General features: G+C 34.0%; 13 protein-coding genes and 1 non-coding gene across 25 annotated transcripts; 8 read left to right on the top strand and 6 right to left on the bottom strand.

The window, feature by feature from the left end:
• Nucleotides 1-4828: 4828 nt before the first annotated feature.
• Nucleotides 4829-6590, top strand: LOC109190377 (histidine-containing phosphotransfer protein 4). Its single transcript, XM_019340841.1, has 6 exons — nt 4829-5037; nt 5204-5334; nt 5786-5854; nt 5969-6040; nt 6203-6275; nt 6371-6590. Exons 1-6 carry the CDS (start codon nt 4978-4980, stop codon nt 6416-6418), a joined length of 453 nt encoding a protein of 150 aa, XP_019196386.1. The 5' UTR covers nt 4829-4977; the 3' UTR covers nt 6419-6590.
• Nucleotides 6591-6745: 155 nt separating this feature from the next.
• Nucleotides 6746-16605, bottom strand: LOC109190812 (MMS19 nucleotide excision repair protein homolog). 2 transcript variants are annotated; one of them, XM_019341437.1, is made up of 19 exons: nt 16364-16605; nt 16033-16095; nt 15889-15943; nt 14883-14980; nt 14537-14695; nt 14342-14401; nt 13481-13669; nt 13213-13266; nt 12234-12320; nt 11442-12144; nt 10959-11338; nt 10644-10717; nt 9569-9674; nt 8562-9439; nt 8134-8209; nt 7934-8045; nt 7522-7598; nt 7322-7402; nt 6746-7044 (listed from the first exon to the last, which is right to left on the bottom strand). In XM_019341437.1, exons 1-19 carry the CDS (start codon nt 16433-16435, stop codon nt 6943-6945), a joined length of 3426 nt encoding a protein of 1141 aa, XP_019196982.1. In that variant the 5' UTR covers nt 16436-16605; the 3' UTR covers nt 6746-6942. The 2 variants fall into 2 exon arrangements, with proteins under 2 accessions (XP_019196982.1, XP_019196983.1); XM_019341438.1 differs by lacking the exons at nt 15889-15943; nt 16033-16095; nt 16364-16605 and having other exon boundaries at nt 14537-14691; nt 14883-14975.
• Nucleotides 16606-17208: 603 nt separating this feature from the next.
• LOC109190664 (lysM domain receptor-like kinase 3) lies at nt 17209-21192 on the bottom strand. Its single transcript, XM_019341212.1, has 11 exons — nt 20300-21192; nt 19951-20028; nt 19513-19818; nt 19283-19428; nt 19107-19196; nt 18881-18986; nt 18541-18692; nt 18367-18464; nt 18121-18271; nt 17823-17930; nt 17209-17739 (listed from the first exon to the last, which is right to left on the bottom strand). Exons 1-11 carry the CDS (start codon nt 20892-20894, stop codon nt 17575-17577), a joined length of 1995 nt encoding a protein of 664 aa, XP_019196757.1. The 5' UTR covers nt 20895-21192; the 3' UTR covers nt 17209-17574.
• Nucleotides 21193-34891: 13699 nt separating this feature from the next.
• LOC109190665 (auxin-responsive protein IAA16-like) lies at nt 34892-46875 on the top strand. Its single transcript, XM_019341213.1, has 6 exons — nt 34892-34897; nt 44465-44883; nt 45656-45933; nt 46049-46196; nt 46374-46438; nt 46521-46875. Exons 2-6 carry the CDS (start codon nt 44510-44512, stop codon nt 46541-46543), a joined length of 888 nt encoding a protein of 295 aa, XP_019196758.1. The 5' UTR covers nt 34892-34897; nt 44465-44509; the 3' UTR covers nt 46544-46875.
• Nucleotides 35393-35473, top strand: TRNAL-AAG. Its single transcript has one exon. It is a non-coding gene; the product is annotated as a tRNA-Leu (tRNA).
• A 1501-nt stretch (nt 46876-48376) lies between the features above and the next one.
• On the bottom strand, nt 48377-52438 carry LOC109190790 (hexokinase-1). Its single transcript, XM_019341395.1, has 9 exons — nt 52167-52438; nt 51428-51578; nt 51160-51342; nt 50421-50495; nt 49896-50051; nt 49641-49739; nt 49427-49557; nt 49138-49219; nt 48377-49009 (listed from the first exon to the last, which is right to left on the bottom strand). Exons 1-9 carry the CDS (start codon nt 52436-52438, stop codon nt 48665-48667), a joined length of 1494 nt encoding a protein of 497 aa, XP_019196940.1. The 3' UTR covers nt 48377-48664.
• A 1400-nt stretch (nt 52439-53838) lies between these two features.
• Nucleotides 53839-59494, bottom strand: LOC109190774 (nuclear poly(A) polymerase 4-like). Of its 3 annotated transcripts, XM_019341366.1 has the most exons (11): nt 59153-59494; nt 58974-59051; nt 58167-58274; nt 57997-58059; nt 57760-57921; nt 57242-57355; nt 57072-57134; nt 56609-56938; nt 56322-56486; nt 54813-56201; nt 53839-54470 (listed from the first exon to the last, which is right to left on the bottom strand). In XM_019341366.1, the coding sequence occupies exons 1-10, from the start codon at nt 59285-59287 to the stop codon at nt 55566-55568; spliced, it is 1854 nt and encodes a 617-aa protein (XP_019196911.1). In that variant the 5' UTR covers nt 59288-59494; the 3' UTR covers nt 53839-54470; nt 54813-55565. The 3 variants fall into 3 exon arrangements, with proteins under 3 accessions (XP_019196911.1, XP_019196912.1, XP_019196913.1); XM_019341367.1 differs by lacking the exon at nt 57997-58059 and having other exon boundaries at nt 57760-57881; nt 58166-58274; XM_019341368.1 differs by lacking the exons at nt 57760-57921; nt 57997-58059 and adding an exon at nt 58060-58081 and having other exon boundaries at nt 58138-58274.
• A 7282-nt stretch (nt 59495-66776) lies between these two features.
• Nucleotides 66777-68692, top strand: LOC109190368 (protein IQ-DOMAIN 14-like). The gene is made up of 4 exons (XM_019340832.1): nt 66777-66860; nt 67165-67551; nt 67685-67879; nt 68038-68692. Exons 2-4 carry the CDS (start codon nt 67195-67197, stop codon nt 68530-68532), a joined length of 1047 nt encoding a protein of 348 aa, XP_019196377.1. The 5' UTR covers nt 66777-66860; nt 67165-67194; the 3' UTR covers nt 68533-68692.
• A 5331-nt stretch (nt 68693-74023) lies between these two features.
• On the bottom strand, nt 74024-75420 carry LOC109190263 (acid phosphatase 1-like). Its single transcript, XM_019340737.1, has 3 exons — nt 74971-75420; nt 74657-74866; nt 74024-74335 (listed from the first exon to the last, which is right to left on the bottom strand). The coding sequence occupies exons 1-3, from the start codon at nt 75363-75365 to the stop codon at nt 74161-74163; spliced, it is 780 nt and encodes a 259-aa protein (XP_019196282.1). The 5' UTR covers nt 75366-75420; the 3' UTR covers nt 74024-74160.
• Nucleotides 75421-85173: 9753 nt separating this feature from the next.
• Nucleotides 85174-89662, top strand: LOC109190645 (ATP-dependent 6-phosphofructokinase 6-like). 2 transcript variants are annotated; one of them, XM_019341187.1, is made up of 13 exons: nt 85185-85425; nt 86419-86465; nt 86559-86598; nt 86783-86845; nt 86953-87090; nt 87200-87358; nt 87431-87484; nt 87657-87725; nt 87807-87936; nt 88032-88300; nt 88391-88439; nt 88882-89036; nt 89230-89662. In XM_019341187.1, the coding sequence occupies exons 1-13, from the start codon at nt 85306-85308 to the stop codon at nt 89404-89406; spliced, it is 1470 nt and encodes a 489-aa protein (XP_019196732.1). In that variant the 5' UTR covers nt 85185-85305; the 3' UTR covers nt 89407-89662. The 2 variants fall into 2 exon arrangements, with proteins under 2 accessions (XP_019196733.1, XP_019196732.1); XM_019341188.1 differs by lacking the exons at nt 88882-89036; nt 89230-89662 and adding an exon at nt 88695-88791 and having other exon boundaries at nt 85174-85425; nt 88391-88485.
• LOC109190643 (DNA repair protein RadA) lies at nt 88558-107204 on the bottom strand. 7 transcript variants are annotated; one of them, XM_019341180.1, is made up of 16 exons: nt 106363-107204; nt 106142-106197; nt 105943-106001; nt 105765-105836; nt 105185-105268; nt 104930-105037; nt 104555-104617; nt 103703-103783; nt 103331-103396; nt 102805-102960; nt 102383-102460; nt 102175-102213; nt 101626-101708; nt 101443-101515; nt 101155-101352; nt 92606-92620 (listed from the first exon to the last, which is right to left on the bottom strand). In XM_019341180.1, the coding sequence occupies exons 1-15, from the start codon at nt 107139-107141 to the stop codon at nt 101191-101193; spliced, it is 1959 nt and encodes a 652-aa protein (XP_019196725.1). In that variant the 5' UTR covers nt 107142-107204; the 3' UTR covers nt 92606-92620; nt 101155-101190. The 7 variants fall into 7 exon arrangements, with proteins under 7 accessions (XP_019196729.1, XP_019196725.1, XP_019196730.1 ...); XM_019341181.1 differs by lacking the exon at nt 92606-92620 and having other exon boundaries at nt 100426-101352; nt 102181-102213; XM_019341179.1 differs by lacking the exon at nt 92606-92620 and having other exon boundaries at nt 100426-101352.
• A 3069-nt stretch (nt 107205-110273) lies between these two features.
• On the top strand, nt 110274-114091 carry LOC109190342 (polyadenylate-binding protein 4-like). The gene is made up of 9 exons (XM_019340807.1): nt 110274-110565; nt 111106-111415; nt 112022-112281; nt 112395-112414; nt 112583-112691; nt 112776-113068; nt 113166-113225; nt 113450-113647; nt 113745-114091. Exons 1-9 carry the CDS (start codon nt 110349-110351, stop codon nt 113889-113891), a joined length of 1614 nt encoding a protein of 537 aa, XP_019196352.1. The 5' UTR covers nt 110274-110348; the 3' UTR covers nt 113892-114091.
• Nucleotides 114092-121041: 6950 nt separating this feature from the next.
• LOC109190679 (probable LRR receptor-like serine/threonine-protein kinase At1g05700) lies at nt 121042-142396 on the top strand. 2 transcript variants are annotated; one of them, XM_019341236.1, is made up of 12 exons: nt 121042-121136; nt 121215-122231; nt 122766-122904; nt 123021-123092; nt 123406-123477; nt 123583-123663; nt 123788-123957; nt 124045-124283; nt 124378-124504; nt 125403-125465; nt 125579-125768; nt 141894-142396. In XM_019341236.1, the coding sequence occupies exons 1-12, from the start codon at nt 121058-121060 to the stop codon at nt 141901-141903; spliced, it is 2259 nt and encodes a 752-aa protein (XP_019196781.1). In that variant the 5' UTR covers nt 121042-121057; the 3' UTR covers nt 141904-142396. The 2 variants fall into 2 exon arrangements, with proteins under 2 accessions (XP_019196781.1, XP_019196780.1); XM_019341235.1 differs by lacking the exon at nt 141894-142396 and adding an exon at nt 126696-127235.
• On the top strand, nt 133040-138696 carry LOC109190680 (putative leucine-rich repeat receptor-like protein kinase At2g19210). Its single transcript, XM_019341237.1, has 12 exons — nt 133040-133182; nt 133306-133879; nt 134708-135186; nt 135346-135484; nt 136041-136112; nt 136223-136294; nt 136408-136488; nt 136577-136743; nt 137112-137311; nt 137403-137529; nt 137646-137708; nt 137840-138696. Exons 1-12 carry the CDS (start codon nt 133095-133097, stop codon nt 138421-138423), a joined length of 2646 nt encoding a protein of 881 aa, XP_019196782.1. The 5' UTR covers nt 133040-133094; the 3' UTR covers nt 138424-138696.
• Nucleotides 142397-142725: the final 329 nt, after the last annotated feature.

The following is a 142725-nucleotide window of genomic DNA, read 5'->3' on the forward strand; positions in this document are numbered from 1 at the left end:
TTATTGATAAATATTCATTTTTAGTATATTGAAAATTTTTATATATATACTACATGAACTTGTAATACACTAAAAAAAAAAAAAATCATAAAATGAAATTGTAATATAAAGAGTACTAAAAATGAATATTTAATATATTAAAAATATAATCAACTTGGTTAGCGTGAGTGATTGTGTACTCTAATCCTTTAAGAAATGTCTAAGAGTTCATAATTTTCTCTCATATCGAAAAACCAATATAACTAGCACTTTGTTTATTAGCTTAATTGAATCGGTCTGATGTAAATGAGAATAGTCTAAATATTATACAAATTTAGAAGAGTCTTTTATATATAATTAGGGTTTATTCAGACATATTGTAGTTTATTGTGATACGCTATAATGCAGGACAGTGCATGCATGAAGGGCAATCATCTAGATGAACATATACACACTTGTACGTGTGCACATAGGGCGTCGTTATTGATCAGATTATTTATTTATTTATTTTATGGATTCCTTACACTCCCATTTCTTTTTTCCTTATTTAGTTACCTAATGCTATTTCTTTTCTAGGTGTTTCTTTTAATATTCCCACCCCACTGTCTCCACCGTACACTTTTTTTTCCATGTTAGGCTAGTATTCGCAACTTGTAATTTGTAAATTGAGATTAATGTAATTGGGTTTTAAATTTATTTGAGAGCGATATTTTATGATATAAATTTATGTTTGTATCATAAATTAAAAACTTATTTGTTATATTTAATTTTATACTAGACGAGAGAAAATAATATTTTTGTGATTCCTCAATTGCTCTCAAATCAAGTTATATATTTAGGGTGTGTTTGGTTGACAGGTTTAGGATTCAGAAATGAATATGAAAGTCATTGTTATTGTTTGGTTGGCAGGTTTTTAAAACACTACTATGGGTTTAGAATACCCCATTAATGGAAAAACTCATTCTCTTATTTATAAGGGTTTCATTCCAGGTTTTTAGATCATACATAATCAAACAACAATATTGAAAATCATTCTCATTCCACCCTACTACCAAACATGCAAAATACTTTCACCAAAACCTATTACCATTATCAAGTATTTGATACTCATTCCGATTCTGATTCCCATGTGCGAACCAAACACACTCTTAGTGTCTCTCTTCCAATAATATTTACAAATTTGATCATTACATTGTAATGTTTTCCTTCAATTATTATAATATTTAGCTAGCTAGGATTATATAATAATATTAAGGTATTTATTTTTTTGATGCAACACGTACTTTGACTGAGTCTTATTATAATAATAATGCTCAAATGGTGTCTAATTTGTCACATGAGCTTACGTGCTTACAAAATTGAGCTTCTGAGTTTGGACCGTTGCTATTACTGTTGGACTATTTAATTAGTCATTTGGTTGAACTTATTGACTGCCTTTTTTTTAATAATATTGACTACCTAAATTAGTGCCTAATCAATAAAATTTATAACTCGAGAACGATTAAGTGATTAAAAGATAAATTTTTCCTACTAAATTATTTTTTTTTAAAGCAAAAATAAAGCTGCATTACTTTCATACTAAACTATATATTAACGGTAAACTTAGGTCATGTTTAGTAACATAGTTAGCTTATCAGTCAATTTTGATTTATTTGATCACTATTGATTGTTTAACCACAATATAAGTGTTCGATTAATTAACTTTTTGTAATAACTTATTGCTCCAAAACGTTAAAATTCAAAAAGCTACTCAAAGTAATTTTTTGAGAAACTTATTTTACTTGTAATAAGTTATCAGCTAACAACCAATTTACCAAAACATCTTTCTACAATAAGTTAATGCTATCAACTAGTCAAACCTACTAACTCAACCAGTTAACAGTTATTTACCAAACACCCCTTAATAAAATTCACCTATTTGATCCCGAATTATTTATAATTGGGTATTAGATTATTCTTTACTTTGTGAGCATTTACGTATTTAATTCAGACACGATTTCTAAATTGATTAGAGTTTTGGACCGTACGAACCACTTTTGTGATGTGAAATAGATTTTTAGGATCGAACTAAGTAGTAAATTGGGAAATAAAGGGCATGCAGAATAAGGCAAGTAGTGCATATATGCATGCATGGATTTACGTCATTTTAAATTATTAGTGCCAACTAGCCCAACAATAGGTGACAGCTTGGGCATAAATTTATTCATCGCCTTTTATTATGTGGACGAATAAACCCAATATTCACAATTTTTCGATATTTCTGAGAAAATAAGAATCATAAGAAAATGTCTTTTCGTTGCATGGGGGATCATATCGGATAAATTAAATTGGGAGTTTTTTTAAAAAAATAAAAATAAAAAAATTAGGCTACATGCAAAATTTATTTTTAAATGGATAATTTTTGTCATGTCAACGCTTTGTCATGTATTGTCAATGTTGCATCACACTTTGTCATATCCAATGTTGTAAAAATCGTGTCTAGACGGCGCTCGACCGCATCAAAGAATACAGGAATCGGTCTCCTCTACGGTCAGGCGCCTAGGCGGCACCTAGACCGCTGAGTCGACCGTTTCGGTATCGATCCCCTTTTTTTAAGGTTATTTGCCAAAACGACATCGTTTTGGCGAATAACCCTTAAAAACATAAAATCAGCAATAGTGCGATGACGAGACGCTAGACGCTGCCCGCATCTCTCTGCCTCTAGTTGCCCATAACCCTTGAAGACTTAGAGTTTTTGTATTGATATAATGATTTCTTTATTTTAGACTTTTGGAGTTTGCATGGACTATGATTTGGAAGTTTGGTGATTTCTTTATTAAGTTATTTTGTATTGTATTGATTTGATGAAATGATGAATTTATTTGGAAGTTCGTTTTGATAGTTTGTGAGTTGTGGCTTTGTCTATTCAATATTTGTGAAAATGTGTTTTAAGTTTTAACTTGTAAATTGTAAGTTTTTAAAGTTGTATACAATTTACAATTAAATTAATCAATTATAATCTTATATATGTGTTTTAGGTAATTAGGTATTTAGAATTTTAGGTTTAAAAAATTTAAAAAAAAAAAAGTTAAAAAAATCGAGCGCCTAGTGATTTTTTAAACATTAGTCATATCATACACATGTCACGTCATATGTTTTTTTAGTCCATGATTTTTAGTCGTGAGACCAAAATGTTATTACTCTGTAATAAAAATCGAACTTGATAATTTAAATAATACTCACTTTCTGTTCCATGATTATTGTATCACTTTCATATTTGGTCTTCAAGTATTATTTTTATCACATTTAGTGCTTGACTTTTTTTTCTTTTTTTCTTGTTTCTTTTTTGTCACATTTGGTCCTTTAAACCAAATTTTAATTAAGTAAAAACTAGAAAACAAAAAATATACCACATTTCTAGTTCAAAACCATACATTTATATGCACAAGCATTGAGATATTCAAGTTGATATGATTTTGAGTTGAAGCTGTGATGAATTGTAGTCATTTTCTATCAAAAAATTTGGTTGAAATGATGACTAAATTTGACAAAAAATAAAAAATAAAAGTCATACACCAAATGTGACAAAAATAATAATTGAAAACCAAAGGTAGAAGTAACTAATAGTTGCAGGACAAAAAATGGAAATAACTCTAATTTAAAACTCTAGTCATTCTACTACAATATCAATTAGTTAATTCTGCAATTAATTTGTTTAGTATTAACATCAACTAGGAATTGGAAGCTCCTAAAATATAGAAATCTTTCCAAAATTAAAAAAAAAAATAACACTAACTTTTTTTTTTGAATACTCTATATATATTCCTTATATTTAAAAATAAATAGTAATTTATAATTTAAATGACAAGTATAAATATACTAATATATATTTAGTTAAAAAAATTATATATGGAAAACTGATGCAAAATTATTAGAAAATAATTTAAGGTTTTTTTTAAACAAATAAATTTAAGGTTTAAAAATTTTATTTTGAAAAGATTTCTACATTTTAGGAGTTTCTTTCAAATTAATGTGTTACTAACTTAATATTAAATAAAATAATTGCAAAGTTATCAAATTGATATTGTAGTAACATGTTAATTTTCCTCTAAGGAATGCAAAATTAAAAAGAAAATGGTTTTTACAATTATATTATTATTAGGAAAAATTGTAATTTATGTCCCTCACAAATATGTCAATTATCAATGTCACATCTGAATTATTAATATAATGGTGTAAATGTTGCCCCTCAATTTTCACAACGGACATATATTGCCCTTCCCCTAATAAGAAGAAGAAGAAGAAACATTGTTGTCGGTGGAAGGAAAACAAAGAAATAAAGAAAAATGGAGGAGAAAAACGTGGTCTTCGAATAGGGAAGACGGCAAGTAACCACAAATAATTCAGGAGAAGGCCAATATATGTCACGTTTTGAAAATTAATAGGCAACATCTACGTACGTCACTAATAAATCAGGAGTGAGATTGATAATTGGCATATTTGTGAAAGGGATAAATCACAATTTACCCATATTATTATTATTATCCCACAAAAATGTACTTCCATGTATATTGACCAATAAAGCCTCACAAAACCACTTACAATTTTAATGTGTGCCAAAAACATGCATGTATATATGCATGCTTGCCTGCGCAGACACACATATATATTGGAATCAAATAAATTATAAATAAATAATTTACGTCATTTAGATCAGTCACTTCATTGAATTTTTTGTTGTAAAATATTTGAGAATATGTTTTAAAAAATATTCCAAAACTCAAACCATCATATCATTATAATCTTGATGGGTAGTTCTGTCTTAGCTTCCTCCACTAGCTATAAATACCATGTTTGCCAAACCACAATTACACCATCACTCCCCTTTCTATATATAACTCATAAGTTCATTGTCTATTTGTCTCTCCCCACATATATATAATTTATATATAATATCTAGATATATATATATCAACCTCTACATATCATATAATTTAGTTTCTTCATTCCTTAGCTTCCATGGAAAGAAAGCACTTGCCTAGGCAGCTTGCCACCATGAGGAAGTCTCTTTTTGATCAGGTAATTAATTACTTCTTCTTATTCCTTACTTTACTTTAATTAACACATATTTCAACTTAACAATCTTATTATGTTAAAGTTGTATCATAAAAATTTCAAGATCAGATCATGCTTTATCCCATATATAGTATACTACACATGCACTCAGTATATATTATTAGTGCAGGGGTATCTAGATGATCAATTTGTTCAGTTGGAAGAGCTGCAAGATGATGTTAACCCTAACTTTGCAGAGGAAGTTGTCACTTTATTCTATCGAGATTCTGCTCGCTTAGTGCAAAACATTGAACATGCAATGTAAGTATTATTAAATTACCCCATTGGTTAGCTAAGCTAAAGATATGCTAAACCGCCTATATATTAAGATATATTTTTTGGTACATCTGAAGAATTGAGAATCAAACCTATGACATTCTAACCTAAAGTTATAAGTTAGTTGGTGCACGTCACTCGACGACACAGTCTTGGCTATCAATACTAAGATATTAAGATAAAAGATTTTGCCTTTATTGAAACTTTTCGCCTTTAATCAAGGATTTCATCCCCATTTAACTTTAATGTCATCATTATTTGTATAGCTTGTTAGACCAACCTCTTTCCACTTTCTCATAAATTTATACTATTAAATTACTTATTTCTAATGAAACTCAACACTTATTTAACAACCACCTTCAACTTTTCTTCATTAAGATAAATTATCATCGACTTAACGTAACTTGAAATGAATGGAAATTTTGGATGTTCATAGGGAGAGAAGTCCTCTTGACTTTGCTAAGCTGGATGGGTTGATGCACCAGTTCAAGGACAGTTGCTCAAGGTTTAATTTGTGCAAATTAAAACAACATATATATACATGCATGCATGGCTACAATGGTTAGTTGAAATCTAAGTAATAATAATCTTATAATTTCCTCTTTGTTTTTGTGTGCAGCATTGGAGCCAGGAAGGTGAAATATGAATGCACGCAGTTCAGGGAGCATTGCAGGGTGGCAAATGCAGAGGGGTACGTACATAATTTTCATCACACTTAATTAGTATCTTAATTACTTTAATTTCTTGCATGTTTAATTATCATTTCATAAGGTAAATTCATTTAGTAAATATTTTAGAACATGACTTTATTTGATTAATTTATAGTGGGGTCGGTTTGTTGGTTGGTTTACAGATGCAAGAGAAGTTTTCTGCAGCTAAAGAAAGAATATTCCACACTCCAAAAGAAGCTCAAAGCTTATTTTCAGGTGCATAAATTCTCTCTACTCACCCAATAATTGAACATTTGTTTACTTTATTTATTTCATATGATTATATTTAATGTAGTTTTTGATTGATGCAGTTTGCAAGACAAGCTGGGCCTGTTGAGGTGGCATGTCGCCCTAACTGAGCTCTTCAACGTTGTCCAAGTTGCCTGTATATATCTCTGTAAATCTTCAATGAAACGAATGGGATCAGTTCTGTTTTTTTATGTCTAATAAATTTTAATTTTGCTGTCAAAAAAATAAATTGTAATTTCTATATTTCATGTAATATATTTGCAAAATTTTGACTTTTCTTCACAAAGTTTAATATGTAAATTCTTGACATTTAAAATTTCATTGTTAGTTAAGACAGAATACATTTTTTATTATAATTAAGACATTTTATTTGATGATCCTATCTGACAAAGAATTCCAAGAGATAAACCAATTTAAATTGCACATAACTGATAAGCTCAACTCAAAAAGGTTTTTACTCAACATATGTAAAAAGGTTTTAACTTTTGTATATGTGAATATGTAGCTGTAGTTTTATGAACATTAACATCAAGTTATAGGCAACATTAAACTTGATACTCGTACAAATGTAAACATGCTTTCAAGTCTGTTTATCATATGAACATTCTTTTAATTACTAATATCAAAACAAAAACTATCTACCCTCGATTTCTAACCAAGCATGCCGACATCTGACTGCTTCTTGACGAACAACTCTCTTTGGATCATCAAGAGCTTTTGATATAGCTTGCAAAACCTGAAAAACGACAGCATAAAATTTGACTAAAAGTGGGTATAGCAGAGCTGATGAAATTCTTGATTCAGAATTACTCAATTCGAGAGGGAGGCCGATATTACGGGAAGTTAGAATAAGATGTTTCCTTCTCCCTTAACAAAATTAGTAAAATTACTAACGACAATTAACATAGTCAATGTGTTCATTAGATAAGTCAGTTTCTCAGTTTCTGTATGTGATTTGTACTCTGTAATCTGTTTTCAGCAAATTCTGATTAGCATTTTGCATGGAACCTAACCTCTTTTCTCAAAGGATATATTCTTGATTGGGGTAGCCCTGACAAGGCAACAAGACACTGAATTGCTGTTTCTCGGACTACCTGAAAAGTTCGAGCATGACAAAATGATTTGAAACACAGAGATATAGGTGAAAGAATGTAGAATTAAGTATGGGAGAAAGATCGGAAAAGAGATTTGAATGTGCAAGGACTATGCTTACCATCATATGGGGATAGGAAACGAGGTTATTAAGTTGGTGGACAATGAGATGCGCATTTTCTATAACAGCTTCCTTTGCTGCAACAGTATGATGTATTGGTAAAATTGAAGAACCATGTATATTAACTAAACCATAGGTAGACAATAAGACAACTGGGTAAACACACAAGCTCTGATATCATGTTATAATCTAAGATTGGACCAAGGTCACTCAATTGGGCTGGGACCAAACTACACTAAAAGATTGAATCCAATCAATTAGCTAGTCTAACCCATGGCCTTATAAACTATATGTTCTCTCTTATATTTTCAATGTAGGACTCTTAACACCAAATTTTGTGCACGTACAATCGAGTACTCCATGGCAAAATCATTTTCTTCATAACAAGATAGAATATTGTAACAGGGCATACCATTTTTATCCATCAATATTCCAGAGAGTACTAATAAGACACTGAAGATTATATCTTTGTCAAGAGCATCCTTTTGCAACATGAATAGGCAATCTACTAGTACAGGGATAACCTGAGAACAAGGTTCCAAATTTGCAAGAATTAATTTGCAGTGCAATCATAAAAATGATTTGGCTATGGATATATTGGTATTTGCTTACCTTTTTGGCATCACTCACGACGGCAATCAGAGGAGCACCAGATATCAAATGTGAAAAGGCTCGGTATAGCAAGGATCTGAAACCAAAAAGAGAGTTGATAAATCTGAAGCGAAGAAAATATAATCACACAGTGAATCCCGCAGCATCAAGAGAGCTTGGAACTAGAAAGAAAATAACAATAAACTAACAGTGAAAAAAAAAAAAAAAAAACATTTGCACAAAAGTTTTGAAAATCAAAAGAAGATAGAGTACTCAACCAAAAATTAAACAATCAGAACCTGAAAGCAGAAAATATAGAGGCTACTAAATACTACAAGTATAAAAGCAGAGCAACAGTGCAAAAGATAAACATGTCACAAAAGTATGTATAAAGATGAATTATATACAATATTAAATTATTATGTCCATGATAAGTTCTCAATTCATACCTAGTAGTTGGTGAATCAATTTCCAAAATCGAAGATAATAATATAGGCAACACCATGTTGTAAAATCGCTGCTTATAAAGTGGGCGAACAGTTGCATGATAATGTCTGTTCAAACAAGCTTCTGAATCACTCATAAGAACATGAAATGCATCTGCAGCAGATTTCCTCAAAGAGATCACTTCTAGCTCTTTGTTGTCTTTCAACTGACCATCCAACTCTTCAAAGGCCCCAACATTTCCATTTGAAAGTAAGCAACTCACAAAAGTGCTAGTAATGTCTTTTATCTTCTGATGACCACGCATAAGTAACCCTTTCCCAATCCAGGCCAATCCAACAAGAGCATGAATCTTATAAGACACATCACAACCATTTATCCTTAGACTGCTGAAATCTATAGCACTACCATTGTCCAGGGTGGAGCATTTATTTCCATCATAAAAATTGCAGGAAATCCAAATTTCATTGTTAAATAACACATCTATTGCTTCTTCCAGATTAAAATTTTTTATACTGGTCTCTAAAGGTAGTTTGTTAACCAAAGATCCCAATGCCTGAGCTGACAGAATGTGACCTTTGAGGAGGGTCATTAGAAATAACTGTAATAGCAGTTTAAGATTCGGTATGTGAGTTTGAGGGCGCAAAGCTATTATGACTGATGCAATGAGTGAGATAATACATTCATCTCTGCAAGAAATGCCTTCCAACATGCTAGTAAGTTGTCCTCCATTGGAGTTGAGTGGTGTAGTATAAGGCTTCAAATCCTTCAATGAACCTGAAGAAATTAGGTCAAAAGCTTTTTTAATAATTCTCTCCTGGTTTTCCTCTGAACAGCTGGCTACAGCATGCTTCAGTGCAATCATTATTGCATCAAGAAGTTCCTGAGTAATTAGTACAAAAATCCACTCACAAGTCAACCACTATTGATACTATCAATATGATAGAAAACTAACATCCATAAAATTTTAATGTTATGAGCAAAAGAGTGTTGGATACACCCATTCACTTACACTTTCCTGAAAACCAATGCTGGAATGCGTACTTTTCTCAATCTTTTCCAAAATATTAAATGCAAGATTCAATGAGACTTCCTCAGAACCTCCGTTGTCATGAAACCTGGACACATAATAAATTACTGCACACTAGTTCCAATTGTATAGTAAATATGGTTATTTTGAAATAAGAAGGAAGAATGCAAAGAAATACATTTATAGTTTTAATCAAATTGTATCCATTCTAAATCAAAATAGCTGGGTCTTGTTACTGTTAAGTTTGATTTTCACAATGGTTTAAATTCAAAATCTTGAAGAAAACACGTCATTTTTGTCCGTTGGAAACTTCCATGACTGACTAACAAACAGTAGCCAGCTTCAGTGGAGCCTTTGGACACTGTTAGAAAAGTATTTAGCAAAGAAACATAAAATAACTGACAATGAATAAAAGATACTAATTGGAGAATTTGAAGCACATATATGACTGTAAAGAAATAATGAGGTTTAAGGTCCAGCAGGTGGTAGAGAATTACCACAAGAGCCTAGTATTTGTAAGCTAGGAGGGATATAAATGAGGTCTAGAATCTAGATCATGGCTATTCTTTCTACATGTGATAATTGAGAGACTATGACTCATGTTACCCTAAGACTCTTTAGTTTACAGTGTGTTAAATACAGAAATTTGATAATTCATCATTTCCTGACACTCCTTAAGTTGGAGCACATGCAATATCTTCAACTTGCATTAAAAGATCAATAATAATCTTCAATGAACTCATACCAAATCCTGATTCTTCAAGCTCAAACTAAAAACTGAAGTGAAGTTGAAACTAGTAACTGGAAACTGAAATTGGAATTTGAGAAGTATTATATTTGGAGAGCAAGACCTTGCACTGCCCATGATATGTACAGAGGTATATACAGCTATATATACATGTATATCAGAGCCACAGTCACATGACTAAATGGTTGAGAGGATATAGTGGCAAGATGGCAGCAGCACATTTGTGAGAATATAACAGCAAGGCAGCAAAAAATTTAAAAATTGACGGTTACAGAGAATAGCATGTAGAGACTGAGAACAACTGCATACCAGGGAAGGACATTCTTAGAGTAACAGTCCAAAAGCGGGATTGTCAACTCAGTTGATTTTACATTCTCACTGACCTGTCATAGCCCATGTTAAAAAATAATCACAAAGACAATAATGAATAAAGAACTGGGAGGTCGGAGACGCATATTAAAGCAATTGCTGGGTATGTAATGATTATTTTCTTTCTAACACCTCATGTACATAATATTATCTAGCAAATTTTGGTGTTTTGCTACATGTTACACTGGTATATTTGTATATCTAAGACACCTCATTATGCCAGCATACTGTAATGGTTTCAAACAATATACGTACAAATATCTGAGACAAATTGTCGAATAGTGTCTTGTCCAATTCCTGAACTGCTCTGTGCATAAACTTCTTCCCAGTCATTCCAATATCAAAAGTTGTTTGCAGTTTGAGTGTCAAAGGCACAGTAAGGTCATTAGAAGATATCAAGAACCCAATTTTCTCCATGACTACACTTTCAAAGCTCGCTACTTTCTCATCTTCAGAGGATTTATCAACATAGAAGCCAATATCTACCAAAGCTTTCAATGCAGTTTTCCATAAAAATGTTTTGTTGAAATCAGTAGTGATGACTGACATCAATGTTAACAAAACGTTCTCAAAAATGGGCTTTGGCACCTGAGTGAAGCTTCCCGGGAACATTGCCAGAGTTTGCAAACCTTTAACTACATTTGAAAACAGAGAAGTGGTGTTGTTAAAAGACGTTGGCTTAAATAATCCAGAAAGTGAGAGAACAGACATTGTGTTAGCTAAGAGCATTCCATATACCTCCATAGTAAACATAAGTGTTTGGAGTGCTTTCCACACTAGTTGTTTGCAGAAGAGAAATTAAAGAATTGCTCAATGAAGTAGAGAAGCCACATAATATGCAGCACCAAGCCATACTAAGAAAATCAGGAATAGGTGTGAGACCATCACAGTTCAACACCAAACATCTGCATGCACACAGTAGTTCGACAGCGAGATACAAGGCTCCAAAATTGAATCTTCTAGAAAGAACAACACTATCTTTAGATGGAATTTCAACTGAAAACGTTAGAGCATCCATTAAGCTAGTAAAGAAATTTTGGAAAACTGCATCACAAGAAGCAAAAGAAGATCTGGCAGAAGCTGAGAGAATACAACCAACTGCATGCAATCGCTGTTTGTTCTGTGCAGAAGCATTGTCAAAATCTTTTAACCCATTTAATGAGTTCATAAATGTTTTTATGTCCTCATCAGCCAGGATAAAACTTAAGAATGAACCATTACTTCGCTGAACAACCATCTGAAGCAGCTCAAGGGCTTGAATCATTATTTCACTCTCTTGAAAACCCATACCGTCAACTAACTCAAATTCTATTGACAAAGTGGATTGTGGTCTAATGAATAAAACATCTTTCAATGCAGACCAAAGAGCTTCAAAATACTTTGCCATTCTATCTCCCCCATATTTTGATGTGCAATAGCTAAGGTACTTTAGAGATTCAACCTGTTTCCATGAAGAGTTGAAAAGTAACAATAAAAAAGGATATCAACTCCAACTTCAAATGACAATGTTTAACTGTTAGTTGAACTAACCTTTGTTGACGGCAAATCAGAAGATAGTTTCTCAAGAAGTAAAGGAATTGCAAATGGTTCAAAAACAGGTGTAGACGCAAATGCCAGCTGGAAAACATAAAAAATGTAAGAATATGAAAATAATAATAATAATAATAATAATAATAATAATAATAACAATAATAACAATAATAATAATAATAATAATAATAATAATAATAATAATAATAATAATAATAATAATAAGTATGTTCATGTAGCCATTAAAGCAAATCCAAAACAAAATGCAATAACCATATATTAAGTATATAATAAAGGATTAACTGTACAAGCCCTACCAAAGATATGTGCCTCCCTATGTCTTATGTGGTTGGTTCCGAACTAAAGGAACATACCCTGCTTTGTGGGGCTATTGGCACTGGTGCTCAGACTGTCTGTGAATCCTATTCATTTGGTGTGGACAAGTTTGTAGGCATTTTTTCACATGTCCTACTCTTTGGACTTCAAAAGATTCCTTTGAATTGGAACCCTTTGCCATACTTTTGTGAGTATCATCTTGGTGCCTTAATTTTGTGAAGAAATTATATTTTACATATACCTTTCTAACAAAGAGTACAAAACTGACCAGTGACCATTTTCAAGGCTTTGCTCTTTAGCATAAAACAATTTAAACAAACAATGCAAGTTAAAATCAACAACCATACATCAAAGATTAGGTGATGGAATCTCTTGATATATACGTATCAAGTCATATTTCTGGGGGCATATCCTAGGCAGATTAACAAATTGAAGGTATAAGTTCCAATCAGCACATGCCTCAACAAATAGATCTAACATGTATTCCTTATGATGGCTCAACCTTCTCGTAGAACCATTTGTTGGACTAACTAATATTTTTCCTTACAAGTAGAAATATCAATAAAGGAAGCACAAAGTACGATTGTGTTTCCAAATGGAAGCCTTAATGTTAAAATATAGTACATTTAAGTGAAGAACATACCATCAGTGCTTGCGAGAGCTCCTCCCTCTTTATATCGGCATCTTCACTTTTTGACTGAATATCAAAAATAACAAAAGCAGCAGCATATGAAAGATGATAACTACAAAGTGGCAAACACAAACATAACCAGAACCATAAAAGTGATCAAGCATTAAAAATGTGCTATTTGAACTTCAAATTTGACTTCACAATTGTGGAAAATATATTTTAAGTAATAGAGAGATGAATATTTACAAAATAAAGTAAGATTGAAGTTCAATGATCTCACATGTGTAAAATGGATAGGGAAGTAACATCCAAGAATCTCAAAAAGATCCTCTGCATAACTTGCAAGTGACCCAGAAGAATGAGGAAATAATCGTGCTAGAGCTTCAAAAATCCTAAATATGAGCACCAAGCATTGCGGATCCTTTTCTCCATCAATTGATTCACAAATTCCATAAACAAGGACATCACCCTAGGACACCATCAGAAAGGAGAAACAAAATCTTTATGTTTTCTGATTAACTGAAAACATCTTATGGTTAGAAAGAATCAGTTCAGATATTTGATATGACAAAAAAGAACTTCAGACGTATCAGTGGATGCCACAGTAAACCTAAGCCTCAAAAGTTTAGAAGCATCCAAAATTAACAAGATAGGAACTCAAAGCATTGCTCCTGGATTATTAAAAACAGTTTTTACAAGTACTTCAGAAATCCAAGTGTCAAGCCCAGAACAATAAGTGAGAGCATTCTGCTTGGCCATGGGACAAATGATCATGGAGTGAACTTTTAATTGGATTAATTACACTACTCAAGTTTTTTTCTAGGTCTTACTTAGGCCTATGGCTAATTTCCTCTTATAGTGATCACTAGACACCCCAATCTACAATGGCGGACTAGAGTCCCATGCAGTGTCAAACCAAGTGTCAACTTTTGGACATAGAATCATAATTTATGGTCTGAATCTGGATGGGGCAGATTTACTATAATGGTAATAAGGGGTTATAGGAAGATGAAAGCAGATACTTCTAGCATTGCAATGTAGGATAACTAAATTGAAAGAAAATTAAGAACTTAAATTTACAGTTATTCTGTCTATGGCACAACCACAAGGAAAACAGTAAAAAGAATCACAGTGAACTTACCAACGGCTCAACTGCATCAGGATAGCAATTTAATAGGCATTCCAAAATTTGAAAGCAGAGCTGCAAGAATGATATGCTAAGTTCAGAAGGCAGGTTTAGATAGCTAAATCCATGTCAAATGTTTAATGAGGAGAGGTTAGCCTGCTAGGATTTGATAGACAATCAACAATGCTTAAGTGCATAACCTTACTATACCTTTCTGTCATGCTGTCCCAAGGACTGCACTTGCATGTTCTCCAAAAAAGATTGTGCAGCAGCCATTGCTTGACTGTCTGTGATCATGCCAACATCAATTTTCCTCCTCAATAGTGCCAAACAACCAACTAGAGCACCACGCAAAGCTTTCCAATCTGCCTGATATGAGTAAAACATCATATATCGAACAGAATTCAAATGATAACTGACAGGTGTAGTTGGTATGTAACACGAGATATTCAAAGAAAAAAAAAAAAGACAAGAACTGGAACTAGTTTGGTTGGAATCTAGAAATAATTTAAAAGAATCTTTCTTTTTATTATACTAGACTAGATTGTTCTCTCACCAGCCTCTCTATGAAGAATCCTATCAAGCTCTGTATAGCAGCATCAGTTAAAGGCTTCAATGATAGTTGTGTCAATAGTTCCCCGAGGAGGAGGATCCCTGGAAGAAACCATGTCAAATAGAAAGCATAAAAGATTGAGAAACAAAGTAAAGTAATATGCATGCCTTAAGAAATGAAAGGAATACCGACACAACCATCAATAATTACAATACAGTTACATTAACAGCTCAACAAGGCTTATATGTGAGACTCATAGGCAACCATAGTTAAAAGTTCAATGCAGCATAAAGATGTTTATATTCATATCGTATATATAGTGAAAGGTGATGCAAATCATTAAACAAGATCCAGCCAATTCCTCTGTATTAGCCAACCTTTACAATCTTTTTTGACAAGTATTATGTTATTCAATATTGGCACGGAATAATATATCTTGTTAATTCATAATGGGACAGTAACCTGCAAAGCCCCAGTGGATTAATAGATAGTACCCAGTGAGCACTAAATATGGGAAATTACAAAATCACATATACGAAAAAGAAAATAATGCTTTAGGTAACAGATGAAAGTAATTTATACTAGCAAAAATGAATAATAAAGCTAGAACTTGTGACACTTTTGGTCCCTTGGTATAGTAGCAATTCCACTATTTCCACCCAATTTAAAACTTAAAAAGTAGACAAGAATGGTTCCTAAACTATTGCCAAATTGTTGAATGAACAAAAACGGTCCTTCAGTTAGAGTTCCATTAGGGAACCTAATGAAAATACCATGTATGTCCAATTTACAATATTGTGTGACCATTTTTGTCCAGTTTTTGAGCTTAAGAGAGAAAGCTGAATTGCCAATATACTGAAGTGGAAAGTACACATCCATATTGTTTTTTCTATTTTCAATTCTTTTCTAAGCAAGGTCTAACTATGTTGATAGATGTTACCAATAATCCAATGGTTTCCCCAAAATAAACCTAAAAACTTATAAAGAACAGGGGGAAAAAAAGAGTTACCTCTTGAGCGGATGATGGTATCAGTAGTTGTCAAATACATCTCCATCTCTCTAACCTATAAATTAAACATCTTTTTAACTCCCAAGCAATGACAAATGCACATACACATTTGCAACGTATAGGAGAAGAGTTCAATAAACATACCAGCTCCTCTAGAGTCAACAAGTCATTTTTCACAAGGGCAGCAATAGTGTCTACAATTGCAGCCTGTAATCCAAACACACATTACAAGAGCACAACACCATAAAACAGAATATAACTGCGTATACAAGGTAGTAAACGCAACTAGCAATTAGACAACTGAAGATTCTTAGTGTTACTCAGCAAAATTTAACAGATTAATATAAGAACCAAAAAGGAAAGGTTAAGGTTGTGAAATATACCCGGGCTAAATGTCACCTAAATTGTTTGTAATATCAAAAGCAAGGAAAGGATAAGCTAAGAAAAGGAAAGCAAAAAAAGAATGGGCATGAACCTGTTGAGCTGGAGAGGTGGATGAACTAACGTACGACTCAATGTGCTTTACGCACTTGCTTGAATTGGCCATCCGTAGAGAGAGCGAGAGCCGAGAGGGAGTTCAGAGGGTTTAGGGTTTAAGGCTTAAGGAAAGAGAAGTGATTGAGGTTTATGATTTTGCGAGGGTTTCTGGGAGGAATTTCTCGGCAGCTGTAAAAAAACGGCCAGAAGCTGAGCCGGGAACGGGAACAAGTGAACGACTTCCTTTACCGTTTTGTTTTTTTGTTTTATTAATTTCTCTTCCCCATTCTTAAAATTTGCACACAAAAATAAAAATAAAACAAAATTTCTTTGTATTCCTCAAAAAAGACTTCTTTGTAGGGTGAGTATACCGTACTCAATTTTTATCGGTTAACGTAGAGATTCGAATCTATATTTAGAACCTATTAAAATGTAATCAATGACTATGATAGTTATCATCTGATTTGTTTGAGTAACAAGACAAATTTGTATGACGAATTTTGTTTTTATATAATAATTGATAAATCCACAAAAGATATGTAATTGACTTTTCAGCTATAGTTTAGAAGCTAATTGACTTTTCAGTTAAAGTTTGAAGGCTTATTTAACTTTTTTTCTATTATTATTATTATTATTATTATTATTTTGCAAATATTGGAAAAAGATTACATAAAACGCAAACATTCAGCTACAAAAGGTCCTTTTTTTGTTCAAGGAAGTAAATTGTAGGCTTGTAGCTAAAACCAGAATCATATATCACCCCAATATCTCACAGAGATTCAATCCCTTCCTGCCGGAACAAGATAGCTTTAGAATAGCACAGATTCTAATTCTATTCTATGATTTCTATCAAACCAAACACCGATCTCAGATAAGTCAATATATACTTTATAGTTTATATAGAGCCTATTGTACAATGTATAGACTCATTTCAAGAGATACAAAAGTTGTTCCTTCTTCCAAACATGTTTCAAGTCTCCCGTGGCATAAAAATGCTTACAAACACCTCTACCTCTGAATCTCGGACGTATGCAGAGCAAAAGAAATCAAAGAATACACTGTCCCCGCCGTGAATGGAGCTAACAACATAAATAACGAGATTGGCACATGTATATGCAGGAGCCACCGCGATGGATTCTGCACTACTATATACAAAAAACGCGTGGAAATGAGGCAAACTAGCCTTTGTTCTCGAGGGAAAACTGTTACTTATCTTCCCTGAACAAGGCCACTGAAAACTTGACTATTCCCCGCGAGCGTTGCTTCCCACTCCACCGATGACAAGAGGATCTGCGAAAGCGATATCACCACTTGCTTCATGTCCGGTCTTAGGATAGGGTCGTCGTCTACACATTGCCTTGCTAGCGTAGCGAGCTACAAAGCAAAGAGACAAACCGGCTTAGCTAATTATGTATGTATCGATGGAGGAATAGGAATGGTTGGTCAATGAGTTTTACCTTGAAAAGACAATCATGAGGGTACAAGTCCATCAAATTGGAATCAACGCATTCCTTCAAGGCAGACATACTCGTGGAGTCGGGGGAATTTCTGAGAGCTGCTAGCATCTGCAATTATCAATCGCAATTGTTGAGCATATAACCATTAATGTGCAATCTAACTATCAGCTTAAGCTTTTAGTTGAGATGGAGCGCTTCAATTGCAATAAATGAGTGATTTTGTAACTTTTAGGCATTTCGGCAGTCTAACACTTCTATAGGAGCGGACTGATTAATCCGTTCAAGTAGCGGGACTTACAATGGATACCAATGAGCGCCTTTCAGCGTTTTTAACAGCAGTGCCGCCTTCAGTTCGAGTAACTGCCTCTTTCCCTGAAATTATCTCAAAAAGAACGACACCAAATGCATAGACATCGCTCTTAGTTGTCGCCAGGCCATCCCGTAAGTATCTGCAAATAGCCAGATAAAATAAAAGTAATAAGAACGGGCAATGTTGAATGTCCTATTCTGAGTTATTGTATAATACTGTTGTATGTTCACTCACTCTGGAGCAACATAACCGTAAGTTCCAACAACTCTCGTGACCGAAGCTTCTCCATCGTTAGTTATCCCCACGAGTTTTGACAAACCAAAATCTGAAATCTGTTAAGAGTCGGGAGTTAGTTAAATCGGAATGGAAGACCGAGAACAAAAGGCAACGGAGTGGAATGGCTAGAACCTTTGCTTTAAAGGAGCCATCAAGCACAATGTTACTCGTCTTTATATCACGATGCACATAGTGAGGTTTGGTGTGCTCGTGAATATATTCCAATCCTCTGGCAGCATCGAGGGCAATCTGAATCCTCATGATCCAGGAGAGTGATGTATGACCTGCACGGATCAATGGGAATGTGAATTCCTCTCTCAGTCCCAATAAAATAAGAGAGAACATATGGGTTTATAAGGCCAGGGTTAGACTAACTAATTGGTTGGATTCAATTTTTTAGTGTGGTTTGGCTCATATACATTATAGCCCGGTTGGATTTTTTCCAAGTTTGCGAGAGAGAGATGAATTGCACCTTTATTCTGAGGATCGTGCAAGTGGCTTCTAAGAGAACCCTTCTGGGCGTATTCATAAATAAGGAAGAGTTCATCATTGCTGGTTGCATAACCGATCAATTCTACCTTGACATATTCAAACCAAAAAAGGCGTCAACAGTCTGGAACTGGAAGTGTCATACGTGCCACAATCGAGCTCGAAATATAACAGCAATTGGTATAAATAGAAAGTTCAACATGTCTTACCAGGTTTGTATGATGCACTTTGCACAGAAGTTTCATCTCTGCCATAAACTCTTTCGTTTTAGTCACGGTCATTCTTTTGATTGTAACCTCCTGAACTTTTGATCCCCCCGTCAGACGTACCAAAAATAAGAAATAAAAATTAATGTACCAATATTGGCAAAGGATAGAAGAGTGACCTGATCACGAAGGAGGCCATAATACACAGAACCATATGTCCCATTTCCAAGAAGATTGGCGTCTGAGAAGCCATCAGTTGACGAAAAAATTTCTTCATATGTAAAAACCCGAGGTTTCTCCATATCAAAGACATCGGTCCCTATCACTGTAAGACAATTGGAACAAGTTTTAGTACTTTCAACGCATCAAATTCACATTTACGAAACACATTTTCATCAAAAATCCAAACCTTTGGGAATATTGTTCATTTGACGGTTACTAGGTTCCGCATTAGGCTCTTTCCAGTCCCCCAATTTACAGCAGATGGACCGTCCCGAGGGGCAACATAAACTTGTATTTCGAAGAATTTGGAACTTGTGAGAATTATTTTTCTGATTAGAATCTGCAGTACGACCCTCAAAGTCTCTGGAAAAACAGTTGGATGATCTAAAGGAAACGAGAGCCACAATGATTATGACAATAAGAGCAAGACCAACACCTAAACCCCCGATTATCCACCGATATGGAACATGACGCTTATGATCTGTCTCGATTCCTGCAGGCAAAAAAGCCATTCATGTAAACAGAAAGGAAGACTTCTAGAATGCATCAATTGCAGGAAGTGTAATAAACTAATAATATCAATAAGAAAGCATATTTTTGTTGCTAATGAAGGGATCAAGCGTACCCGTAATATCAGCATCAGATGGTGCTGGAACTGGAGCTGGAAGAGTGTCATTTTTCACAGTATATGGTTCACCAGGAACTGGAAAATCAACAAGAATTGAGATTAAATGAGAGTAAAAGTTAATGTTTATCAAGCTGTTCTAGAGCAAAGGCCTAACACTATACCATTGCATATTCTATCTCTATTCAAGAATCAAGAATCACACAGTGAATAAACTGCCCTACCAACTAAAATCCCCAAAAGTCCACAACCAAACACAAATTAACCAAATAACCCAAATTGAATTCAGAAAACTAATTAACAACATCAAATTTAGAAAAGAACAGATACTAATACCATAGAGAAATACCTGAATTCAATGGTATGTAGTATAATGCACCAGAAGTGAAATTATCAGGATTTTGAATCCTATTGACAGACTCAATATTATCCATGCTAACCCCAAACCTACTAGCTAGAGACTCCACAGTATCCCCATCTTCCATCACATAGCTCATCAAGTAATTCCAGAGCCCACTTGAGCACCCACACATAAGCTTGAGAGAAACCACTGCCCCTTTCTTGGCCTCTCTGGTAAAATTAGTGGGAAAATAGGCCAACCCATCATAGGCATCAATCACCAAATCATATACAGATCCATTGCTCTGCCTAACTGTGAAAGTGGTGTTGGTTAAGTACTGGTTATTACCCAGAGCACAAGAACAGTTCTTCCTGATGAACACATAATCTCTGCCATTACCCTCCACAGTGATGTCATGTGGCAACACATCAAACATGCTCTGGATCACAGGGAGAGTCTCATCCGGGCCGGGCTTGAAGGCCAAGAAGGAGCTGCAGAGGCGCCCCGGGTCCGAACAGTTGAGGGGGGTGGGATACGAAGAACAACACAAAGGGGCAGCTCCGAACACAAACAAAACAATCAAGATTGCAGCTTTATGGCTCATAGCTTCAGAAAAAGCTTGAATCTTTGGCGAATTTAGCCCAATGGGTCAAGGCGAAATCAATCAAGGAGGCACATGAAATCAAATTCAGAGAGAATCGGGTCGAGTTTGAGAGATTTAACGAGTGTACGGGCTAATAAGTGGGGGTATAGAGGAAGGAGAAAGGGAGCAGAGCATGTTTGGTTGAACTTGAAGGGGTTGGTTAATAGTGTTCCATTTCGGTGAAAACAGAGGGGCAGAGTCAGTGAGTCCTCTTGCTGACCCATGACTGGCAGCTGACACCACTGTAAAAAAGGAGATAGCGACGGCCATTTGAGTTGTGCGTGGTGAGAGACAACATGAATCACCTCCACAATTTTATATATGTCCTATTGTTGTTAACATTAATAATATCACATCGTATGAAGCAAATACACTATTATTGTTGAATGCTCTTTAATTGCATGTCTAAATTTATTGAGAATTAGGTAGATTCCTTGTCACTTCCATAAGTGAAGAATAACCAGCTTTGATTGCGGGAATTATTAAATAGGTGGAGTATAACCAGCTTTGTTGACGTGAGTAAGGTCAATCAACACTTTACCTCTTAATTAGATCGATCACAAAATAGTAAATACTGATTTTTATGTCTCTTCAAAATAAATGAATAAGTATATTAATATAATTATTGATAGTACACACTAAAACTTGTATGATACCTTATAGTATCATGTAGTTGTTTATTAATATTATATCTTTTGCATTTAAGTTTTTTTTTAATAAAAGTTTTATGAGTAAATATTTAAATTGAATAAACTAAAATGGGTTGAAATTAATTGCATTATCAAAAATTTAAATTAATAATGAGATTATACATTTATATTTTATATATTATACACTTAACAAAATAAATGATATTAATTTCATTTCAATTTTATTTGATATTTAACTAAAAATCAAATCAAAATTATAATATGTAAATTAAGATTGGAATTGAAAGTAAGCTTTCAAATAGAAACGTACATTAATATCTCTCCAAGATTTTTTTTTATTTTTATTTTTTGTGAGCAAAGTTGTTTTTATGATTAAGGTTATAGGGACCAAATATTTTTTTCTCAACAAAAAAATAAATCATTGACATGCGCATAAAAAGACCAATCACACCTGTTAGAAAATAAATATACTCATTAATCAAATATTAATTATCATGTCAAATGATAAACAAACAAAAAAAAAACATAATATCATCGGGACTCCCGATCAAAAAAAATATCATTGGAACTAGCTTAAATAGTCGGATCAATCAACTTAAGTCGTATTTACACTTACAGGATAGGGTTTGAACGTCACTATAAATATGAGGCACAATGAGGTGCTGACCAATTAATTGAATTGTGGAAGACTCATTAGCGCATAAGTGTACAAATTATGTTGGAGAGCAAAGGAGTTGTTGGATCGACTTACAATTTATCTCATCCAACGACTTTAATGATGAGACGGTCTAATGTAATTTATTTTTTAAAAAATGATAGGTGTGCTCCATGAAATATAACTCCCACTAAATATGTAATTTTTATTGAATAAAAAAAATAAACAAAAAACATGATACATTCTTTTTATTAATTAATTAACCTATAACACATAGTATGTGGTATAAAATTGAAATTGAAAATTAGAGTATACACTCCGTACTATTACTTTAAAATTTATATTTATGAGAGAGTAATTTATAAATATTTGAAAAATGACGGGTGTAAGAATATAATGGGAAATGAGCTTTTCACAGAAGTGCCAACTAGAGTTTTGAATCGCCCAATAAGTAAAAGTAAAAAAACGGTTGACTTATGGTCAACACATGAATAACCGACATTGACTTGTGTTTGGACTTTGGAGGTGGTTATCAAATGTAACTATTTTACACCAAATATGTCATATGTACATTTCTTCCGCAAAAAAAAAAAAAAAAAAAAACAAACAAAAAAAAAAAAACAAAAAATTGAGATTTCATATTCAAGAATTTGCAGGCACATATACAAATCATATGTACATATGCAATATCATGTTTATCTAGACAATATATAATAATATATTGGAAAGACAACCATACATACCGTTCATCTAGGAGTATGGTAGCGATTTGTGCTAATAACATGTTGTAATTTGGCCTTTTGTTAGCTCAGCTCTTGCGTGATAATTGCATAGTAATCGCCGTTAGATATGTATTTAAGATATAATAAAAAAAATATAAAAAGATAGAGACGAGAAGAACACAAGATGTAGAACTCAAGAACAAAATTATTCTTTCATTAAGTCTTCAATATGAATATATATACAACCATACAATCTTTCATTTGTTTAGCATAAATGTAAGAAGGAAGAAATAATTAAAGACACTTATTTAAAAAAATAATAATAATAATTAAAGACACTTTATTAGATCTTATCTTATTGTACTAGTTGAAATAATTCAAATATTGTCTTATTGTACTAGTATGTAGCAAGTTTGAAAACTTTTTGTAACTTAGTATTTAATTAAGTTTGAAGACTTAAATCAATGGACTAGACGGTCAGATCATTCAGCTATTTTTATGGGGATTCGACATTATGGGACCAAGAGGGGTGGGGCCAGAAGGTTTCGTTTTGAGATGGCATGGCTCTATGATGAGGGATGTAGAGCGGTAGTGGCTGAATCATGGGAGGAAGGAAGGAGTAGGGGAACACAGAGTTGTATTGCACACTGTGGAAAACGGTTAACCCGATGGGGGGGAGATCGTTACCATAAGTTTGGGGAAAAAATTGAGCAGCTCCGGAGAAGACAAGATCAACTCAAGGGATGTACTGATCACGCATCCCTGGATGAGTATAACCGCCTGGAAACGGACCTATGCCGAGTGGAGATGCAGGAGGATGCATACTGGAAGCAGAGGGCCAAACAGCACTGGCTCAAGGATGCTGATGCCAACACGAAATTTTATCACAGGTATGCCTCGAACCGAAGAAATAAGAATACTTTAATTAAAATTATGGATAGTCGTGGTGAATGGATGGAAGGGGATGATATGGCAGGTGTGGTCCTGGATTATTTTAAACACATTTTTACAACTAGTAATCCCATGAGTGGTGATCTGATCTATAGCAATATTACTCCACGAGTCACTCAGGCACAGAATGAGTTATTAATGCGGCCCTTTGAGGTTGGTGAGGTGAAAGATGCTCTCTTTGAAATGTATCCGGATAGGATGAACCCGGGTTTTTATCAAAGTTTTTGGGATATTGTGGGAGGTGACATCTCGACTTTTATTGTAGGCTGTCTGAATGCAGGCTCATTGCCACCTGGTCTGAATAATACCGATGTCGTATTAATTCCTAAGAAAGATGTCCCTGAGCAGGTCTCTGATTTGAGACCAATTCCGCTTAGTAATGTGCTTTATAGGATTATGGCCAAAATGATGACCCAGAGGATGAAACCCTTAATGGATAGTATTATATCTGAATCCCAAAGTGCTTTTATACCAGGCAGGTTGATAACGGATAATATTTTGATTGCCTCAGAGGTAGGTCATTATTTGAACAGGAAACAGTGTGGAGCAGTTGGTTGGAGTGCCTTAAAGCTAGATATGGCAAAAGCCTATGATCGGATGGAATGGCCTTTTTTGAAAGGTATGTTGATAGCCCTGGGATTTAATGATAAGTGGATTGATCTTATTATGATGTGTGTTACGACAGTATCCTATAATTTCCTGGTGAATGGCACACGCAGTGATTCACTAATACCAACCAGGGGCTTAAGACAGGGGGATCCATTATCTCCGTACCTTTTTATAATTTGTGCTGAAGGTCTCTCTATGTTGTTACAACAAGCACAAGGAAGGGGTTTAATACATGGATGTAGAGTAGCAAGGGGTGCTCCGCCTATCTCACATCTTTTCTTTGCTGATGATAGCTTATTGTTTTTTAAAGCAACTGTGCAGGAGGCAAATGAAGTTAAAGGATGCCTGGCTCTATATGAAAATTTGTCTGGACAGGCTGTTAATTACCATAAATCCAGTATATGCTATAGTAAGAATACGACAGAGGAGGACAAAGAAAATGTGGCGCAAGTTTTGGGTGTGGTTCAGGCTCCTAACTATGGGAAATACCTGGGATTACCATCATTTATTGGAAGGAATAAGAAAGCGGCATTTGCTTATATAGAAGACAAGATCAGACAGAGAATAGGATCCTGGAACAAGAAACTATTATCACAGGCAGGAAAGGAGGTCTTATTGAAAAGTGTGGCTCAAGCTATGCCTACTTTCTCAATGAGTGTTTTCTTATTGCCCACTACTGTCTGTACGGCTATTGAGCGGTTGATGAATAGGTATTGGTGGGGCTCAGGGACTGACCAGAAAATCCATTGGAAAGCCTGGGGTAAATTATGTATTCCAAAGAAATATGGTGGATTGGGGTTTAAAGACCTAAGGGCTTTCAATGTGGCACTATTGGGAAAGCAAGCTTGGAGACTGTTAACCAATACAGATTCTCTGGTTTCTAAAGTTTATAAGGCAAGATATTATCCCAACCAACATTTTACTGATGCGATTCTTGGGAACAATCCAAGTCATTGCTGGCGGAGCATTGTGGCGGCTAAGGGCTTAATTTGTAGTGGGGTGAGAAGACGAATTGGAAACGGAGATTCTACCTTAGTTTAGGGACACCCGTGGTTGCAAGATGAAGATGACCCCATGATCCAAACAGAAATGCCACCACAACTGAGTAATGCCAGGGTAATCAATTTAATTAACCAAGATACAGGCACTTGGGACTATGATTTGCTTACTGATATGATTCTAAAAATACCAGTCTCCCCAAGTTATGATGATACGTGGTATTGGCATGGGGACCCCAAAGGCAATTACACGGTTAAACATGGGTATAGATGTATGGTGGGGAACTATGAAAATGTTGCAAATGTGGGTTTTGCGAAGTGGCTCACATTGTGGAAACAAAAAATACCACCCAAATGGAAAACCTTACTATGGAGGGCTTTGAGTGATATTCTTCCTACTACCCAAAACTTGCTTATAAAGAGAGTGGAGATTGATCCGGTGTGTGCCATGTGTGGAGTTGCAAATGAAGATGTTATGCATGCATTGGTTTCGTGTGATTATACAAAGACCATTTGGGCACTATCTAACCTTCCATCTACAAATATTGTGACAAATATTTTTTATGAATGGTTTAGTGAAATGTTAAATATTCTAGATTCTGATGGTATTGCCTACGCAGCTGCAATTATTTACCATGTATGGAGAGCTCGGAATGGTGCGGTTTGGGATGCATGTTTGCCCAGACCACGACGATTGCTCGCCGCAGCCCAGGCAGATATTTCAGCATAGCGTCGGGTCCATGCACCGGGAGGGGACCCGAGTCCCGTGACCGCCAGCGCCTCAGCGCAAGATACTGCCCAAGAAGCCGAGAACAGTACAACCCCCAATGCCGCACTCAACCATGCTCCAATGCAACCACCGCCCAAGTGTTATGTCGATGCTGGATATCATCACACGGACAACACCGCAACGGTAGGTGCGGTAATAATAGGACCGCTTGGTCAATTTATTTCGGCGTACTCCGCACCTTTGCCACATTGTTTTTCCCCACTCATGATCGAGGCATATGCTTTTAAGGAAGCTCTATCTTGGCTACGCGAACGTGGAGAGCAAAATATAGAGCTTTATACATATTGCCAGGTACTGCAGAGTTACTTAACGACACCACAGCTGCTGACACGATCGTATGTTGGCTATGCAATTGATGGATGCAGGAACTATTTATCTACTCTTAATTATTGTCATGTTAATTTTTTACCTAGATCGCAGAATATTTTAGCGCATAGTTTAGCTACTGCAGCTTTCCAGTATGACACAGCTATGTATTGGGATACTATCCCACCTGACGCTATTTCAGCTTATCTATGAATACAACCCATTGGTTGACCTTCAAAAAAAGTTTGAAGACTTTTTATGTAATAATTATCTCTTAGGAATTGTAAAAAGTTTGTAAACTCTTTCTTATATAAGGAGTTTTTTTGTTGAATAAAGTCATAAAAAAGAATAAACAGAAGACAAATAAAGCGTCTCATGAATTAATGATCATTAATAAGATATTTATAACAGATTGATAAATTAAATAATTACCCAAATGCTATATATCAAGATTTTAAAAAGAGACAGCTATAATGAAGAGGCAAATAAAACCCCCGTACTTTTAGATCGACAACATGGGACCTGTTGGGCACATGTGACGAATGAGAAATCGCTGGAAGGTGTTCAATCCATGTGGGCATGTCAAGCAAATATAAGTTTATTGCGTTAAATCTATGCTTTATCAACTAATATAAAAACACTATAAAACAAATCATCCCAAAAAGTAAGGGTTTTGGCTTCATTGATATGAGCAAAGAAAACTACCTTTTTGTTTTAAGAATATAATCACATGATAATTCCATCAATCATATCATCCATTTTCTATTTACATCACACCACATAATGCCCAAATCAAATTTGACTCGAAAATAACCCTCACACGCTCGATTCAAATGGTAGAACTGGAGTTATTAATTCATAATCATAAGTTTGTTAAAAAAAAAAAAGAATCACAATCATAAGTTAAAAAAAAAAAAAAAAAAAAAAATTAGAGCACAAGCTAGTTTTTCAGTTAGGATACACTTGGGGTGTGTTTGGTTGATGGGGTTTGCCCATAGAAATGAGTATGAAAGTGATTATTATTGTTTGGTTGATAGGTTTTTAGAACACTACTATTAGTTTCGTATACTTCATCAATTGAAAAACTCATACCCAAATAAAATAAAGGTTTCATTTCCTTATTCATTCTCAAACACTAATATTAGTAACAATTCTCATTCCACCCTACTACCAAATATGTTAAATACTTTAACCAAAACCCATTACCATTACCAAGTATTTGATACCCATTCCCCCCGATTCCCATGTGCAAACCAACCACACCCTTAGTAAAACACTCTGATCTCGCATGAGAACTTGAAACATCTAATTAAATTGAAAAAGATCCACGATATCTCATTCATATTCTGTGCATATAATAAGTTGTATCAAAGAGAGAATTGCATTTTTAATTATTGAATTTTGCTAACTTTTTACTATTTTTAGTTATATACTAATATGTTTATTTTTACTAAATAACAATTTAGTTATTATATTTAAATATTTCTATTATTTTATATTTTAAATATAACTGGCGAACTTTATTATTTTATTACGTGTAATTAATTTAAATATTAATTTAATTTTTTGAGAAGATAATAAGTAGTGATACACTGATACCCATAGTGAGCATTTGCTCTCGGTGGAGCGGAGCGGGTCTAAAAAAAAAAATTCACCCAATACGGGTTGAAAATGGAAGTGTGGAGAAAGTATATATAAAGTAAATCGGGTGATAGATGTAATTTTTTCTAACTCACGTTCGACCCATTGTCATCTCTATAGCTACTCATATTTTAAGACTAATGGAGTATTACATGTTTATTACTCTAAAACATGTAGAAATAAAATAATAAATGTTCACCAAATTTGGGCTACCTACCCTAATTGTTGTCATTGACACACGGTAGGCCCCACAACAGTTGGATATTGTCTGGGATGCTTCTATTTGTAAAATATTGCATGTCCCTTATTGCGTACGTAAAACGTAATTGTGACAAAGTACACATTAATCAGCGCTAACGTTTTCAATGGTTCGATATTAACTCTCATTTGAGTCATTTCTATATGTGAGGTTACTTATCATTTCGGGCAAACAAATATATTTTTGATACGGTAATGTAACACTATATCCTTCTAATTTCACATTTTAAACTATACACTTATGCTCACAAAAAATCTATCCTAAAATTAAATTTTCAATATTTATAACAGAAATCGAATTTAAACATACAATTAAAAGTAAATTTTAAGTGAGACTTATTATCCACTAGACCAATGTCTTGAGGACTCAATTAGTAAACAATCAATAAATGTTTTTTAAAAAATATTAGGGAAAGGGTACAAGTAGGCCATTGAACCATTTGGAAGATAACAATTAAGTCATCGAACTCGAATAAGTTCCAAATTAATCCATGAACTTGAAAAAAAATGCAATTAGCATTTTTAGCAGGTTACTAACAAGCTTTTGCTGATTAGGATGCCATGTGTATATTTTAATTTTAATTTTTTTTTTTATTATCCTACTAAGCATTTGACCCAATGTTTCTGTTTTTTCATGCTAGTTACAAATGGAGTTCATGAGCAAAACATAAGCTGGACAGACTTGACAGAAACATGAAAATGTTTTTTTTTTAAGCGTCAAATGCTTAGTAGGATAATAATAATAATAAAAAATTAAAATTAAAACATACACATGGTATCCTAATCAGCAAAAATTTGTTGGTAACCTGCTAAAAATGTTAATTGCACTTTTTTTTTTTGAGTAAAAGACATTTTTGGTCCTAGAATTATAGTGGCTTGGACAATTTTAGTCCTTTATAAAAAAAATTGCCATTTTATGGACAGAGTTATTGTGGCGAGGACATTTTTAGTCCTCCGTCTATATTTCTGTTAGATAACCGTATGAGAGGGGCAATTACGTCAATTTAGGCTATCTCTTTATTGTGAGATGGACGATTTTGGTCCCACAACCATGCCTTTACTCTGACCCTCATTTATTTGTAGTTTTGCACTACGAAATGCTCTGCCCACAACCATGCCTTTATTGCAACTTGGACTCTTCGAGTCCTTCGAATTATGACCGAGAAGAAAACAAAACACACATAGATATAATAGATAGAAGGAGATAGCCTAAATTGACGTAATTACCCCTCTCTCAGACGGTTATCTAACAAAAATATAGACGGAGGACCAAAAATGTCCTCGCCACAATAACTCTGTCCATAAAATGACAAATTTTTTTATAAAGGACTAAAATTGTCCAAGCCACTATAAGTCTAGGACCAAAAATGTCTTTTACTCCTTTTTTTTTTTTTTCAAGCTCATGGATCAATTTGGAACTTATTCGAGTTCGATGGCTTAATTGCTATTCCTCAAATAGTTCAACGATCTATTTGTGCCTTTTCCCAAAATATTATTAGAATGAGAGAATCTAAAAATGTGAAAACTATGAGATAAACCTGTAAGAGAAAAAAAAAAAAGAAAGTATTTTATCTTATGAAATATTACTATTTTTCCCCCTTTTGGGTAGGTTATGAACAAATGATTTTTTATTCACATATCAGTAAGCGAACATTATAAGGAAAATTTATGATGTGAAAGTAACAAATTTTTTTTCTAGGATACAATTACTTGTTTTCTTTTATGGTAAGCAAAAGTTTTTTTTTTTTTTTTTTAAAGAAGTACATATTCAGAAAATAAGAAATACCATTAAAAAAAAAAAAAACTTTTGTACCAAAACTTTGTAAATTATTGATACAAATTTGTGACACTATGCAGAAAATTTGGAGCCTCAAAATGTACTGTTTTACAAATTTCGGAAATAAAGTTCAGAGCCAATAATAGTTTGGAACCCCAAATGGGTGGCTAAGTAGAGAGTGTGATTCTCATACTAAAAGGTTATGACTTTGATTATTGCCAATACTTTCTTGACTTAACACGTTGTATATGGTCTTTCTAATGCAATTTAGCTCTTCTGTGTAATTTGCTGCATATCATTAAATAGTGGCTATGAACAACACAGAGAGGCACTAGTTAGCCATTTGCGAACAAGTTATTTACCATTAGAATTTGTAATGAAATGCATGTCACTATCCGCATATTTAAGCTTGGGTTGGGCCTTTCTGGGCTACATTATATTGATCCTATTAACACCTAATTATATGTAGGTTTTGGGCTTAATAGGCCGTTTCCGGCCCAATGGTAAACCACGTTTTCTTGATAAAGAGTTTCTGTTTTCTTTTCTATTTTTTTGGTACCGACAATTGACAAATATAATCGGAATCAAAATCAATATATATATATATATATATATATATATATATATATATATATATATATATAGTTTATATTGTATTTCATTGAATTTACGATGAAGAAATGAATGAAATCAAGCATTTTGGGCAAACAAGGCTTGATTTGAATTCTATATCGAGTCCCGTTAATTGTACAATTTTACAAAATGAAACGAAACCGAGCCTTTTGGTTATAAATGACTTGATTCAAACTCGTTCGGTATTAAACCACGACCAACTTGTTACACGAAGAAGGAGACTAAAATCAAATGATGTCATAAGTACTAGGATTACGATCAAACTAACGATATCTTTGCATTATATATATGTTATGTTTATCCAGATTAATGTTATATGGGGAATTGGCTGGGAATGTCGGGCATGCCGATGGAGAGTGGAAGTGGTTAGGATGTGATGGCGACTTGGCCTGCCCATCGAGTTTGGATGAAGCAGCATTTGCACTGCCGCATGTTTTGAATTTTAGTATGTATGTAAAATCCATGATGCCGCTCCACTCACCCAATGCAATCCTAACTTCTGCTGTACTTAACGTTGTGGTTTTACACTTTTAATTGCGACCTAATGGGGAATACTACTTCTACTCTTAAAATTTTATATATTTGCTTAAGTGGCTTAGCGTATAATAGTGATTCGTCACCTGATTTGATATCAGGACTGAAGTCGACAGTGTGAGATTCAATTACATTTAATGAAAAACGATCCAGAAACTAGGATTTGATCAGTACCACAGTTCAGTTCTGGTTCTGATTTGAACCTTTTTTAAAAAATTATAAATTTTCTATTTTTAAAATAATCTAAATTTAACATATATTTTTTTGAAACTTTTTCATTCTAATTTTTAAAATGATTATATCAAATATTTAAACTTTAAAGTTAAACTAAAAATAAAAATAATTATTATACTTTTAAAACTTTAATCTAATAATAGTTAAACTTTAAATTTTTATTATTTTAGATTCCTGATATTACGAAACTAGAATCGTTCCTGAAATTCTGATTATGATTCGGTTCGAACCAAACCGAGAATATCTAGCTATGATCTCCATCCAATTGGGTCAGGCTTTCTAGGGCGTGCCTTTGGCATTTGTCTCGAAGCTAGCGTATTGAAGATAAGTGGGTGTTTTGCACATTAGAGAAGTCTATATAGTGTTGTAGCTAATTTTCGGGGTCTTTATTTCCCCCTATTTTTAAAAGAAAAAATAAAAAAATAGAATGGATTATTATTAAATTTTTTTTCCTTTGGGATATATACAGGACGAAAGAGTAATTAACTAACACAAAAAATATGTGCTTGTGTCATACTTTTGGCTTGCTTGGGATAACGTAGGACCAACCACTTGGTGTTTGCATACGTGGAGTTGTCTGCTATATATATGGGTGTACTATTTTAATTTGGTGAGATTTAATATTCTTTTTTCTTTTTTCACTCATTATATTCATGCATGTGATATACCAAAGCCATTGCTTTTCTCAAACTTTTATATCTCTTTTCTTCACTTCACTTATTGTCGGCCTCCATCACCATCCTTTCAAGATAAAGAGCAAACTTGCTTGTCGATCTCATCCATTCCGAATACAGAATAAGTTAATGGCATTGCATGAATCACCTATTTGGGCATGTTTTTTTAGGGTTAGACTCTGAGTTACCTCAGAGCGTTAGATAGTTGGTAATATACCAAATGAATATAAGAGAGTTCTATTCAAGAAGAAGATGATGTCTAAATGAAGACATGACAACAATTTATAAGTGTAGCGAATTTATTTTTTGCGAAATATCATCAAGTGCGACCATGCAATCACCACCACAAATCAAGGACTACATGTTGCCGCTACACCATATGTTACACTTTTAATTGTTGCTTGTTGCATGTTTGCAATTCTCATGGGAAGCATGGTTCTTATATATGGGGAAAGATGAGAACCCGCGCCCTAGAAGAAAATTGATTGAGACTCATCATAACCATCAATCTAAGAAGATCAACTTAAGGACTCTAAAGTAAGGAAAAAAGGGGAAAAAAGAATGTAATAATAACATTTTGATAAATATTTAACTACATAGTGCATTAATTATATGGTAGTATCTGTTACTTTCTCAACCTACTGAAGTACAAAAAGTCAAAGTCTCAACACGGAGGTTTGAATCTGAGACATCTCATTTGAGAAATCATAGCTATGCTGCTCAAGTATAAGACCTTTGCCAAGCAATGAGTGTATATGTATACAAAATTCATATCTTTTATATTTTTAAGGAATTTGAATCCACTCTAATAGTCTAACCTGCAGATTCATTTCATGATAATAATAAACATGAGAAGGAAGATTAATGGAATAATATTAAAAGTCATATTATTATAATTATTATATTATAATGAGACAAAACATAACAAAATTTTATGAGGTTATAATATGATAGAATGAAAATATACTTGATCCTATGTATGTATCGCAACTCTATAAAATCAACACATAATGATGATGGTAATTGTGAAAATTAAGATCAAAGAGGAAAAGCATGCATGCAGCTTCTAAGAAAGTTAGCTTAGCTTATTAGCTCATATATATACATGTTAATCAAATAATAATATTAATTAGTAAATGTAATCGTCCATAACTTGCCTTTTGTGATATGATGCATTGTATCCGTCTGGATGGGTTAGCTGCGATCTGATCTTCCATTGAGATTAGAAAAGGATAACCTTAAAACGATTCTAAGGATTATATTATATTGTTTTAATTATAAAAATGGTGGAAAGCTATGATTAGTGCCGCATAGGAAGTCCAATTCCACTTTATTTTGATGATGACGTTTTTTTTTTTTTTTTTAATTGATCGAATTAATTAGTGAAGATTATATATACTCAAATCATCATTCCATCACGCCTAGCTACCCATTCTACCATATTCTTCCACGCCTTCATTCTACATTTTTAGACTCTACAATTCTAGATGCCCTAAAGCTATATATGCTATTTCCCTTACCTTTTTCATTTTTTAATTAAAAAAAAAAAGCACACATAAGGCTTACATTATTGGGGGAAATTGTGGCCCAATCGTATGTAGATTGCAAGGATTATAAAATAGATACACTAAAAAAAAATCAAATTTATTAATCAAGAATAGGTAAATTATTGAAATTCGTATGTACTTAATTTATCAAAGGATTTTCATAAATAAAATGCTGAAATCTATAGGTACTTAAGCTCTGTAACTATTTAATCTATTGATAAATATGTTAGTATTTTGTTTTTTGTTTTTTTTTTTGTTTTGTTTTTTTTTTTTAAAAAAAAAAAAACTCAAAAAAGTATTTTGTTACTTCCCATGTCTCATTTTATCTGTCCTACTTATTATTCATTTGCCAAATCAACTATTTTTTCTTTGCTTATTTTTATTAGCATTTTTTTATAATTTTTAATTTTTTTTTGTGTTTAAGAGTGTTTTTAATGTAATTTTTAAATATATAAATTTTATATACAAATTCTAATTAAACTTAATATTATGAAAAATTAAATTGTAAATAATGATCGATCATTGTTTAATTATAATTATACTATTATTATGATAATTATTAACTTAATTATCATAATAACTATTAGATTTTATATAGTAATAGCTTCAGATGTACTTTGGCATGAAGTTTTAAAAGTAGGAATTTGTTTTTGTTAATAGTATAGATGAGAAAAGGGATGGAATTACATTATAAAAAGGAGAATATTTAGGAGGAATTAAACTAATGTATGCATGCGCCATACATACACATTATTATTCGCGATGATTAAGGTAGTTTAATCAAGGAGAGGAATTAAGGTGGTGGTGGATGGACCACCTGATTATATTCTTCTGTCCTAATCTATTAGTCATGGCTTGATGTATAATTAATTCATCAAATCCAACTTAAGATGGCTCACTTCAATGATGCAAGAATATGAATAAAATAATATATTGACTAATGAGAAGTGTACATGTATTGAAATGGGGTGAATTAGTTGTTTGGGTCAGTACACTAATAAAATGGGAAAGGAAAAATCTTGGAAAAAATGGCATATATGGATTTTGTAGGGTCCATTTTTGTGCTTGAAAATTTGGGTTCATTTAACGTAGACAACTATATCAAACTAGATTCAATATTAACTTTGGAACTTGCAAGGAATTTTCTAACAAAATTTGGAATTTAAAATTTTTTCCAAACTCAAAACGATTCAGTAAGTTAAAAATTAATTCGCTTTCTTCCGATTGTACAACATTATATTTGAAAAAATAGAATTTATTAGAATAAATTACGTTTGGGGCCAACTCGGTTAAAGTATGGTAGTCTTTGTTTTGTTGTTTCCATTTGATACGGGTCAATCTCACCAAAAAAAAAAAAAAAAACATAGTTTTTTTAAAACAAATTTGCATTGCTAGAGTTTTTGTAACGTTAAAGCGTTTGTTTCTCAGTACACAGAAATTTTAGCTTTACATATTTAATCCAGTAGAAAGTATACGTAATGTTGAGATGGCCGAGTTGGTCTAAGGCGCCAGATTAAGGTTCTGGTCCGAAAGGGCGTGGGTTCAAATCCCACTCTCAACATGAACAATTGTTTTTGTCCGCCGCGGCGGCATTTGGGACAGTAATTGCTCTCTTTTAAAAATTGAAGTATATTGTGTCTTTTTCTTGATGAGTAAAAGACATAATTATAATTGAATTGATTTTTTTTTTTTGAAGACCATGAATTATGAAGTGGGCACTATAAAATCTCATATAAGCTGTAAGTTTCCTGATCAAAGTTGTATTATATGTATTTTTATTTTACTCATCATTACTTGATAATGTGTTTATTAATTATTATTAATAATTATTATTGGTGATATGAAAAATAATAATAATTGTAGTGAACACACTTAGGGTGTGTTTGGTTCGCACATGAGAATCGGAATGAGTATCAAATATTTGGTAATGGTAATGAGTTTTAGTGAAAATACTTTACATGTTTGGTAATAGGGTGAAATGAGAATGATTATCAATAATGCTGTTTGATTATGTATGATCCTATAATGGGAATAAGGATTTAAAAAATACAACACAAAATCAAGACAATTGATTCTAATATAAAGACATCCAAAACACTAATATGAACAAAAAAAAAAAAAAAAAATCTAGAATCACTAATCAAAAAGGGATGAGAAGGAATAAGGGAACGAAATGGGATAATACCCTTATTTTATTTCACTGCTGAAAATTATGAAATTTCTGACCACCTGAAAGTGATCTTAAATCAAGTCGAAAGCCTTGTTCCGACCACTTTTGATATCCGGAAAAATCTTTGTTGTTATTTCCGGTCACTTTTTACTTTCGACTTGGTTTAAGATCACTTTCATGTGGTCATAAATTCTATAATTTCCAGCAGTGTTTGGGTATGAAATTTTTAATTAAGGATGTATTTAAAATCTATAGTAATATTTTAAAAACCTATCAATCAAACAATATAACTTTGATACTCATTCCTTAGAGTTAAACATGTCAATCAAATACACCCTTATATGTTAATCTCATCACATGCAACTTTGTAAAGTTTAAAAAAAAAAAAAAAAAAAAAAAAAAAAAGTAAGTTGATGGCTTGATGGGTCCTATATATAAATAGTCATGATTCCAATAAAGAAAAAAGTAAATAATAATTAAATAGGACTGCAACTTGTTACTGCACTATATGTATGTTCATATATAGAACACGTGGAAAATATTTCGCTTCTACAAAAAGAAGTTACCAACTATCAAGCAAGCCATCTGTAAGCAGCCAACCAAGTTCCATGAATGAATGCCAAACAAAAAAAGGGCACTTGAGAGTAGAGAGCACCAAGTTTGAAGACACAAGAAAAAGAATATTATAGGGCCACATGTATATATATAGTAGTAATAGATATAGCTTAATTGCATTCTTACTTTTATAATGTAGTGTTTGGAGAAGGAAAGCAAATTGTGAACCAATTAACTTAGACATGTAAAATGTAAGCCGGCTTAGTTAATTGTTTGAGTAAATAGAAATTGGAGCACACACCACCTAACCAATTCATCAAGACAACTAATCAGAAAATGTCATGTCAACCCCTTATAAAGTACTATCATCAAAACATATGTCGTTATTTGAGATGCAATATAACCTCACATGTTGGACCATTTTACATATCATACATCTCATCACAACTACTCTTTATATTGTGTATTATAAAGTTGACCGAGTTATCTAATCTGTAAATCTTGAGTGTATTCAAATCTTAACATGTCTACTTTATAATTATACCCAAATTTCACAATAAAATTTTCTCTCCGGCCACCCTCTCCATGCAGCGTAAACATAGATACCTACATCCAATCTAATTTACAATATCAATCATGATCATAATTTATGATTTAAAGGTTAGAAATTGAACCTAGAACCTGCTATAAAACACTACTAAGAATGAAAAGGCAGGGAGGGGCTCAAAATCATGAAGAATAAGCAGTCCTCATGTAATGTTTTCCAAGTCAGTACATATCAAGAATTAGTGGGAACAAGAAGCACTAGAAATTTAATTGATGGATTGGAAAGGAGGGCGGGGATAGATAGATAGATAGATAGATAGATAGATGAATAGGCAAAAAACAAGAGAATGGTGTTAATGGATGGGAGAAGAATGATGATCACCATCATGCATAATATAAGTGAGTGTGATGGGACTAGCAACCTTTTGAATTTTATTCCATACATGCATTCATACATATAGGGGCCATGGCGGTACTACTATAATAATGACCTGATAGAGCATCTGTAATGATATAAATCATGGTGTGACTTAGCAGACAAGTTAAATATCAGTATGTATAAAAAATCTATTCACATTGGTATAATCACCACATTGTTACTGTCGAAATTTAAATCTTAATGTCTTCTCTCAAATACTGCGAACTATTGTGCTAAACCCGTATTTACTACTAATTAATGCGCCATGTGTAACTACCAATAAACTCCTGTTCCCAAACAGAACAAAACCATTTCCCATCATTACTTTGCTCCTTTTCAAATCCTCTCCTTGATTTGACTCGCATATCACGAGTTGCCTCCCCTCACTGCCCCCCCCCCCCCCCCCCCCCCCCTACTTTGCATCAGAATCAGCCTTTGCCGTCTGATCATTTCCTGTCTCGATTGCCAAATCTTTGATGATGAAGATGCCACCGGGGAGATCGTTAGTTCACTGTGGAGTATCATAGTATCGGGTTCCAGATTCTCCCTCTACGCCAAAATTAAGCTTCAAACTTAATTGAGAAACTAAAACTCAATTTTAATCCTAATTTATCGAGACACATCTTACAATTTACTTCATTCATATATATAGTCTTAAGAATGAGTCGGTGTGACTTATGTGACCAGATAGGAAGGGATCAAAGAGAAAACAAAGGAGTCTCGATCACCAAAAAATTTCAATTATACTTAACGGGTTTTCACAAAGATATCAACGGCTCTATTATGCTCTCATATCATTTTGCTGGATCCTCTAAATCAACTAGTTGAAGTGACAATTGGCCATTTAAGTTTGTTAGCTGCTCCATCGTGGTCGTTCAACCATTTAATCAAGAAAGCAGATTGTATAGCCTCCATACCATTCTGTCCAAAGACAAATATTAAAGTAAACCTTTTCAAAAGATAATAGATCATTTAATGAACTAGGTAAAAACTATTAATGCATATATATCCATCTACATCAGTAATATCAATTTTGTATCCATATTTATTAATAATTAATTAATTATTTATTTGTGAATTGATTACCAGTTAATCAAATTAATGTTATAATTTTTTTTTTAAATGAAAGACTGATAATATTATTAAATCAAATGTGCAATACAATCAGAAATTGAATAAATCCAAATAGAAGGACCAGTGTTTGAAAAAATAATACAATAATCATTAGAGATTAATTTTCAAGGCAGTTTAACACTAAAACTGCTAAATTAGACAATAGTACAATGATTAACTAGTCTTTCGCTGACTTGTGATAATAAAGGCCGTAAGTCCAAAGCTCAGGCATGCTAGAGGGTTAAGAAAGTCAATATTAGTACACGCGCGGACGTGGACTGCCGGAGGCTTTGCCAAGCGGTCCACAGTATATATGTATTCAAGAAGACACGTGGCAGTGAGAAGCTACGGTATTATATTATACAGAGTAATTCTTAAATAAAAAATTATGTGAAACCGTCTCTGATCGATCAATATAAAAATGTAATACTTATAACATAAATGTAATTCTAATTATAAATAAAAATTTTATTACTTTTATAAAAAAAAATGTAATATTTTTGAGAGAAAATTGTAATACTTTTACATTTTTATTTAAAAAAGTATTACATTTTCATTATAAGAAACAAACACTTGCCAACATTACTTATTAAGAAAAATGTAATATTTGTTATGGGAAATATAATACTTTTGAGCATATAAGTATGACATTTTCACGTTGATCTGAAACGACCCGACTCGTTTCAAGGATAAGAATTTGTGAGACAGTCTTCATCACCCAATTACCTATCCTTGCTTTTACACTATGTCAATAAGGTGTCTTCATCACTTCTGATCGATCAAAGTTTATCTATATGACTCTTCAAGTTTCAAATGGGATACAAACCTCTACATTATTGCTAGAGTAAAATTTTATAATGATTAAACGAACTAGCTGAGCTACTCTTAAACCTGAGGTGTGATTTAGTAGAATGAACTCATTCATTTTTACTAAATATCAATAAAAAGTTAAAAACAGTCTTAAATTTTTAAATTAATTGTCTCACTATTAAAAATTCATACAAATTTAATGAAAGAATTAATCACTTTACCTGACGATAAAAATTTTAAATTATACCTAAAAAATTGAGTTAGCCTCGCGAGGCACGACAACTTTTCTTAATATCTATCCAAACCAGAAAATGAGACCGGCCGACCACATACTCCAAACAACCCAACCGCGCACATGTTCCCGGTTCGCTTTCACTCATGATTCAACTTTCCGGGTCAAACTTAGCTAACTCCACACTTTACTGCTTCAACCGCGCTTTCTCCTTTCGGCGCCCAATTACCTTAGTACCCTCAAACTATGCCTCAATTAATCATAATTGGTAATACTTTCTGCCACCCTCAAATTCCTATAATTAATTATGACTTAATACCCAAAATCGTCCTCGACTATAGTTTTTTTTATCAATTTCATCCTAAACAACTTTGGTGACCTAATATCGTCCCAGACTTTTGTGTTTCGCTCAATTTAGTCCTAGACTTTTGTGTTTTTGCTCAATTTAGTCCCTCATTTGTTATTCTGTCCATTTGGTGTTAAATAAATAGACAATTCAGTAATTTTAATATTGGCATCTCTTTACTCATAGACATGTGAACTGCGAGATCCCTTCTTTTTTTTTTTTTTTACGAATTACTCCCAGAATTACTCCTAAAACTGCGAATATAAATTTTGGTTTGCAGGTCCGGGAGTAATTCTGGGTGTAATTCGTACAAGAAAGAGAAATTTCGCACTTCACAAGTTGAAAGTAAAGAGAGATCAATATTAACATTACTGAATTGTCCCTTTATTTAACACTAATTTGACGAAATAACAAATGGAGGACTAAATTGAGCGAAACACAAAAGTCTGGGACGATATTAGGTCACCAAAGTCGTTTAGGACGAAATTGAGAAAAACCACTATAGTCGAGGACGATTTTGGGTATTAACTCAATTAATTATAGCATTATTACTTAGTTGAAACTTGAAAACATTGTACACGGTACACAAGAATCGTACATTTAGCCAAAAAAATAACATAACCAATGAGAGAAGTTTCTAAGTATGGAAAGGAATCTTGTAGGACGATGGGCCTTACAATTCTAAATCATTTACTTTTTGTTGCAAATTAAATGTTAATCAACATTTTATTATAAATTTCTATTGGGTCAAAGTCCTATAAATTAATCAATTGCATGTTAATTAGTATTGCCAACCTAACAAATACAATTTAATTTGTGATAATTTTATGGCTATTGGTCTCATAAACACACATAATAGCTTCATCATTTATGCCTATTGTTCTCATAAACACACATAATAGCTCCATTGTGTGAAGATTTTACTAAATCTATCACATTATATTGCACTTAAATAAGGGAATTTTGAAAAATAAAATAAAATTTGACAAGCCAACCTGTGAGTACTAATGGTGTGGTTGGTTCATGGGTTTAGCTATTATGAATGAGAATAAAAGTCATTGTTAATCTTTTGTTAAGAACACTATTATGCGATTTGATTACCCCTTAATTAGAAAACTCATTCCCTAATAAAATAAGGGTTTCATTCCATTATCCCCCTCCTAATTAATAATTTGATTTTTAAGTTTAGATTAATGCTTTTAGATTTTTGGTTTTATATTTTATTTTTTGTTCATATTAATGCTTTGGATGTCTTTATATTAGAATAAATATTCTTGATTTTTTGTTCTTGTATTTTTAAAACTTTTATTCCCATTAAAGATCATACATAACCAAACAACAATATTGGTAATCATTCCAATTCTACCATACTACCAAACATGCAAAATACTTTCACCAAAACTCATTACCATTACCAAGCATTTGATTACCATTACCATCACCAAAACTCATCCCTTGCATGTGTGAACCAAACACACCCTAAGAAATAATGAGCCACCATAATTTACATCATCTCAAATGCTCTATCGAGCCGGAGTGTGGGGGGTCTTTGAGTTGTTGTTCCATCCTTATCATATAAATATCTCTACAAATCATCACTGTAATAATTTTATATAAAAGTACATTATTTTGTGACAACAAACAATGCAATTGCCATGTTTGGTAAATGGTTGTTAGCTGATAGCTGATTGGGTTAATTAGAGGGTATAACTAGTTGATAACATTAACTGATTATAGGAAGGTGTTTGATAAATTAGATGTTAGTTGTTAGCTGTTCGGTATAATTTCTTTTCTCAAAAAGCTAATTGAAAAAGTCTCTTTGATCAGCTTTTTGAATTTTAGCATTTTGAAGTTAATTTTTTAACCAAGTCAAACGATTAATAGTGGTCAAATAAACTAAAATTAGCTTATAGGCTAATATTTTACCAAACAAGGCCAATATATTTTATTTTAATAGTTAAACATTTATCATATGTATTTAATTTTTTTATTTTGTTTTTGAATGAACTCTCAAAATTTTGTTATTAGACTATATGACCGTTGACATAATTAATAATTGGGTATGTAAGCTACGTGCCAACATTCACATCAATTTGGAAAACTTATTAATCATAAATTAGATGATATGGCAATGGAAAATAAAATTAATTTTGTGAACAAGAAATGACAGAATTCCAAGGTCTATAGTGTAGTCTAGGGGCCTTAAGATAGTATGTTTGCTTTGTAGATTCATCAATACTGAAGAATGACAACATCCACACGTGAACAATACATGCAACCAAATTTTAGTCGTCCATTTGACTAATTTGGCAAAACGTAGGTTTGAATTTCAAAGGATGGTTGTAACGTAACTTGGATTTTTACGATTATTATTTTTGTTTTCAACAAAATTAGTAAGGTAATTAGGTTTTTAACCTGTGTCTTTTTGACGCATTAACAGTTGAGTGTTGTTTAGGGTAGTGTATGTTCGACTTTGAGGAAACAACAAAACCTACTAATTAGACTTGTAATTATCAAATCAACAACTTGATCAAATTGATTAGAATTACCTCCAATATTTGTGTGTATACGGTATAGCATTTGGTATTTATATTACTCTAAAACTAATTCAAATATGATAAAGTAGATTTTGAATATTATTTAAAAAAAAATTGAAAATATTTGATTTTTTTATTCGGTCCAAAATCTTTTAATATTGTGCAATTTATTATCAATAAGGCAAAATGGTGAAAGAAAAAGGAGCATTATTGTGCTTTCCATGACATATAGGCACGGTTTGGTAACATAATTAGCTTATCAATTAATTTTGACTTATTTTATTACTATTAATTGTTTGACTTGGTTAAACAATCAATATGAGTGTTTGATTAATTAGCTTTTGTAACAACTTATTGTTAAAAAAATGTTAAAATTCTAAAAGCTATTCAAATTAACTCTTTCGATCCGCTTTTTGAGAAAGTTATTTTGCATGTAATAAACTATCAACTAACCACTAATTTACCATACACTTTTCTACAATCAGCTAATGCAATCAACTAGTCAAACCCACTAACTTAATCAGCTAACAACTATTTACCAAACGCCCTCATAATTGATGTACTGTACACTAGTCGACCGACCAATTCAAAATAAGTTAATAGTTTTACTTTACAAGTCATTATAAACATAAGGTTCTGACTGATTGACTCAGTTATAGAGATAAAATCATAATCGATCAATTCAAAATAAGTTAATAACTACTTGGTTGCGGTTGTAGGGGTAGGGTTGGATTGTAATTGTTTTGTAACACAGAGAAATAAATTGGGGTGTGGCTTAAACCCTGGGCGGAGAAAAGGAGGAAACAGACAAAATCAAGGGATCTGCCCTGCATGTCTTTATTGCACGGCTCCTTCCCAGCAATGGATGGATCATGCAATTCCAAGTCCACTCTTCTCTCTCCCTCTCTCTATCTCACAACACTCTTCGCTTCTCTCTCTAAACATCATTCGGGCATATCCCATAAACAATAGCAGCCTCTGCATTTCTTTCAACTTTACAATTCATTAATAGGTAGGAGGAATTTCATTCATACAAGCCACCACTATTCACAGGGGGGGCAGTGTTTGGGGGAGTGTGTTTGTGTGGTGATATTATTTATATATATATATATATATATATATATAATATATAATAAGATAAAAGTAGGTGAGTAGGCGTCGTGGCAGTCTATAATATAGGGGTATACACTCTTTTCTTTCTCTCACACAATTCAGAAAAAGAGCATTGCTTTTTTTCTTTAGAAAGAGAGAGACACAGACAGAGAGGTGTGGGTTGCGTGCGATTTGAAGCAATTCCGTTTGGACATCCTTCGACTGAGCGGGAATCTCCTCTGCTTCTATACTCTTTCTTCTTTTTCGCTTCCTTATATTTTACTCCCCCCACATTTACTGCCTCTATCCCATGCACCCAATGCTCCAACACTCCCTCTGCAACTCCCTACAAAGAGACAGCCCGGCAAATTTTCAGTTTATTTGTATATATAGCTAGCTAGCTTTTATATCACACTCCAAGAACCATTACACCACTACCTCTCACTTTCCACGTTTCTTTTGGGGTTCTCTAGTGACCGCTCGTGAGGTTTTTGGGTGGTTTCTTGGTTTTGATAGTCTGGGTTTTAAGTAGCCACGAAAGATTGCTGCTTTTCTTGAGGTTTAAGCATGTGGGTTTCCTTTGCTTTCAGTTTTGGATAGAGTTTTAAGGTAAAAAATTTCATCTTTTTCTTCTTGTTGACTTTACTATATATGATCTCCTTTTCTTTTCTTTTTGCCTTGAAGATAATGCCTTGTTGGTTTCTTTTTTTGCAGCAAGCTAAGGTCTTTGTAGTTCTGGTTGTGTTTATTGAGAGTGGGTATTGTTGAGACAAAAGAGATGGAGGAATATGCAAGAAAGGGTGAAAGGTATGGCGGCGGTTCTGAGGAGGAAAAGCTTGAGCTGAGGCTTGGTCCACCAGATGGAGGGTGGTCCTCCAGAGGAAGGGAGGAGTCTTCTTCACTTCTGAGTTTTGGGTATTTCTCTAATGGTGGGAAGAGAGGGTTTATGGAGTGTGTTAATGGAGGTAGTCAAGCCCCCCACAAATTCTCTTCATTTCTTCAGCTGAGTTCACAGGGCCATATGGGTGTGACTGTGAAGGAATCATCACAGCCTGGTTGCAACAAAGGAGTAGAGGTTCAGAGTTGTTCAGAAAAGAAGGCACCTGCAAATACAACACCCACAGCTGTGCCCAACAACACCTCTCAGAAAAGGTAGCCATCCCCCCAACCTTTTCCTTTTTCTCTTTTCTTTTATTCACTGTTGTTTTTCTTTTGGACAGAGGATATTCACTATTTCACGCTTTGCTACCAGATCATGTCCTCCTGGTGGTCCATGCACTATAGCCTATAGCTTTCTACCTTTTTTTTTTTTTTTTTTTTTTGCCATGGACAATTGATTTCTTGTACTAATTTCTTTATTTTATTTTTCTGATATGTCTACTTTTGTGAAACTATGTGCTTTTCTATGATTGTGAAGGCCTGCTAATGTTGCTCACTTGCTCCTTTACTTTTGTACATACTTACCAGTTCATTAATTACTCCTTCCTTTACATTATTTTGGGATAAAAACTATAACTTTCATCATTAATCCCTTTCCCCAACACTTCCCTTTCATGGTTATGCAATTTGTTACTTTTCATGCCTATTCTTGAGCCCACCAAAGTCTAAATTCCCTCACCCCGAGCCCCACAAGAAGCCCATCACGTTAGGTGTAACTCTCACACTGGGACTGTCAGGACTCGGTTTTGTGTCTTTACCCACACCCCATGCCTATTCTGTGTATATATGTTGTTGTGCATATTGATTGCAACATTTGAGAACTATCTCTATTATATGCCATACCTTTGAAAAATTGTGATTAAGCTTGAGTTAATATAAGATTTACCATCTCAATATGCAATCTTGTGAGTTTGGTTAGTCCAAGAATCATATGGATCTAAGTGCTGACTTGTGTTGTATGTTGATGTAACATTTGAAACAAAAGGACTGCTGCTGCTCCAGTTGTGGGGTGGCCTCCACTGCGTTCGTTTAGGAAGAATCTTGCGAGTAGCAGCAGCTCTCAGAAGCCAGTTTCTGAGGCGCAAAATGTGGTCCCAAACAAGGCTTCCAGTGAAAAACCCATGGAAAGTAACCCGAAAGGCTTGTTTGTTAAGATCAACATGGATGGGGTTCCCATTGGAAGGAAAGTGGACCTTAAAGCCTATGACAGCTATGACAAGCTTTCCTCCGCTGTTGATGAACTGTTTAGAGGACTTCTTGCAGGTTCTTTAACCGTTGTCTGGATAATAACTAACTAGTTGATGTTTAAGGTTGCTATGGTTAACGAATAACGACTATGTTATTCTAAAGTGTTTTTTTCTTCTTTGTTGTGTTATAGCGCAAAATGAACCTTGTGCTGGTGGAAAATGGAACAAGGAAGACGGGGAGAAAGCCATTACTGGGCTTCTGGATGGGAGCGGGGAATATACTCTTGTTTATGAGGATAATGAAGGGGACAGGATGCTTGTTGGGGATGTCCCTTGGCAGTAAGAATCTGATGCTCTCTTCTTTTTAATTCCCCACATCTGATCCTAAATCTTTAAAGAGATGATGATCTCTTATCTTTGATTAATTCTCCTCTTAGTCTGCATTACACGAATATGATTCTCCAGATTCCATCGACTTTTACAGATAGTTAAAGATTTTGTTTGTGTGCTTGGCAGCATGTTCGTGTCTGCTGTGAAGAGGCTGCGGGTGTTGAAAAGCTCTGAACTTTCCACGCTAAGATGTGAGCCCGACTTCTCTTAGTGTCTCAATGTTTTGGGTTCGAATATGGATGGTTCTCTTGCTATAATCAGTGTTGTTTTCAGGTGGGAAGCAGGTGAAGCTTTGAGGTTTAGGAAGATGAAGCAGCAGCCATTTGTTTCTGCAACTCTGACATATTAGAGAGAGCAAAATTGATGGTGTTTGAGCAGAAAGAGATTGTATGTAGATTATTATGACTTTTGGATTTGGGATGATATGATAATTTTCACTTGCCTTTATTATTATTATTATACTTTTGGATTATAGTCTTCTCCCAAAAGTTAGCTGTGTATGAAAAAACAGACAACCAGATGTTTTTACCAGTAAAATTTTCTTTTCTTACCAAGTATTTGTAACTGTTGTTACCTATCTGTGTTGTGTGTTTCTTGATTCATAAACCTGGGAATGAAATCTTGCTCTTTAATTGCATTCATCATTTTCTTTTATGTCAAAACTCTTTTGTCAGAGCATAAAATTTCAAGTCCTCACTGGTACTGCTTGCTAAAAGAAATTAATGCACACATGGTTTTGGAGCCATAGAGACGTGTATAGAGATCGCAATGGGGTGGGTTCGAATTAGGATACATACATCTATCACTCACCCATGCCATAAAGAGCTTCTCCAATATTAAGGCATCACCATCAATGATTTTTGAGAGGTTTTGAGAGAGAATGGTGAGTTCCTCTGCAAGATCATGTTTTTTGTGAGTCCTGCAAGAGAAAGACAAGGTAGAAGGCTACTGCTTTTGTGTGCATTACACTTACATACAACGCTAAGCCGAGCGCGTGTAGTCCATGTCCTGGTTGGCGTGTTAACTGCGATGTTTTTTTTTTTGGCTAACCACATTAGTAGTTTTTCCCAGTTCTTTTTAGGCAAACAAGGCTTATGAGGATGAGAGAGAGGGATGAAAGAGAATTTTTGAAGTCTTCTTGCATACGGTGATTTTTTTGTAGGACCCGTAAGAGAGAGAAAATGAAAGGGAAAGGCGATTGTGCGTGTGTGATGCACAGATCCCACCCGCTGGCACGTCAAAAACCACCCCAAAACTTCACTATTCCTTTCCTAAAAGGTTGAATCCCCAGTCCCAAGGGCCTCCCACATCCCAACCCTCCCAACCCGACAAAGCATTTGGGGATGTAAATCATGGTAACTCAGCTGAACCTTCACCCTTGTGACCAACTGAGCTGCCCATACAGGCAAAAAAAATACCTTACTGTTGAGGTTGCCCTAGGTAGATTTTCTAATGAGGTGGAGGTGGAGGTGGGGGTAGGGGGAGAGAGAGTTTGGATTGATGTACTAGGTGAATTTTTTGTGAGGCCTGCTAACTAATTTTATTTAAAAAGAAAAAAAGAAAAAAAAAAACAGAGCTAGCTGGTGCGTGTTTCTCGCACCAGTTACACCTAACCGCGATCAAGGTGGCCGCCGGTTGCTTTTTTGTTTTTTTGTTTTTCCCTCCTTTTTCATTCCCCTCTTTCCTTGTTGGAGCTACAAAATCCTGAGCAAAAACCAAACTGTTGGGCTTCCTCTAATAGGTGAATGTTTTGAACATCCAACCTCAATTATGTGTCTACATACACTAATATCAATTATATAAATAATATTAACTATTCAAATTGGTCAGATAATTGACTTAAAAACTATAATGTTGTAAATTCGCCTCTTCTTAGAAGCGCTGTTTATTGACCTAAATTAAACACACCCCACTCACTACAGGTGAAAATTTTTCATTCAAAATCAATCGATGCAGGGTAGATGGGAGCATGTACCCAGAGACATGTAAATTATCATCCTAAAAGGCAATGAAAATTCATAAAGATTATCAAGATCTGACCTTTATGAGTGCATCAGCAAGAGACTAAAAGTATGCTGAAAATATATAAAATATGAAGCAAAAGGGCAGTAGCCAACAGTTGAGAGATGAGAGATCAACAACTCAATTCTCAATTTTATTACCCCTAATTGGCTCAGTTATGGGGCAGAACTGGCAATCCATTATGACAAATGATATCCTCAGAATAATTATCCATCCCGAATGAATGTTGTACGGCAAAATCCGCCATGCCGCAATCTCCTAAACTACTACTCAACATAAGAGCAACTTTTGCAGAGAATTGGTCGGAGGCAAAAAGGCGAGATAAGAATCAGACCAAAACTGAAACCAGTGTCTAGCAAACAAGGTTTTTTTTTTTTTAGTTTCGACGGCACTTATTAGGACTTATCTTCGAGATAGAGCGAGTGTGAGGCTGCAAGAAGAGCAGCTCCAATGCCCGAACCATCAACCGAGTGCTCGAACACAATGTGGGCCGCCATTTCCTCGCCAACCAGTTCGTTCAAACTATTCTCCAAGCACTTCCGGTATTCCGTGTAGTGCTCGTACAATCCACCGTCCATAGCTATCACCGTCTTCGAGGACCCACCACTTCTTGCCGTGTCCCTTCCCATCTTCTTCAGGATGCCCAAGATCCCGGCAGCAGCAAGCCGGGCCCCACGTGTCGCGATAACGTTGCACAGTTCAACCACTACTCTCCTTACTTTCAAGGAGGTATTGGGTATCTGAGGAAAAAACACGACACGTATGATATGAAATGCTACAAATAAGATTGTTTTATTGACAATTTTTCATTTCCCATATAATGCATAAACCCGTAATAACCAAAAAGATGTACATTTACAGGGTATACCTCGAGAATATCCTTCAATTTGTCACCGACCACCTTTAAATCAGGGGTTGAATCGTGATGCATAGCTGACATATGAGGTGTCCTGCGTTTATATGCAAGAAAGTATTCAATGCTATTGGCAGAATATAGATAGAGAAGTAACTTAATGCAATAAAATAAAGAAAACAAAACGAATTAAAAACCTAGATAAAGGGGAAGATGGGAGCAAAAGTTCAATAATCGATTTGGCTTAGACTGTACAATTATGAGTAAAATACTCGTTAAAGATACTCAGAATCTTAAGAAATACCTTAATATAAATGGACACTGGAGTTTTGGAGGGACCTCATCGCCAAAAATAGCAGCTTCTTCAGCCATTTTGAGCAAAACTCTACGTAAAATTTCTCCCAAATACATGCCGGAGGTGATCTTTTCAAATATCTGTAACAAAATCGAAATACCATTCACATTCTTTCAACCACAAAGTTTCTGTCAAAAAGGTAGGGATCGAAAAACAATCACACCTGTTCACCGGGATTCAAACTTTCAGCATCCAAGGCATGATCATACTTTGTCAAGGGAAGATGCGATGCCCTAAAATTACCCCACTCCATGTTGATAACCTGTGGTGAAGTGTAAAAGGCATTACTATTTATTTCCTTGGTTTATAAATTATAATAGAAGACAGATAATTTTCTTTAAGCTTACCAAATTGCATATAAATGTAATGAAGAAAGTCAAGAAACAAAAAGATCTATAGTCATAGTAAAATTTCTAACCATCTCTCCAGATTTCGGGAGAGGACCGTGCCACTTTGGAATCGCCTGAGCCCGTTCGACATATGCTGCATTAGTTCCGGTACCCAAGATCACCGCAACAGCTACATCTTTGTTCGTGTATCTACCACCAGCCAATGTTCCGATTGTATCATTGACCTTCAATCACGCATTGATGCATATAGAACTCAACTCAAATTTACACAAGTGCTGAAACAAAACTTAATCTTTTTTTTTTTTTGTCAGACCATGAGGCGTCCTGAGCAGGCCCTAACTGTAGGAGACACCTTTAAGCCCGTACCATACTCAGACTAATCCCCGTTCGCACCGAGCCGGCCCAATTAAGGGGCAAAGTGCTGACCAGATTGGTTTTTCCATATGAGAAGGGGTTCAAACTCCCGACCTCTCTTAAGGGACAATTATGCATGGCCACTCACACCAACCAAGGTGGTTACTTAATCTCTTTGTGTCTTCACTGCCATAGAAAATGAACAATTCAATTCTCGACTACTGATCAAGCAGACTTACCAGAGCTGACACTCGCATATCAACACCTTTTCTCTCCAAGGCCTTCGACAGTTCTGCAACTACATCTTTGCCAACCTATACCATAAATTGAGAGAATCAGTTCTGCATTTCTTTAGACATGAAATGCAAAATTCATTCTAGGAAGAGATAATGCCACTTTGGTCCCTCGACTATAGTGGCATTTCTACATTTAATTTGGTCTTCAACTATCAATTCCACCACTTCTGGTCCATTGACTTTTACAAGTTTACCATATTTTATCCAAAATGTTTGAAATGCCCCCACTTTCACCGAACTTCACCCTTCTTCATATGAAGTCATTTTGAATTGAATTTGGTTGATTTGAAAATATAGCACCAAAAGTGGCAAAACTAATAGTTAACGACTAAAAGTGGTATTAACTCTTATAGGAACAATAGATAACTACTGTTCTAGTTTGTCATCAAAACCACTAAACACATCTGCTATCTACTTATTGTGCTTTACTGGTGACAGGGACACTATCCTCCTAATAATATTTGAACATTAATAAGATGAAAGTATGGATTCGAAAAAAAATTAAAAATTGTATATACTTCTCTACCAATTTTAGTCCCATAAACTAAAACTCAATTGGCAAACAAATAAGTATACTGCATGAAACACAATACCATAGTATAAATCAAACATTTCTAAGGAGAATTATTGTAAAGAATGGAGGTAAAGAAACACAAACAGACAAAAAGGGGTTATCACTGACCATATCATCAATCGAGAAGCCTTTGGTCCACCTGATAAGGTTCCCAGAATTAATTGAAGTCTGCATTACGGGGAACGAAAAGGTGAAACCCAGTTCCCTCTGCCTACCAGGAGGTTGATTAAATTTTTGTTCTTCTTCTGCAACAAAGTTTGCAAGTTTTTCCGCAATATAGTCAAAAAGGGCCTGAAACCATACCAACATCAATAGGTAGCTCAAAGGTCATTTTAGCTATATAACCATAAACAATGTAGAGAAAATAAGCACTTACATCTGCCGTGCCAACCATCAAATTTGGAGGAATAGATGCCTCGGTGAACTCTTGATGTACAATACCACCAGCTTTCCCTCCCAACTGCACCCGCAACACACGAAAATTTGTCCCACCAAGATCCAGGGCATAAAAAACTCCATCTTCATCACTTAGGAGTATAAAAAGAGAGCTTTTAGGGATACTTTTCTTAACCACAGGTTGTTAGTATGCAGACTACTCTAAATATTTAGCACGCTTGATATCAGACTCCATGAGACCTTATACTGAAATTATAAATGTCAGAAACTTAAACCAACAATCTTACTCCTGGAAACAAGAAAACCCCACTAAAAGCCATATAAGAAGAACCATAGCAGCAAAAGTGAAGCCTTTTAGGGAGTAATACATTTCTCTAAAATTTACAACAAACTATGTAGTATATATAAAATGTCTTTGCAATTCCATCTAAAGTGTTCTAAGATTATCAATGATCTAATTCCCAAATCAATTCCTAGGCTCCTAGCTGCACTTGATAATAATGAATCAGAAGACTTTGGAAGTAAAACTCCTAATTTGTCGTTACTGTCATCATTGAGGTAAAGATTGTTTTTTTTTTTCTTCTCCTTTTCAAGTAAATCAACAAGAAACCAGAAGATTTGGGAAGCCTGGAGTCCCAAGAATACACCAACTGAAGGAGTTCTTCCCTAGAAATGAAACTACAAGTAAATATGAGAGAGGAAGAGAGTAGAAAGCTGACCCAGTGGGGAGATTGTCGACATAGCTGATGAGCATCTTGAGCTTGCTGCCGCCCTCGGAGGCGAGTCCGGCGTGCATCTCCACCACCATGGCATCGGCCAACTGCTTGAGCTTGGCATCTGGGGTCCCGCATTTCTCCTCGAATTCGCGGAGAATGGACACGCACCGGGCCCACTTGCTCGATTTCCTCATACGGTGGCGGACCACCAGCGCCGCCACGGCGCACACCGCCGCCGCCCCAACAACCGCAGCCCCGACAGCAGCCTTCCTCATTTTCTCCCCCAAATTTCAGGAAAAAAAAATTGAAAATAAAAATAAAAATGGGATTTTGGAGAGTGGGGTAGAAGCAGAAAGGGGATCCGATCAGAGGATGACGGAAAACGAAAAATGGGCAGAAATTAAAGGAAGGTCGGAGGGGAGCTATTAAGCTTTCTTGAAGAGTGACTTTTTTTAAAAATTATTATTTTTGTAAAGGGGAAGGTGGTGTGGGTACGATGACGAAACACTGAATTTTAAACCATTATATGTGTTGGATACTTTTACAGTATCTTTGTTTTATGTCTTTTTTCCCCCATAATTTAAAAAGATAGAGAGATCACACTACTCCGTAACTAATTTCTATGAATTATCTAAATATTACTCCGTAACTAATTATCTAAATATTACTCTTTTTATTTTTAGAATAAATAGTCAAAAGATAAAGACATTGTTAAAAAAATAAAAAAAAAAAAACTTTTTTTAACAAGAAGAAATATGATATTTCTGTATTTTTTTAATTTTCTCGTACAAATTGATATAATTGATTTTTATTTTTAATATGAGCATAAAAGTAAAATACATTTTTTAAAAATAATTTTCTTTTGTTTTTAAATTTTAAAATATTTAAATATAATACATGAAATAATAGGAATTTTCTTAAATTATTTACCATAATTATATCATAATAATTACTTAATTAGATTTTATAATTTGTGGGTCAAATATGATAATATTGAGTATGATGCTACAGGGTCTACATAAAGTCATAAATATATCTCACGTGCTAATTTGTCAGCATCCATTGGGATCCAAAAATATTTTCCGATAAAGCGTTTGGTTCCATATCCCCGGGAATCGTGACCTTAAATTGTGGACAAATAAATTTCTGATAAAGAATATATTTCGAATTTCTCATTCCCCATGTGCATTAAATATTTTAATTTTATTACTTTTTTTTAGGGAAATTTTAAGTTTACTTAATACTGTATATGTTATCTTACCCAAAAAAACAAAAATTAACAAATTAGTTAATTTACACGCCTAATCACGTGGGCAAGAAAAACTGTTTTATATCAATTTGGAAAAACATTAAATTTAATATATAAAGATATTTTAAATTTGGGAAGGGAATAATAAAATTGGGTAGGACATTAGGTGAGATACAGGTAGGGTGAGTTGGATTTACGTTTATCCAGGAAGTTGGGTGTGTATCTTTGATGATTAGAATGAAACCTAACCAATTTGGTAAAGTTGCAAATTGAGGAATAAGGATAAATTAAACCCAACCCCAAATGCCAAACGTGAGTGTTTTGCAAATTCAGGAATAAGGCACTATGCCAGACCACATAGTACAAATGAAGCTAATATAGGACCCCATCTTGAGAAATAAGACTATAAAATAAGAAACTGAGATATAATGAAAAAAATAAAATTCATTCATTTTGCTAAAGAAATGTTGTTTGGGTACAACAAATTGTAACAAAGTTACAAAGTACAGTATCTATACTATGAACACCATGATGCCACTAAACCCCATCCTCCATAGCACCTCCTCGGTTTCTCCTTTTTCTTCTCTCTTAGATCTTATAAACGGCTCTGCGATGTTTTGCTTTCATCTTCTCCCTGGAAATGACATAAAAAGTAATAATAATGAGCGCGTAAAATATTACTTACTCGAGAATCTTGCTTTCTCTGCGCTTTGAATTTTCTTTCTTTCAGATCATGAGTCTATGATGTACCACTGATGCTGCCGACAACAATATTTTACTTGAAGCGGCTAGTGTTTCTGTCTGCTTTGATATTTCGACCTCTCAGAAGCTGGAATTTCATGAATTGTTCTCATGCCACTGATGTGACTCAACCTGGCTCTAAGAGGGAACCAACACAACACAACCAGCAAACTATGGGATGATGATGAAAATGAGTATGACGTGAAACAGAAAAGGAGAAATTTATAACTCAAATTCAATGCACCTAGTCATGTCAATTAGAGTAGATTCTCTGTCAAGTTGATCCCCTGAAGTTACCAGTCCATCCTAGCACTCAGCTTCAACAAAGAGAAAATCGCAACGGGTTATATAGCCAGAAACTACTGTCTTCTTGCATAGTCACTACTCACAAAGCCCTACAACTCACAGCAACTATTATTATTTATTAGAAGCACACACTGCATACATTTCCTCAGTGGACATCAATTTTTTTTTCTATCTTTTCTCTGAAGCAATTAATGTGGATATGCATAGGAACTGGTAAGTAGACAAACAAAACTATCTTCTTTCTTAAGAACTTATTTCCTATTTTATTTGAACTGATGTTTTTCTAATAAATTTCTTCAGAAAGAGGATATGAAGTGTGAGTGTAAGGCCATCAAAGAGTGCTTTGAAAGTACCTGTATTGGTCTGATGATGTTCTTCTGTTCATCTTTCTTGGTTCTTGATTGTGTTGCACATTTGCAAAAGAACCAAGATTATTACCTTGGGTGAGCACTGAACGGATATCCAGCTTCCATAAAAGAGGGTTCATGATGTGCCTCCTAACTCTCCTATACAACTAAGACATTAAATGAGACTATACTTGTCTGTTGAGCATGCTGCCTTTCATAGATTGGATACTGATCGTCCAAAATTGAGAATCCATTGAGCCAGACATTCTAGCACTGGGTTTCAGACTTTGTCATGATTTTAATTGATGCCTTAAGAAAGAAGGCTTGAACATCTGTAGCATAGAGAAAACAGCTAGCGACCTCTAAAATCTGCAACATCCTTCTCCATCCAGACACTGATATCAATTACTGAAGACCAAGATGTGATATGGGCAATAGACTTCATGAAAAATAGAAACTTCACCAAGAAGTGAATTCACATTGAAACCTCAAACTTCCAGAATCCCTTTTCAGCCACTAGTGCATGAGTTTTCCACACACATTAGCAAACGCCAAGTTGAAATGAGCCTCTTGTAAATATCCCAGAGGTCTGGTTCATAGTTAGGTACAGTACCACTTAAATCCTGTCATTGCTAATTGCATCAAATCCATTATCCTCGGGGCAGCGAAGGCAACTCTGAATTTTTATGACACCGGTCTTTAAGATAACATAAACTACACATTTGCTAGAGGGTGCCAATATTCCTGCAGAGGCCTCTCTCATGGCATCAATTTATTCCATGCCAGCATACTTGAAATTGCTCTAGAAGCTAATATAGCTCCAGCTTGACAAAATCTATTGGCTCCACCAGTTTTTTCATTTGTCGGAGAAACTATGTTACACTCCTTCATTAAGCTGCCACTCCTTTGACTGGCAAGGATTTCAGGAGCAACTGAATCTGCCCTTTGAAAGCTAACCAATTGTCTTTTATTTCTGCACTTGTGCTCCTCCTCTTCAGCTCCTTCACGCTCCCTTCTCTTTTTCAAGCACTTTTCACCTAATGCAGACCTACAAACTTCATCTCTGCAAGACGATTTCTCATTCTGCAGCTTGCTCAGACTTTGTTGTGGGGTTTGTTTATAACCCTCTGAAAACACATATGGAGGTATCTGCTTTCTACGAACATGATATATATACACTTCCATTCCCGGTATCCAATAACTATACATACTCACTTGATGCCGGAACTCATCAACTGTCCCACGCATATCAAATTGCTCAGTTTCTTGAGTGACCTCCCCTTGTTTCCTCTGCAATCCTATAAAGAAGGAACCATGGGCACACTGTTTGAACGAATCTCTGTATTCCTGAGGATGAGGATGGCACTGCAATTTCCCATTTGTGTCCCGCTCTACCTGTAAATATTGATACAAGATATATATGTATTTTTTATTCAAAGCATGCATAAAAGCAATTAGAGGCCAAAGTCAAAGATTGTCAAAGCCACTGCAACAACTTAAAGGAATAGGCATTACCATCAAAGTCAACTGCCTTAACCTGGACTCAATCCGGCCTTTCCAAACAAGGAAGTCATCCATGTTGGCTGCAATTACATCAATTTGCAGAAAACTTTTATAGTTTTCAAAGAACAAGTAATCTTCAAACAAATCACCCCAATGCGCTTTATTCAGCTCAATTTCCTACACATAGAGAATGTAAGAACTAAGAAAGTAGAATACAGAATATATAGCTAGCATTAACTTATTATTTCATTAGCAGTTATACTTCAAAGCAAAACAGTGAAAAGCTAAGTCGTTCCAACCTCACAGATTCTTTTGCCAATCTGGATCTGCTCGGTCAAAATCCGAAGTGTACTTGCTGAGACATTGTAGCTAGAATTCATGCATGGATACGCTGGTGTTATAATTGCCATCTGATGTATTCTGTCCCAATGGTTTTTACGAGGATCCCATACTGAAAATCCAAGCTCAAAATCCTCTATTTCACAAAGCATCAAGGGATTTGACCATCTCCACAAAGTATAAACCCGGTAGAACCGAGAAACGAGCATACTAGGAGATGCATTGGGATACAGTTGACACACTCGAGCAACAAGAAGAGCCCAATTTATACCTCCAAGAAATCCAATCATCTGAATGACCATAAGCACCCAACACCCACCAAGAAAAGTAAAATTGTATTAAGGAGAGACAGAAAATGGCAAAAGGAAAGATGTCAATACTCAAAATAAAAGCAGGGGAAAAGATAATATGAAAAAGACTCACATTTGAATAAATGCCACGTTTATGAGCCCAAAACTTCACACATCGTAGAGTTGTCCTGAAATTCTAGAGTTCAGAAGTTCGAGATTAGTTCTATGGACATTTTTAAAAAAAAATGACTCATTGTTTTATTTCCCATTTCAGGATCAACATTCATATTTATAGAAAATTACCTCAACATTTGGAACAAGCTTGAGAATTTTATCAGCAACCCTGCATCCATTAAGGCTCCGTGCCGTTGGCTCATCAACATTGTACAACACAGACACATTGGATATGTCCAAATTCTGTTCACAATTAAGAACCACATAGCATAAGTACAAACATAACAGGCTGCAAAGTGCAATTCATATTGAAAGAAATTCTATAATGTGCTATCCTCAATAAACCAATCTGAAAACTACAGTAAATAGATTAGGGCATGTTCAATAAATAGAAAATTTTGGAAAAAAAAAAAAAAAAACAAACAAAACAAAACAAAATGGAAAAATAAAAAGTAAAAGGGGGAAAGGGTAGTTTTTTCTTTCTCCAAAGTGGAAAAGCTCCCTTGTTTTCCAATATAAAAGTTGGAAAACACAGGCAAACTGGCCTGTGTTATGTAATATAATCCAGGTGTTTTGCCTGAACTTACAATAGAAATTTAAACAAACAATACTACTTAAACTATCCACCAACAAAAATAAAAACTTACATCAGGTACAACCAGTAGAGAAATACTGGCATACAGGAGATCAATCGATACACCATCAAACTTCAATTTCATAACTGGGACATGCGCATCTGGTACGCTGCGCAATTCAGTGACTTCTTTCATTCCCGCAAAAATTTTGTGCAGTATAAAGAAGAAATCTTCCTGAAAAAGAGGACAGAGAGTCAAATAGAAACCTTAACCCAGATGCCCAGCTTCAGAGTACACACTGGAACTTACCTCCCGGTTCACATATGAAGGACCAACACATAGTGCATCTATATCTGCTCCAGGCCCATGCACCTGTAGAACAATGATCTTATGGTAAGTTAAGCAAAATAAATAAGTGTGCACGCACGTACTCAAAAAAGAATGCCATGGAGAGTGAAACACTGAAGGAAGCTCCTTACTCCAAGTCGATAAGAACCAAACGTGTGAAGCACAGCATTTGCATCCTCAACCACCCGATCACTGTATCCTCTCAATCGTGTGAGTCCCTTGACCCAGTCCTTCAAAATCTTGACAACGGGACATGGGAGTGTAAGATAATATCTATAGATAGATATGAAGGCAAGATATGCTAAATGTCAAATAGATGGAAAAGATAGGGAATGCCTACTTTTGAGTACCTAAATTATATAGTGCAGATCACGGTTTTCCTTTAATAATTTGTTGACTTGCAATATACTTATGGACATTAAATAATAGATTAGATGACACAAACCCCACTTCTCATTCTATCCAATATATTATAAATACTTTTTTGTGTGTGAATCTTTATTTATTTTTTAATGTTTTGTTGATAAATTGTATGCATGTAAAATCTTTCAGGAACTAAAGATAGAAGATTAATACCAAGTTATTTAATATTTTAATCAAATTCTTTTTATTATCAAAATTGTTTACATTGATTAAGGGTTAGCCAATGGAACTGTTTCTTCAACTTTAAAAACCCCTTTCTTTCCATTTATGGATTCGTAAATACAATGATGAATCTATGCATTAAAAAAACTACTTTGTCCCATAGTTTATGACAATGACGTATGGTATAGTTTATGATTGCAAATTATAATAATCCATAATCTACTCCAAGTTACTTGTGAAATAAAACCAAAAACTGTGTAAAAAGGGATTATTTAACCGATCATCCCAATAGTAATTAAATTCTACGTTAAGTTTTATCAAACGCCCCATTAATTAAAACGATTATACTATACCTGTTTCAGGCGGGAAAGAACATGTTCTCTTTTGGCAGTCTCTTCGGCACTCTCGTACAGGCCAGAATCTTCCAAAAACTGAGAAAACGGCATCGTTGAATCAAGAACGCATCAGAAAAGGGGGGAGAAATATACAGCGAATAGCATCTCAATTGAGGGGGGGAACAGAAAAGCCGTACCTTTTCCAACTCCTTAGTTCTGCGAATATCAGCGTCGGTGGGTCCCGAGAGAGACAACGGCTTTGTCACACCGTACTGTTTCGGTATCGGCGGCGGCAGTGACGGCGAATCACTCGAACTATCCGAAGTAACCATCTTTCCTTGACCCTCTCAAGTGATCTCCAAAAAGAAGAAAAGAAAACCAATGCTCAATCTCACGAAGGAGGCCAACCAAAATCTAAAAGTAATATTCCGAGAATCGAAACCCTAGTATATTTCACAAATCTTCGTATCAGGAACGAACATATAAAAGAAAGAATTTAGGAAATCGAATTTTGAATTCTATTGGGAATAGGAACGTGAGATTTTATTTTATTTTTTTCTAAAAGATATAATAAAGGTCCTCCGCGTTTTGTTTCGTTTTTTTTTTTTTTTTTTTTCAATTTATATATACTAATAATAATAATAATAATAATTTTCCCCTTTTCACATAGGCAATTACGTGTAATGTCTATTTTTTTCTTTTTTCTAAAAAAAAAAAAACTGTTAGAATAATCACATATATTTTGTTAGAATTTTTAGCTTAAAAAGACATTAAGTGACTATTTTATGGTACAAATATATATGGAGTTCGGATTTTCTATTTGTGGTCGGGTCAAAGTAGATTCGCATTCTCTGATGAATTGATTCTCAAAGTATATCAATTTGAGTTGAAAAATAAAGGTGAAAATGTTTTGAAAAAAGTACTTGCCTCACATTGATTTTGGAAGTAGATTTGCATCGCTATATATACAATATCCTTTTAGAAGAAAGTTGAATTGTATAAAATACTAGATTGTTGGCATTATTAGTTCCAATTTATTTTAAAGAATTAAAGTGCACGTTCTGGAAGTATTAATTCCAATTTATTTTTTTAGTGCCAAGTGTTAATGTTACTAATTTCCACATCTCCTATAGTCTTATATAAGCTTTGGTGTTGGGCATATGATTTCCCTGTTGCGTTAACCTTCAAAACTTTGTTTTCTCTCTTCATCTCTTAATTACCTTCTCTTAAGAAAATTTTGCCAACACTACCGTAGAAAGTCAGAGTGTTTGGTCTTTTTTTTTTTTTTTTTTTTTTTTTCCGTAGGACTTTAATTTATGTTTGAGTATTCAAGCACTAAATTCATAATCCATTTTATCTTGAGATACTGACGCTACACACTCCTAACACCATTGGAGTGTGTGTTACACACGACTCATATTTCTCATCTTTCTCCATTCTTATTCCTTGGGTTTATATTAAAAATTATAAAATCCTTTATATATATATATATATATATATATATATATATATATATATATATATATAAATCCCTAAAGTTAAATCCTTATTGTTTAGAATTTGGCTCAAGACTCATTATGTTCAGTTCATTTAAAATGAACATTGAAGTTATTTGTGAAGTTATGGTGTATGTTTAAGATTCCAAATTTTATGGACTTAGACCTTCGGTTTATTGTCTAAGTTATTGGAATGCTTCTGTGACTATCTTTTGGCTATTTTTGATGAGTGGGAGTGGGAGTGACAGACGTGTCAACTCCAAACTCTTAGCTGTTAGAGATAGTACTTAAATTTAACTTATAAAGAAGTCATGGAATATAGTTAGCATTATGCTAACATTAAGAGATCTCTACTTGAGGCATGTTTATAAAGTTTTAGGATCATACAATGTACTCTTTTATACAATTTGGATGCTTTTCTCCTTCAGTTGTGCACATAATGTATTTTGATATATATATATATATATATATATATATATATATATATATATATATATATATATATATGTTCCGTACCAAATTCTTCTTGGAATTAATTTTTCTAAAATTAAATTACATTTTTCGTGTAAATTCTAACCAAAAGTAGTATCTACTACTTATTACCATACCAACATCAAATAAGTATTTAGATAATTATTTTTAGACATACGCAAATTAAACATTAATTTTAATACCAACTATAATGAATTTCTCATATATAATATTGCATTGATATATTTTGAGTTATTTATTTAAATGCAAACATTTCATGTTAAATCAACACATGTAAAACTAGTAACTATGATAAAAGTAAATGAATCCAATGTCAAAAACTGTCATAAATTAAAATAAAGATATGTGAGAGAAGACATAATTAAAAACAATAAAGGAGTTAATTGTAATTAGAATAAAATAATTTGAATTGAATATGTTCATAAGCTTACAATCATCATCACTTTGCCCAAGCTGTAAATCACTACTTCTCAAATGGAAAGTTTGAAAAATCACTTTTGAGCAAAAGAGATTAAAGAAGTGGATCATATCAATGAGAGTAATTATTGTGAATGAGATGCATGCATGTATATATTGATTTTGAACCAAACAAGGCAGCAACTGCGATTACTTCAAATTTTTGAAAAACTAAACCATAATCTTTGCTACTTCTGGGCGGGGTGAAATGTCACAGCAACAGGGAAGGTTTTCTTCCCATTTGTTCAACTACCCACCAAGATTAGACACATACTATAATATAGTAAATATAATATATATTTAGAAAATAATGAATAAACCATTAATGTCCTCCTCCCCGCAATACAATTAAATTGGGTGTTTGGTAGAGAGGAATTGCAATTCCTTCCCCACTTAATTTTAAGAAGTGGAAAGTTTCAGAATTTGATTGAGAAGAATTGCAAATCTCACATCTCCTAGGAATTGCGGGCAATTTCATAATACATGGGAAGATAACCTGGAGGGTGTACTTGAGTGAAAGGGACTCATCCATCCTTAACCAACAGTCAAGGATTCGATCATTGACTTTGGGAATGGAGTAGCCTTAAATCTCCAGACTAATTTTTAAGTTTGATCGTGTAACAAGCCGAATTCCCTTCCTTTCCTCGACAAACTAACCAAAAAAAACCGTTTCGTTGAGAAATCCTTTCTACCACTTCAAAACTTCGTTCTTGATACCTTCTTCCAATTGATTCCGTACGAAGTAACAACCTTATTCCCTAGATTACAATTTTAATCCCTTAAATCTCCAGACCAGCTGTCTCACTCGAAAGATGTGCCTACAATATAATTCAGCGAGGGGATTAGTCACTGTGTTCGACAGTGGAAACCCTGGGTATACCAAAAACAAAAAAATAAAATAATACATGGGAAGATAGTTTGAAGTGTGATGACCAAATTGCCCTCCATAATAATTATACATACATCTTTAATTTCCGTAAGAACTGTAATTACATGGACATTTTGATTTTATATTACTTATTATTCCCTTTTAATTCTCTTATATTCCAAACACTATAATTTAAATGATCAGTAGTACAATTTTATTCAGACTTACCAACCAATTGAATTTGAATTTATACTTTATTCTTACATTATTCATTTTTCACGAAATTACAATTTATTTTCCACTAACTAATTCTCTCCTTGAAACCAAACGGGGTGTTTGTTTTTGTGCAGAAAGGTAAAAGTAGACAAAGTGAATATAAGACACGGAAGGCCGGAGCCAAACCAGAAAAATGTTTGTATACTCATAGCTAGGCTAGGCTCCTAGTAACGGGAAGTACAAAAGAGAGAAGCCACAAAAACACGTACAAGCACTCATATTCACTCTATGATAGGTTGGCTGCCTCACCTACAAATTAATAGCTTTATCTGAAACATCACCTTTGGATTAATTTTGAATCCAATACAAACTACTTTGAGTGGCCAAAAGTCTGGATGGTTATATGGTTCTGTTAGAGCGTAAAGTTCCTTTCGTTATCAAACACTGCATGCACAGTACTCCCAAAATCATGTAACAAAACTATAGTGCACGACAGGTACGTTTCTTCTTTAAAATAATGTTACGTACATATATATGTCGCAGGGGAAAAAGTTTTTGTTTTTTTTTTTTTTTTTTTTTAAATAATGGTGGGAAAGCTTATTGACTTTTACTATTTGGTAGTCACCACATGCACGATCGAGAAATAAAGTGTTAATATAAGAGTTTTGTTTGAAATAACGATACTAGTTATTGATGAGGTCTTATTATTATTATTTGAAAATATTGAGTCCTTATTTAATTAACTTTGCATGATTTGGGATGAATAGAGAACTTACATTCACTACTTAAGAGTGTGTTCATATGTAATATCTTACAAACTACCAAAGAAAAGATTGGTAAATCACACTAAGATTGGAAGACCTTGCAGAGTACAATATGTTTGACAAAAAAAGTGTTGGCAAGAACTAAATTCAAGATCTTTTAGTATGATAATCATATTTTATCTACTTGATCATTCATTTTGAGGCCCGTTGCAAGAATTTTTGAAGTTAGAATCTCTTGATCATAGGCTAGGTTTAAATAAATAAATTAAAATCTTTTATATAGGAACAAGCAGAATTTATTATATTGTATGGCAGTAGGCAAATTATTGTGTGGACCATGATCCACACAATGTTATATGGACCATAACAAAAAGTACATTTTTAATATACTAAATGTATATTATTAAACACCACTTCAGGAAAAATAAAGAGACAAAATCTAGATCTTAAGATTACTAAAAAAAAAATTTTGAGCCATACGTCTAAACCCCAAGTATAACTCGAAAGTTAAACACATCAATTTTCCTATTTATTATATGAAAAATAAATTATAAACCCTAACTCAGGGCGGAGAGAGACAAAGGTAGTTCAAACCTCACAGATACTCATTAATAATGGATTGGAAGAATTGGACATGCGTTACAGACCTTAATAATGGATTGGAAGAGTTAGATAGTTGTAGTAAATAATTCTGTCTTTTCCTCTTAACATTATTCACCAAATTCCTCACCCAGGCCTCCACACTTCAATCAGATAAAATTATAGAGGGATAAATTGAATTGATTCAGTTATGTCTCTCAAATAAAAAGATTAATATATGGTGCTGATCACAAGTAGTCCACAATATTTGGTGAAACTTCCACCTGCATGCTATTGTCAAGTTTTATTTGATCCTAAATTATCACCCTCAATTTATCATTTAAGTACCAATTAAGTTATCTCGTAGCATAATTTCATGGTCAAAAGATTGAATGTGAGTTCAAATCTTCAATGAACCGCGGGATCGAAAAATCTCAATTTTGAAAAAAGAAAACAAGCACTCAGACTCTCTCTTACTGAAATACGTACACCTCACGATTTACCTTTTCTCATAGTCTCCTAACCAGACAAGTAAACTAGTAAAAACCTAAGCCAGGTGGATTTCCTCTAAAAACACTACAGCGCAGCTACCAATGCAGCATGCATCTTCCGCAGGAAAAGATAGTGAAAAAGAAACCACTAAAGAAAGCTCAATGAAAGAGCTACATACTGAGATATGGAGGACCAGTACTATAGTGTACTACCCAAACAGGCCGGAAAACCCTTGCGTTACAACCGAAGTTGGGTGAAAACGGAGGCACTATTGCTTGTAATTAAGTGGCTTTAATGGTTAGCTGCAGGGAGAAATCATTAGTATCCTCTGGAACCCCACTTTGGATTTTATGTAATAAATTAAAAAGCTTTGAAAGGGAGGTTCTACCCTCGTACGGATGGGGAAAAAGACTGGTAATAATGGTAGTGTTGAGTCTTACCACCACATACATGCATACACTGTCATTATAACGTAACAAGAAAGGCTGGTTCTTAGAATAATATATAGTATAGTATGGTTCACGAGGGCTGTGTCAGGCCGCCAGCCGCTCAGACCTGTGCTGACGTTGTGGGCGGTGGTGGCCTTGTGGACCATACTTTATGCCCACTGCCCACTGCCATGTCTGCACTATGCTCCTCTCCATTTTTTTGTATACTCGCAAAATTATGTGTCTGGAATTAATAATTTATATGCATTGTAAACAAATTAGAGTCACGTAACATAATAATTACATGTACATACATAATAACTGTATATACATAAGTTGTTAACTGCTGACATATAAGATGTGTAGTTAACATGTTATGTGTCTGCACTTAACAGTTTATGTATATGTAGTTATCATATTATTTGCAATTAGGTTGGACTCATTACTCTCTCATTCTTCTTTCAAAAGGTTAATTGAATATGTAATTCTGGTCCGATAGAGCATTTGAGATGATATAAATCACGGTGACTCAATAAGTTAACAGAGTCAAATGTCGATGCATGTACACACTGTCATTTCTGAAGTTCGAACATCTCTTCTCCTAAATATTACATACTGAATCATTAAGTTAAACCGGTGTCCACTCATTGCTGTCTCATTCTCTATCTATGACACGTTGCTCCAGAAAGTTAGAGAGGAAAAGCCTAATTTTACTTTGTGCTTTTCAAGAGAGATCTGTTGAACACGACAATCGGTGCTAATTCTCCACTTCCTTGGTAACAACTTATTAATTTACCACTCACCTTTTACAAGTGGTATGTAGTGGATGCTTTATAGTAATGGAGAGAACCACTTTTTATATCTTAGGGGGCGTTTGGTTCAGGTTATATAACATAATCAAGGGAACGTGACATTCCAAAGTTCACATAACAGTGTTTGGTTCATATTATCTTAGGGAATGTAACATTCCCAAGGAATGTCACATTCCCTCCACATAGGATTTTGAAGGGAATGTGATTCCCTTCAAAATCTTAGGTAATGTAAGATAACTTTGGTTATGTTAGTTTATTTTATATATATATATATATATATATATATATATATATATATATATATAATTATTTTTGTAATTATATATTTTTTAATTTTTATTATGTTATGTTAGCATATAAAATAATTTTGTTTCTCAAGTTCAAAATTTTAGAGTTAATATTTTAAAATCATGTAATTATATATGATACCGTTATCTTATTTATTTATTTTAATTTTTAAATTTATTAAAATATATGAAAATATGTTAAGGATATTATAGTGTGTATAAAAGATAACCCTAAACCAAACATGATTATATTACATACTCCAATTTTAACCAAACACAGGAATCTAACATTCCCAGTAATCTAACATTCCCAGCAATCTAACATTCCCTAAGGTAATCTGACATTCCGTGAACCAAACGGCCCCTTATAGTGATAAAAGTTAACGGAGTGTATTATACTATGATTAAAGGTTTTCATGATTGGCAGTCATATCCAAATTCTCTTGATTCAAAGTTCTGTTAGGGAATTTTACTTTTTGTACCAAACGTGAAAACCATTTTTGTTTCTGAAACTCTTTTGTTTGCTCCTCACATCACTTTCAGTAAATTCTTATTCTTTTAATTGAAATTTCTATGACTGTTTTACTTACACCAATCTTAATTCATCTAAACATTATTCAAAGAAAAATAAAATAAGTGAATTAGGCTCTTCTAAAAACATCCTTAAAATTCATATCACCAATCTTGTATATATAATAGAGGGGAAGGCCAAATACCTTGATGACTGTGATTCTCTTAAATGGAAGGTCACAGGTTTGACTTCAGTGGGGACATTAACTCTTTGTGTTTTATTAGGTTGAAAAAGTATATATAGATATATACTACATTGTAATAGAGTAAGCAGTAAAAAAAAAAAAAAAAAAAGGAAATGATCAACTTAGTGTGTACATGAATTCATATAAATAAATAGTAGTCGCAGGTTGCGGTCGGAGGAAGTGGAGAAATTGAAGGAGTGGTTGTTCGAAAGTTGGTTTCAGTAAAAGCTTCGGTCTTTTCTTCTCCATTTTTTTTACAGGTTTGTTGAGTTTCTTGAAGGTGACAAGTATCAATTGCATTTTTATTATTCAAATAATTTCTTCTTCTTTTTTTTTTTCAAAAATTTTCTTATTAAATTATTTTGAAAGTGTTATTCCTCGCTGCACCCCCTTTGTCCTACTCATAGCCCTTCACGAGTTGCGCCAGTAAAATATGATTCCTAAATCAAAATAGTTTTATAATTTATTATTATTATTTTTGAAAAATCTGAGATGAGTGTTATTTTAAGGTTTAAGTGCCCCTGTTTTCTGTGCTTACATGCTCTGCTTGTTCTCCGTTTGCAGGGAGATTGGCGTTTTCTTTTTGCGGTGGAAATGGGGAAAGCTGCGAGATGGTTGAGGGGTTTGCTGGGGATGAAGAAAGACAAGGAGAGTGTGGGGAAGTTTTCCAGTTTTTCCGATAAGAAAGAGAAGAAAAGATGGAGTCTTGGCGGCGGGACGAGTAAAGATTCCGGAGGTTTGGGGGCGGCGGATTCGGAAAAGGAACAACAGAACAGCCACGCCATTGCGGTGGCTGCCGCCACCGCCGCCGCTGCTGATGCCGCTATGGCGGCGGCACAGGCGGCCGTGGCGGTGGTCAGGCTCACCAGCCGGGGCAGGGGTGCTCTGTTCGTTACGCAGCGGGAGAACTGGGCTGCCCTGAAAATTCAATCTGTTTTCAGGGGTTATTTGGTAAGCTCCGTTCTTCTTCACCGCTCGTTAATATTCAAACAACGTTATCAATGTTTGTTGTTAAGATTTTGATTACAGATAACAGATCCAGGATGTTTCATTTCATCTGAATTTGGGTAAAAAATAATTGCAGGCCAGAAAAGCGCTGAGAGCTCTGAGAGGATTAGTGAAGTTACAGGCTCATGTTAGGGGATACCTCGTTAGAAAAAGAGCCGCCGCCACTCTTCTCAGCATGCAAGCTCTCATCAGAGCTCAGGCCGCCGTCCGATCTCAAAGAATCCGCTACAACCCCAGATTCCAAGCCCAAACCCAACCTAGGAAGTTCCCCGTAAGAATCCAGATCAAAAAATCAAGAAATATTACATAATAAGAAACATTATATATATATATATATATATATATATATATATATATATATATATATATATATATATATATATATATATATATATATATTATTATTATTATTTTTTTTTTGTGTTGCAGGAGAGATATGATGAATGCAGAAGTGCAGCACAGAGCAAGAGGATCTCAGCTTCATACGAATCATCGTTCAACGGGATGGATGAGAGCCCGAGGATCGTGGAAATCGACACCTACAAGCTGAGATCAATGTCGCGTAGAATCAACAGCGCCGCCGCAGCCATTTACAGTTCCGGGAATGAGTCAGACTGGAGTTTCGTCGGCGAAGAGTGGAAGTTCCCGACGACGGCCCAAAGCACTCCGCGGGGCGGCGCTCCGGCGAGGAGCGTATGCGGGGATAGCTTATTCTTCCGGCCATACTCAAACTTTCCGGGTTACATGGAGAAAACGGAGTCGTTCCGGGCGAAGCAGAGGTCGGTGAGCGCTCCGAAGCAGAGACCGCCGGAGGCGGGTAGAAGGAGGGTTTCGCTTGGGGATATTATGGCGTCGAGAAGTAGCTCCAGCGGCGGTAGAATGCAGCGGTCTTGTTCTCAAGTTCAAAAACACCATGCTTTCTGATGAGTCGTCATTATTGCACAGTAACGTATAGAGAATTTAATTTAAACACACTTTTTTTTTTTATTAAAAAAAAAAAAATCACTTTGGTTTGCCACAAAATCATGTTTGATATTGATAAGATTTTAATGGAGAAATTAATATCATTTGAATATTTTTTTGAGAGGAATGTAATTTGAATTCTGAAAGAGACTTATAACTTATTATTCTTTTCTCAATGTGAAGAGTAGAAGAAAATGTGGCAAATTTTTCTGGGATTAGGTCTTGATTGGGAGGAGAGTTGGTTTGGGTTGGTACTTGGTACCCCTGCCCTTAGGCGACTTTATTTATTTCTTCCTGATTTTTGCAGTAATAAATTGGCTCTGTTTACATTTATAATCATTAATCACAAAATAAATATTTTATAGTCCAAGTCAAATTTATGGAAGTATATTTGGTTTACATGCAATTAATGACAACCAGAATGTAATAAAGGGGGGAAAATTACAAAAAATACTACTTGTACTCAAAAAATTTACTCTCAATTTTTACTTTTATAAGTGTTCAAATTTTATTGGAGGAAAGAAAAAAAAAAAGAATAAAAATCACGCAAATTATCATGTGAACTGAACCTTTTAAAAATTCACAATTTGTATACTACGAACACATATATGTAATTAATTACATTGTTTTGTATTCACAAATTCTTTTCAAATATGCTGTCACACAATATTAACGGATTATAATTTGATGACCATGTATTGTATTATGTGTTTTGACTTATAAACACAATTTATATTCTAGAAAGTCACAATTCTAATACTAAAAATACACAATTTAGACGTTGTTTAGGACCATGGTCCACCTTGTAAGGTGGTCCCTGGTCCATGGTATAACAACTCTAAAAATATGACCCCCTCATATTAAACAATCAAAACATGTTACATTATAGAGATTAAAAAATGAAATTATAAAATAGGAGTACATGTAGAATTACTCAAAAATTATTCTCATCTCCACGAAAATTGCAATAAAAATGCAAATCATTTTTTAGTACACTCTAACTTATCAATTATATATATATATATATATATATATATATATATATATATATATATATATATATATAGTGAAGTTTTAATTATGTGGCCATTATTTAGTAGTGGTTTGTAAGAAAATATATATTTGTATGGAGTATTATATTGTAGTATTGTACAATTGTTAGATGAATGAAAGATTTTTCTGTAATTTGTTTGAGTACTCTATATTACATTTTTCAATTTTCTTTCTCTATTATCCTTTCTATCTCTCTGGCGTAGACTCTACCAAAGATCAAATCTTAAAGATTAACAAACAATCTACAACATATTTAACATTTATATCAATCATGATTAGAATGGAACTCAAACCATCAATATGAAAATAACATGATATTATCAAATCATGGTGTACTTTGTTCAAACTCTTAATCATCTCTATTGACTATCGGACAAAAGAAAACTTCAATGAATATTTTGATGGTTTGGACTGTGTTTGACAACACTTAATGATTTTTAAGTGTTTATTTTTTAAGCTATTATTAAGTTATAAACCTTAAATCTTTGCTTTGTGCGTGTTAGAATAATAAACATTTTGAGGTAAGATAATATATTTTATAAGTTAGAATAATGTATTGTATATTTGTTTAGAATAATGAAATTTCTGGAGTAAGGTAATGTATTTTATAAGTTAAAATAACGTACTTAATGTGTTAGAATAATGTATTGTATGTATTATAATAATGTATTTTATGGGTTAGAATAAGAGCAATCCCAATAGGGAGATTGTTCATGAAATTTGAGAAAAAAATAGTGAGTTGGAGGAGGGAGAGGAAGGGAGTTCCTCTTGCAAATTGGAGGTTTGTGTGGGCCCATTATGAGAGAGAAAATTATAGCAAGGCCAAAGAAACGCGCGTTTCGCGCGCAGATTCTGCCAGCCACGCGCGCCAGTTGGCGCGTTTAACTACATGTTTATTGATATAAAACACAGCCTATATATAATACATGGAGGAGTGTAGATAGTAGGAAGTTACAACCAAATATAACTAGTCTACAGGAGCACAAATAGAATAAGTAACAAGATATTCTAGTCACATATTGGCTTAAGAATCTTTATCCTACATGGTTTCTTAATTCTTGTGCAAAAAATCTATTGAAGATGCCCTAATAGTTGGGTTTTTTTCTAGTTTTTTGTAGGCCCCAACATCCAACTCATCATCCACTACCTTACCCAATCACAAAAACCATTCGTTCCACATTAGTTTGAATTTTTTTTCTCAATTTTGTGTGGATCCATCATTTTACTATTCTATATTTTAAATAATTATGTAGTTATTTGAATTCTAAAAGTTATAATTGTAATTAGAATTATAAAATTGATCCAATGTTATTGATAATTATAAATTTAATAATATTATTATTGATAATTATAAAAAAAAATTAATTAATAATTATAAATTTAATAAATAAAAATAAAAAATAATTTTAATAAATTTATCAAAGTATATTAAATAAATAATTAAATAACTGGCAAATGCAACGGCCAGTGTTTTAAAATAAAATAAAAAAATAGCGGTCACACTGAATCGTCCAAGCGAGCACGTGCGTTGAGTGGTCCGTGAGCGCAAACCAATCACCTTTTTATAAATTAAAAAAAATCTCCTGCAAAAAACCAATCCACCAAAATTTAACCATCCCATTATATAAAAACCCTCTTCTTAGTTTTTTAGTGCTCTAAAAATCATTAAAAAAAATATGCTACTAGAGATGCTCCTATGTGTTAGAATAATGTACTTTATATGTTTTTTGATTGTGGTCCACACAATAGTGATTAAGCTAATACAATATAGATTACATTAAGATTTTAAATAAATACTACAATGTAATAGAGTCAGTAGCATTAAAAAATAATAATAATAAGATTAAGACTTCTACCTTTCAAAAAAAAAAAAAAAAGAGATTAAGACTTATAATGGGCTGCCCCCCTAAGGGCCCCAAATAATAAGAAATAAGTCCAAAATGTAATGTTGAAAATTAAGGCAAATTATTGTGTGGGTCATAGTCCACATAGTCCTACGTGAACTATAACAAAAAGTACATTTTTAATATACTAAATATACATTATTTGAGTATTGAATGTATATTATACAAAATAATGTACTTTTAGTATTCAAATAATATACTTTCTCTAAATACAATATACATATAAAATATGGCCAACACAATAATGATTGGAAAATTAAAGGGGCTTCTTGAAATTCAAGTTGCAATTAGAACAATCATAATCTCTGCAAAAGCCTTAAAGGGCTTGATCCAAAACATATTAGAAACCACTCACCAGTTTGAAAACTTGGGCTTAATATAAGTCTTGCATGGCCTCTTCTACATTTTTCATAATCTATATACGCACAATTCTCAAGGGATAGTTATGACATGAATCCAGGTACAATCGTTATGCTGTGCATCCGTATGCACCATGCATGGTGCATACGGATGCCAAAACGACGTCATTTTATTAAAAAACACGCGTCTCCCCTTTAAAAAAAAAAATCAAATTCGATTCCCAGCAACAACATTATATTGTTTATTCATTCTGGAATTTTAGTTCATAGATTATGAAATTATAGTTCATTGATTATGGAATTATAGTTCATCGATTATGGAATTGTAGTTCATCGATTTTGAAATTTTAGTTTATAGATTATGGAATTTTAGTTCATTCATTCTGAAATTTTTAGTTCATAGATTAGATTATGGAATTATAGTTCATCGATTATGGAATTATAGTTCATCGATTATGGAGTTATAGTTCATCGATTATGGAAGTTTAGTTCATATGTTGTTGTTGGGAATCGAACTTGATTTTTTTTTAAGGGGAGACGTGCGTTTTATTAAAACGACGTCGTTTTTGCATCCGTATGCACCATGCATGGTGCATACGGATGCACAACATAATTTGCCATCCAGGTACACCTTGTAAGATAGATCTGAGTCAAAATACATAATTTATATACTGAATGTTCATAATTTGAATTGTGAATATTTAGTATGTAAACTGTGAACATTCAGTATATAAAATTGTGAACATTCAGTATGTAAATTGTGAACATTTAGTATATATAAAAATTATGAACATTCAGTATGTAAATTGTAAATATTCAGTATATAAATTGTGTATTTTTAGACCCGGATTCACAAAATAATTTGTCATTCTCATGTGTATATATTTTACCGTTTTGTTCCCTCGGCTATGGCGAAAGTACCAAATTAGTCATTGACTATCAATTTTGGCCAATTAAGTCATCAACTGTTGATTTTGTATCCGATTTGTTTCTTTGTCAGTTTGGTATTAAACTTACCGTCTCTTTTGATGACCAATTTGGTACTTTCGTCGTAGTTTAGGGACCAAAACGGTAATCAACTTATATTTATTTGTATATAAAAATATAAAATTGTTTAACTTAAGTACTTCCATTTTTTTGGAGTTGAATCTGTCTTTTGGGGGATGGATGATTTGATTTTGTTTTTGAAGGTGCACTGTGCAAAGGCACTAAAATTATCATTATCTGTCACATCATAATTAAAAGTGAGAGAGCAGAATTTGAGAGTACATATAGCAAAACAACTTTAATAAAGTACAAGTTGAAACCGACTCGTTGCTTGTGCTCCAAAATCTAAACGACACTCTGGATACATATTCTTTCCATCTTATTCTAAATGATATAAAAAACATGTTGAATGAATTTACTCATATAAGTTTAACTTTTAATTCGCTAGATGATTGGAGAACCGGGCATTGATCTCATGTATTAGCCAAGCAGTTTTTATGTCTAGTTGTTCGGAATGATTTTTAGACCTTTCATATTTTCTTTGTAATGTGTTACTTTTGGATATGAAATAATGAATCTGGTTCTTAAAAAAAAAATAGTAAACTCATAAATTATTTGATTTGAAGCACGTGATTGAAGACGTGCCATCAATTGCGTGCCCAGAGACAAATTGGCTTTAGTACATTCCTTCTGTCCTCATTAAACCTCCCAAAAATACCGTACATATGTTCCCCGTGAACCCCTGAACAAAATTCCAAAATGCCATTTTCAAATTATCTAGGCCCTCATTTTGTTCACATTCGAAACGACATTATTAGGCGGGAAACGAAACAAACATAAACGATGAGGGGTTATTCGTGTGTTCATGTTCGTGTTCGTTTGTTAAGGGTTTTTTTAAATCTTGTTCGTGTTCGTTTGTCAAGCGTTCATTAGTGTTTGTTAACGTTCGCGAACTCGTTCACGAACTTGTTTGTTAACAAGCACGTTTATGGACATATTCATTAATGTTTGTGAACATATTCGTTAACGTTCATAAACACATTCGTGAATGCTTAATAACAAAATATATAAACATGTTCATCATCACAATTCGTTTGTGAACAAGAAATAATCTATATTCACAAAAAATAATCAAACAAGTAACATAACTGCAAAGAAAATACAAACAAATATTAAACAAATTCAAATGAACTTAATAGGAAATGCAAACTAGGCCTTAATCTGCAGCCTCTGAACTACAGAACTAACAGGCTAATCTTATTTATTAATCTTATCGAAACTACTCATCAAGCAATGTAGTACATAGGATCCGGCAACTTGAAAGTACGCGCTCCGGCGTTATCCCCAAGCAAATCGCTCCACTGGTCGCCGATGTTTCCGATGATTCTGTACCCTTTCTTCACCAGCTCCGTCCTCTTCTTTGACTTGTACTCCACTGCTGTCCTCGTGTCATTTGCTCCCCTGAACCCATCATATATATAATCATTAGTCCATATATGTATCAAGCTAACATTCACAATTTTGGGAGGTTGCTAATTTGGTAACCAGTTTTACCCCGACATCGGTCATATTCTTATTAGTTTGGACCGATCAGCTACAAGCAACTTGGGCTGATTTAGCGTTTTTTGCTGGATTTACTCAATATATACAACTTCATATAGTGACTAAATACAGAATCTTAGATAATGACTGTCAGTTTTTCTGGTCAACCAAAAAAAAATTCACAGTTTTGGCATGCATGCATATATACATCAAATTAAGTGTTTGGATATATTATATTACTTTAGGATGAGCTTCTCCCAGTGGCTATAACCGGTTTTCTTGAGATTGGCGATTCTCACTTTTCTGAACTGTTGCTTTGTGCCGGAGAGGAAGACGGGCTTAATACCCAGAGACACCAGCGTTCTGTACAAACGCACGCCTCCGGGCACCGCCGGTGCCGTTCCTTCACTAACCCATGCATCAAACTTGGTGGCGTTATATGCTGTTGCCCTGCATGCATGAACCAATTAAAAGTTCAGAACGTATTTATATATATTTCCAACCAAAATCTCATTGAGAAAATATGGTTTCGGAATGGCGGGCCGGCGGCGTACCCGAAGGCGACGTCGGAGCGGGCGTAGTAGGGGAGGTTGGAGAGGGTGGTCTCCTCGATGTCGAACACCCAAATGTCCTTGCCGTCGTGGGCCAGCGTGGCGTTCTTGGCGTACTGGACGGCGGAGATGGCGACGGCGATGCAGTCGTCGCGGTACTGGTGGCCGAGCATGTAGTGGCCGACGTATTCTTCGCATTGCTGGGGGACCATTGCCCAGTCACGGATGTTGTTGGCCTCGACGCCGAGCCGCCAGCTCAGGCAGTTGACGCCGGGGATGTGGTGGCCGCCGCCGGCGGTGTGCGGCCGCAGACTGTGGATTTGGTTGGGGATGGAGTCTGCATGGGAAAATGTGGGTATGGTGGCTAGAAGCACGACGACCAACAGGAATGCTCTCATGGTTAGTTTTCTCTTCTTTATGATATAAGACGTAAGGGGGCAACATTCTATCTGTACAAGCTAGTTTAAATAAAGGCTCGATGTACCAAAATGTCCTTGCTTTTTTGCATAAATTACTAGTGGATCGGAGCCCCCATTTACCACAAAAAATATTATTCTTCCCGGAGCCCCTCTAGGGATGTCAACGGGGCGTGGTGGGGGCGGGGGACATACCCCCCATTCCTGTCCCCGACTTTTTCTCATTCCCCGTCCCCATCCCCATCCCCGCCGGGGAATGAAAAATTCCCCCCATCTCCATCTCCCCACGGGGATTATTCGGGGACGGGGAATTCCCACCCCGTTAATAAGTTATAAAAAAAATTAAAATTAAACATTAAAAAATATTTAAATAAATAACGCATATATATTCATCCCCAACTCAAAGTTGTATTCAATATTTTACAATTAAACATTTTATTTAAATATGCATGACATATAATGACAATAATACTTCTAAAATTATATATATTGTATACAAACTACAAAGTACTACATTTGTGTGTGTTGTGTGGCTATATATATATATATCGGGGGCGGGGCGGGGCGGGGAGAGTACTCCCCATCCCCGCCCCCGTCCCCGGCGGGGAATTCAAAATTGTCCCCGTCCCCATCCCCGATCCCCTATTTCTGTCCCCATCCCCGTCCCCGTAGGGGCGGGGAATCGGATTCCCCGTCGGGTGCGGGTTCAATTGACATCCCTAAGCCCCTCACTTTGAGAGGTTTTTCACACTGCTCTTGTGAGACTCCTATTACCAGAAGATCTCTGATAATTCTTCACAAATTTTACCCTTATGACGAGGTGAACTGCCATAAATAATATTACACTGCATTATGCTTGCATGACCAACTCAGTTGGTCAGAGGGATAAAGTTTGGAAACAATAATCCGAGATCAAGTCTTAGTTAGTCTCAGTGGGTGCCGAAGAGCTGGGGATTCAAGAGATAATAAGCATTTTTCTTATTTAATTTCTCTGGAAGTTTTGAAATGACTAGAAAGGTGGAACATAATTTTCGTATTTTGATAATGTGAATAAGAAATTTAGAAGGAAAAATAGCATTAATATAATCTTTTTTTTACCTGCTAATATGACTTATTCAGAGTGAATCATACTTGTTATTATATTATTTAATTTCTGTCCATAAAATCAAAACATCAACATTATCATTTTCCTTTTCTAATTGAGCATTCAATTCAATAATGTAATATATATTGGGTATAAAGTTATGATAAAAAAGTATTATTTCTCCTACTATGCGAAAAATGATCATTAAAAAAATGATTGTTATACAACGTGACATTACTACAAGTCTTAACAATTCGATCTTTTCATCATCAGTACCCAAAATCCATTATATAATCATTAATCAACAAGTATATATAATTTATTAGAGACCTTTTTTATTAAAAAAAAAAATAGTACATTATATATTTTTATGTTTATTTTTGTCGATATGAGTTACGAATTGTTCATTATTTGTTCTCCAATAAATGAGTTACCGTTGTATAAGAAACAAACAAGTTGGTGCATAAGGATAAGCTGCCATGCATCATCGGTCACGATTGCTGCATGAACCAGCCGTTACTATTCCTTCGATAAAATTTGAAAAATCTCTCCAAGTCAAAGCTTCACTTTGATTATTTCCGAGTTCACGTGTCATACATGTTTTATTAGGGGGAAAAAGAAGAAGAAGAAGAAATAAGATGTAACATTTTTTTATTTTAAATATCACTCAAAGTAGGAGGTACGTACAAGTACGGTCCTATCATTTTATAAGTCTGGGGCGTAACAACAAAAATAAACCCTACATGAAATTAATACATATTTTTATAATTAAATCAATTAAATATATATATATATATATATATATATATATATATATATATATATATATATATATATATATATATATATATATATATATATATATACTAATGTCAAATAATTTGAAATCAGATTTACAAATTTTTAACAAATTTAAATACAAAATGATAATCATGAAAACAATTATAGATACTTTCCTAATTAAATTCAAAATAATCAATAAACGCATCAATATCTTCACAAATAAAGAATTATAATTTATACTTTATAAAAACAAATAAACAATTTAAAATCAAATAAGCTTATAGACAATCACATTGTTATTGTTACTATAATACATAACAAATTATTATTAATAAAAATTTATAAAGCAAAACTTTACAAATAATAGCAGAGCATGAAATATCAATTATTGAAAGTAATAAATCAAAACACTTTAAAACTTGATAAAATATATTTAACAAAATATGAAACATAATTAATTGGATAAAATAGTTCAAATATAAAACACATTTTAAATCACACATCTTCTTGATATTATATTTATAAATATATTTTTTTTGTAGTTAAATCAATTTTAATTTTTTTAAAAAATTAATTTGAATACAATGATGCACAATAGAACTTCTAAGCTAAATATATATTAAATATTTATACCAAAATTTTATAGTATATATAGAAAGTGTCCGGATAATGGGGTGGTGGCCGGGCCCTGGGCCAGGGTCGGGCCTGGGTACGTGGATAGGTAGGGTTCTTGGCCCACCCCTAAATGTTTAATAACTATATGTATATATTATTATGATATGAATAATACTTTTTTGGTACTTTTGAATTTTATGAACTAAACATGTGATAAGTACTTTATCAATAGTATTTGAACTCTTTAGAACTCAAGAATAAGGGAAAATGACATTCCTCCACCCCCCCCCCCCCCCCCCCCCCCCCCCGAATTATAGACTTATACTCCGTAGCACTTTCTCCTCTTGAGTTATTCATTATCTACATTTGTCGTCCCCTCAATTATTTTAAAAGTAGCGATTTTTTCCCATTTTATGTTAAATGGACATCTTTACCCTTAAAATGATTATTTTTTCATTTATTTTTCTTCTCTAAGAGCATCCATATCAATTAGAAATTTTACATAATTTTTTAAGTGACGTGTAGGAGAGATAAAAATATACGAGAAAAATAAAAGTTAAAAACAAAAAAACAATCTCGCAGTTTATTAAAAAAAAAAAGAAAAAGGAATGGACAGTTTCTTCTTCCCACTCTGAAGCGCCCCAGTGGGCAGTGCACGCCTGCCATCATTTTTTTTTAATAATTTCTAACAAAAATTTTGTTCTTGCAGGAGTTAAATTTTCTATAAAACTTCATCCCACATCAGTTGTTTTCACACCAAATCAGTTTTTTCTCTTCTCAAAAACCCAACAAGAACCACTATTATGGATGCTCTAACAAATTATTCTTTATATGTAGGGATGACCACAATTTGTTTTGAACCGAACCGGATACTATAGCAACCGAACTGAAATAGTATGGACGGTTCTTGTTACGATTCAGAACTGAAAAAACAATTGTTGAATTTAAACTATTTTAAAACATAAAATATAATTCCCAAAAAAAAATTAAAAAAAATTGAACCGGCAGTTCAAACCAAAACTGGAATCATATTTAATTCAAATCGGAACTGATGGGGAATATATCCCGCGTTCAGGCTCTCCGTATGCTCCGTGCTCCTATTTGAATCGGGTCAAACGGTTCGGGTCAAGGTCAAACCCGACTTGGTTTGACCTATATAAGGGCACTTGACCCTCAATTTTGGGGGTCTGCCCTTCTTCCATTTTCCCCTCTCTCTCTACACTTAGAGAATACTCTTCCTTCTCTCTAAACATGCAAGAACAACATCAATAAACGAGATCCATTTGAGCTATTTCTTGGGTACTCTCTACATTGTTTATACATACAACATACATTTTACATACACCGGAATTATCCGTATCAGGAACCAAACATATTTATCATTTACAAATGGTGTTTACAAATATGTTTGGTTCTAGTTCGCGTTTATTATGATTCCAGTTTCGGTTTGAACCCCGGTTCAAAATTTTTTTATTTATTTATTTTTATAAATTCTATTTTATATTTTTAAAATAGTCTAAATTCAACCATTATTTTATTTTATTTTTTTCGATTCTGAATCATAACAAGGACCATCCCTACTATTTTAGTTCAGTTACTATAGGGTTCAGTTCGGTTCAAATTGATCAGTTACTATAATGTCTATTTATGGTGTTAGAATAACGACACATGCTAAATCATATGTCGACAAGTATGACATGATGACAATGTGGCTTTAGTAACTCAGGTCAATCATGACACGTGTTGATCTATGGTGTGACATTTGTAGCAAAGTTGGTGAGTGTGATTGTTCTGTAATCTCTTATTCATGTATTGGTGATTGCTTTCCTGCCACGTCAACAATATACACATTTTATTACCCTACCGTTTATGAATTTGTGTTTATGATTTCTCAAATAAGTATTGAAAATGAATTTAGAAATTTTGAGACAAATAAAAACTAGAAAATTGAAAATTTGGAAAGATTAAAAAAAAGCTGAAAAAATTAAAGTTTACATTTGCCTTTTGGGTGCATGGAAACATTTACTTTAATTTAACTTGTGTTATTTTATTAATAATTCAACTGCACAATTATGAACCAATCACATTATAAATGCGGTAGAAAATGCACTTTCTTTCGATTTTGTAAAATTTAATAACACTTTCAATCATCAACATAATAATCTTTACCAAAAAAAAAAAAAAAATCATCAACATAATAATGTCTTAACAAATTACTCCGTAAATTAATATTCTAACATACTTAACGAATAACGAGCTTTTGCATGTTTTCAAAAAAAAAAAAGCGCTTTTGCATGGATAGAAGAATTATATTATTAAAAATTAAAAGTCATTAAGCAAGCTCAGCTTTGTCAATATTCAATCTCCAATTGGCCCTCGCGCAGTCGTGCGTGCTTAATAGTCAAATCAAATTAATTAAAGCAAATCCTCCGACAGTCTTTATTCTTGTCGCCCCCCGCAAACATATCGCATAAAATATACTCCATAATTAATTAATGATATATTGTCGTTTAATTATGCTACCTATAACCTTGTGATTTAGTATTGTGAAATGGTTCTTCCAAATAAAAAGTTATGAGTTTGAGTTTCAGTAGAGACGATATTAATTCTTTGTGATTCAGTAGATTGAGAAAATAGCTATAAATAAATACTACATTGTAACATAGTCAATAGTATTACAAAAAATATGTTGGAATAAGGTTCAAATTGATCACTGAATGTAACCTGAAAATGCAATTAGGTCATTGAACGAAAAGAAAGTGCAATTAAGCCACTGAACACTCCAAATGTATGCAATTTCACCTGATAGCAGGTTACCATCAATTTTAGCAGGTTACCTGTTTATGTGGCAACGGAGTTGGCATTTTTAATAATTTTTAATAAATTTTAATAATAATTAAAAAAAAAATTAAAACAAATAAAAAAAAAAAGGAACCCCGTCGTTTTATATTTATTTTTATTTTTCAATTTTTTTAAAATTTATTAAAAATGCCAACTCAGCTGCCACGTAAGCAAATAACCTGCTAAAATTGATGGTAACCTGCTATCCGGTGAAATTGCATACATTTGGAGTACTCACCTAATTGCACGTTTTTGGAGTGTCCAGTGACCTAATTGCATATTTTTTCATTCATTGGCCTAATTACATTTTCAGGTTACGTTTAGTGACCAATTTGAACCTTATTCCAAATATGCTTTATATTTGTTTAATCACACAACACATAAAATTGTATTAAACAACGTCGTGAAATCAACGCTATCCCATTTTATCATATATATTCTCTTGCTTAATTACTTTTTTGCCATGGTATATTAAGCTACTATACTATGTGAATTATTGGATATATATATATATATATATATATATATATATATATATATATATCCACCACCAAAACCTCTTTTCATATTAATACTATCATAATTTTTTTGAGGTTTTTGTGTACAATTAAAAGAGAGAGAAGCTTTTTTTTTTTTTTTGAATGTTATTGGCCCTATTACAATGTAGTATCTGTTCATATACTTTCTCAACCTACTGAAACACAAAGAACCAATAACGCCTCCACTGAGGCTTGAACTCATAATCTTCTAAATGGAAGTCCAACCCGGGTATCATTAGATTCAAAAAAAAAAAAAGAGAGAGAAGCTGAGTTAGAGGGAAGATAATAGATGAAAGAAAGGAATTTTTTTTTTTTTTTTTTTTTTACAAGATACAAGTTTTTTGTGGGATTCGAAAAACAAAAAATTAGCACAATTTACACAATAGATGATCCCAACTTTCTAACGGACGCATATACCAATTTTCTAAATAATTTTTTCTTTAATCATTTTTTTTTTCATTTTTATTCTCCCCCCTCCCCCCTTAGTCCTAGTAATCATTAGTGTATGGACCATGGTCCACATAAATTGTGTGGACCATATTTTGTCTATTGTAAAATAATGTACATTCAGTATAAAAATAATGTACATTCAATACAAAAATAATGTACATTGTATTCAGAAGATGTACATTATTTTTGTTCTGAGTGTACATTATATTGTATAATGTACATTCAGTACAAAAATAATGTACATTTAGTATATTAAAAATGTACCTTTTGTTATGGTCCACATAACATTGTGTGGACCATGGTCCATACAATAATTTGCCTAGTCCTAGCTAGAGCTGTTATTCTGTTAAAACAGGCCCAATCCGCCGGGTTAAACCCATTTAACCTGTATTTTAGACGGGCTGGGCTGGAGATTTTTCAGTCTGGCCCGTGTAACCCGTGTGGGATACAGGCTATACGGGTTGGGCCAACCCGTATTCTCGCCCTCAGTTACACGGGCCAACCCGTATAGCTTGTATCCTCACCCTCACCCTTTCACCCTCAAATTTGTTGTACAATTAGGTATTTTATTAATATTTAAAAATATTGTTGCTAACAACACTTTTTTTTTTTTTTTTTTGAAAGCTTGTTAACAACACTTGAACCACTGACCTTTTACTCAATTTATCACTATTGAAACCAACATGTTGAATATTTTTATATAATTATATATCTATTTACATCATTCACAAGCAATATATATATATATATATATATATATATATATATATATATATATAATTTATTTATATTACATTTATTAGAAGTATTAATTAATACAATTAATTGTATCTTTATATAAATATTAATATAAAATTTATTTATTATATAAATTATATAAAGTAATAAATTATATATTTTATAAACTTTATAACTTAATAATATTATAATTACAAAATGAAATATATTACATTTAAAATATATTAGTATTAAATAAATTATAATTATATATTAAAAATTTAAGGTCAGGGGTTCAATTTCTAAGCTATGCAATAGTAAAAATTTTAATAATATGAATTAAAAAGACTGGTTGACGGGCTCGCCCGTTTAGCTCGTCTTACATGGGTTGGGTTGAATTTTCCTAACCTGTGAGAAAAGAGGCCGGGTTGTTTCCAGTTGAGCCGGAGATGGGCCAGCCCATATGGGTCGAGCTGGCCGTTTTGACAGCTAGTTACACACGGCAAATTATATCATGCACCACAGTGCATGATCAATCATGCACCGCGCGTCTTTTTTTTTTTAAAATGAAAATAAACAGTGTTTGTTTTTCGCCGTTTCGCACCCTTTTGCAAAAGTAACCCTGTTTTTTAGTGTCATTTTGTATACACTACAGTGTCAGTTCAACACAACTACAGTTTCATTTCGATATAACTATAGTTTCATTCGATATTTATAGATTCAAATATGTGAAAATGTTTTTTAATTTTATTTTATATACACTATAGTTTCATTAAAACACAACTACATGATCATTTTGATATAATTACAGCTTCATTGTACAATATACACTCAAATATGTGAAATGTTATTCAGTTTCATTTTATATATACTGCAGTTTCATTTCACTATAACTACAGTATCATTTTGATATAACTGCAGTGTTGGTTTAGATATACTGTAGTGTCAGTTGATATTTAATACACCAAACAAGCGGACTCCGTTAACTATAACGGCAGGCCGTTTCTTTACTTAAAGAAACGGCGCCGTTTTTTACCGCGGTGCATGTGCAGTCTATGATATAACGACTGGTTACACACAATGTGACTCAGAAGTTAAATACAAAAATTATATGAGATTTTTTACAACTTATAAAATGTTAAGACTTCATGGCCCAATGGATAAGGTGTTGGTTTACGGAACTATTAATTTTGGGTTCGATCCCCAGTGAAGTCGGGATAGAAGTGTCTGTCCACCGCTGCATCAATGTTGACTTCGTGCATGCCACCGCTGCATCAATGTTGACTTCGTGCATGCCACCGCTGCATCAATGTTGACTTCGTGCATGCCACCCTTGAGGTGGCTTTTCCCACCTTGGAGTGTGCTGTGATCAAGGAGGGGAAGCTACAAGCATAGGAATCGAAACCTTTAACAGTATGCTCAACCCAATCCCTTGTCTTCCTGCCTCCAAATAAGTCTTCTTCCAAAGGTTGAATCCACAACCCTAAGGGCCTCCAAATAAGTCTGTCTGCAATAGTACTTTTAGTGTACTTTCTAAATATATAAATTTTGTATACTAATTCTAAACTTAATATTATGAAAAATTGAATTAAAAATAACTTCAGTCAAGCCTCGTTAACCGAACTAGATACATAAAATGAGACGGAGGGAGTAATACACTAATTAAGCATGCATAATTGATTAATAACTACATATACAATTTAAGTTATTATATATAAAATAGTAAATTTATAAATGTGACAAATTCTATTTGTGTGCTTCAGTATGTTGAGAAAGTAATTATAATCAAATATTGCATTGTAACAGAGTCAGTAGTACTAAAAAAAAAATATGACAAATTCTCTTATGATACCGTCTCATGGATCCTCAGTCGAAGACTGGGTCAGATTTTTTACAAGTGCAATATATTTTTCCTGAATTTTCCACATAAGTATTACAATTTTTTTTATTATCATAAATAACTCTTCAACTCTTAATATTACATTTTGATTGTATTATATTTTTTGAATCAAAGTATCATCACATACATTTTTTGTTATAAGTAACTATTCAACCTTAAATATTACATTCCCCTCAAAAGTATTACATTTTTTCTTATAAGTAACAAATATTTTATTCCTAATTAGTATTGCATTTTTAAGCATTAGTATTAGAGGGTCAATTTGACACTTTTTCTAATAAAATTTCATAGCTAAAGTGCAATCTCCCAAGTTACAATAACTAAGTGCAAATGTGGGTGCTCTAGCTAATTTATGCCCTAACTCTCATCAAGACATAAATATAACAATGAAAAATGTAATTGAATATATATAGAGTATATATAATTAAGAAATTTAAGAACAAGACACATAAGTTCATAAACACAAGTGGTAAGGAGAGACGCAAGTGAGACTTGCATCTCTCCTTACCATAACGATGCTTCCCTTGACCGAGACCAGCCAAAGAGAAACGTAAATAACACTGACATTTCTCGTATAATACAAGAAACGCAAGTAGCAATTGCGTTTCACGTATAATACGAGAAACACAAATACACTTGCGTTTTACATTGACCAACTATAAAAGAAAATATTTTCAAAAATTTTAAGCTTTCTATTTTTGCCATTGCATATTAAAAGTTGCCTGTTTCAACCGGTGTTTTATTGTAGCACCTTCCCGTGGGCGCCAATTTATCGCCCCTAGGGAATTTCGAAACTGAACGTTTTATATTACAGAAATACAGGTGACAAAAGTACACAGACGGGGCAGAGAACTGATAAAGCCTCAGCTCGTGGACCCTACCCGACCGATACCCGACACTATCGCAAACTATTTCTTCTCCATTGCGTTTGCTTTCTTCTCAAGCTTCTACTGGTACATCTAACCGCAGAAAACAGAAGAAAATTTTGCAGACATGGATAACGGTCACTGCAACTTCAACGACGACTATGAACCCACGCTGATGACTGGAGATGCTGCTGGCTATGTGCTGGAACCCGTGCCTCACTTGTCTGATTTCATCCCCAACTTACCTGTATCTATCTCTTCCTTCAATTCCCCAATTTGTTTGTTTTCTATTCAGTAATACTTTTCTTCGTACATCATCAGTTTTTGTATTGTGTTGCTATCTTGGTTTGTATATTTTAAATTTGTTGTTAGTTTATTAGATTGTGCATTGAGTAGGATTTCGTTTCAATTGCGGTGATCTTGGATTTGATTGCATTACGTTTTGTTGGGCGGAGGCCTATGGGCCAAGTTCAACAAGTTAGGCAAATTATTCCAAAACTCTTTATAATTGTGAATATAGAGTTTAGAAATTATAAACATAGATTTATGAATATAGAATTCTATAATTATAAACATAGAGTTCTGTAATTGTGAATATAGAGTTCAATAATTGTGAATATGAAGTTAAAAAATTATGAATATAGAGTTTTATAATTATGAACATAGAGTTTAATTGTGAATATAGAGTTCAATAATTGTGAATATGAAGTTCAAAAATTATGAACATAGAGTTCAGTAATTATGAACATAGAACCGTGTCCACCTTGCACGGTGGACATGGTTCCACGGCATAACAATTGGTTATGCAGTTGTGTATTTGTTACTAGTTATAGCTTTTGGAATAAAGTTGTATATTTGTTACTAGTTATAGCTTTTGGAATAAAGTTGTGTATTTGTTACTAGTTATAGCTTTTGGAATAAAGTTGTTTATTTGTTATTAGTTATAGCTTTTGGAATAAAGTATTCGTCACTAGCTATAACTTTTGGCGTAGTGGTATGACAATTAAGGGTGGCAGGTGCAGAGAAATTATTGGGTGAAGGTCTGAAGGGTCCAGGGCAGCTAGCCAGGGGATGTTGGGCCCTTGATCCTATTGGAAACAAATTATTTTTAACTTCTTGTGTTCAAATGCGGCTTTAGTTACATGCTTGGAAGATGAGAAATTCCCTTCTTTATTATACTTTTTTAATGAGTTGTAAATAGACTGTACTGATTATTATGCGACATCATTTTTTGTTGCAGAATTATCCCAATCCACTGCAAGACAACCCTTCCTATTCGTTTGTTAAGTAAGCCTGGCTAACTGACTACTAGGATTGTGCTTCTTCTTAGTTTAAGATTGTGTTCGTTTATTTCATTGATGTGCTTTTCTTCTTGACCAGGCAATATTTTGTTGACGAGGATGATTGTGTTGCCGAGAAGGTAACTGTTTCACCTGTTCTGTCTAATAATAACCATATGGGCGCTTTAACAAATTTCTCTTCCATTATTTGGCTGAGATTTCATTGTGCTATTGGCACAGATTTAAGATCTGCATGCACTGGTACTTGCTCTAAGGCAAATATGATGCATAAAATATTCTTGTATGATCGTGTCTTGTTTGCAGGTTGTTGTTCAAAAAACTAGCAGAAGAGGGGTTCATTTTCGACGGGCTGGTCCCCGTCAAAAGGTTACATTTTTTAATCAGATCTCTCTCCCTTTGGACTTTTACTGTGTTGTCTTTTTTTTTGGTGGTCTCCAAGTGAATGACGAAGAAGCTTGATGAATTTGTATCAGGTGTATTTTAAATCTGATGATGTGCTAGCTTGCATAGTAACTTGTGGAGGTCTATGCCCTGGTTCAAACACTGTGATTAGGGAATTAGTGTGTAGTCTACACTACATGTATGGTGTGAAAAATGTTCTTGGGATAGAGGTAAGAAACAGTGATGATTATATCAGAATTTAGTGAAGATATGTATATTCTATGTCTGGAGGGAATATGTAACTTGAAGAGGCTAATAGTTTAATGTCTATGCTCCTAGCTGGGATTTAAAGGCTTCTACGCCAGGAATACTGTTCCTTTAACACCTGAAGTTGTAAACGACATTCATAAACGTGGTGGTACCATTCTTGGGACATCAAAAGGGGGCTGTGATACATCAAAAATAGTTGACAGCATTCAAGACCGTGGCTTTAATCAGGTACTTAAATTTCTATGGTATACTACTAGCTTTCCTGGAATTATTATTGGATACTGATTGAATGAGATTTAGGTTTACATAATTGGAGGAGATGGCGCCCAGAAAGGAGCTTCTGTGATCTTTGAGGTAGTATATGATTGACAACACTCTAGCTTCGATGTAAAGTTTCAGCATTGTCTTCCATCTTTGAGAATCCTTGGCTACACAAAAGAAGGAACCATTTGATTAAACCCATTGACAATAGCAATAATTTATTTAAAATGTAAACGCATTGCTTATACTGCACTCTGTTTCACAGGAAATTCGAAAGCGCGGTCTCAAAGTTGCAGTAGTTGGAATACCAAAGACCATTGATAATGACATTCCGGTATTCAAATCTATTTTCTGTAACAGATTGATGCTATTTTGTGCAACATCTAAGGTGAAACACTAACTTGTGCCTAATCAGGTTATTGACAAATCCTTTGGTTTTGACACTGCTGTCGAGGAAGCTCAAAGAGCAATTGATTCTGCACATGTTGAGGCTGAAAGTGCAGAAAATGGGATCGGTGTTGTCAAATTGATGGGACGCTATAGTGGTATGATTTGAATCCAGTCATTTGCTTACTACAAGAAAACAAGAGTGTTTTTATTAATTTATAATTTATACATACATGGTTTGGTTCTTGTGCAGGATTCATAGCATTGTATGCTACTCTTGCCAGCAGAGATGTAGACTGTTGCTTGATTCCCGAATCACCTTTCCATTTAGAAGGACCCGGCGGACTCTTTGAATACATAAAGGGAAGACTTTGGGAAAACGGGCACATGGTCATTGTAATTGCAGAAGGAGCAGGACGTGAGCTGCTGCTTTCTGAAAGCATGCAAGACAAAAACCAACAGGATCAATCTGGGAACAAGTTGCTCCCAGATGTTGGGCATTGGTTATCCCAAAAGATCAAGGTATTGATATATATATATATAGTTGATGTCTCGTCTCCCATGTGCTATTATATTGTATGTTGTGTTCATAGTATTGTTGTACTACTGCAGGAACATTTTAAGAAGCAGAGGAAGTTGGATATAAATCTCAAATATATAGGTTCGTATTTAGTAGACGTAATTTTCAAGACTAAATATGCTTTTAATCCCTAAAGTTGAAGACTTACCCAATTTAGTTGCTTATATTTACCAATAAAGGGTTGTATTGCAGTGACACTTAGAAGTCTACTAACTAATTAGTATAATCTTTTTAGCTATTATTTCTTAAAACAAATACCCTAAAACCTTGATGAAGTAACATCTATGTTTAAAAATAAAAAGAAAAAAGAAATACTTTCATGTTTAAAAGTTAAATGTTATTGGGATTTGGGACTAAAAGTGTTGCCATGTTGCAAATTTTATGGTTATATATGTGCTATAGATACACAAGTGACTAAAATGGTGCCAGTGTCAAACTTTGGGGACAAAAATGCAACTTTTAGTTATCTCATTTTCCAAATTGTTTCCATAAGATTTTTGAACTAAACAGTGTGATGTGCCAGATCCTACATACATGATCCGTGCAATTCCGAGTAATGCATCAGACAACATCTACTGCACGCTTCTTGCTCAAAGTGCCATTCACAGTGCAATGGCTGGGTACACTGGCTTTGTGGTAGGCCCTGTCAATGGCAGGCATTCTCAAATACCATTCCATGTAAGTACTTGATGAATATTCTCAAATTCATCTTCTTCACATATTATTGTAGAAATTCTTGATAAGAATATTTTGCTTCTATGCTATATATGCCAAACATTAATAAAAGTTGTTTTCTTGACGGACCTGGTTGCATTCATATTCATATTCATAAGATATATTGTTAAATTTCATGGCATTGCTCCATTTGCAGCGTATAATAGGGAAACAAAATAGGGTGGTGATAACAGACAGGATGTGGGCAAGAGTCCTCTCTTCTACCAATCAACCAAGTTTCTTGGACTTAAAAGCTCAACAAACAGAGTTATTAGATGGGGAAAATGGTGGGGAGGAGAATTCACATGGTGAAGACCCCAAACTCACAGGATGATGATTATGATGAGAGAAAATCAATTTTGCAGAAGTTGGACAAGAACAAGCTCCCAATCATGTGTTAAGCAGTTTCTAGCTTCTACAGATACTGTATATAGCATTTCCAGAAGCAGTTTTTTTTTTTTTTCACTGAACCTATTCTGTAATACTCCGTAGTAAACAGAGTTCAGGAAATGGTGAGGTAAAACTAGAAAATAAATAAACAATTAAGGGGGTCTTTGTCTTGTTTAGTCCTTCTCCCTTAATACTCTGCTGAAAATTGGCCTCCCCTTTGGGCAAATTATACTGTGGACGGTTGACAATGTATTGTAGTTTAGACTTCAAAACTGTACCGTTTCTTTTAATTAAAAGAAACGGCACCTGACCCGCACCGTTCTGTATAAAGTAGCCTTTGTTTGTATAACATTTTCAGTTTCATTTTATATACATTGCAGTTTCGTTTTGATATAACTACACTTTCGTTCGACATTATACACTCAAATATGTGAAATTGTTATGCAGTTTAAATTCAACACAATTATAGTTTCATTTCGATATAACTACAGTTTCATTCAATAATATAAAAATAATATGTGAGACAATTTCATTTGAGATACACTATAGTTTCATTTTGTAATTAACACATTAAAAATACGCACTCCGTTAAGATGTAACGGCGACTGTTTCTTTACTTAAAGAAATGACACCGTTTTTGGACCATGGTCCACGATATAATTGCTGCTCCCCTTTGTTACTAAGCTGGTTAAATAATGGCAAGCCCAACAACTATAAGTGAACCAGCAGCCAAGTAATTTGGGATTTGATGACATTACAAGTTCCGTCTCTTATGTCCGTCAACGACACTGGTTGAGATGAAGAGGTAATTGATGATATTTTCAATGAGGAAGACACACAATAATATGAACATCCCCCTACCGGTTTCTGGACATCATGATAAGCTGATCTGGTGCAAGGAAGAGAAGGACATTTTTTCAGTCAAGAGTTGTTATAAGGCATTAAATGGAGATGTCATCTTGGACCCTTACAAAAAATGGCCTAGCATCTGGAAGCTATCTCTGCCACCGAAAGTAAAAATGAGCATGGCAGGCCTGTGAGAATGTTCTTCATTCAATTCCTACAGCTGATAACTTACGTAGCAGACGGGTGGATTACTCTCTAATTTGTTGCTTATGCAGCCAGGATGTGGAGACTGCGGATGATTTGGATTTGTTTTTGACAACTTGTTGGATGCTGCGGAATGCAAGAAACCAGAAGCTATGGCATAACATCCAAGCTAATCACAGTGCTATTCTCAGAGATGCTAGATTTTATCTCAATGCTTGGAAAGGGATCCACTATAAGGCAGCAACCACCTCAGTACCCACGCACCACCCCACCTAGACGAAACCACCTGAAGGTACTCTTAAGCTCAATGTGGACACTCACTCAAGAGCTACAGGCTTTGGTTTTATTCTTAGGGATTGTGATGGCAGCTTTGTGGCAGCTAGGGAGACACGTTGGAAAGGTTTTTATCAACCACGGATGGCAGAGGCTATTGACATTAGAGAGGCTCTAAATTGGATAGTCTCTGGGTGTTCGTATGGTTCAGGTGGAGTCTGATGCTCTCATAGTTATTGAAAATATTACAACTACAGCAAATTGGACCTCTTTTGACCTCATCCTTAGGATATTAGATAACTAGCTAAGAACCTTATAGATGTTAGCTTTGTTTTTGTAAAATGTTCTATGAATAGAGCAGCCCATAGACTTGCTAGGGAATGGAGGCTGATTCCTCCCCATTTCTTTGTGATGTATTAAGTGAAATGAAGTTAATTGTTTGTTTTCAAAAAAAAAAAAAAAAAAAGGTGAACTAGCAGACCTTTAGTCTGAGAGTGGCAAAAAACATCAATACACTCTAAATTAACTAAATTTATTAATTTTAATTTTTTAAATTGTAAGTTTTAAATTTATATGAAGTTCAAATTTCAACTCTATAACTAACCAAATATAATTTACCAATTATAAAAATATGAAATAAAATTAAAACTTTTAGAATCATAATTAAACGTTTAAAAAGTACACGTTATAATTTATACACTTAAATAAGTTTTAAAAAAAAAAAACTGAGAAATATATTAATGTAAATCAAGCCTTAAACTATAAAAATGATAGGAGTCAGGTAAATAGTCCAAGAAAAACAATAAAACATAGAACAAGCACCTTTAGCTAAAACATAAGTTACTACATTCTTTGATCTTTTAACAAAAGAGAAGAAAATTCTATCAAAACTTTTCCTCAACGCATGAATGTTGTCATAAATTACAGCAGCCGGAGCATAAAGTGTTGAAGATCCAAGATCCTGAATAATCAATTTAGCATCAGACTCCACTTGAGACCCTTATCCATGAAAGCGCTTCTCTTATACTGTGAAGTTCCCCTTCCACAGCGTGCAAGAAATTCACCTGTTTCGTTTCTAAGCACACAACCCAGCCCTATCATATCATATTATTTGAATAATCAAAGACAGTCAATAACAAAACCTGTAACCTGTAGGAGAAGGAGACCATGTGACAATCTGGGTCTGCCGAGTTGAAGCAAAATGGGGAGATTGCGCGATCTCTCCAGCTATAGAGAAAGCTTTTTACCATCTCCAGAATATGAGCAGATGAAAGAGAAACATTGTTCCAGAGCTTTTCATTCCTAGCCTCCCAAATTCCCCAACAAATCATTACTAGCAGACTCCCTTTTTCTTTGTCAAGATTCTGAATATTATAGTATAGGAAGCCCACTCTTCAATATCAGTAAAACCCTCCAAGCTCACCATAAGACCAGAAGCACTCCAGCAGTCTCGCAGTCCACAAGATAATTTAAATTTATGAGCTAAACTGACACAACTCACATTTTAAAGTGTCAATTTATGTGCTCCTGTCAGCAGAATCCACATCAACTACATTCTTAGAATTTCTCAGTAATTATTAAAGAATAATGCTATAAACTCCTGAATTTCCCTTAAAAACTTTTCCTCCTAATGTGGTGGGGGTAAGCTAATTCATTGGCACCCAATGAATGAAAGTCACATCATTGGGAGAAAGTTTGAAAGGGAAAATCTGGCGGGGAAAAGAGCATTTTCCATTATTAAATTACTTGCAGTTATTTCAATTTATATTTTTATTCGCTTCATTCAACCAATTGTTGGGGAGCTTTACCGGCTTGGAAACACAACATTAATCATCTCCTTCAGATTACTGCAACCCACAATCTCAATTTCCCCAAGCTCTAGCTTTACCAATGACTTCACCGCAGATTTGGGAACAACACATTTTTTATATCCCAATTTTGCCACAGTATTTACCCTTTTGTCCATTAATGGTACCTGCATTTATCATTTATGTGGAGAAAGGCCATATGAACAACAAAACTAGAAAGGGAGGGCAGATGATTGGGAGCATAAACATACCGTACGGAGTTCACCGCCTAGACCAATTTCTCCAATGAACCCGAACCCAACTGGTACTGGACATTCAAAGAAACTGCCAACATACACAAAATACATACATAACGCTTCTCATTAGGGATGGCGCAGTTACAGATGCAACTGAAAGATATCAAATTAAACAAACTATCTACTTGAATCTTGATATATGAGCAATGAAAATTATATTAAAAGCTTGCCTGCTGCAAATTGCTGCTGCTATAGCGAGATCCCCGGCAGTCTCTTTCAGTTTAAATCCACTGATGACATTCAGAAAAATGCCCTGTACATGGAACACTAACCGTCTTTAGATAAAAGCAATTGTACTAAATGAATCCTTTATAAAATTTGAAAGAAAGTTCAAGGTGCAGTAGTAACAGAGGATTTCCCTAGCAAAATGGCCAAGGCTCTACCCCATTCCAGGATTTCCCCCAAAGATTTCCATTATGCAAGTAGATGTAGATTAGATGGATTTTCCATTCCATGATAGGTATTTCCGCTGCTTTTAAAATTAATAGTTTTGTAGCTAAGCTAGTCCACTATCATGATTCAACAGTACCTATCATTTAATTTTTTATTTTTTTTTTTCATTTCTGTGTTTCTTGATACTCATACAATTCTTAAACATTCTGTTAGTGGTTATATTATACTGCAGTACCTGAAATCAGCCAAAGTGCCTTTTTTTTTTTTTAATTCATAAATAATTGTACCAGAATCTCATGGATCCACAATTCCATAATTCTCTTTTGCATAGTCTAACTAGTCCATCCACAAGTAAAAGTCCAACTGAAATGTAGACATGTTAGGAAAAATGTAGACAACAAACAAGAAAATAAATACAAAAAAAGGAAATTAAAAAAATTATTAAGGAAGAGTTTGGTTTACATTCTCCTCTAGCTTGAGACCAGCTTGCTTCGTGAGAACCTGCATGAATAGAAACAGAAAGCAGTTTATTGCACTATTTCAGCATATTAGATGATCATCATTTTAGAATGGTAGGTGAAAAAAGAAGCTGAATATCTAACATATAATGAAACTAGAATATTCATAAAGCCTGGCATTGATTGTCTATGGAAGCTTTTAATATCACTCACTGCAACAATCAACGCAGCTCTGCCTGGTCGAACACCCACGATTGCTCTTGACACAGATAAGCAATCAATACACAATGCCTGCACTGGGTATTAGATGTTTAGTATTCATATGCTAAAATGTTAATCGCAAGATCACAAATGCAGACCCATGGAGGTTTCTAGGTGAGTTAAGAAATGATTAACCAGCTTAGACCTCACAATATAGAACTCAACAAAATTCTTCCTTTACTGAGTAAATCTACTATTTTATTCCCACACATGCTTGTTATCAATGTAGTCCTCCTTCAGTCCTTGAAAGAAAAATATTTTCAATTCCATCCTTTGCTGTCCTGATGTGCCAATTTTGTTCCTCTATTCATCTAATGTAAAATAAATTAACATATGACATTGCCATTTTTTCTGACATGGCCTGTTTCTGCTGATTTGAATTTCCAGTTGGACTTTGTACAGGGTTTAACCCTTGTAACCCAATAAGACAAACTTCACTACCCTCGAGCACACCAATCTTACCACCATAACCACTTTCTCATCTTTTTACCTGCACCGGCTCATCACCACCCATTTAGAAAACTTCACAACTGGACTCCTCAGAGACACCAATAACACCATGATTTGAACAAGCAAATCAGATAAATCTCCATTGAACAGTCATGGATCATCCACACCAAGGATCATCCAATGAAGTTATTGCAGTATATATTCAATATATATTCTTGCAGTGTGTGTGTGTGTGTGTATAAGCTCAAGCTTAAGTCTAAAGTCAAAACTATTCAATTTGGTTCTACAAATGTAATGTTGTAAGCTGGTTGAATATTGAAATGTATTTTATCAATGCGGGATAGACAACTCCAAAATTTACTCTCGTTATTTCTAGTAATGCTCTTCCACCTATACAACTCCAAGTGAGGTGTGACATACCATTTGCTTTAGACGTGATACATATGTGACACAACCCACTAAAGCCAAAACACAAACTGGAAAAGAAAAGATACCTGAATTTCAATGACAAAGGCACGTGATCCATCCAAAACTACAGCAACAGCAAGCCCAACTAAAACATCAGAATCTGAATGCTGTTCACTTAGAAACATTTCACTAGGGTTTGCAAGAGTTTGTAAACCTGACTCTGACATTTGAAATACACCAAGCTGACAGAAAAGATAAGTTATGTCATCAGATTACCCATACGTTCAACACATAAAAACATGTCTGCACACAATTGAAGAAAATCACTTCAGTAACTCATCGAGGACGGCCAACCAGCCATTCTAGTTCCTTCTATTTAATGTTTGTTTGTTTTCATCTTTCAGTTGGATCATTTAATAATATTCTCTACATTTGTAAATCCACCTACTCATGCCAAATGATAAGGATGGATGATGCAGCTACTCATGCCAAATGATAGGCCAACATTCTTGAAAAGACATCATGAATAATTTCTGCTCAAACAAAGAAGGATGATGCATAGAGCAACAGAAGCAGACTGTTAAAAATAAAACACTTGAGTACCTCATCTGTGGATCCAAAACGGTTCTTCACAGACCTTAGTAATCGATGAGAAGAATACTTCTCTCCCTGCAATTGTTAGTAGCTGAAGCAGCTTAGCGTTAGAATTCTCACTTATTCAAAACAAGAAAAGGCTAAGGATCATCCAAGCATGTAAAGATAATTCTCCTTCTACACTTATTAAGCAAATTCAGATAAACATTTGATTATGAAACCACAACCTAAATAATGCAAAATGCAGAACATAGCTCCATTACAAATCACTGAATTTCTACAATTCTAAAAAGGGAAGAATCAAACAAACCATCCTCTTCAAAACAGACCATGCAACCCACTAAAAATGTGCAGACTAAAAAAGTATAGAAACCCTAACCTCCATATATAAGACAGCATCAACAATGTGCTCCAACACACGAGGTCCAGCTATTACACCAGATTTAGTGACATGCCCAGCCTGAAATAGAAAGAATGGTGTATATACAGTTTTCAGGAACCAAACAATAGATGAAATGCAACATAAACTTATAAATCCTTTTGGCTATAAAATATGAATTGATAACGTAACTGCAACATGTCCTCCATGTCAAGATAACACATCTCTAAATTCTTAATTATTCTCCTTTGCCTTAAGGTTAAGGTAATTATAGAAGTTGATAAACTAAGGGGACATTTGGTTCAGGTTATCCCACATAACCTCAAGAATGTGAATGTTATTATATCACATTCCCTTGTTTAGTTCAAGGGAATGTGAAATTCTCAAACTTTGTTTTAGTTCTTTTTTTGTAACACCCATGGGAATCACGTTCCCTCCACATTCTTAGGTTACATGAGATTCCCAAGAATGTTACATTATCTCAAAACATCCTTTGAACCCAACACCCCCTAATGGGTTGCTCTGGATCATTCACATCCATTCCTTTAACGATCAATGCCTCTTTGTGGCTAGAAGTAAATCATCACAATACAAGGGAACAATCATTAAGATTTCTAGATACACTAATCCATTCAGTGATCACAAAGCACTGATGCACTAGAGAGCAATTTTTAAAGATATATAACAGAAGGCAAAGATATTCAATATTTCAATGTAATTGCATAATGATAGAAAAAAACATTGGCAATAGCAAAAGTTCAAGGGTGTTAGTCCTGCATGATCTTGACTACATACTCACCAAAAGAATAGGAATATTAGTCTTCTTGGCAAAACGAAGAAATGCTTGTGTGCATTCCCTCACCTGTCACATATACAAGTAGTATCACTACAGTTAGCTAGCCCCAACAAATAAATGCAAATTGGCCACAATTTGACATAAGAGTAATGAAGAAAGCTTGAGTGGATATTTTATCTACCAAACATATAGCTTACTTCTCATTTATATAGTTTTATAAAGGTGGACATTTTCCATCCATAATCAATCAAAATATGTCAAATAATCTTATTATTTGAGATTTCATTTAATCTATCATTACTTGAGCTCTCATTTTCCTTCTATTCTAACCAATTGATCCCAAAATGATTATGTTATGCTACAGCAAAGTGGAACTTATTGCACCTGTGTTAGGCCTCCTGCACTTCCAGCTACTTCTCTGAGATAAACTGTCTGAATGGAATCAATTATTAAAGCACGTGGTAAAAAAGGCTGAACCTTTTCCAGAATATCCTGAAGAAAGCCAACAAATTAAAAATCCAATTCATAAACAGAAAGTCAGAGAAATGGTACATATCTTAACCACTTGCATAGTTGCATTACACCAATGCACCAAAAGAGAGTTACAACTGAAGATAAACTATATAGAATTTTTTAAAATCATAAAATCAAGAAGGCATTTGCAAAAGGCTACACCTCAACATCTGTACTTGTGTACAAGAAGAGTTGTTCGGTCCCAATTCTCATACGGTCAGCTCTATTTCCAATTTGCTCAATGCTCTGCCATGAAAAAGATTTTAAGACCCTAAGCCAGCAATTCACATATCATTATAGAAGCATATAGAGAGAGGAAATTAACTTTCATTTCAGGAGCATCAAATTCAATTTCATGCAAATATTGTTCAATTGAAAATCCAAATGCACTTTGTGGAAGTTCAAACTATATAGAGAGCTTGTCCCTTTAGAAATGTTAACCAAAAGTAGATACACAACCCTACAATTTAAATTCATTAAATGGATTCTGATTCTAAGGTGAAACCATAATTGGTCATTAATGGGACTGTAGTTAAAGACCAAATTATGCATTGAGTCAAACCATTATGATAATATAAAATCCTGCAATCTTGAAGTCCATGCTTCATAGCTCATAACTCCTAAAGGCTAAACTATTTTAGGTGAGGTCTATATTTAAAAGCCATATTGCAGGTCACCATATAAAAATGCTTGACTGGAAATGCAATCAGTAGTCAAATTATTCTATGACCAGGGAAGATATGTGCTAACCTCTTCTCCAGAGACATAAACAACTGGTGCAGATTCAGTTGTACCATGCCCCTCACAGAGTATAGCTGCAATCTTGCAGAAGGAGAATGCAACATCATAATAGTCAGAGCAGACAATCAACATTCATTCAATTATTTACTAAACTTGAAACACTTATTAATCCTTCAAAATTTCATACCTGCAACAATAATGTGCTCTTGCCAACACCAGGATCTCCACCTACTAAAACTAAGGAACCTACAGAATGGAAAGATCCAGATTCAGTGTATTGAGATGTACAAATTTAAATACACTAGTATTTAGGTCTCATAAACCCTAAACATTTGTTATATCCTGCCACAGAGGTTTAGTAGATCCTGTATATTTGACCGGTGTTTAATTTTAAGTATTTATGAAGTTCCATAAGAGGTAATAAGTGGCTTTGGTGATTTCAATTTATGCAAATACAGATTATCTGAAAATGTAACCAGTGGTTGATAGTTTGATACACATTCCCCAAGTGCTATGTGACAAATAAAGCATTTTATCTATATATGAGAAACAGAATTACACAGGAAATTCATATCGATAGAAACCCAGAGAGAGAGAGAATATGTCTATTAATGCACTAAATACCTGGAACCAGACCACCACCAAGCACTGTTTCAACTTCAGCTCCAAGAAGTCCAGATCTAAATACCGATGTGAATCATTTGCATTGTTCAGTAACCATATAACTTATGAAATATGAGCGAAAATCATGTTCTTAATCAAGCAACACACTGAAATCACTATGCAAATATAACAGATACAGAAACTCTCTGTTCTCACTTACAATGGAATTCTCCAATTAATCTGATTAATCCCCTTGTTCACATCTGACAATTTCATCGGCATAGAATTGTCAGAACGTTGAGCTAACCATGACCTTATTTCCCCTTGGGAGAACCGCTTCAAGGTATTGACAGCATTACATTCCTTACAAACCCCCCACCACTCCCCATCAGTATATCCACAGTCCGAGCACACCCATACTGTTTTACTCTTCCCTTTCCCCTTCCTTTTACCACCTCTACTCCCAAAAACCTCCCCGCACACCCTACTCTCAGAACCGGCTTCTCTTTGAGATGCCTCGTCATCGGTTCGTGTCTCAATGCTGGACTGTTCTTCGGGACCTCCACCCCATCCGTTCACATCGTGGCTAACGGCGGCCGATTCCTCAGGGAACATGCGGCGGGGCGTAGACCAGAAATGGCGGGAAAATATAAGGTTTGGTGAATATTTGCATGAAGTTAAAGGAGGGTTTAACAAGTGTTTGTTTGAAGAGGGATTGAATAGGTGTTTCTGGAAGCGGAGCGCTCTGAATGCTCTCATGTCTGCGAGTTTCAGCAGAGAGCGAGAGAGATGGATGATGGATGGTGGGGTTTTGCAGTTAGCTACGTTCGAATGCCATTTTCCTCCATGCTAACTGCACAACCGTCTTTGGTGTGAAGTTACTCTCTTTTTTTTGGTACAAGGTCAAGGTGTGAATAATAACCTCCTAAATTTTTCAAATTTTCTTTTGAATGCTACTACTTTATTACAAAATTTTAATTACACCACAATAATATGCAATATTATTTGAAATTAATTATAATAACATTTTAATTTAATTTTATAATAATAATGATAAATGATAAATGTATATTCAAATTCAAATTTCATTAAAGCTAAATCTTTTTCAAATGTATGATCTAAAAAGTTTATAATTTAATTTAATATCTACTATTATATATTATATTATATTATATTGTGCAAGCATGATAAAAATAAAATTTTATTGGTTGACATTTATTTTGTTTTTAATTTTTAAAATAAATAAATAAAAATAAATAACATAATTTAGGTCATTTTTTTCATATATATATATATATATATATATATATATATATATATATATTCCCAATTTTCAAATTTACATTTTTTTTTTCAAGTTTTCATAGAAAAATGAATTAGAAATGTTGTTCTAGGGTTAAGGGATTGAAGTATGAGTCTATTACTGTATTTATTTGTCTCTCCCCATTGGAGAATTAGTTATGGATTCTTCAAATTATAGAAAAATGAAGAATAATTCTCCATTTTCAATATGTTTTTGTCCGTCATTTCTTTATTTTAGAAAAAAAAAATGAATCATTTCTCCCGTTACTTGATAGATGAACCTATACCTTTTTTTTTTTTTTAATGTGTCACATTTTATATGTGACAGTGGTGTAAATTTTATTTTCAAACAAATGATTCATCTCCATAATATTAAAACAAATAACTAATTATATAAAAAAAAAAAAAAAGTATGTTTGGATAATATCATGATAATTGTTATATTAATTAGTATGAAAATCTATGAAAAAAATGAACAAGTAATATTAATAATAATAATATATGATTACACAAATATCTAATATACATTATATATAAATTTTAAAAATTAGATATTGATAATATTCATTGTTTTTTAGATCAAATGAAAAATTTAAAGAAAAAAATAGGGTAACAAATAATATAATTAAGGACATTAGTTATAATAACAATAAATTAAAAATTAATGTTAAAAATCATGTTCCACCAATTCATCAGGTACCTCGGGGCAACGTTTCTTTTGTTTGGGTGTTGATTGTGGATACAAATTTCCCATAATCTTACATTTAAAAAAAAAAAGTTCAAACGGGCGTCGTAGAGACCAACTTAATACAAAGCAGTTGAGATAAACTGATGGAGTTAAAACTACGTCGTCACTTTTCCCCGTAAGGCCGTAACAAACCCCGGGAGGAAATGACGTTACACGTCTCAGATATAGACGCGATCCCGTACTTGGATCCCTATGATCAAGGCTTCTTCAGTGTCTAACGGTTATAACCGCCTCTGCGTATAGCTGCACTTTGAAATTTTTCACTATAACGTACTCTCTCTCTCTTTCTCCCCTAAGACGCAAAAGCTTCTAAAAACGTACTCTCTTCTTATCATCTCCCTAGCTAGGGTTTTTCTGATACTACTTGAGTATCAAATGTCGGCGGTGTCACCACGTCCATTGCCAGCGCCGGCGGATATTCTCAGAAGACCATCTCTCTAGGCGTGGGGGATCTTCCCTGTTTGAAATTAATTTCTGTGTTTGATACTTTGATCAGCTTTCAAGGCTATGACTCTCTCTTGAACCACACTAAGCCTGAGGGGGAAGCCTATGAGGATCATGTGGTGTCAAGGGGTTCCACTAGTAAGTTTTTCTTAATAGTAATTTTCATCCCTAGCCTACCTACGGCTATTGTGTACATATATAGGAGGGGGTTTCAAAACACAACATTGATCATCTCCTTCAGATTACTGCAACCCACAATCTCAATGTCCCCAAGCTCTAGCTTTACCAATGACTTCACCGCAGATTTGGGAACAACACATTTTTTGTATCCCAGTTTTGCCACTGTATTTACCCTTTTGTCCATTAATGGCACCTGCATTTATCATTTATGTGGAGAAAGGCCATATTAACAACAGAACTAAAAAGGGGAGGGGAGATGATTGGATTGGGCGCATAAACATACCGTACGGAGTTCGCCGCCTAGACCAATTTCTCCAATGAACACGAACCCAACTGGTACTGGACATTCCAAGAAACTGCCAACATACACCCCTCTCATTATGGATGACTAATGCAAAATAAAACATACTATCTACTTGAATCTTGATATATGAGCAATGCAAATTAAATTATATTAAAAGCTTGCCTGCTGCAAATTGCTGCTGCTATAGCGAGATCCCCAGCAGTCTCTGTCAGTTTAAATCCACTGATGACATTCAGAAAAATGCCCTGCACATCAATCAAGTGGAGACAACCGTCTTTAGATAAAACCAATTGGATCCTTTATAAATTTGAAACAAAGTTCAAGGTGCAGTAGTAACACAGGATTTCCCTAGCAAAGATTTGCAATTTAGATAACAAACCAAAATCCATGATAGGTATTGTATTTCCACTGCTTTTCAAATTAATACGGAGGAATAGTTTTGTAGCTAAGCTAGCCCCCACTATTCATTTTTTATTTTTTCATTTCTGTGTTTCTTGATACTCATAAAATTCTTAAACATTCTGTTAGTGGTTATATTGTACCACTGTTTTACCTGAAATCTGCCTAAGCAGCTTTTTATAAATTATGATCCACAATTCCATAATTCTCTTTTGCATAGTCTAATTAGTCCATCCGTCCAACCGAAATCTAGACATGTTGGGAAAAATGTAGACAACAAAAAAGGAAAATAATAGAAAGTGTGTGGTTTACATTCTCCTGTAGCTTGAGACCAGCTTGCTTCGTGAGAACCTGCATGAATAGAAATAGAAAGTAATTCATTTGCATTATTTCAGCATATTAGATGACATCATTTTAGAATGGTAGGTGAAAAGAGAAGCTGAATATCTAACATATAAAGAAACTAGATATTCATAAAGCCTGGCATTGACTGTCTATGGAAGCTTTTAATATCACTCACTGCAACAATCAAGTCAGCTCTGCCTGATTGAACACCCTGTACTGCTCTTGACATAGATAAGCCAGCAACAGACAATGCCTGCACCGGGTATTAGATGTTTAGTATTCATATGCTAGAATGTTAATCACAAGAGCAGACCCATGGAGGTTTCTAGGTGAGTTAAGAATCCAAAATTAAGTCTAAACTATTCAATTTGGTTCTACAAATGTAATGTTGTATGCTGGCTGGTTGAATATTGAAATGTTTAATTTATCAATGAGTGATGTACAACTCCAAAATTTACTCTTTTCTTTATTTTTAGTAATGCTCTTCCACCTATACAACTCCAAGTGAGGTGTGACATATCATTTGCTTAGATGTGATAAATATGTGACACAGAGCCACTAAAAAGCCAAAACACAAACTGGAAAAGAAAAAGATACCTGAATTTCAATGACAAAGGCTCGTGATCCATCCAAAACTACAGCAACAGCAAGCCCTGCTAAAACATCAGAATCTGAATGCTCTTCACTTAGAAACATTTCACTAGGGCTTGCAACAGCTTGTAAACCTGACTCTGACATTTGAAATACACCAAGCTGATAGAAAAGAGAAGGTATGTCATCAGATTACCCATACGTTTAACACATAAAAACATGGATGCACACAATTGAAGAAAATCACTTCAGACCTGGCAATATGTAGTCATAAGAAAAGAGAATTGCTAAAGATATTACATAGCGTCATAGCTTACTTAAAATCACCCCAGGTGAACATAAGTTTAATGTGTGCCAAAACTGTGTAACTTTCAAGGTAAAATCTGCCTCCAGATTTGTCTATATAGCACATGAGAGCACTAATATAAGGCCACCAACACTCTTGAAAAGATATCATGAATTATTTCTGCTCAAACAAAGGATGATGCATAGAGCAACAGAAGCAGACTGTTAAAATAAAACACTTGAGTACCTCATCTGTGGATCCAAAACGGTTCTTCACAGACCTTAGTAATCGATGAGAAGAATACTTCTCCCCCTGCAATTGTTAGTAGCTGAAGCAGCTTAGCAATAGAATTCTCACTTATTCTAAACAAGAAAAGGCTAAAGATCATCCAAGCATGTGAAGATAATTGTCCTTCTACACTTATTAAGCAAATTCAGATAAGCATTTGATTATATGAAACCACAACCTAAATAATGCAAATGCAAAACATAACTCCATTACAGATCACTGAATTTCTATAATTCTAAAAAGGGAAAGAATCAAACAAACCATGCTCTTGAAAACAGACCATGCAACCCGCTAAAAAAGTGCAAAAGAAAAAAGTATAGAAACACTAACCTCCATATATAAGACAGCATCAACTATGTGCTCCAACACACGAGGTCCAGCTATTTCACCAGATTTAGTGACATGCCCAGCCTGAAATAGAAAGAATGGTGTATATACAGTTTTCAGGAACCAAGCAAAAGATGAAATATAAGTATATAACATAAAGTTATAAATCCTGTTGGCTATAAAATATGAATTGATAACGTAACTGCAACGAGTTTGCTCCATGTCAAGATAATTCATCTCTAAATTCTTAAGTATTCTCCTTAGCCTTGCCGTTAAGGTAATTATAGAAAGACGATACACTAAGAGGGCATTTGGTTCATGTTATCTCACATTCTCACATAACCTCAAGAATGTGAATATTATTATACTCTGTATCATCCCTTGTTTAGTTCAGGGGAACGTGAGGTCATTGTAGGGAAAGTGAAATTCTCAAACTTTGTTTTAGTTCATTTTTTGTAACACCCATGGGAATCACGTTCCCTCCACATGTTTAGGTTACATGAGATTCCCAAGAATGTTACATTATCTCAAAACATCCTTTGAACCCAACACCCCCTAATGGGTTGCTCGAGATCTCAACTGGATCATTCACATACATTCCTTTAACGATCAACGCCTCTTTGTGGCTAGAAGTAAATCATCACAATACAAAGGAACAATCATTAAGATTTCTAGATACACTAATATGTTCTGTGATCACAAAGCACTGATTCACTTATTGCACTAGATAGCAATTTTTAAAAATATATAATAAAAGCCAAAGACATTCAATGTAATTACATAATGATAGAAAAAACATTGGCAATAGCAAAAGCTCAGGGTGTTAGTCCTGCATCATCTTGACTACATACTCACCAAAAGAACAGGAACATTAGTCTTCTTGGCAAAACGAAGAAATGCTTCAGTGCACTCCTTGACCTGTCACATATACAAGTAGTATCACTACAGTTAGCCCGCCCCAACAAACAAATACAAATTGGCCACCATTTGAAGAAAGTCAAGAAACCTTGAGTAGATCTTTTATTTACCAAATATATTGCTTACTTCTCATATATTTAGTTTTATAAAGGTAGATTTTTTCCATCCGCAATCAATTAAAATATGTCAAATAATCTTATTATTTGAGATTTCTTTTAATTTATCATACTTGAGCTCTCATTATCCTTCTATTCTAACCAATTGATCCCTAAATGATAATGATATGCTACAACAAAGTAGAACTTATTGCACCTGTGTTAGGCCTCCTGCACTTCCAGCTACTCCTCTGAGATAAACTGTCTGAATAGAATCAATTATTAAAGCACGTGGTGAAAAACGCTGAACCTTTTCCAGAATATCCTGAAGAAAGCCAACAAATTAAAATTCTGATTCTTAAGCAGAAAGTCAGAGAAATGGCACGTATCTTAAAGAGAGTTACAACTGAAGATAAACTATATAGAATTTTTTAAATCAAAAAATCAAGAAGGCATTTGCAAAAGGCTACACCTCAACATCTGTACTTGTGTATAAGAAGAGTTGTTCGGTCCCAATTCTCATACGGTCAGCTCTATTTCCAATTTGCTCAATGCTCTGCCATGAAAAAGATTTTAAGACCTTAAGCCAGCAGTTTTCATATCATTATAGAAGTATATACAGAGAGGAAATTAACTTTCGTTTTCAGGAGCATCAAATTCAATTTCATGCAAATCTCGTTCGGTTGAAAATCCAAATGCACTTTGTGGAAGTTCAAACTATATAGAGAGCTTGTCCCTTTAGAACTGTTAGCCAAAAGTAGATACACAACCCTAATTTAAATTCATTAAATGGATTCTGATTCTAAGGTGAAAGTGTGAAACCATAATTGGCCATTAATGGGACTGTAGTTAAGACCAAATTATGCATTGAGGCAAACCATTATGATAATATAGAATCCTGCCATCTAGAAGTCCATGCTTCATAGCTGATAACTCCTAAAGGCTAAACTATTTTAGGTGAGGTCTAAATTTAAAAGCTATATTGCAAGTCACCATATAAAAATGCAATCAGTTGTCAAATTATTCTATGACCACAGAAGATATGTACTAACCTCTTCACCAGAGACATAAACAATTGGTGCAGATTCAGTTGTACCATGCCCTTCACCGAGTATAGCTGCAATCTTGCAGAAGGAGAATGCAACATCAAAATAGTCAGAGCAGACAATCGACATTCATTCAAATATTTACTAAACTTGAAACACTTATTAATCCTTCAATGTGTCATACCTGCAACAATAATGTGCTCTTGCCAACACCAGGATCTCCGCCTACTAAAACTAAGGAACCTACGGAATGGAAAGATCCAGATTCAGTGATATCAAAAATCTGTATTGAGACGTACAATTTTAAATACCCTAGTCTTTAGGTCTCATATACCCTAAAGATTGTAATCAGACACATGTTGCCTCCTAAATGTACTAAATACCTGGAACCAGACCACCACCAAGCACTCTTTCAACTTCAGCTCCAAAGAGTCCAGATCTAAATACCGATATGTTAATGATTTGCATTTTTCAGTAACCATAACAAGAATCCTCCCAAAATTTAAGTACCAACTTATATGAAATAAAAGTGAAAACCAAATTATTAACCAAGCAACACAGTGAAATCATGATGCAAATATGACAGGTACAGAAGCTCTCTTACAAGGGAATTCTCCAATTAATCTGATTAATCCCCTTGTTCACATCTGACAATTTCATCGGCATCGAATTGTCAGAACGTTGAGGTAACCATGACCTTATTACTTTTTCAGATATCCCAAGCCCACCAGTGGGACGATCATCCCCTTGGGAGAACTGCTTCAAGGTATTGACAGCATTACATTCCTTACAAACCCCCCACCACTGCGCATCAGTATTTCCACAGTCCGAGCACACCCATACTGTTTTACTCTTCCCTTTCCCCTTCCTTTTACCACCTCTACTCCCAACAACCTCCCCATACACCCTACTCTCAGAACCATACTCATAACGAGAGCTCATAGAATTCGAAGAGCCCTCATTTCCCGTACTCGAACCGGCTTCTCTTAGAGATGCCTCGTTATTGGACTGTGCTCTTCGTGTCACGACCCGGCCGGTGGTGGGCTCGTAGAAAGTCTCAATGCTGGACTGTTCTTTGGGACCTCCACCCCATCCGTTCACATCGTGGCTAACGGCGGTCGATTCCTCAGGGGACATGCGACGAGGAGTAGACCATAAATGGCGGGAAAATCTAGGGTTTGGGGAATATTTACATGAAGTTATTGGAGGGTTTAACAAGGGCCTGTTTGAAGATGGGTTGAATTGGTGTTTCTGGAAGTGGAGCGCTCTGAATGCTCTCATGTCTGCTCGTTGCAGCAGAGAGCGAGAGAAATTGATGGTGGGGCTTAGGAGGGGTTTTGCAGCTCGAGAAAGACCGGGGAACATTTCGAATTGAGTGATCATTTATCAAACGGAACCCGGAAGAACTCTCGAGCTACGTTCGAATGCCATTTTCCTCCATGGTATACGAAATCGTAAGGGGAGTTTGGTTCGGGTCATCTTAGATTACCTAGGTAATCTGAACCTGGTAATGTTATATTACATTGTTTGGTTCAAGTTATGAGATTATCAGGTAATGTTATATTATTTGAAAGCTAATGTGACGATAATATTTCAAGGTAATGTGATTATCCATATTTTTTTTTTAGGTAATCTTAAATTATTTTGAATTATTTCAACTTTGCCCTTATTAACTAATCCTTATATAATAATATATAATATATAATATATATAATATAATATAATAATAATAATAATAACAAAATAATAATAATAATAATAATAATAATAATAATAACGGTGATGAAATTAATATATATTTCAAATATACATATTTGTATATTTATATATTTAGTTTTTTTTTTTAATATTTAAGCTTTGATATACATTCATAGATATAAATAAATACACAAACATTATATATATATATATATATATATATATATATATATATATATATATATATATATATATTACTGAGTATATTATTGTAAATTGATCCATATAACATAAAATATAACCCTGAACCAAACAAGGTAATATTATATTACACCATCCAAACCAAACATAGAAGGTAATCTTACATTCCCAAAATCTCACATTACCTTCCAGGAGGTAATCCTATTACCTGGGGTGGTAATCCAAGATTCTGTGAACCAAACGCCCCCTAAACATCATTAACTGCACTGCCTTTGTGTGAAAGTTGTAATCATTTTTTTTTGGGTATAAGGTGCGATTGTGTAATGTTCAATGTTAGAAAAAGCCGTCTAAGCGTCTCTAGGTCAAGCTGATTTCAATCTTAGATGATTTTTAGTCATCTGACCGATTAATTGATCAATTAGGCGTTTTAAGCGTCGAGTTAGGTAACTCGAGTTGGCGCTCAACTAAGATGAATGGTTTTGTTTACTTGCTCGGCTAGTCATTTTCTATATTTCTCCAAGTCACGTACTCAACTAACCATCTAACATATGCAGTTGATTGATTTGAAGATTATAATATTCTATCAATTTATAAGTTTAAGTGAAAAAAAAAAAAAATAGAGACTATATATTCAGATTACTCAATCACTCAGGCTTTAGGAGCCTGCGAAACCCTTTTGCAATATTGGTGATGTTAAAATAATATAATGGATAATGATAACTCCTAAATAATTCAATTTTTTTTTTTATCACACCACAAATCCACAATAATATATATGCAATATTATTTGAAAATAATTATAAGGGAAAATGACACTTTTTCTCTCTGTGTTATATGCTTATAGCACTTTTTCCACCTGAGTTATTCATGCATTCACATTTGCCCCCTCAATTATTATAGAAGTGGCGGTTTTTCCCCCTGATAATACTAAATGGACATTTCTACCCTTAAAACAAATATTTTATTTATTTCTCTTCTTCAACAAATTATTGCTTATACGTAGGGATGACCACGGTTCGGTTCGAACTGAACCAAACACTATAGCAATCAAATTAAAAAATTTCGGTTATGATTCATAACATAACCCAATATTTGGGTTTCCGTTTATTAAAATCGTGAACTGGAAAAAAAATGGATCCTGAACCGTGAACCGGAGGTTCAAATCGGAACAACTACTAACAATAGCTTAAATTATAATTATAATATTTGTAAATAGTGTATGTTTTTTTCCGCATTTATATTGACTCTCACATATAAGTATATATAATCGCGGTTTGAGTTTTATTTTGAACCGTCGGTTCACGATTTTGGATCCAATTTGAACGGTTGGTTCAAACTTTCTTTTAAAATTTTATTTTTTTATTTTTAAAATATTCTAAATTCAACACTTAATGTATTTTATTTTTTAAAATCGTGGTTATAATTTGTTGAAAAAGAAAAATAAATGAAATATTTATTTTAAGGGTAAATATGTCCATTTAATATATCAGGGGGAAAAACTGCCACTTAAATAATTTAGGGGGAAAAAGTGCTATAAGTATATAACAAAGGGGGAAAAAGTGCCATTTTCCCTAATTATAATAAAATTTTAATTGTAGTGTGATAACGATAAGTGTATATTCAAATCAAATTTCATTAAACCTACATCTTTTCAAATGTGTGTGTGTGTGTGTGTGTGTGTTAAAAATCAATAAATTTTGATTTTTAATTGCAAATAAACAAATTAAAAAAAACATAGGATACTCTATAATTTATATAATAAAACATATTTTTTGTAAACATATGTCACATTTTATATGTTCCAAGCTTGCAATTAATTCCTTATAACATTTCTATAATAACTTGATTGTCCATGCATATAAACTTCTTACTAGTTTTAACGGTGGTTTTAAAGTCCATTCGCTTGCCAAAGTTGATGGGGCGTGGTTGTCCCACTCTATGTGGTTTGATGTCCCTCAATCTTTTTGAACATTTTGCTACTTTAATATATTTGTTTTGATGGCTGTACAAATGAAGGAATATATTAAAAATAATATATAATATGCATAATATATATTTTTAAAATAGATATAAATAATATTATTTAATATATAATATGTTAATATCAATATGAAAGCAAAAAAAAAAAAAAAAAAAAAAACAGAAAAGCAAATAATAATATAATTAAAGTCATTGAATTTAATAACAACAAATTATAAATTGATATCATGTTCTAACTACTCAATTATTTATTTTGGGGCACCGATCCTTTTTCTTTGAGTGTGAATATGGAAACAAATTTCTCATAATAATCTTAAAGCAAAAAAAAAAAAGTAACTTCAAATTAACCGCGTCGTTCAGGCTAACTTAATATAAAGCAGTTCAGATAAACTGATGGAGTTAAAACTACGTTGTCACTTCTCCCCATAACAAACCCAGCGGAAATGGCGTTACACGTGTCAGATATAGACGAGAGGCCGTACTTTGATCCCTATGATCAAGGCTTCTTCAGTGTCTGACAGTTATAACCGCCTCTGCGTATAGCTGCACTTTCAAACTCTTCACTCTCACTATAACTCTCTCTCTCTCTCTCTCTCTCTCTCTCTCTCTCTCTCTCTCTCTCCCCTAAGACGCAAAAGCTTCTAAAAACTCTCCTCATATCATCAAATCTCCCTAGCTAGGGTTTTTCTGATACTACTACTCGAGGATCAAATGGCGGCGGCGTCACCACTTCCACTGCCGGGGGCGGCGGATATTCTCAGAAGACCATCTCTCTACGTGGGGGATCTTCACCCCGACACTACCGAGAGGGACTTGATGGAGAAATTCTCTAGTGTCGGCACCTTGGATTCCGTTCGCCTCTGCACGGATACGGTCACGAAGCGATCTCTTTGCTACGCTTATGTCAACTTCCTTTGTTTTTCTGATGGTAATGACCCGCCCGAAAACCGCCATTTTCGCTACATGCATTTGCATTGATCTTGATGATTTTTTGATTTATGTTGTTCGACTCTTCTTTCGAAGCCGTTGTGGAGTTTTTTTCATTCTTTCTATGTTTGTCCATTGATTTATTGCGTGTTCAATGGACTCGTTTTTGACCTCATTGCATCGCATGCATGCTTTATTTCGAAGCTCTGTTGTCATATGTGTGTCTCCCTGGGGTTCATTAGCGTGAATCCCTTCTTGGCTATATTTAGGCCAATTCCTCATTGAACACTGTACGGAGTAATCGGAGAAATATATATGCACTGTGATTTCTCATTCCGTTTGATCAATTTTGTCCTAGTTTCAAGGATATCAGTGTTCTTATTTGGGCGAAATATTGATTAATGTAAATGAAATGTTGCATGTTTACGTCTAATTTTGGCTTTCTTGGGTCTGTTTTAATTATCTCAGATTGATTGGGTCGTTTCACTTTGTAAATATCTGACTGTTTGAAGTTAATTTCTCTGTTTGATACTTTGATCAGCTTTAAAGGCTATGACACTCCTGAACCACACTCCCCTGAGGGAGAAGCCTATGAGGATCATGTGGTGTCAAAGGGATCCACTAGTAAGAAAATCTGGAATTGGCAATCTTTTCATCAAGAACCTAGCACCTTCAGTAACCAGTGCTCAATTGGAGAGGATATTTAGCAACTATGGGACAATAGTCTCTTGCAAGGTTGTTGAGGAAGATGGAAAGAGCAAATGTTTTGGATTTGTTCAGTTTGATTCAGAGCAGTCAGCCATGATTGCCATCAGTTGTCTCCATGGCACAATGCTTGAAGGGAAAAAATTGTACGTTTCCTGTTACTTTGTTGTTGCTTCCATGCCCATAAGAAAATATTATTGCTTTTCTTTTTCTTGTATTGTCTATTTCTGCTCACTTTTTTCATGAAACCTTGTATTTCTAACTTCTGTTGGTTCGGTAGGATTGTTTATCAACCTCTGCAGCTCTTCAATATTAAAATTTTAAAATGAATAGAGATGTGCTCACTTTTCCCAGCTAGATTTTCATAAGTTTCATACATTCACCCTAGTAACAAATTCTTGAAATTCAATGCATAAGATGATATTTTTTAATCCATGATTCCAGATTAATGGCAAAAGATAATTTCATTCAATACTTTTTTATGCTGAAAACCTCATATATTTGTTTGTTCTCCGGGTCATGGAAGGGAGTTCAGTCCTGCAATGCAAACGAATTTGTGAATTTGCATTTTCAGATTCTTAACCTCCCATCACCTTTTTATTTTTATTTTTATTTTATGTGTATGAACTGATAGATCAGGCTGTAAAATCATGGTATACAGTGAATCATCAATGCCCTTTCATTTCTTTTATTAGATTTGGCTTTATTTTGGTAGTTGAGTAAACAACTTCTATTTTTGGTTCTTTGCTTAGATATGTCTCCAAATTTATCAAGAAGCAAGAGAGGGAGGCTCCACGTGAAGACCTCAAATTCACCAATCTCTATGTGAAAAACTTTGATGACAATCTGACAGAGGATCTCTTGACAGAGAAATTTTCAAAATATGGGAAGGTCCACAATGCTATCATTATGAGGGATGAAAAGGGAAAGTCTAGAGGCTTTGGCTTTGTCAATTTTTATTCACATGAAGATGCTAAGAGGGCTGTTGAGGGTCTGAATGGTGCATTAATTGGTATACACTGGCTTATATCTTATGCCTTGATTTTTCATATTTGGTACTGCAGGAAACTGATCATTCTCCATCATACTGGTTGCTATGCAATGCTAATTTCTTGTACATCTCAGGATCCAAGCAGCTGGTTGTTGTAAGGGCCCAAAAGAAAATTGACAGAGAGGAGGTCTCAAGATGTGTTGATGATGACTCTATCAGCATTGATCACCAGAAACCAGAGGCTTCCAATCTGTATGTGAAGAATCTCAGTCTATCCATGGATGACAGAAAGTTAAAAGCACTATTCAGTACTTATGGAAAGGTAAATTCAGCAAAGATCATGCGTCATGATGATGGTGTCAGTAAGGGATTTGGCTTTGTGAGTTTTTCCAGTCCTGGAGATGCAAAGAAGGCTATGGATTCACTTAATGGTAAAGCTATTGCGCTCATTTGTTTCAATGTGTATTTGTGCCTACTGATGATTTGATTATCTAATTTTAGTTAATTGTTTATAGGAACAACTTGTAATGGAATGTGCTTGTATGTGGCATTTGCTTGGCCCAAGGAAGAACGCCCTAGGACGGCCTTAGCACCACGCAAGCCACAGTTTCCCACTTCTAACCAGGATTTTATCATGCCTACACTTCATGAGTTCCTTTACTATGTCCCTCCTTATTCTGTGTCAATGTCAATTCCAGACTTCAACCCTTACCAGTCTACATCTACAACGTATCAAACTGTTGGCAGACAGATGGGTACATTCTTTCCTGCAGGGATGTACACTTTTCGAGGAAACAACATGATATATGTATGAAAATCATATTATTATTTACTTGCTTGTTTTTAGCTTACTGTTCTGAATTTGTCTACATTTATGCAAAATGATCTTGAAAATTTCATTGCAGGACACAGAGAAACAGTCACAGCAGTTGCCTACTAAGCACCTCATTTGCCAGTATAATAAAGTAAGGTCTAATTTTGTTGGCTTCATCTGCCAATATGTCTAATTCATTGATAATTTTATTGCATTGCAAGTGATACATAGAACAACAATTGAGTTTTCTCCAGAAGTTTGCAGCATGATATCACATCCCTTGTGCATCAAAAGTTATTGGATTTGCTCTGATTCTACAATGCTATTGCTGTCATCTTTTTTGCGGACTTAATCACACTTTGTCTATTGTTGCAGTCTACGAAGCCTGTTCCTCTGAATGATTCTGCTGCACCAGCTGCTAAACAGGTGAATCAAAAGAATGCAAAAGCTTCCAGGAAACTCAAAAGCAAGACTATAAATGGAGTAACAGCACTAGTACCTCCCCCAGAATCAGCCACCACAACGAAAGTGCTAACGCCAGTATCAGTATTGCAGCTCATGATGGGACTTGAGGTTTGTGGTTGGTTATACAAAGTTGTGTGGTTTGTTTTCAACAACATTTATTTTGGTGAGATTAAAACATGGATTTATTTTCTTTCTTGTTTGATAGCTCGGGCACGCTGCAGAGATAAACGCAACACTATTGGAAGTGGAAAAATCTGTGATTCAGAAGATGCTGAACTTGCCTGAGTCTGTGGTAGCAAATATTGGGGAAGCAATTAATATGCTGAAAGAAGAATATTCTTGGTCCGACTGAGATTAGCACGATTTCTTTTTCTTGCTGCCTTGTGTTTACTCTTTTAAGGATCACTTCTTAGAGTAGTTTGTAAATAAGTTTTCCAACAAGAGATTCTTGTGACCCTGCCTATTATAAATGCAAGGCAAGTAGTTTTCACTATAGCTTTCTTCTTTGAACATTGAAACGAACCCACATTTCATTTTATTAGCTTTTTTAATTTATTCACTAGAGTCTCAATCTATAATACATGATACATCATCTTAGGGGAAATATAAAAAGCAGAACAAAACAGTGTGTGTTTAATGAAAGTCTCTAGCTGCTTGAAATTGGGAAGAGGGAGTCCTAGCAGCCACATTTTTGACAACAAAAGCCAGCAGGTGGAGGTTCGCAACACCCAACACAAGTTGGACAGTACATTATTGTGGTATGGTTAAAACCCTTTTTTTCTGCAAAAAAAAAAAATAATAAAAGAAAAAAAATGTAACATAAATAAATAGCTTGCATATAGTATGGAATCGTCATATAATATAACCTGTGATTTGTTTTATACCTCGAAAGCGAGCTGCATCAGATGGAACCATCATCATTGTCGAGATTAGAATAACAACTATAAACAAAGATACAAGAATAGATCTTAGAGAAAAATTAAAAGCCATTGTTTCTTTGCAATAAGAAAAGAAATTGCTAGGGCGGAGAATGCATGAATCAGTTTGTGCATGGCCTTATTTATATGAAAAATATGTGCACAATTACAAAGAAAATGCGTTGCACACAAAGAAAAAAGAGACTTTTGTATAACTGAAAATTGCCCCTTACTTTCCTCATTGAAGTCAGTCAGCCACCGTATTCTTGACTTGAGTCTTGAACCTAACTACTTTTATTTTGTTATTTTTCACACTTACTAACTAGAAGACTAGAAATTATGGGTCATTAGATTAGTTAATTAGTATTAGTGGGATCCAAATAACACCTCCTATGTGAACTTGGGGTATAGAAATACTAGGCAAATTATGCTATGGACACGTGTCCACTTTGTAAGGTGAGCACGGTTTCATATTCATAATTTGTATATTGTATTTAAAATATGATATGTATAAATTTTATGAATCTACAGTATAGAAATTATGAATCTACAGTATAGAAATTATGAATCTATTATGAATATGGAACCGTGCCCTCACAACATAACGTTCCGATTAGTATTAGTGGTCAACAAATAGCAAATTGTATTAGTGGTTTGTATAGGGGTGTCCATATATAAAATTTTATGATTAGTAGTTAACATGTAAAATTATATAACAAGATATGCCTATATTTTATAAAAACAATTAACTATTATACAGTAATTATTTATTATAAAATAATTATATTTTATAAACAATAAAATTATTTTTGTATAGCTATTTAAGCAGATAAAAAATAATTGTTAATTAGTATATTTGAAATCTTTGTTTTGGTCCTTGACTATTTTTTTTAACTAATTAAGTCCCTCAACTTTAAAAATCTTAACTAATTTGGTCCTCCGTTTGTTTGACCGTTAGTCAACCGTTAACTTGGGACCAAATTAGTAATTTCGCTATAGTTAAATGACCATTTTGGTAATTAACTTTAGGGGTGGGCAATTCAGTTTAGTTTTCTCGAACCGAACTAGTTTGGTTCGGTAATATACTGAACAACCGAATAGTGTTGGATTCTTGTATACCGAACGGTTCAATAAAAAACCGATATGATCCGATCTGAATTGTTCGGTAAAAAATTGAACTGAACCAATACCGTTTGATTTTTTTAAACATAATAATAATAATAATAATAATAATAATAATAATAATAATAATAATAAAAATAAATAAATAAATAAATAAATACAAAGTAAATCTAAGTTCCTTGCTGCTTGCTTTACAACTTATATTCTCACGGGTATCTCTCGTAAATGTTTTATTTGATTTCTTTATGGTTTGTTATCAAAAGTTCTATATTATGTGTTATGGTGTTTATGTAGTCCATATCCAAAGTCTAATATATAACAAAATAGCAATCCAAAGTTCAAACGGTATTCGGTTCGGTTCGGTTTTTATCGAACAATTCAGTTCGATTCGCATTTTTATCGAACCGTTCGGTATACAAGAATCTATTACCGTTCGGTTGTTCAGTATATTACCGAATCTAACTAGTTTGGTACGGTTTGGTTCGAGAAAACTGAACCGATCGAATTGCCCACCATTAAAGTTAATTACCAAAATGGTCCCTTGACTATAGCGAATTACCAATTTGGTCCCAAGTTAACGGTTGACTAACGGTCAAACAAACGGAGGACCAAATTGGTTAAGATTTTTAAAGTTGAAGGACTTAATTGGTCAAAAAAATAGTCAAGGACCAAATTGGTAATTTCGCTATAGTCAAAGGACCATTTCGATAATTAACTCTTTATTATTAGTTGTAAATTTATTAATATAATAATAATAATAATAATAATAATAATAATAATAATGATAATAATAATAAGTAAAGGCCAGCAGAGTGCCTCACAGTATTTTTCAAACAAATGGAGCATTCACATCAGACATCAGAACTTCAGAATACCTAAGGGCATTTATGTAAATACTAAAGTTAAATGTGGAAATGGACACAACCTTTTTTCTGATGAGGTTAGGAGCAGGAGCAAACACTTGATTTAAGAGCAAGGTGCTCATTCATGAGAAAGAGCAAGGTGCTTATCTTTGAGAAAGAGCAAGGTGCTCATTCCTGAGAAAGAGCAAGGTGCTCATCTCTGAAAAAGAGCAAGGTGCTCATTCCTGAAAAAGAGCAAGAGGAATTTGCAGGAGTGAGTTTGCTATAAATAGGCAACTCCTCTTCATCCAATCTCATCCCATTTCATCAGGAATCCTCCCATTAGCATAGCAAAAATATAGAGGGTAGAATAGAGAGTTATATTTGTAATTCCTATTGTAATATCCTTTTGCAGAAAATCCTTATTCAAATTGCATTTATTGTGTGTATGATTTATTTTAAATCTTACACTAGAAATATTCTCATTCTTTTCAGTCCAAGTTGCTTTTGTATTTTGACATTGTGAACCGTATCGATCCTAACAATTTATGAGATTAAAAAGAGGGCGTTTTGCCTAAAAAAAGTTATTGAAAATGTTAGTTACCAAACATATACTTTAGTTTTTATTTTTGTTTAAATATCAAATTAAAGTTAAAATAGGTAAAACAACAAAAAACTAAGCTAAAAAGGAGTTGTTTACAAACAAGACTTGTATGAATTCTTTTTTTTTTTTTTTTACTCCCTATTGACGTGACATAGTGATCCATAATTTGTGTTTCTATCTTTTATCATTTAATTCAATCTAAACATTTTATATGAATTATATTTCCTGAGAGTACACTTATCTTCTTCTTCTTCTTCTTCTTTTTTTTTTTTAATTTTTTTTTTTAATTTTTTATCAGTGTTATAAACTTTAATCATTCAATAAAATATACTCAGTCTCTTGACCCAAGTCAGCGTGGCAGCTTGAATGATTCAAAATCTTCGTTCAACTGATACTTTAATTTCTCCACATTTGATAGGTCTTCGAGTTTTGTGTACGTATACTTGACTTAAAAAAGTAGACCATACAGGAGATACAAAAGTCTTGATTATAAATTGCCCCGCTAATTGGAACAGAAAAATTATTTAAAATAATTGCATTGTGTTGTAAATCAATAGAACAAACTTTTTTTTTTCTTTTTTGTGTACCCAAAATTTTCACCGTCGAATACAGTGACTAATCTCATCGCTGAATTATACGCATCTCTTTTGAGTGGGACAGTTGACCTAAAGATTTAATATTACTCCATATCCAAAGTCAAGAATCAAACCATTGACCTTGGTTAATGATAAATAAGTATCTTCTACTCAACCACACCCCCAAGTTCAATAGAACAATTCCGAGTAGATTAAAGAATGTGAGAGTTATAACTTCCAAGTAGATTAATCGATCTCTTGTAATTGAAATAATAATTTTCGTTGGGAAAAAATAAAATAAAATTTGTGATTGTTAATCTTGTAATTCCCGTAATATAACACGAAATCATATCCAGGCAATTGTCAATATAGGGATACAAATATAATTTACAATTTTAAGTCATTTAAAATGTTTACTAATAAGTTTAGAAATTAAAATCGCCACTTTGTGAAAATAGAAACAAAAGCTACCATCTCATGAAAAGTTAGATGATCAATAATGCACATGTTAACGACGGAAAGATTAAAAACCACTATGTTATATATAAATATAAGGATGCAAAATGCTGTTTTTTCATTATATTTTTTTTACACAGTGGTTAAAATTATTGTTTTGAATCAATCGTTATTAATTGAACCACACATATAAAATTGACCGTCTAATTAGGAAATAGGAATCTGATTAGGAATCAAAAATAAATGACACTATATTATGACAAAGTCAAGAAACTTGTCTTAGAAATAATCATTCTTGATAGGGCAAATTATACAGTGGACCATGATTCATTGCAATATGAACCATGAATAAATGTTTAGTTATAATATATTGAAGGTTCATTATTTGATAGTATATCAAATAATAAATTTTTAATATACAAATAATGTAACTTCAATTTTTTTGTTCAGGTACGAAGCCCAACACTATAGAAAAGGAGTCGAGCCCATTGTGAAGAAGTTGGGCCAAAATCATGAAATAGACCGGAACAAACATAGGTTAATCTACAGAGCCCAAGTATGATTGGGACAAACGGATAAACAGGCTAAAATGTCTTCCGAGTAAACATTTGAAGAAATATTTTTCCGTCAAAATGAATCATTTTTCTTTACCTTCATTTTTTGTTAATAACCAAACACTGGAAAATTAAAAAAATAACTTTTGAAAATCATATTTCGAATTTTCAAACGAATCTTTAATTAAGTCATTCATCATTTAAATTTAAGTCAATAACAAAGTTCAAATTCCTCAAAACCATATTCCAAATTTCCAAACAAACCCCCAGTTAAGTCATTTATCATTTAAATTTAAGTCAACAACAAAGTTCAAATTCCTCACTTTCAATTGAAAAAGATTTTTTTTTTTTTTTTTTTTTTTTTTGCAACTTCAATCTAACGTATCTGTAGTGATGAGGCCATGAGACCCTGTGCCTATTTTATTGGGAGAGTTTCGACCCAAATGAAAATGGTGAAGGAAAGTCTTGGTCCGAGGGGAGGTGGTGAAGGAAGGAGTTTGACCAAAACTTGTTGGGCTAGGAAAGCATAGTGGCCCAAAAAGGCACAAAAGATGAGAGAGAAGGAGTTCATCGGGGCAAAATTGATCGAAAAATAGTAAGGATGATGCAAATAGGGATCGAACTAAAAACCTCCAACATGACATGCACATCTCAACCCACCTAACCGATCCATATCTTATGCATTAAGGCGTTACTGCTTGTAATTGTTCCGAATTTTGCGGGCTGACAGATTTACAAACTTGCCATGATCGACCGACGGTCTGTAGCGTGGCCCGTCGGCCACCTTCAACCATGGCGACCCCAGCGGGCCTGGTGCGCCCCATGGTGTGGCTACGGCTTTGGTGGGGCACAACATTGAAGGTGTATATGTGCGTGGCTAGGGTGGTGAAGATGTGCTGATGTAGACGGAGGGATGACATGGACACGTGGGTGGTGGTCATGAAGAGTGAAGCATCTCCATTCACATGGCAAGATAGAGGGGCTCTTGAACACTATAAAATGGTGTGTCCTGCCTCCTTTAAGACATCACGGTCTAATGATCAACACAAGTGTCATGGTCTAGTGGTTTCTTGTCTATTGTTTCAACCCACCCACAAATGGTTGATTCCTATTAGCTACACTATTGGCCTTATTATTTTCTACCCCCTTTTTTGGGGCTACAGCTAGCTATTATTTATTATTAGGATTTGGATTATCGTTTTGGGCCAGTATCTCAGGTTTTGTACGTATACGCTTAGTAACCTATCCCCATTATATACTTCTCTACCTGATTTATAGTGTGGACCCGGTTTCAACAAAACTCATAATGGGCTAGTATCTCGGGCTTTGTACGTATACACTTAGTAATAAAGTTACTACGTTCATACCCGCGTTCTATACTTCTCTACCCGATTTATGATGTGAACTCGGTTGCAACAAAACTCATCATGTAATATACACTCAACAACATGATATGTGTTACCGATACTACCAAAGTGCAAGATACTTGGCATTGAAAAAGATTTAAAAATTCAATTTTAATGTAAGTGGATATAACCTACAAATTTTACGATGAGTCAAGCCAAAATTAGCCTGTTTTAATAGCTCTATCTCAAATCATCCCTAGATTGATTAAACACAGATTATAGAGAATGCCTCAAACTCTCCAAAAGTTTAATAAACACATGTAGATCATTGAAAATGTCAGGATTACCCGCTAGCTAGCTAATCTGATCTTGACATTAAATTGTTTTCTTATGTGCCATTCCTTCCTTAGAGTTCACATATGCCCCTAATTTATTATTCATTCAATTCGGACCAAACAATCAAAAGCTTCACAAAGTTTTTGAGTAAAATAAATAAATAAATAAATTAAATCATATCTCTATCAACTTTCACCATTAGAATCTCAACCCAAACGCAATCCAGTCATAGCAATACTTTGATAGTTTAATCCCAAAAAGTTGAATTTCCAACCCCGAGCCGAGAGAATATGCATATGAATGTAAATCATGGTAATTCAACTGAACACAGAGGCTTTTGCTTACTGCGCACAAGGAGCCCTTTTACTTTGAGAGGTTGTTCTCGTATTACTGCTGTTGAGACTTGATCCCGAATCATTGTTCCCAAACTTCACCCTTGTGACCAACTGAGATGCCTATGCGTACTTTAATTTAATTTATATTTCCAGACTTTGATGCTTATTTTGGTCAAAGAAAAACAAGCTACTATACTAAATTGGTGGCCACCTCCACCAGTTGACTAACTTTATATTATATTCCAATTAATCATTTCTGCACATAAATCATATCTCCACCTCAAGGACTTCAACCTTCAAAAAAAAATAATAAAAAATGAAGTCAAATGCAAGGTTGTATAGTAGACAAGATGGATTGAAACATCAAACATGTAATTAATATTAATACTGGGAATTAGGAAACTATGAAGAGCAACCAAAACACGTCGAAAATGGCGATTGAAATGCTTCTAACTGGTCTTGTCGCCCTGTTCCTCGTTGCAGTAGTTCATGCCCAGGATGACCAATCAGGTTTAAATTCTATCTTTTCAGATATCTATCGATCTATTTTACCTAAATAATGACTGGTTTTTATTATTCTTGTATAAGGCTTTATAAGTATAGACTGTGGACTGCCTCAAGATGCGAACTACACCGACGCCATCACCGGAATACACTACGTCTCCGACGCCGGCTTCATCGGCACCGGAGTCATCACCGACACCGTCTCCTCCGCCGCATCTCAGCCGCTCAAAACTCTCCGTAGTTTTCCCCAGGGAACAAGAAACTGCTACACCCTCCGCCCGTCCCCAGGGAAGGGCAGCAAGTATCTGATCCGGGCCGGATTCTGGTACGGCAACTACGACGGCAAGAACCAACTCCCAGAATTCGATTTGTACCTCGGAGTCGATTACTGGGACACCCTCGCCTTAAACTCTTCATCCCCATCCTCCCTCGAGATCATCCACGTTCTCTCCTCGGAGTTTCTTCACGTCTGTCTGGTAAACACCGGCCGTGGAACTCCGTTTATCTCCGCGCTGGAACTTAGGAACCTTAATGCGACAATGTACGCTACGACAACCGGATCGTTGCAGACTTTTGCTCGGTTGGATTTGGGCTCGACTTCCACTCGACCAATCAGGTACGGAGATGACATGTACGATCGTGAATGGACGCCGTACAACGACGTTGTTAATACAGCCGCAATAAGCACCTCTCTGGACGTCGACTCGACCAAGGTTTTTAACGTTTTCCGACCGCCGTCCGAGGTGATGAGAACGGCGGTGGTGGCGGCGAACGCGAGTGGCGGGCTAAGGTTCTCTTGGGAGGCACAAAACTTGACGGACCAATATTACGTTTACTTGTATTTTGCGGAGGTTCAAGTTCTGAAACCAAACCAAAGCAGAATATTTGCAGTGGATCTGAACGGAGAGCGGTGGATTGGACCTTTTGCTCCGCCTTATCTGATGGCCTACACAGTTTACAGTCCGGCGGCCGAGAAAACAAGATCGTCGTACCAAGTCGTTTTCACCCAAAACAACAATTCTACTCTTCCGCCATTGCTCAATGCCATCGAGATCTATAAGGTGAAGCTAATCTTAAGCCCTCAGACTGTCGATCAAGATGGTAAGTTCATTATATTTAATTTCTTGCCCATAAATGGGGAAATTCCTTAGCCCTAGGCCCCACATGATAGTCGATGGTGGAGGGTAAATCACAGTAACTCGGTCTCTCAGAGTATTAGTGTCTGGGCTAACACGAGCTTAGCCCAGTGGTTGAGTAGGCGGGATAAGAGACTAAAGTTCGAACCTAGGCAGTGTCCATGTGAGGATTATGCATAAAGTGGACAGATCTTTGTGTGCAATGGCATTTGGCCTTATATGATGAGCCATCCAGTCACGGTGATTTACATCCTCCCAAATATTCTATCGGACCGGGTGTGAGGACCCTTGAGTTAGAATTCAACCTTTTGGAAGAAAAAGAGTATTAGTGTCAGGTGCCCACATATTGTCTTTAACTCCCACACTGTCAGATGTCTTTGCTCACAATTTACTACAGAGAAACTAACTGAGCTTTTTAGTGTAGACAAATTCATTATATTGCAGAACACATCATATGATAATAAGTAAATCTGAGTATTATATTTTCATTATTGATTAGTTGATGCTATCATGAACGTTAAATCGACGTATGGAGTGAAAAGAAATTGGGAAGGAGATCCATGCAAACCCCAGGGTAATATGTGGGATGGTCTCACTTGTAGTCCTGACAGTATTGGTACTCCCAGGATTGTATCCTTGTACGTATTTTTTGTTTTGTTTTTTTAGGATGATTAAATCTCATCATGAATATTTTTATTATTATTTATATATAATAATTTAATTTAGTTTGTTCTTGCTTTAAATTAATCTGCAGGAACCTGTCAATGTGTGGATTAACTGGGAATATATCTTCTGACATTTCTGGTCTAACCATGTTACAAACTTTGTAAGCAAGCATTTCCACTATATTAAATTCTTATTTCCATGCCTTTTAAAATTTTAATACATGACTTATAAAATTTCTACAATTCTATTTATTATATTTAATTATCTTGCATATTATTAACACCAGTATTAATAGTATCCAATATAATTAAATATATCATATATAATTATATGTATTGAGTATTATTGATACCGTAAAAAATTATTACAATTATATATTTGGTGCCTGTGGGCTGTGACCCTGTGTATACACATATACATATACATCATTGTTCCTTTATTACGGAGTAATATTTTTGTGCCCCATACATCAGGGATTTGTCAGGAAATAATTTGAGTGGGCAGGTGCCTAGTTTTCTATCTCAACTGGCCTTCTTGAGAGTGCTGTAAGTTATGGCTTAAATTGATTTATTTTTATTTTTATTTTCCTGGTGATGATAATTTAAAAAATTAATTCATTTCAAGAGTTCATTTAATTTGTGCTTGTGTAGCAACTTGAAGGGGAATAATTTCACCGGTCCACTTCCACCTGAACTATTAGCAAAATCTAAGGATGGATCACTCTCATTAATGTACGTGTTTAACATATATATTATATGCAGCCATTTGAAGGCAATTGAGTTTAGAAAACTATTTTTTTTTTAAATGTATATTAAGTTTCCCAGTTTACGTGTAGAAAACTATTTTAATATGCAGTGTTGGTGGAGGTGATGAAAGCACTAGCACTGGAAATGCTAGTGATGAAAAGAAGAAGAAGAAGGGTGTTGCTCCACTGGTGGCATCAATTTTTGGTGCATTATTGATGTTTGCAGTCTTGGTTGTGTTACTAATTGTGTGGATGGTACGAGGACGGAGAAAGCAACAAGGTGACTGATATGTCTGATTATTGTCACAAGACGGGATATTTATGATTTTATATACTATATTTAATAATTATATTGTAATGCCCACAGGACCAATTGGGAAGATTGAATCTCAGAGGATGTTAGGCAAAGAAGTAGCTTCGGAGTTGGAATTAAAAAGTCAACAATTTACGTATTCGAGTATCCTTAAAATGACAAATAACTTGAAGACAATCCTAGGCAATGGTGGTTTTGGGACAGTTTACCTAGGTTACAAGGGAGATTGCCCTATTGCTGTTAAAATGCTCTCACTATCTTCAGTTCAAGGCTACAAGGAATTTCAAGCAGAGGTAGGTGATATATATGAGATTATTCAAGTTAACTTACCTAATTATTGTTGATCTCATCATCAACTTGAATTATTGGCTTTGATAATATATATAGGCAAGTTTGCTGGTAAATGTTCACCACAAAAACCTCACCTCTCTAGTTGGTTATTGTATGGATGGCCACAACTTGGGAATCATTTACGAGTACATGGCAAATGGAAACCTAGCAAACCATCTCTCAGGTAATATTGATATTGATACTGACCTGGTCGATAATATTGATAACCTATAAAGATCATCATTAGTTAGGCTGATCACAAGAATGATTAATGGGTCATTGAAAAAAAAAATTAAATTTAGAAGACTTATAAACTTTGCCGATATCTGTGGTTGATTGTTTTGTCAATGAGTAACACTATGGAGGTGTTTAGTCAATAGCTGCTGATTGAGTTGATAACATTTGTTGATTATAGAAAGACGTTTGGTAAATTAACTGTTAACTTATAGTTAATTAGATACAAAATGATTTTTTCAAAAAACTAATCGAAAAAACTGCTTTGAACAGCTTTTTGAATTTTCAGTGTTTTGGAGCAATAAACTATTATAAAAAACTAATTAATCAAACACTCAACAATTAATATTGGTCAAACAAGTCAGAGTTGACTGATAGGCTAACTATTTTACCAAACGTGACCTATATATTCCTCATAAAATTTTCCTCCTAACATGACATTATCTAGTTACCTCTTTTGTATTTGATTATAATAAGTATACAACTTTTGACTCTACCCTTAATATTCTAAACCCTAATTAAGCTAGTCTGTATGATTTGTTTTTAATCTCAAGACTTGGTCAAGTCAACGAGTTATACTGTTTCCTGAATCTGTGTCGACTTTAATTATATACTGTTTAGTATTTATGCAATTTCCCCACTTGCACTAGTAAACTACAATATAGCTGACTAATGACAACTAGCCCACCAATGGAAGTCGATCAATAACAAAAGTAAAGTCAACAATATAAGATAAAAATATTTATAAATGAAATATATTTCACTTCAATTCAATGGGAATTTCAATAATACTAAATGAATGTCGTGCAAGTAAATAAATATATATTATTGATTCTCTTTGGATGCAGAAAAAAGTTCACAGAATTTGAGCTGGAAAAAAAGACTGCAAATTGCGTATGATGCAGCGCAAGGTATGCATGAACTGTGTGACGAGTTTTAAGTATTTCTATTATTCATTAGAAGTAGAATATGTTAATAAATTTAACTAATTTGGTTAATTATTGCGATTGAATATTATTAACAGGATTGGAATATCTACATCATGGTTGCACACCACCTATAGTACATAGAGACATTAAATGCACCAACATTTTATTAGACGATAACTTCCGAGCCAAGCTAGCTGATTTTGGGTTGTCACGTGTTTTTCCCCTGGACGGTAGCACCCATGTAACTACGGTTGTGGCCGGAACTCGTGGCTATCTTGATCCTGAGTATGTATATCAAACCATGCATCATTATATTCTTGAAAATCTTGAAACACATTGCTAGAAGGGTCACACTTGTGTGAGACCGTCTCACAAATCCTTATATGTAGTTATTATGCCAATAGCGTGACAAACTTATTTAGGGTCTCCCCCCACCATTTTGATATTACCACCCGTCGAAAGTGATCAATATATAGCATACACTACTGGAAATTCTGAAATTTCCGACCACCTGAAAGTGATCTTAAATCAAGTTGAAAGTCTTGTTCCGACCACTTTTGGTATCCGGAAAAACCCTTGTTGCTATTTTCGACCACTTTTTGCTTTCAATTTGATTTAAGATCACTTTCAGGTGGTCGGAAATTCAATAATTTCCAGTAGTGATATATCACAACAAAGGTGGTCATTCGATTAAGATTAGTCCGATCAAACTGGATCACCTAAGTTTTTTTTTTTTTTTCTTCTTCTTCTTTTTCTTTAAACAAAAGTGTTCATTTGATTGACTGACCCTGTTTGGTAAATGACTATTAGCTTATAATTGTTAGCTGTTAGCTGATTGTGTTAATTAGATGGTATAACTAGATGATAACATTAGTTGATTGTAGAAATTAAAGGTGTTTGGTAAATTAGCTGATAGTTGTTTGGTATAATTTTTTTTCTCAAAAAGTTAATTGAAAAAGTTGCTTTGAGTAGCTTTATAAATTTTAGCATTTTGGAGTACAAAAAGCTAATTAACCAAACATTTATATTGATTTTTGAATCAAGTCAAACAACTAATAGTGATCAAACAAGCTAAAATTAGCCTATAAGCTAACTATTTTACCAAACAGAGCCAAAATGTTTTCCTAATTTTCAATCACCCATGGTGAATAGTATGATTAATTAGAAGATCAAAGAAATGACATTAACACTATCAAATTTCTATGTTTTCAGGTATTATAAATCAAGTAGATTGACCGAAAAGAGCGATGTGTATAGCTTTGGTGTCGTACTCCTGGAAATAATCACGGGGCGACGTGCTTTAGGAGAAAACGATTATATTCACGTAAGCAAGTGGGTTAGTGGCATGCTTGATAAAGGGGGGATAGGGCTAGTGGTGGATTCAAGGTTACGTGGAGATTTCAACCCTGATTCTGCATGGAGAGCTGTGGAGGTGGCAATTGCATGCGTTTCTCCCCAGCCGACAAAGAGACCAACCATGGCTTTTGTGGTTTCAGAGCTCAAGGAATCTTTAATGGAGATGACGATGAATCCTCCTGTGGTTCAACCAGAGGATTCAACGAGAATGATGTCTTTGAATCTCCATTCTTCCTTAAATCCTATTCCAAGATAGATAGCATTTATACTTCTACCAATTATTGATTATCCTCAGACCATATCCTTGTATTGGTTTGCATGCATGTGCTACGCATTCTTGTTATTATTGTGACAATTTATATGTCAAGATCATCTATACATGACCATAAACATTATTATTTATCCAAAATTATATTCAAAACATTAATATCTTTGATTTATGAGAAAGATTGTGCTCGGTGCACTTTGATTGAAGTCTGTTTTGTAACCCTAACAAGCAAAGGATCAGAATGACCTAAACTAACTTAGTTTGCTCATAACTGACAAAGTCAAACCATGAATGTCATAAACCATTCACTGGAAGAGTCAAATATGAAATTTTGTGGTTACTAAGCTAACTATCCAACTAATTTGATTAGGATTGTCCAAAAAAAGAGGATACCTTGTGAGGCTGTAATTTGGTCAAGTAAATCAGAATCATCCATACTTTTCTCAAAATGATGCTACAACCAATATTACTAAGCAAGTACAAAATATTGGGTTGTGTTTATGAGAACCCAAGAAAATTTTCTTTTTCTTTTTCTCGAAAAATGAAAAACTGGTATATATGGAGAAAGTAAAATAAATAATAGATAATGGGTCATACTTGTGTGAGACCGTCTAATGGATCCTTATTCTTGAGCTGTATCGGTTCGGGTCAATATAACAATGCAATACTTATGCTGAAAAATGTAATACTAAGTACTAATAAAGAATAAAGTTTTTGTTACTTATAATAGAAATTGTAATATTTTTGAGGAAAAATGTAATACTTTTACATTTCGATGTAAAAGTATTAAATTTTTCATCAAAAAGATTACACTTTCCCTTTTAAGTAATATTGACAAGTGTTTATTACTTATAAGAGAAAATGTATTACTTATGAGGAAAAATATAATATTTTAAAATTAAAATGTAAAAATATTACACTTTCGAACTCATATAAATAATAAACACTTTATTCTTGATTAGTATTACATTTTTCAGTATGAGTGTTACATTTTTATCTTGACCCGATCGTGACACAATTTTTTTTACCTAAATTTATTAGTGCATTTGTAATTTTTTTTTTTTTTATAAAAAAAAAAACACACACACACAAACAATCAAAAAGTCGAGAATGAAAAACCTACTAAACACGACCCAATCTTTCCAAATTCTAAACCCAACCCAACACTATTATGTACTGTAATTTATTTATTGAATATTTGTACATAATTTCATCACGTAATAATTACGGAGTACTTTACTCAATAATAATTCATCTCTAATTTGTCGCACTATTAATTACTACGAAAGTACGGTGCACGATTTATCTGACAATGTACATATATTCAAGACTTTTTTGTCCAATTATTTGAATTTATATATGTATATATATAGTATGTGCAAGTTGGTGGGAAGAAGACAACAGATTAGGCTGTCAGGAAATGAATAAAGCAAGAATTGAGGCACAAAATTCTCTGTAATCTGTATGCTTTTGATATGAATCAGCTCTCCAGCTGATATAGTGGACTTTCTTTAATAAATAATTTCGGCGTTTACGAATATAATGTATGTATTCATGATCTTTGTATTATATTATGAGTTAATTATCAAAATGGTCCCTTAACTATAGTGAAATTATCAATTTAGTCATTAATTATTTTTTTTAACCAATTAAGTCTCTCAACTTTAAAAATTTTAACCAATTTGGTCCTCCGTTTGTTGACCGTTAGTCAACCGTTAACTTGGGACCAAATTGGTAATTTCGCTATAGTCAAGGGACCATTTTGGTAATTAACTTTAGGGGTGGGCAATTCGGTTTAGTTTTCTCGAATCAAACCGTACGGAATCGAACCGAACTAGTTGGTTCGGTAATATACCGAATAAACGAATGGTATTGGATTCTTTTATACCGAACGGTTCGATAAAAAATCGGCCCGACCCGACTCGAATTGTTCGGTAAAAAATTGAACTGAACCGAATACCGTTTGATTTTTTTAAAAAAATATAATAAATAAATAAATAAATAAATAAAAAGTAAATCCAAATCCCTTGCTGCTTGCTCTGCCGTTCAGCTCATATTCTCACGGGCATCTCTCGTAAATGTTTTATTTGATTTCTTTATGGTTTGTTATCAAAAGTTCTATATTATGTGTTATGGTGTTTACATAGTTTATATCGAAAGTCTAATATATAACAAAATAACAATACAAAGTTCAAACGGTATTCGGTTCGGTTTGGTTTTTACCGAACAATTCAGTTCGTTCGAATTTTTACCAAACCATTCGGTATACAAGAATCTATTACCGTTCGGTTGTTCGGTATATTACCATATTTAACTAGTTTGGTAAGGTTCGATTCGAGAAAACTTAACCGAATTGCCCACCCTTAAAGTTAATTACCAAAATGGTCCCTTGACTATAGCGAATTACCAATTTGGTCCTAAGTTAACGGTTGACTAACGGTCAAACAAACGGAGAACCAAATTAGTTAAAATTTTTAAAGTTGAGGAACGGACTTAATTGGTAAAAAAAATAGTTAAGGACCAAATTAGTAATTTCACTATAGTCAAGGGACCATTTCGGTAATTAACTCTTATATTATTCAATAGTTGTGAAGAAACCGTCAAAGTCAGCTCACTTGGATTTTTAAAAACGAAAAAAAAAAACACACACACACACATTTCCGACTTAATGACACTTTAATTCTTGAGTCGTGGAATGCATAATGCAGAGAATGCTGCCGGTTGACTTTGACTGCATGCAGCAATGCGAGCCTCAACACATCTTCTTAATTTCAATGAATATAATGCTTTCATTTTAATATATAATAAATTCTATTTAATTCATACTTGCACTATATTTAACATATATTATTGGTCAATATCTACCTGGATAGTAATCACTTCGTTATATTTAGTGGGGATAGTAATCACTTCGTTGTATTTAGTACACTAAATATATTTATATATATTTTTTGAAAATAATTGCAGGGTGTATCATCTAGTGAAGGTGAAGAAGACAATAGTATTGTCCGTGGATGGATCATATTTTTGACCAAATGTAAAAGGTGGAAATTCTATGATTTTAAATCATTAGGAGTGTTTTTTTTTAGTAATGAAGAAATTTACGATTATTATTTGAAAGTGTGTATTTAGTAAATTCTGCCTTGTGACTTTAGCCGGTGAAGGTTCACAAGGGAGTAACTAAACCAGATTAAATTGTTCGTAATTGATTAATTCAAACCAAAAAGATCAATAGGGCGCTTTTACTAAGGATCAAACTTGAAATCTTGTAGTTATATTATAGTTATAAAGTTAACAAATTGATCAACTTGATTAGAGTTGTTTTCGGTAATTTGGAGTTTAATTTAAAACTTATAATATCAAGGTGTACAATGTATTTAATTCGTCAGGTTTAATTAGTTAAAGTATGATTTATTAATAGTGATTTATGAAGAAGCATAATTGTTTTATTATTAATTTTATTGTTATTTAGGGATCGGAAGTCCTTAACTACTATCCGAAGGTGTACAGTGCATTCTGGGTGAAACTAGCACGGCTGGAAATTATAAAATTTTCGACCACCTGAAAATGAATAGTTATGCTGCGCATCTGTATGCACCATGCATGGTGCATACAGATGCAAAAACGACGTCGTTTTATTAAAAACGCGCGTCTCCCCTTTTAAAAAAAAAATTCAGGTTCAATTCCTAGTAACAACATTATTTTGTTCATTCATTATGGAATTTTAGTTCATGGATTATGGAATTATAGTTCATCGATTATGGAACTATAGTTCATCGATTCTGGAATTATAGTTCATCGATTCTGAAATTTTAGTTCATAGATTCTGGAATTTTAGTTCATTCATTCTGAAAATTTTAGTTCATAGATTAGATTATGGAATTATAGTTCATCAATTATGGAATTATAGTTCATCGATTATGAAATTATAGTTTCGAACCTATTTTTTTTTTAAGGGGAGACGCGTTTTTTATAAAAACGACGTCGTTTTTGCATCCGTATGCACCATGCTTGATGCATACGGATGCACAGCATAATTTGCCCCTGAAAATGATCTTAAATCAATCGAAAGCAAAAAGTGGTCAGAAATAACAACAAAGGTTTTTCTGGATACCAAAAGTGGTCAAAAAAAGACTTTCGACTTGATTTAAGATCACTTTCAGGTGGTCTGAAATTCCATAATTTCCAGTAGTGATAGTATTGTAACCTTATCATTATAGTCGTTAAAAAACCAACAAACATAGTTGGCGTGGTGATTTTACACTTTGTCTCTTAAGCATACGGTTAGAGGTTCGATCTCCACCCATGTGAATGGATTAAATCATTTAGGGAAATATATAAAAAAGAGATTAATACGTACAAGTCAAAGAATGAATATGCTTGAAAATAACACTTCCGTATCTCCTAACGGTCCACACAATTAATCCATGCAAGCTAAAAAAAGCAAATGAAAAATAAAAAAGAGTTGACTTGGTTATTATTTAACAAGTACAATGTATACAATTTCAAAAATATATTTAATGCCTATTATTTTAAAGTATGGTAATTAGTTGTACAAAATTTTAGCCTCAAGATTTTAGTGATATTGTCACATTTAATCCATAATTTTTAATTTGACTACATTAGCTCCACAATATTGCTAACTTTACCACATTTAGTCCTTTAATTTGTTACAATTAATACTAATGTTTAGGACAATTAGGCAATTTTACATTTAACTAGTAGTAAATCATTCATAAACGATATAATAAATAATATTCCGATAGACATTTTAAATGAAAAAAAAAACATTTTTTTTCTATGTTTAATTTTATCATTTATGAGCGCTTTTTAATTATGAAGGGATAAAAGATTAATATTTTGAAATTATAAAATTGTCCAAAAAATAAAAGTTGTGAGGATTCATGAAAATTGTAACAGGTGACTAAAAACAAAGTTGTAATGTGACTAATTAAATGTCATTAAATTAACAAAAAAAAATAACAAATATTGAGAGTGAAATTAAATGTGATCGATAATGTCACAGTGCTCATATAACAAATCCTGAAATTTTATGTTAATTGTATTATGAATGAGACCTCACTAGGTCAACCGACTCCAAGATCACTAGGTAGATGAGCTTAGACCATCTCCAATAAAAGTACCAAAACTCTAGTGATCTTAGACCATCTCCAATAAAAGTACCAAAACACCATTTTAATGTAAAAATTTAGTGCAACAACACTCTTCCAAGAAAGACACCAAATTTTACACCAAAATGATGTAAATAAATAGTATTATAGCAAATACGATGTAACATTATTCATTTACACCTTTTTGGTGTAGAACTTTTTAAAATCTTTTTGTCAATTATTTTCTTTTAAAAATTTATATTATTAAAAATAAATTATTTTTCAAAATTTTTTTATAAAGATTTAAAGATTTGATTGAGATGTTTAAAACGAGATCAATATTGACTATAAAATAATTAAAAATTAAAATACATAAAAACATAAATTTCATTTTTAAATATTATTATTTATATCAAAATAATTAATGATGGATCTCAGTGCTGCACTATGCTGAGGTCGCCCATCCCGAGATTGTTGGAAGTCAAGCATACGCTTAACCACAAAGTTCTATGATACCTGGTTGCCATATCCTACTTAAAACCATTTGGTGATAAGTAGGTAGACATTAACCATTTATCCACACCCTTCCATTGTAAGCCACAATGCCACGTTTTGAATCGAGCAGGGGCTGGACTCGGCCAACGCCCAACAATTAAAGTAAACAATTTTTTAAAACAAAATGAATTTGAAATATTGTAATTTGGCCCCAATTAGGTAATCATCCGACAATAATAAAGCAAGTGGACACACGTCTGTTTTTGACACTGGAAATTGCATGCTGGCCTCAAAGCAGTATTATAGAGAGGATGGGAGCTAGCGCTTTCTTAATTTAAGTTAAGCCGTTTCCATTTTCTTGAGCTATCTCAAAGTAAGCCGATGGAACTGTTAAGGAGCCTTCTCATTTCACTATTGCTTCTTTGCTTTACTTCATCCATCGTTGTTCTTTCCCAAGATCCTCAAGCAGGTATATATATATATATATATATATATATATATACAAATGTGTTTGCATCTTCCTATATATATCATCGTTGTTTGTGTTAATTTGTTTTTTAAATCTGTTTTAATTCATGTAATTCCCTCTCAGGCTTTATAAGTTTAGATTGCGGGACTCCCAGGGGCGAAAACTATACCGACGAAAAAACAGGCTTACGTTACATATCAGATGCGACCTTCATCGGCGACAACGCCGTCGGCAAAAGTGTGTCACCGTATTACAAGGGTCTCGGCATCGACAGACAGTTGATAACTCTCACCACGTTTCCTCAAGGGATTAGGAACTGCTACACGCTGCGGCCGCCTCAAGGGAAGTTGAATAAGTACCTGATACGGGCTAGATTCTTCTATGGAAACTACGACGGGAATGCCGCCGCCGCCGGTAAACAGCTCCCGCAGTTCGATCTCCACCTCGGTGTCGAGTACTGGGACACCGTGGAGTTTGATCCCAAGTACGATATTATTTCTGTGGACAAGGAGATCGTGCATATTCCTTCGTCCGACCTCGTACATGTGTGCCTTGTCAACACGGGGCTCGGCACGCCCTTCATCTCCGCCCTCGAGCTCCGCCCTCTCAACAATTCTATGTACCCTACTGTTTCCGGTGGATCCTTGATGATGAACTTACGGTTTGATATAGGCTCCCAGGCTACACAAGTTCTCAGGTGGGTTATACTTATTCAATCTATGTGTGATCTCTATTCTACCTTAAATTCTTTGTTTGAGTGACGGGAAAATTTGTAATCACTATATGAGTGGATGCACGGGTTAAGCGGCACTTTTGATCTTAGCCCATAAAGGATCACAAATAAGTAAATTAAGAAGGTTAATAGACCCACACAAATAGCTCAGTTCGTTCTTAAGTAGAAGAGATTGTGGCTTGGGCAATGACGGTGGGAAGTTACATCCAAATGGGTGGGCTCTATATATGTGAACGCCTGTCCTCTAACCTAATGGGAGTTACATTCAATGAGGTAGGCTCTATGTGAACACCTGTCATATAATATAATAGGCTATTAGACCACTGAGACCCCGGAGTTAGGGATAAGGTTAATAGGTCACTCTAATTAGGAGTTCATAATTTTTTGATTATACCAAGGCCCTATTTGGTAAAATAGTTAGCATATCATTCAATTTTGATTTATTTGACCATTATTAGCTATTTGACTTGGTTAAACAATCAATATAAGTGTTTGATTAACTGACTTTTTGTAACAACTTATTGCTCCAAAATGCTAAATCAAAAAGCTGTTGAATGCTCAAAGTAACTTTTTGAAAAAATAATTTTGTATGTAATTAACTAATAGCTAAAAGTTAATTAACTAAACACTTTTCTACAATCATCTAATCTTATCAACTAGTCAATCCCACTAGCTCAATTAATTAACAGTTATTTACCAAATACCCCATAATCCTGTTATTATTACCAAATAAACCTCTAAACCAACTTGGCAGGTTGTACTAAATCTTAAAAACTATTGTCATGTTTGTAGGTACAAGGACGATGTGTTTGACCGCATGTGGGTGCCGTTTAACATGGCTACTGCTACGCCAGTAAACACTACATCAACCGTTAACGTCACAGACAAAAACTTCTTCAAGGTGCCGCCGGGGGTGATGAACACCGCACTTGTGCCATCGGATCCCACGAAGCCGTTGACGTTCTGGTGGCCTACAAACAGTTCCTCGGATAAACTCTACATCTACATGTCCTTTGCCGAAATCCAAGAACATAAACCCAACCAAACCCGAGAATTCAATATCTACCTTAACGGCGACTTATACTTTGGTCCCATTGCGCCGCCGTATATGAGGGCTATAACGTTGTACGGCAAAACCCCAGACAGCAATCGTACCGAGTACCATTTCTCCCTCAATAAGACCCAAAACTCCACCCTTCCTCCCATCATCAACGCTCTTGAGGTTTATTACTTGAAAGAATTCAATGTACCACTCACCGACGACAACGACGGTATATATATATATATATATATATATATATATATATATATATATATATATATATATATATATATAAGTTCATCATATCACTACTTGAACGGCTGTGATTTATTTTTTTATACTCTAAACCGGTTTTAATTTGTTTTATGTTTTTACATAATTTCATCAGCTGCGGCCATGATTAACATCAAGTCAGTTTATGGGGTGGGCAAGAATTGGCAAGGCGACCCTTGTTCTCCAGCGTCTTATGCGTGGATTGGTCTCAAATGTAACTATCCTGGCTTCAGTTCCCCCAGAATCATATCCATGTATGTACACTGTTTCTTCCCATTTTTATTGGAAGTGTTTGGTAAATAATTAGTTAATTGAGTGAGTGGGTTTGACTAATTGATAATATTAGCTGATTGTAAAAAAATATGTCTTTGGTAAATTAGTTGTTAGCTCTTTGTTTGAAAAAATTGTTTTGAGTAGCTTTATGAATTTTAGTATTTTAAAGCAATAAGCTGTTACAAAAAGTTAATTAATCAAACACTCATATTGATTGATTAATTAAGTCAAATAACTAATAGTGGTAAAATAAACTAAAGTTGACTGATAAATCCAAAGGCCATTATTTTATTGATGGCGGACAGAAGCGCTTACCAGTAGGCCTCCTACTATAATATTATTTGTTAGATCTAGCACTCTTACTATTTTGTTAAAAAACTAAATCTGAAATAACTTTATTTTCTTATACATAGCTAGCAGTCAACACTTGATCCTAAAAATTATTATTATTATTATTATTATTATTATTATTATTATTATTATTAATTTGAGTTTTATATTTAAAAAACTAAATTGAGCTGTATAATTTGTATTTAGGAATTTATCTTCAAGTGGGTTGACCGGGTCAATATCTCCTTACATATCCAACCTTGCAATGATACAAGTCATGTAAGTAGAGTATATTTTCCACGCGCAATAATTCCTTAAGTTTTACTGATTCATTGAGGAACAAGCAATTAAGCTGAGATTAATTACATCTAATTAATTTATATTTTCAGAGATCTATCCAACAATAATTTGAGTGGACCTATACCTGATTTTCTATCTCAACTGCCTTCGCTCAGCGTTCTGTAAGTGAATTATAAATTTAATTAAAATAATGTATTATTATTGTTGTTGTTTTTGTCATTTTGTTGAGAAATAGTGATGAAATTTTGAATTGTTTTCTGGAATTAAATTGCAGAAATTTAAGTGGAAACAATTTCTCAGGGCCTGTCCCGGTAAAACTGCTTCAGAAATCGAAACAAGGAAACTTAACATTGAGGTTTAATTTGCTTTATATAATTCTTAGCGTTAATTAAGGTAATATGTGCTGCCGGAGCCGGAGTAACACGTTCTTGTTTATCTATCAGCATTGAGAGTGTGGGCTCCAACACGAATAGCTGCCAGAACGGTTCCTGCGACGACAAGAAAAAGAAAAACGTCGCCGTTCCGGTTGTAGCATCGGTGGCCGCTGTACTCCTACTAGTGCTGGCAATAGTTGGCATCCTTTTCGTGATTAAACGGAGAAAACAACGAGGTATATATATATATTACTAACAAATTTGCTTATATAATCTTGGCAAAATCTCCTATGAAATCCATAAGACAAGTTCAGTTTTGTATAAGTATTACATTTTTTCACATAAATAACACTTACCACCTAATATTACAGTTTGATCAAAAAATATTTCATTTTTTCATTATCCCATTTTTCTTCATATATAAAGTATTACATTTTCTCTTATATAAGTAATAGTCAATCAATTTATCCCTAATTAATATTAAGTATCATGACCCGATCTGTCTAATTAAGGGACTCACCTTATAATTTTTACGTTATCTTTTAGACTTAATTAAATACGATTTTTTTCTAACAAATTAAAATTACATTGAATATGTCATCAGAAGCAAAAGTTGATGGTTTACACACCAAGAATCGGCGATATAGTTTCGCAGAAATTAGAGAGATTACAAACAACTTTGAGAGAGTACTTGGTAAAGGTGGGTTTGGAACGGTTTACTATGGGAGTATAGATGACACCCAAGTTGCAGTAAAGATGCTGTCATCAACCTCAGGCCAAGGCTTCAAGGAGTTTCAAGCTGAAGTATATATATATTGATGAACATATATGATTTTATTTAATATGGTACATATACCATCCTCACTAAATTTTGAGATTTGGTTTTAATTTACAGGCCAACGTTCTAATGAATGTTCATCATAAAAACTTGACGTCACTTGTGGGGTACTGCATTGAGAGCACAAACATTGGGATCATCTATGAATTCATGGCCAATGGAAATTTACACCAGCATCTTTCAGGTATCAATATAATATATGATCATCATCATCTTTTTCAAATAGAAACATTAGACCTTAATTAAATTAACGTTATTAGTCTAAGAATCTAAGTTGATCATCATTTTTCCTGGTCACAGGTGGAAACCATAATGTTCTAAGCTTCCGGGACAGGCTCCAAATTGCTGTAGATTCTGCTCAAGGTTAGTATTATGGTTCGAGTTCAAAAACTTAGACATCTATGTCACGTGATTTTAAGTTTTGAGTTTTGAGTATTATAGTTTGTCATGATTGATTAATTACATCTCTGACCTAAACTTAAATCACGTGACAGGTTTGGAGTATCTTCACCATGGTTGCAAGCCGCCCATAGTGCACAGAGATGTCAAGTGTACGAATATCCTGCTCAATGAAAAGTTCCAAGCGAAAATAGCAGATTTTGGTTTATCAAGAGCTTTTCCAACCGAAAATGGCACTCACATCTCAACGGCTATTGCCGGAACTCTAGGATACTTGGACCCTGATTATATCATAACTGAAAAGAGTGATGTGTTCAGTTTCGGTGTTGTTATTTTGGAAATAATCACAAGTCGACCTGCAATAATAGGGAAAGCTCCTGACCAAGAACATATTACTCATTGGGTCACAACCACGCTGGAGAATGGGGACATCAAGGACGTAGTTGATCCCAGGTTAGTGGGCGAGTTTGACGTTAATTCGGCCTGGAAAGCTGTGGAGTTGGCAATGGTTTGTGTGTCTCAAGATGCCGACCAAAGACCCACCATGAATGTGGTTGTGAATGAGTTGAAGGAATGTTTGGCAACAGAGATGGCTAGACAGGGCACAAGTTCACAAAGTTCGATCAATAATTCGTCTATAGCCACTTTTGACTTAGAATCTGGGCCCGTGGCAAGGTAGTGGCTCATCGTCACATCATCATATTCAACTCCGAATTTCATACTTTATCAATTCAATTTTTTTTTTTTTACTTGAATTAATGCATTTTAATTAGTGTGTGTTATATTTAATTTCAAGTTTCTCACAATAAGCTGGAGTTTGTGAAATGCAGTTTTTCTTGTTTTGAGTTTTGAAATGGGAATTGATGGTTGTGTTGAATATTTGTACACGCCTTTGAATATTAAATGTAATAATTGCTTGTAAAAATGTCATCAATGAACTTGTTTTTTGTCCTGTTATCGGTGGTATGTTATATTTATATTATACCTAGGAATGTTTACAACATTATTTTTGGGGAAAACGTAGCTTAGTTTTTAGCCCTAAATTATTTTACTATTAAAAATTTAGCTCCTATTAATTAATTTAAACAAACTTAATCTTTCAATTATTTATAATGTGACACATTTAGTCTTTGATGCTATATAATTAGAAATTTTGTTAATAAAATTTATTTTATAAGATAATAATTGTTTCAGTCTTTCTTTCTTCATCGTCTTCTTGGAGACTGGCTTCATTTTCTTTGCATGGAGGGTTTTCTGTGCATACATGTAGAGGAAGTAATTTCCAATGAGGAATGCCGAAAGAAACTAGCCCACCAACAAGAAGTAAGACAATCAGTCCTGGGTTGAAGGGCACATTTCCCCAACTGAGTTCTTCTCAAATCTAGTTTGCGCATTTGGGATATGGAACACAATGGCGTACGTTAATGCATGAGAGAGAAGGAAGTTTAAATGTTTAATGGTTGCTAGTAATTATAAAATAAGTTCTATTAAAAATTTTCTAATTATATAATATCAGAGACTAAATGCATGTGTCACATCATAAACAATTGAAGGACTAAGTTTGTTCAAATTAATTAATAGAGCTCAAATTTCTAATAGTAAAACATTCAGAGATTAAAAGTGACTTTTTTCTTATTTTTCTCTTAAGATGTATTAAGTTTGAATGTTCTTTAATTTTTATTTTCGTCTAAACCTAATAAAAAGATTTGGTCGATAAAAGTCAACTAATTGTGTTAAATGATTTTTTTTTTTTTTTAATACCATTGACTCTGTTACACTGCATTATTCATTGGGTCACAACCACGCTGGAGAATGGAGACATCAAGGACGTAGTTGATCCCAGGTTAGTGGGCGAGTTTGACGTTAATTCGGCTTGGAAAGCTGTACGTGGAGTTGGCAATGGCTTGTGTGTCTCAAGATACCGGCCAAAGACCCACCATGAATGTGGTTGTGAATGAGTTGAAGGAATGTTTGGCAACAGAGATGGCTAGACAGGACACAAGTTCGATCAATAATTCGTCTATAGCCATTTTTGACTTAGAATCTGGGCCCGTGGCAAGGTAGTGACTCATCGTCTCGACGGCGACCTTTTTGCCCTTGTCGTCCGTTGCGGCTGTGGGCCCACTGCCTGGTGGTTTTGGTGGAGAGTTCTTTGGCGTTTTCTGCTCTGGTGGCGTCTTCATCCGGCCTCCCCATCGCATGGATTTTTCCAGGCGATTCCTTCTCTAGTGTCATGGTGACCAGTGGGTTTTGCTCTCGATGGTGGTGGGTTTGTGAGTGCAACCCTTGTTCCCGGTGGTTCCCGTTGGCGTTTTCTGTATGAGACGAAGCTTTTCCGGTGACTTGTGTTTTAAATGCTCATCAGTAACAAGTTTGGCCGGTGACAAGAATGGTACGGTGGCTCGGCGGTGAACGCGAAGAAGAAGCTAAGCATATAACTTTCTAATTTTTTTTTTTAACGTAAAAAGACCATTTTGCCCTCATAAATAAAAAATTTAAAAAGGTTTAAGTTTTTTCGGCCAATTTCCATGGGTGATTTGGCCGGAGGACCAAATCTGCTAAAAAATCATAGTTAAAGGACTAAATTGTTAGTTTTAAAAGTCACGGATCAAAATTAATACGCTCCTATAGTCATAGGACCAAAAGTGTAATTTGCTCTAAAATTATATATTGAGATGCCTATATTTTATAAAAACAATTCACTATTATACAGTAATTATTTATTATAAAATAATTAAATTTTATAAAAAAATATTTTTATATAGCTATTTAAGGAGATGAAAAAATAATTGTTAATTAGTATATTTGAACTATTAATTTATTATTATTTGTAAATTTATTAATATAATATAATTGTTATAAAAATAATAAAAATAATAAAAATAATAATAATAATAATAATAATAATAATAATAATAATAATAATAATAATAATAATAATAATAATAATAATAATAATAAGTAAAGGCCAGCAAAATGCCTCACAGTATTTTTCAAACAAATGGAGCATTCACATCAGACATCAGAAATTCTGAATGCCTAAGAGCATTTATGAGATTAAAAAGAGGGCGTTTTGCCTCAAAAAAGTTTATTGAAAATGTTAGTTGCCAAACATATACTTTAGGGTTTTATTTTTGTTTAAATATCAAATTAAAGTTAAAATGGGTAAAACAACAAAAAACTAAGCTAAAAAGGAGTTGTTTACAAACAAGACTTATTATATGAATTATTATTATTATTATTATTACTATTATTATTATTATTATTATTATTATTTTACTCCCGTGACATAGTGATCCATAATTTGTGTTTCTATCTTTTATCATTTAATTCAATCTAAACACTTTATATGAATTATATTTTATGAGAGTACACTTATCTTTTTTTTTTTTTTTTCTTTTTTTGTCAGTGTTATAAACTTTAATCATTCAATAAAATATACTCAGTCTCTTGACCCAAGTCAGCGTGGCAGCTTGAATGATTCAAAATCTTCGTTCAACTGAGGGTGTGTTTGGTTGGTGGGTTTTGCCCAAAGGATTGAGTATGAAAGTGATTGTTGTTGTTTGGTTGATAGGTTTTTAGAACACCACTATGGGTTTCGAATACCCCATCAATTGAAAACCTCATACCCAGATAATATAAAGGTTTCATTCCCTTATTCATTCTCAAGCACTACTATTAGTAACCATTCACATTCCACCCTACTACCAAACATGTTAAATACTTTCACCAAAACCCATTACCATTACCAAGTATTTGATACCCATTCCGATTCCGATTCCGATTCCTACGTGCGAACCAAACACACCCTAGAGATGATAACATTAGCTGATTGTAGAAAGGTGTTTGATAAATTAACTGATAGCTGTTTGATATAATTTCTTTTCTCAAAAAGCTAATTAAAAAAGTTGCTTTGAGTAGTTTTTCGAATTTTAACATTTTGGAATACAAAAAACTAATTAACCAAACATTTATATTGATTTTTAAATCAAGTCAAACAACTAATAGTGGTCAAATAAGCCAAAATTGGCTATTTTTCCAAACAGGGCCAAAGTGTTTTCCTAATTTTAAATCACCCATGGTGAATAGTATGATTAATTAGAAGACCAAAGAAACGACATTAACGCTATCTAATTTCTATGTTTTCAGGTATTATTAGTCAAGCAGATTGACAGAGAAGAGCGATGTGTATAGTTTTGGCGTGGTACTCCTAGAAATAATCACGGGGCGACGTGCTTTAGGAGAAAACGATTATATTCACGTAAGCAAGTGGGTTAGTGGCATGCTTGATAAAGGGGGAATAGGGCTAGTGGTGGATTCAAGGTTACGTGGAGATTGCAACCCTGATTCTGCATGGAGAGCTGTGGAGGTGGCAATTGCATGCGTTTCTCCCCAGCCGACAAAGAGACCAACCATGGCTTTTGTGGTTTCAGAGCTCAAGGAATCTTTAATGGAGATGACGATGAATCCTCCTGTGGTTCAACCAGAGGATTCAACGAGAATGATGTCTTTGAATCTCCATTCTTCCTTAAATCCTATTCCAAGATAGATAGCATTTATACTTCTACCAATTATTGATTATCCTCAGACCATATCCTTGTATTGGTTTGCATGCATGTGCTACGCATTCTTGTTATTATTGTGACAATTTATATGTCAAGACCATCTATACATGACCATAAACATTATTATTATTTATCAAAATTATATTCAAAAAATTAATATCTTTGATTTATGAAAAAGATTGTGGTCGGTGCACTTTGGTTGAAGTCTGTTTTGTAGCGCTAACAATCAAAGAATCACAATGAATTAAACTAATTTTTTTTTTTTTGAAAACGAATTAAACTAACTTAGTTTTTTTTTTTTTTTTTTTTGAATGCTACTAGCTCTATTACATTGTAGTATCTGTTCATATACTTTCTCAACCTACTGAAACACAAAGAGCCAATAACGCCTGTTCATATACTTTCTCAACCTACTG

Source organism: Ipomoea nil, unplaced genomic scaffold (assembly GCF_001879475.1).
Source record: "Ipomoea nil cultivar Tokyo-kokei standard unplaced genomic scaffold, Asagao_1.1 scaffold1576, whole genome shotgun sequence".
Classification (NCBI taxonomy): domain Eukaryota; kingdom Viridiplantae; phylum Streptophyta; class Magnoliopsida; order Solanales; family Convolvulaceae; genus Ipomoea; species Ipomoea nil.

Bases quoted from the DNA above. Each gene is read 5' to 3' on its own strand.
- LOC109190774 (XM_019341366.1), bottom strand. From the start codon at position 59,287: ATGGTTACTTCGGATAGTTCGAGTGATTCGCCGTCACTGCCGCCGCCG. The intron at 57,922-57,996 runs GTAAGTTCCAGT...CCTCTTTTTCAG, and splicing joins CTTCATATGTGAACCGGGAG to GAAGATTTCTTCTTTATACT. The intron at 56,939-57,071 runs GTGAGTCTTTTT...ATGGTCATTCAG, and splicing joins AACGTGGCATTTATTCAAAT to ATGATTGGATTTCTTGGAGG.
- LOC109190679 (XM_019341235.1), top strand. From the start codon at position 121,058: ATGGCGATTGAAATGCTTCTAACTGGTCTTGTCGCCCTGTTCCTCGTT. The intron at 124,505-125,402 runs GTAATATTGATA...CTTTGGATGCAG, and splicing joins CCTAGCAAACCATCTCTCAG to AAAAAAGTTCACAGAATTTG. The intron at 125,769-126,695 runs GTATGTATATCA...CTATGTTTTCAG, and splicing joins CGTGGCTATCTTGATCCTGA to GTATTATAAATCAAGTAGAT.
- LOC109190664 (XM_019341212.1), bottom strand. From the start codon at position 20,894: ATGAGCCATAAAGCTGCAATCTTGATTGTTTTGTTTGTGTTCGGAGCT. The intron at 20,029-20,299 runs GTATTTCTCTAT...TTGATTTTCCAG, and splicing joins CTACATACCATTGAATTCAG to TTCCTGGTGAACCATATACT. The intron at 17,740-17,822 runs GTAAAACTCATT...TTTGCTTTGTAG, and splicing joins CTCATGATTGTCTTTTCAAG to CTCGCTACGCTAGCAAGGCA.
- LOC109190368 (XM_019340832.1), top strand. From the start codon at position 67,195: ATGGGGAAAGCTGCGAGATGGTTGAGGGGTTTGCTGGGGATGAAGAAA. The intron at 67,552-67,684 runs GTAAGCTCCGTT...AAATAATTGCAG, and splicing joins CTGTTTTCAGGGGTTATTTG to GCCAGAAAAGCGCTGAGAGC. The intron at 67,880-68,037 runs GTAAGAATCCAG...TTTGTGTTGCAG, and splicing joins CCCAACCTAGGAAGTTCCCC to GAGAGATATGATGAATGCAG.
- LOC109190680 (XM_019341237.1), top strand. From the start codon at position 133,095: ATGGAACTGTTAAGGAGCCTTCTCATTTCACTATTGCTTCTTTGCTTT. The intron at 136,489-136,576 runs GTTTAATTTGCT...TTTATCTATCAG, and splicing joins CAAGGAAACTTAACATTGAG to CATTGAGAGTGTGGGCTCCA. The intron at 136,744-137,111 runs GTATATATATAT...ATATGTCATCAG, and splicing joins TAAACGGAGAAAACAACGAG to AAGCAAAAGTTGATGGTTTA.
- LOC109190377 (XM_019340841.1), top strand. From the start codon at position 4,978: ATGGAAAGAAAGCACTTGCCTAGGCAGCTTGCCACCATGAGGAAGTCT. The intron at 6,041-6,202 runs GTACGTACATAA...GTTGGTTTACAG, and splicing joins AGGGTGGCAAATGCAGAGGG to ATGCAAGAGAAGTTTTCTGC. The intron at 6,276-6,370 runs GTGCATAAATTC...TGATTGATGCAG, and splicing joins AGCTCAAAGCTTATTTTCAG to TTTGCAAGACAAGCTGGGCC.
- LOC109190645 (XM_019341187.1), top strand. From the start codon at position 85,306: ATGGATAACGGTCACTGCAACTTCAACGACGACTATGAACCCACGCTG. The intron at 88,301-88,390 runs GTATTGATATAT...GTACTACTGCAG, and splicing joins GGTTATCCCAAAAGATCAAG to GAACATTTTAAGAAGCAGAG. The intron at 88,440-88,881 runs GTTCGTATTTAG...GTGATGTGCCAG, and splicing joins TATAAATCTCAAATATATAG to ATCCTACATACATGATCCGT.
- LOC109190790 (XM_019341395.1), bottom strand. From the start codon at position 52,438: ATGAGGAAGGCTGCTGTCGGGGCTGCGGTTGTTGGGGCGGCGGCGGTG. The intron at 51,579-52,166 runs GTCAGCTTTCTA...TATACTCCTAAG, and splicing joins GTCGACAATCTCCCCACTGG to TGATGAAGATGGAGTTTTTT. The intron at 49,010-49,137 runs GTATACCCTGTA...TTTTTTCCTCAG, and splicing joins AATTGAAGGATATTCTCGAG to ATACCCAATACCTCCTTGAA.
- LOC109190263 (XM_019340737.1), bottom strand. From the start codon at position 75,365: ATGAGAGCATTCCTGTTGGTCGTCGTGCTTCTAGCCACCATACCCACA. The intron at 74,867-74,970 runs GTACGCCGCCGG...TCATGCATGCAG, and splicing joins CGCTCCGACGTCGCCTTCGG to GGCAACAGCATATAACGCCA. The intron at 74,336-74,656 runs GTAATATAATAT...TGATGGGTTCAG, and splicing joins TGGGAGAAGCTCATCCTAAA to GGGAGCAAATGACACGAGGA.
- LOC109190342 (XM_019340807.1), top strand. From the start codon at position 110,349: ATGGCGGCGGCGTCACCACTTCCACTGCCGGGGGCGGCGGATATTCTC. The intron at 112,282-112,394 runs GTATACACTGGC...TGTACATCTCAG, and splicing joins TCTGAATGGTGCATTAATTG to GATCCAAGCAGCTGGTTGTT. The intron at 113,226-113,449 runs GTAAGGTCTAAT...CTATTGTTGCAG, and splicing joins TCATTTGCCAGTATAATAAA to TCTACGAAGCCTGTTCCTCT.
- LOC109190665 (XM_019341213.1), top strand. From the start codon at position 44,510: ATGGAGGAATATGCAAGAAAGGGTGAAAGGTATGGCGGCGGTTCTGAG. The intron at 44,884-45,655 runs GTAGCCATCCCC...TTGAAACAAAAG, and splicing joins AACAACACCTCTCAGAAAAG to GACTGCTGCTGCTCCAGTTG. The intron at 46,197-46,373 runs GTAAGAATCTGA...TGTGCTTGGCAG, and splicing joins GTTGGGGATGTCCCTTGGCA to CATGTTCGTGTCTGCTGTGA.
- LOC109190812 (XM_019341437.1), bottom strand. From the start codon at position 16,435: ATGGCCAATTCAAGCAAGTGCGTAAAGCACATTGAGTCGTACGTTAGT. The intron at 14,981-15,888 runs GTAACTCTTTTT...GGTTTCTTCCAG, and splicing joins TACCATCATCCGCTCAAGAG to GGATCCTCCTCCTCGGGGAA. The intron at 14,402-14,536 runs GTATAGTAAGGT...TCATTCTTGCAG, and splicing joins TGGGACAGCATGACAGAAAG to CTCTGCTTTCAAATTTTGGA.
- LOC109190643 (XM_019341180.1), bottom strand. From the start codon at position 107,141: ATGATCACTCAATTCGAAATGTTCCCCGGTCTTTCTCGAGCTGCAAAA. The intron at 106,002-106,141 runs GTATTTAGTACA...TCCATTCCGTAG, and splicing joins TGGTGGTGGTCTGGTTCCAG to GTTCCTTAGTTTTAGTAGGC. The intron at 104,618-104,929 runs GTGCAATAAGTT...TATATGTGACAG, and splicing joins GTGCAGGAGGCCTAACACAG to GTCAAGGAGTGCACTGAAGC.